General features: G+C 46.0%; 4 protein-coding genes and 5 long non-coding RNA genes across 17 annotated transcripts; all 9 read right to left on the reverse strand.

The window, feature by feature from the left end:
• Positions 1-6,854: 6,854 nt before the first annotated feature.
• LOC148378378 (uncharacterized) lies at positions 6,855-10,592 on the reverse strand. Its single transcript, XR_015855947.1, has 4 exons — positions 10,520-10,592; positions 8,785-8,955; positions 8,584-8,661; positions 6,855-7,019 (listed from the first exon to the last, which is right to left on the reverse strand). It is a non-coding gene; the product is annotated as an uncharacterized LOC148378378 (long non-coding RNA).
• A 3,254-nt stretch (positions 10,593-13,846) lies between these two features.
• LOC148378379 (janus kinase and microtubule-interacting protein 3-like) lies at positions 13,847-20,575 on the reverse strand. Of its 3 annotated transcripts, XM_088367934.1 has the most exons (3): positions 20,413-20,575; positions 14,292-14,354; positions 13,847-14,205 (listed from the first exon to the last, which is right to left on the reverse strand). In XM_088367934.1, the coding sequence occupies exons 1-3, from the start codon at positions 20,536-20,538 to the stop codon at positions 14,080-14,082; spliced, it is 315 nt and encodes a 104-aa protein (XP_088224060.1). In that variant the 5' UTR covers positions 20,539-20,575; the 3' UTR covers positions 13,847-14,079. The 3 variants fall into 3 exon arrangements, 1 of the variants encoding a protein (XP_088224060.1); XR_015855933.1 differs by lacking the exons at positions 13,847-14,205; positions 14,292-14,354 and adding an exon at positions 17,470-17,641; XR_015855932.1 differs by lacking the exons at positions 13,847-14,205; positions 14,292-14,354 and adding an exon at positions 19,717-20,330.
• Positions 14,771-15,337, reverse strand: LOC148378380 (uncharacterized). The gene is made up of 3 exons (XR_015855915.1): positions 15,271-15,337; positions 15,030-15,134; positions 14,771-14,885 (listed from the first exon to the last, which is right to left on the reverse strand). It is a non-coding gene; the product is annotated as an uncharacterized LOC148378380 (long non-coding RNA).
• Positions 20,576-60,123: 39,548 nt separating the features above from the next.
• On the reverse strand, positions 60,124-67,415 carry LOC148378381 (janus kinase and microtubule-interacting protein 3-like). 3 transcript variants are annotated; one of them, XM_088367928.1, is made up of 4 exons: positions 67,342-67,415; positions 66,698-66,874; positions 60,575-60,637; positions 60,124-60,488 (listed from the first exon to the last, which is right to left on the reverse strand). In XM_088367928.1, the coding sequence occupies exons 2-4, from the start codon at positions 66,821-66,823 to the stop codon at positions 60,363-60,365; spliced, it is 315 nt and encodes a 104-aa protein (XP_088224054.1). In that variant the 5' UTR covers positions 66,824-66,874; positions 67,342-67,415; the 3' UTR covers positions 60,124-60,362. The 3 variants fall into 3 exon arrangements, 1 of the variants encoding a protein (XP_088224054.1); XR_015855918.1 differs by lacking the exons at positions 60,124-60,488; positions 60,575-60,637 and adding an exon at positions 63,756-63,927; XR_015855917.1 differs by lacking the exons at positions 60,124-60,488; positions 60,575-60,637 and adding an exon at positions 66,003-66,615.
• LOC148378382 (uncharacterized) lies at positions 60,765-61,623 on the reverse strand. The gene is made up of 3 exons (XR_015855919.1): positions 61,557-61,623; positions 61,316-61,420; positions 60,765-61,171 (listed from the first exon to the last, which is right to left on the reverse strand). It is a non-coding gene; the product is annotated as an uncharacterized LOC148378382 (long non-coding RNA).
• Positions 67,416-86,538: 19,123 nt separating the features above from the next.
• Positions 86,539-93,274, reverse strand: LOC148378383 (janus kinase and microtubule-interacting protein 3-like). Of its 3 annotated transcripts, XM_088367937.1 has the most exons (3): positions 93,112-93,274; positions 86,984-87,046; positions 86,539-86,897 (listed from the first exon to the last, which is right to left on the reverse strand). In XM_088367937.1, the coding sequence occupies exons 1-3, from the start codon at positions 93,235-93,237 to the stop codon at positions 86,772-86,774; spliced, it is 315 nt and encodes a 104-aa protein (XP_088224063.1). In that variant the 5' UTR covers positions 93,238-93,274; the 3' UTR covers positions 86,539-86,771. The 3 variants fall into 3 exon arrangements, 1 of the variants encoding a protein (XP_088224063.1); XR_015855937.1 differs by lacking the exons at positions 86,539-86,897; positions 86,984-87,046 and adding an exon at positions 90,169-90,340; XR_015855936.1 differs by lacking the exons at positions 86,539-86,897; positions 86,984-87,046 and adding an exon at positions 92,416-93,029.
• LOC148378384 (uncharacterized) lies at positions 87,178-88,036 on the reverse strand. The gene is made up of 3 exons (XR_015855949.1): positions 87,970-88,036; positions 87,729-87,833; positions 87,178-87,584 (listed from the first exon to the last, which is right to left on the reverse strand). It is a non-coding gene; the product is annotated as an uncharacterized LOC148378384 (long non-coding RNA).
• A 15,738-nt stretch (positions 93,275-109,012) lies between the features above and the next one.
• On the reverse strand, positions 109,013-115,749 carry LOC148378385 (janus kinase and microtubule-interacting protein 3-like). Of its 3 annotated transcripts, XM_088367938.1 has the most exons (3): positions 115,587-115,749; positions 109,458-109,520; positions 109,013-109,371 (listed from the first exon to the last, which is right to left on the reverse strand). In XM_088367938.1, the coding sequence occupies exons 1-3, from the start codon at positions 115,710-115,712 to the stop codon at positions 109,246-109,248; spliced, it is 315 nt and encodes a 104-aa protein (XP_088224064.1). In that variant the 5' UTR covers positions 115,713-115,749; the 3' UTR covers positions 109,013-109,245. The 3 variants fall into 3 exon arrangements, 1 of the variants encoding a protein (XP_088224064.1); XR_015855939.1 differs by lacking the exons at positions 109,013-109,371; positions 109,458-109,520 and adding an exon at positions 112,644-112,815; XR_015855938.1 differs by lacking the exons at positions 109,013-109,371; positions 109,458-109,520 and adding an exon at positions 114,891-115,504.
• On the reverse strand, positions 109,653-110,511 carry LOC148378386 (uncharacterized). Its single transcript, XR_015855948.1, has 3 exons — positions 110,445-110,511; positions 110,204-110,308; positions 109,653-110,059 (listed from the first exon to the last, which is right to left on the reverse strand). It is a non-coding gene; the product is annotated as an uncharacterized LOC148378386 (long non-coding RNA).
• Positions 115,750-141,147: the final 25,398 nt, after the last annotated feature.

The following is a 141,147-nucleotide window of genomic DNA, read 5'->3' on the forward strand; positions in this document are numbered from 1 at the left end:
GCGGCATGGTGTTGTTCAGTGCGGCATAATGTTGTTCAGTGCGCCATAATGTTGTTCAGTGCGGCATGGTGTTGTTCAGTGCGGGATGGTGTTGTTCAGTGCAGGATGGTGTTGTTCAGTGCGGCACGGTGTTGTTCAATGCGGCATGGTGTTGTTCAGTGCGGGATGGTGTTGTTCAGTGCGGCATGGTGTTGTTCAATGCGGCATGGTGTTGTTCAGTGCGGCATAATGTTGTTCAGTGCGGCATAATGTTGTTCAGTGCGGCATGGTGTTGTTCAGTGCGGCATGGTGTTGTTCAGTGCGGCATGGTGTTGTTCAGTGCGGCATAATGTTGTTCAGTGCGCCATAATGTTGTTCAGTGCGGCATGGTGTTGTTCAGTGCGGCATGGTGTTGTTCAGTGCGGAATGGTGTTGTTCAGTGCGGCATGGTGTTGTTCAGTGCGGCATGGTGTTGTTCAGTGCAGGATGGTGTTGTTCAATGCGGGATCGTGTTGTTCAGTGCGGCATGGTGTTGTTCAGTGCGGCATGGTGTTGTTCAGTGCGGCATAATGTTAGTCAGTGCGGCATGGTGTTGTTCAGTGCGGCATGGTGTTGTTCAGTGCGGCATGGTGTTGTTCAGTGCGGCATGGTGTTGTTCAGTGCGGCATAATGTTGTCCAGTGCGCCATAATGTTGTTCAGTGCGGCATGGTGTTGTTTAGTGCGGGATGGTGTTGTTCAGTGCAGGATGGTGTTGTTCAGTGCGGCATGGTGTTGTTCAATGCGGCATGGTGTTGTTCAGTGCGGGATGGTGTTGTTCAGTGCGGCATGGTGTTGTTCAGTGCGGCATAATGTTGTTCAGTGCGGCATGGTGTTGTTCAGTGCGGCATGGTGTTGTTCAGTGCGGCATGGTGTTGTTCAGTGCGGCATGGTGTTGTTCAGTGCGGAATGGTGTTGTTCAGTGCGGCATGGTGTTGTTCAGTGCGGGATGGTGTTGTTCAATGCGGGATCGTGTTGTTCAGTGCGGGGTGGTGTTGTTCAGTGCAGGATGGTGTTGTTCAGTGCAGGATGGTGTTGTTCAGTGCGGCATGGTGTTGTTCAATGCAGGATCGTGTTGTTCAGTGCAGCATAATGTTGTTCAGTGCAGCATGGTGTTGTTCAGTGCGGCATGGTGTTGTTCAATGCGGCATGGTGTTGTTCAGTGCGGGATGGTGTTGTTCAGTGCGGCATGGTGTTTTTCAGTGCGGCATAATGTTGTTCAGTGCGGCATGGTGTTCAGTGCGGCATGGTGTTGTTCAGTGCAGGATGGTGTTGTTCAGTGCGGCATGGTGTTGTTCAATGCAGGATCGTGTTGTTCAGTGCAGCATAATGTTGTTCAGTGCAGCATGGTGTTGTTCAGTGCGGCATGGTGTTGTTCAATGCAGGATCGTGTTGTTCAGTGCAGCATAATGTTGTTCAGTGCAGCATGGTGTTGTTCAGTGCGGCATGGTGTTGTTCAATGCGGCATGGTGTTGTTCACTGCGGGATGGTGTTGTTCAATGCGGGATCGTGTTGTTCAGTGCGGCATAATGTTGTTCAGTGCAGCATGGTGTTGTTCAGTGCGGCATGGTGTTGTTCAGTGCGACATAATGTTGTTTAGTGCGGCATAATGTTGTTCAGTGCGGCATAATGTTGTTCAGTGCGGCATGGTGTTGTTCAGTGCGGCATGGTGTTGTTCAGTGCGGCATGGTGTTGTTCAGTGCAGGATGGTGTTGTTCAGTGCGGCATGGTGTTGTTTAATGCGGCATGGTGTTGTTCAGTGCGGGATGGTGTTGTTCAGTGCAGGATGGTGTCGTTCAGTGCGGCATGGTGTTGTTCAGTGCGGAATGGTGTTGTTCAGTGCGGCATGGTGTTGTTCAGTGCGGCATGGTGTTGTTCAGTGCAGGATGGTGTTGTTCAATGCGGGATCGTGTTGTTCAGTGCGGCATGGTGTTGTTCAGTGCGGCATGGTGTTGTTCAGTGCGGCATAATGTTGTTCAGTGCGGCATGGTGTTGTTCAGTGCGGCATGGTGTTCAGTGCGGCATGGTGTTGTTCAGTGCGGCATGGTGTTGTTCAGTGCGGCATAATGTTGTCCAGTGCGCCATAATGTTGTTCAGTGCGGCATGGTGTTGTTTAGTGCGGGATGGTGTTGTTCAGTGCGGGATGGTGTTGTTCAGTGCGGCATGGTGTTGTTCAATGCGGCATGGTGTTGTTCAGTGCGGGATGGTGTTGTTCAGTGCGGCATGGTGTTGTTCAGTGCGGCATAATGTTGTTCAGTGCGGCATGGTGTTGTTCAGTGCGGCATGGTGTTGTTCAGTGCTGCATGGTGTTGTTCAGTGCGGCATGGTGTTGTTCAGTGCGGAATGGTGTTGTTCAGTGCGGCATGGTGTTGTTCAGTGCGGGATGGTGTTCAATGCGGGATCGTGTTGTTCAGTGCGGGGTGGTGTTGTTCAGTGCAGGATGGTGTTGTTCAGTGCAGGATGGTGTTGTTCAGTGCGGCATGGTGTTGTTCAATGCAGGATCGTGTTGTTCAGTGCAGCATAATGTTGTTCAGTGCAGCATGGTGTTGTTCAGTGCGGCATGGTGTTGTTCAATGCGGCATGGTGTTGTTCAGTGCGGGATGGTGTTGTTCAGTGCGGCATGGTGTTTTTCAGTGCGGCATAATGTTGTTCAGTGCGGCATGGTGTTGTTCAGTGCGGCATGGTGTTGTTCAGTGCGACATAATGTTGTTCAGTGCGGCATAATGTTGTTCAGTGCGGCATGGTGTTGTTCAGTGCGGCATGGTGTTGTTCAGTGCGGCATGGTGTTGTTCAGTGCGGCATGGTGTTGTTCAGTGCAGGATGGTGTTGTTCAGTGCAGGATGGTGTTGTTCAATGCGGCATGGTGTTGTTCAGTGCGGGATGGTGTTGTTCAGTGCAGGATGGTGTTGTTCAGTGCGGCATGGTGTTGTTCAGTGCGGAATGGTGTTGTTCAGTGCGGCATGGTGTTGTTCAGTGCGGCATGGTGTTGTTCAGTGCAGGATGGTGTTGTTCAATGCGGGATGGTGTTGTTCAGTGCGGGATGGTGTTGTTCAGTGCAGGATGGTGTTGTTCAGTGCGGCATGGTGTTGTTCAATGCGGCATGGTGTTGTTCAGTGCAGGATGGTGTTGTTCAGTGCGGCATGGTGTTGTTCAATGCGGCATGGTGTTGTTCAATGCGGCATGGTGTTGTTCAGTGCGGCATGGTGTTGTTCAGTGCGGCATGGTGTTGTTCAGTGCAGCGTAATGTTGTTCAGTGCGGCATGGTGTTGTTCAGTGCGGAATGGTGTTGTTCAGTGCGGCATGGTGTTGTTCAGTGCAGGATGGTGTTGTTCAGTGCGGCATGGTGTTGCTCAGTGCGGCATGGTGTTGTTCAGTGCGGGATGGTGTTGTTCATTGCGGCATGGTGTTGTTCAGTGCGGCATGGTGTTGTTCAGTGCGGCATGGTGTTGTTCAGTGCGGCATAATGTTGTTCAGTGCGGCATGGTGTTGTTCAGTGCGGGATGGTGTTGTTCAGTGCGGGATGGTGTTGTTCAGTGCAGGATGGTGTTGTTCAGTGCGGCATGGTGTTGTTCAGTGCGGCATGGTGTTGTTCAGTGCGGCATAATGTTGTTCAGTGCGGCATAATGTTGTTCAGTGCGGGATGGTGTTGTTCATTGCGGCATGGTGTTGTTCAGTGCGGCATGGTGTTGTTCAGTGCGGCATGGTGTTGTTCAGTGCGGGATGGTGTTGTTCAGTGCAGGATGGTGTTGTTCAGTGCGGCATGGTGTTGTTCAGTGCGGCATGGTGTTGTTCATTTCGGCATAATGTTGTTCAGTGCGGCATAATGTTGTTTAGTGCGGCATGGTGTTGTTCAGTGCGGGATGGTGTTGTTCAGTGCGTTATAATGTTGTTCAGTGCGGCATGGTGTTGTTCAGTGCGGCATGGTGTTGTTCAGTGCGGCATGGTGTTGTTCAGTGCGGCATAATGTTGTTCAGTGCGGCATAATGTTGTTCAGTGCGGCATGGTGTTGTTCAGTGCGGGATGGTGTTGTTCAGTGCGGGATGGTGTTGTTCAGTGCGGCATGGTGTTCAATGCGGAATGGTGTTGTTCAGTGCAGGATGGTGTATTTCAGTGCGGCATGGTGTTGTTCAGTGCGGCATAATGTTGTTCAGTGCGGCATGGTGTTGTTCAGTGCGGCATGGTGTTGTTCAGTGCGGCATGGTGTTGTTCAGTGCGGCATAATGTTGTTCAGTGCGGCATGTAGTTGTTCAGTGCGGCATGGTGTTGTTCAGTGCGGGATGGTGTTGTTCAGTGCAGGATGGTGTTGTTCAGTGCGGCATGGTGTTCAGTGCGGGATGGTGTCTTTCAGTGCGGCATGGTGTCGTTCAGTGCGGCATGGTGTCTTTCAGTGCGGCATGGTGTCGTTCAGTGAGGCATGGTGTTGTTCAGTGCGGCATGGTGTTGTTTAGTGCGGCATGGTGTTGTTCAGTGCGGGATGGTGTTGTTCAGTGTGGCATGGTGTTCAGTGCGGCATGGTGTTGTTCAGTGCGGTATCGTGTTGTTCAGTGCGGTATCGTGTTTCTCAGTGCGGTATCGTGTTGTTCAGTGCAGTATCGTTGTGTTGTTCGTATTGTGTTTAACACTTAGCCTCTAACACTTAGCCTCTAACACTTAGCCTCTAGCATCTAGAAGGTAAATAAATAGGAAGGAAGGACTCACCGGTGACGTCTTCGCCCACGTCCAAGCGTTGTACTTTGTATTTTCATCCTTCTGACAGTGGAAAACATAGCCAACAAACACCGTGGAACCTAAACGAATGAAAGAAAACTATCATTTGGCCACAACCAACATTCACAGATACAACACAATGTGACGTGCGGGGTTGAGGTTAAAGGTTGAGTGAAGGGCCCTCGTTTTAAACTACTTTTTTGAAAAGGATTGGGAACAAGTAAGACGTATTTAATTTATTTAATGGGAAGTAGTAAGAGCTATTGAATTTAATCTATGTATTATATTCTATTGTATTGTATTCTGTTGTATTCTTTTGGATTGTATTCACACTAACCCCACTAAAACTTCAGCCCACAAAAACTCGCCTCTGGCGCCTAGCCTCTGGCACTTAGCCTCTAACACTTAGCCTTTAACACTTAGCCTTTAACACTTAGCCTTTAACACTTAGCCTAGAAGGTGAATAAATAGGGTTAAAGGTTGAGTGAAGGGACCTCGTTTTAAACTACTTTTTTGTAAAGGAGTGGGAACAAGTAAGACGTATTTAATTTATTTAATGGGAAGTAGTAAGACTTATTAAATTTATTTAATCTACTTTTCTTCCCAGGCAAAATTTGATGTGCTGCAATTCCAAATTTCCAAAGTGAATGAAGGAATGAAGTCCTTTAAATTATGATTTTGTATAAATACTAGGCATTAACACAAAATCGACGGCACAAAATGGGCAGACTTTACTTGTTTGAAAAGGACTGGTTACAAGACAGACTTTTTTAATTTATTTAATGGGAAGAAGACTTATTTAGTTTAATTGATCTATTTTTGTTCCCTGGCAAAATTCGATTTGCTGCAATTCCAAATTTCCAAAGTGAATGAAGGAAAGAAGTCGTTTAAATTATGATTTTGTTTAAATACTAGGCATAGACACAAAATCTACGGCACAAAATGGGCAGACTTTACTTGTTTGAAGAGGACTGGTTACAAGACAGACCTTTCTGATTTATTTAATGGGAAGAAGACTTATTTAGTTTATTTAATCTATTTTTGTTCCCTGGCAAAATTGGATTTGCTGAAATTGTATTTTGCCAAATCTTGCCTTGAGACCTGATAGGAAGTATTAAACGCTTAGTTAAATCAATACAAGTTGGTAATAAGAGCGAGTAATGTTGGTTGAACCGATGAATGAAGGTTGAAAGCAATTTAAATTATGACTTTGTATAAATACTAGATATTAACAGAACATCTACTGCGCGAAATGGGCAGAGTTTACTTGTTTGAGAAGGAGTGGCTTATTCAAAACTAAGATTTATTTAATCTGTTTGTTCCCAGGCAAAATTGGATGTGATGCAATTCCAAATTTCACCAAATGATGGTGCCCAATTTTGACTTCATAGGACATATTAAACACTTAGCTTGTTATTATGTTCAAGGTAATCAGATTTGTTTATTATTCTAATGGCCTCTTCAAAACTATTCTGGATTACTACTTTGGATCTATTCTACATTACTTGGCAACAACATACTCTGTAACAGATTAGGCAGTATAATCATATCTGTTAACTTGAGAGTGCCCACACTCAATCTACTTATCGTGATGTGTTAAATCAATTACTGTTAGACATTATTTGTCTGATAATCTACCAAATCTTTGAATTGAAGAATTTGTGATTTAATTAATAGCTTGTTGTTATGTTAAGGGTAATCAGACTTGTATATAATTCTAATGGCCTTCTTTTGAAAACTATTCTGAATTACAACTTTGGATCTTATATTACTTTGCAACAATCTACTCCGTGACAGATTAGGCAGTATAATCACATATGTTAACTTCAGTGCCCACACTGTATTTATTTATGGTTATTTGTTAAATCAAGTACTGTTAGACATGAAATAGGAAGTGTTTAACATAAATGTTATGGCTACTCACCATTGTAGCTCGCTCCTGGTCAATGATACGAGCCTCTTCTTGCAGTGGAAAACTTGCAGCCAACAAACACCGTGGAACCTAAAGGAATGAAATTAAACATTAACATTTCGCCTCGACCAATTTTCACACGTACAACGCAACGCGGCTACACTTCTGCTATTACAAACGTAAATCTCCTTAAACACAATGAGTGTTACTTACCGTGTACGCTCTAGACGGTCCAGTTGCAAGCAGAAAATAAAGATATTTCTGTTGATAATCGTCGCTGCTCAGTGGCTCACGGCCATCGCGCCAACAGATTTGAATTTTGGCGGAGGTTCGGGCAATTACGTCATATCCACGGCACATGACTGCGACGTAATACCCGCTTATCTGAAACGGCAGTTAAAAGTAGAGTTACATCAAGTTTTCTTGGAACCTAAACGAATGAAAGAAAACTATCATTTGGCCACAACCAACATTCACAGATACAACACAACGTGCGGGGTTGGGGTTAAAGATTGAGTGAAGGGCCCTCGTTTTAAACTACTGTTTTGAAAAGGAGTGGGAACAAGTAAGACGTATTTAATTTATTTAATGGGAAGTAGTAAGACTTATTAAATTTATTTAATCTACTTTTCTTCCCAGGCAAAATTTGATGTGCTGCAATTCCAAATTTCCAAAGTGAATGAAGGAATGAAGTCCTTTAAATTATGATTTTGTATAAATACTAGGCATTAACACAAAATCGACGGCACAAAATGGGCAGACTTTACTTGTTTGAAAAGGACTGGTTACAAGACAGACTTTTTTAATTTATTTAATGGGAAGAAGACTTATTTAGTTTAATTGATCTATTTTTGTTCCCTGCCAAAATTCGATTTGCTGCAATTCCAAATTTCCAAAGTGAATGAAGGAAAGAAGTCGTTTAAATTATGATTTTGTTTAAATACTAGGCATAGACACAAAATCTACGGCACAAAATGGGCAGACTTTACTTGTTTGAAGAGGACTGGTTACAAGACAGACTTTTCTGATTTATTTAATAGGAAGAGGACTTATTTAGTTTATTTAATCTATTTTTGTTCCCTGGCAAAATTGGATTTGCTGAAATTGTATTTTGCCAAATCTCGATTTGAGACCTGATAGGAAGTATTAAACGCTTAGTTAAATCAATACAAGTTGGTAATAAGAGCGAGTAATGTTGGTTGAACCGATGAATGAAGGTTGAAAGCAATTTAAATTATGACTTTGTATAAATACTAGATATTAACAGAACATCTACTGCGCAAAATGGGCAGAGTTTACTTGTTTGAGAAGGAGTGGCTTATTCAAAACTAAGATTTATGTAATCTGTTTGTTCCCAGGCAAAATTGGATGTGATGCAATTCCAAATTTCACCACATGATGGTGCCCAATTTTGACTTCATAGGACATATTAAACACTTAGCTTGTTATTATGTTCAAGGTAATCAGATTTGTTTATCATTCTAATGGCCTCTTCAAAACTATTCTGGATTACTACTTTGGATCTATTCTACATTACTTGGCAACAACATACTCTGTAACAGATTAGGCAGTATAATCACATATGTTAACTTGAGAGTGCCCACACTCAATCTACTTATCGTGATGTGTTAAATCAATTACTGTTAGACATTATTTGTCTGATAATCTACCAAATCTTTGAATTGAAGAATTTGTGATTTAATTAATAGCTTGTTCAGGGTAATCAGACTTGTATATAACTCTAATGGCCTTCTTTTGAAAACTATTCTGAATTACAACTTTGGATCTTATATTACTTTGCAACAATCTACTCCGTGACAGATTAGGCAGTATAATCACATATGTTAACTTCAGTGCCCACACTGTATTTATTTATGGTTATTTGTTAAATCAAGTACTGTTAGACATGAAATAGGAAGTGTTTAACATAAATGTTATGGCTACTCACCATTGTAGCTCGCTCCTGGTCAATGATACGAGCCTCCTCTTGCAGTGGAAAACTTGCAGCCAACAAACACCGTGGAACCTAAAGGAATGAAATTAAACATTAACATTTCGCCTCGACCAATTTTCACACGTACAACGCAACGCGGCTACACTTCTGCTATTACAAACGTAAATCTCCTTAAACACAATGAGTGTTACTTACCGTGTACGCTCTAGACGGTCCAGTTGCAAGCAGAAAATAAAGATATTTCTGTTGATAATCGTCGCTGCTCAGTGGCTCACGGCCATCGCGCCAACAGATTTGAATTTTGGCGGAGGTTCGGGCAATTACGTCATATCCGCGGCATTTGACTGCGACGTAATACCCGCTTATCTGAAACGGCAGTTAAAAGTAGAGTTACATCAAGTTTTCTTGGAACCTAAACGAATGAAAGAAAACTATCATTTGGCCACAACCAACATTCACAGATACAACACAACGTGCGGGGTTGAGGTTAAAGATTGAGTGAAGGGCCCTCGTTTTAAACTACTGTTTTGAAAAGGAGTGGGAACAAGTAAGACGTATTTAATTTATTTAATGGGAAGTAGTAAGACTTATTAAATTTATTTAATCTACTTTTCTTCCCAGGCAAAATTTGATGTGCTGCAATTCCAAATTTCCAAAGTGAATGAAGGAATGAAGTCCTTTAAATTATGATTTTGTATAAATACTAGGCATTAACACAAAATCGACGGCACAAAATGGGCAGACTTTACTTGTTTGAAAAGGACTGGTTACATGACAGACTTTTTTAATTTATTTAATGGGAAGAAGACTTATTTAGTTTAATTGATCTATTTTTGTTCCCTGCCAAAATTCGATTTGCTGCAATTCCAAATTTCCAAAGTGAATGAAGGAAAGAAGTCGTTTAAATTATGATTTTGTTTAAATACTAGGCATAGACACAAAATCTACGGCACAAAATGGGCAGACTTTACTTGTTTGAAGAGGACTGGTTACAAGACAGACTTTTCTGATTTATTTAATGGGAAGAGGACTTATTTAGTTTATTTAATCTATTTTTGTTCCCTGGCAAAATTGGATTTGCTGAAATTGTATTTTGCCAAATCTCGATTTGAGACCTGATAGGAAGTATTAAACGCTTAGTTAAATCAATACAAGTTGGTAAGAAGAGCGAGTAATGTTGGTTGAACCGATGAATGAAGGTTGAAAGCAATTTAAATTATGACTTTGTATAAATACTAGATATTAACAGAACATCTACTGCGCAAAATGGGCAGAGTTTACTTGTTTGAGAAGGAGTGGCTTATTCAAAACTAAGATTTATGTAATCTGTTTGTTCCCAGGCAAAATTGGATGTGATGCAATTCCAAATTTCACCACATGATGGTGCCCAATTTTGACTTCATAGGACATATTAAACACTTAGCTTGTTATTATGTTCAAGGTAATCAGATTTGTTTATCATTCTAATGGCCTCTTCAAAACTATTCTGGATTACTACTTTGGATCTATTCTACATTACTTGGCAACAACATACTCTGTAACAGATTAGGCAGTATAATCACATAGGTTAACTTGAGAGTGCCCACACTCAATCTACTTATCGTGATGTGTTAAATCAATTACTGTTAGACATTATTTGTCTGATAATCTACCAAATCTTTGAATTGAAGAATTTGTGATTTAATTAATAGCTTGTTCGGGGTAATCAGACTTGTATATAATTCTAATGGCCTTCTTTTGAAAACTATTCTGAATTACAACTTTGGATCTTATATTACTTTGCAACAATCTACTCGGTGACAGATTAGGCAGTATAATCACATATGTTAACTTCAGTGCCCACACTGTATTTATTTATGGTTATTTGTTAAATCAAGTACTGTTAGACATGAAATAGGAAGTGTTTAACATAAATGTTATGGCTACTCACCATTGTAGCTCGCTCCTGGTCAATGATATGAGCCTCTTCTTGCAGTGGAAAACTTGCAGCCAACAAACACCGTGGAACCTAAAGGAATGAAATTAAACATTAACATTTCGCCCGGACCAACATTCACACGTACAACGCAACGCGGCTACACTTCTGCTATTACAAACGTAAATCTCCTTAAACACAACGAGTGTTACTTACCGTGTACGCTCTAGGCAAAATTGGATGTGATGCAATTCCAAATCTATCTGAAACGGCAGTTAAAAGTAGAGTTACATCAAGTTTTCTTTTTTAATCAACACAATCATTTACAACCGTTGACCAGAAAGAATCGTCGAAATTCGACGTCCCCCACAAACGCCACGCTCACTCGCTTTTCAGGGCAACAAAAGTACTTCTTTTTAAAAACGATGAGTTGTACTTACCGTGTACGCTCTGGACGGTCCAGTTGCAAGCAGAAAATAAAAATATTTCTCTTGTTAGTCGTATGTTACCATCCGCTGTGTCTTTGTCAACATCGCCGCCATTTTCCTACTTCCTGCTGCGAGCCACGCCCACGGATTTAAATTTGGGCGGAAGCTCTTTCCATTGGCGTCGTTTTCGCGTATAGCAAATCCGATTGGTTGGGAAGGGGGCACGGTTATGCAGCCGAGGAGTCCTGTGATCGGTGGGATGTAAAGTAGGCGTCGACGTCACGTCCGCGTCACGTGACCACGACGTGGCAGACGTCAAATAGCAACCGCTGTTTTGTTTAGTAGACTTACAGTTGTTATGCATTGACATAATGGCGCACACACCAAATAGATTTAAATAAATTAAATAATTCTTCTGCCCACTCTCTTTTAAACAAGTTAACTCTCCCCGCGGATTTGAATTCCGGCGAAAGTTACGCCCATCGACGTCACGTATGTCACGTGACCACGACGTGGCAGATGTCATATAGCAACCGCTGTTTTGTTTAGTAGATTTACAGTTGTTATGCATTGGCATAATGGTGTGCACTCAAAATAGATTTAAATAAATTAAATATTTCTTCTGCCTACTCCCTTTTAAACAAGTTAACTCTGCCCACGTCCATTGACGTCTTGTCTGCGTCACGTGACCACGACGTAGCGACGTCATATAGTAACCGCTGTTTTGACCAGTAGACTTAGTTATTATGCGTTGACATAATGGCGCACTGGTTAGCATGGCCACCTCTTAAGCATGATGATGCGGGTTCGACGCCTGATCAATGTTAGCATGGAGTGAGCTGAAGTGCATGGCGCTGAAGATTTGAATCTTTGAAATGCGCTGAGGTCTGACATATCAGGCAGAATGGTTTGCCATCACGTTCAACAAAAAATAGAAACTTTCCCACTCTGATTAAAACGTCCTGTGTTCATCTACGTATTTTCGTTTTGCTGTGCATCTTTTCCCTGCCATTTCGAGAGCCCAATTGACACTCATAGTTTAAAGAAATGTGTTTGCCCATCCTACTTTGTGGAATTTCACCACATGCGCTTTTGACCAAAATACCAAATTGAACTCAAGTGAAGCCAACACGCACACCCCCACCCCCCCCCCCCCCACACACACACACACACACACACAAATGTTGATATGAACATAAAAGAGCCGCATGCGGTTCGGGAGTTGCGGCTTGGCCAAACCTGTACTATACAACTTTATTTGTATAAAATTTTCACAACAGCTGTCACACAAACAAAGCGGGAAAAACCGAAGACGTGCGTGTTCCGCCCACGCTGGATTTATTTGCACCTTTGAAAAGACACCGTATTGCCGCAGATGTGGCAAAGAGTACTTTTGGGCATCTGAGACGGAAGGATGTCCAAAGCATCACGTCACCTGCTCTGGTAGGCATGGTGGTGGGACGTTGAGGTCAACCGCTTTGGGGTTGGCTGACTCTTTGATCGCAGGATGCCACACACTTGAAGACAGAAGCAGAAAAGCAGAGCTAAATGCAAAATGTACTCACCGGTGACTCCAATTTTTTTCCCCCCTGAAGAAACAGCTGGACGGGTGGCCCCGGCTGGCCAGTGGGACTCTTGTTATTCTGACCCTTTTTAGTGCGCGTTTGGGGCAACAACCGTTTTTTGTGGCGCTCTCTTCTGGTTCAAAAGTGCCCTGCATGTGAATTTGCTTTTCCTGCCTTCTGATTGGATGAGCGCCGGTGTGACGCGGTGCCTCTGTCACCGTGGCGGGGGGTATACGTTGGCATCGGAGCGTCTGCCAACGTCTGAGACCGGCTGGCAGTGTATCGGAGGTGTCGAGTGCGGTGCCGCTGGAGCTCACTCACCAGCTGGTGTTAGGGCCACAGAATGAAGGCCAAGGAGAAGAATAGAAAGAGAAACAGAAACTTCTCCTCCAATTGTTTGATTTGTCTCTTCTGAGCTTCGATGAATTCTTTCAGCTCTTTGTTCCTCTAGGACGGACAAATGGAAAGTGGCATTCAAAAGCCAGTAAGCGTGCAAGTAAGTGCCGGGCTGGCTTTGGGCCCTTACCTGTTGCGCGCTGTGCAGCAGATCCATTCTCTCTTGGAGGATGCAAGCGTCGCGCTCCCTCAACTCGCACATCAGGGCTCGCTTCCATTGGTCCACGGCGCTCCTAAGCTCTTCTCTCTGATCCGCCGTCAGCACGTCATTCACGCCAGCGTGGCTGGCTTTTTCGCCGTCCGTGGCGGGGCAGTCCCGCTGCGGTAGCGCCTCGTACAACATGGCCTCCAGCTCCAGGATCCTCTGGGCCGCAATCCTCGTCCATCAGTGGTCCGGCGGGAGATTTGAGGGCGGCTTACCTTATGAGCCTGGTCCATGGAACACTTCCTGAAGTCCAACTCTTCATCCAGGTAGCCCTTCTGCTTGCAGAACATATCCTAGCACAGCTCAAGGTCAGAATTGTTGGGGCACATTGCCGGAGTTCCCCTTGGCTGATGTCGCGTGTCTGTCTACCTTCTCACTTTCAATGTCCAACATCTTCTGTTGAAGTGCTGACTTGGTCACTTTGATGTATTCTAACCACTGAGGAAAGGCTGCTGTCACATAAGCAGAATGCGAGAGCGTGCGTGGACGTGCGCGTTACCTTCTCGGCTAGGGTGAGAAGGGTCCTGGCGTGAATCACGACCACCTGCTCCTCGTTGGTGAGATTCTGCAAGAGCCCAAAGGCACAGCGTCAACAAGCTTCTTTCAGCGCAAAGCCTTCCAAAAGTCACATTTGAGCCGCCGAGTCTCGTGGAGTGCGAACATAAGGAGTTCGACATACACTTACGGCGTTATAGCCCAGGATGTCCAGCTTCTTCATCAGATCACTGATGACGATGTCCGGGGGAAAGGCGCAAGGAGCAATGTAAGGTGTTCTGGGACCTCGGGTTAAGGTTAGGGTTGCGAGGGACGCCTTACGTACGCTCACGCCCTCGGCCTCGCAGTAGATCTGCAAAGGGCTGAGGCCGTCTGGGAAACGGACTTGCAGAAACTTCAAGACGGGGGAGCGCCACTCCCTCTCCTGAAAGGCAGAGGCATGCATCCGTCCGTCCGTCCGTCCGTCCGTCCGTCACATCTCTGGCCTCAACACGCTTGTGCGAGTCTTCCCACCTCCAGCTCCAGGATGCGGAACTCAAGCAGTTCGTTTTGGTCTCGGATATCCTGGATGTGCTCTTTCAGACGCGCTTCTTCCGCCTCCATCCGCCTGACCTGAAAAGACAGTCAGACCTCATCTGCGGGGCTTCCCGACAGGTGTGACGCCAAGCGACTCCGCCCAGCGCCTTTCTTTCCGTCACCTTTTCGGCCAACTGCTGATTGCTCTGACGCAGCAGCTGCTTCTCCTCCACCCACTTGACATTCTAGAAGAGACAAACGCGTGGACAGCTTTGGAATGTTGTGTCATTTTCATCCACAAATTCTTTGGTTGACTGGAAAATGACATTTGCTTTTCTCCGCATTTTCCCAGCCACGTTCGGGGGGGGGGGGGGGGGGGTTGGTCCAGTAATGCCAGACGGATGAGTGACTGAAGAATGTAGCTATTTTGTCTGAGAAAAAGGTGTGCTCATTGATGAGCTTACCTGTCCTTGTTGCTTCAGCGCTGACTCCAGATCTGCTACTCTGCTTTGATAGTGACCCATTTCTACCATCAGCTTTTCTCTGGTCTGAAAGGAGGAGGAGGGAGGCTCCTCCTCCTCCTTTCAGACCAGAGAACACCCGAGGCTGGGTGAGAACGGGGAGGCTGCGACCCGGCCGGGGGTTGCGGGAAGGGGCGCCACCTTGATCTCCTTCTCGGCGTCGTAGTCCCCTTTCGCTGGTCTGGGCTAGCAGAGCGTAGGCTCGTTGCAGCGCTTGATATTCTTGCGTCAGCTGGCGGTAGCGAAGCTCCGCCTCTTCATGCACACACCAATGCAACACAGCACTAGTACCAGAATCAGTCAGACCGGCGACAAAGCACCCGCGACGCAAAGACGAGTCCGATTCCAGGCTGAAGAGGAATGTTTGGTGTCAATACGCTGGCAGAAATGGCGGGCTACCTCTTCGGGTTCCGTGTCGGGGGTTCTGTCGGTGTGAAAAGACAAGGACGATCCGTCCGAGTCCACCAACACGTCTTCGTCGTAGCCGTAAAATGTTTCGATGACCTGCGGGCGCGGAAGCAAACATCTCTCTGAACAAACTGAAGCGACACCTCACGATGAATCGACGAGAGGAACGATAGCGAGAAAAAGGCCATTTCATCTTGCGCAACACCAAGCAGCCGCAAACAAACAGACTCACCTTGCAGGACCTCACGCTTTGTTCCTCCTCAGAGATTCTCGACGTCGGTATCGTAGCAGCAAATCTCTCTCCTGTCGACACAAATAATCCGCCTTTGAGATTCTTTGGATGCAAAGGGAACGAACGGCTCCGGCGCAGAAACAAACGCGACTCACAATGACATTTCTGACATGAGCTCCTGTCTCCAGAGCCTGAAAAACACGTCACCGGCGATGATTGGAGGGACGCTCGTCTTTTCCAAAAGTGACAACTACAGGGTGTGTCAGGGTTTTCCAGATTATCTTTATCGTATCATTGTGTTGCTTTGACTTTGACTGCGACCTGTAATAAATAATATTATTTATCCCTTATTTATCCCTATCGCTTATCCCTTCCTACACAAAGTCGTAAAACACCCCTTGCTATGTTTTGACTAGAGGTCAAGGGCTTCCTCTATTCAATCCACTCTTACACCCACCCTGTTTCTCTTAATTAAAATGCTCGTGCAGGAGCCGAGAGTCAGACTTCATTCGTACAACGGATGGACTCTCCACCTGCAGGTGTCCAAAAGAACTTACTTGTCTCCCGTGTGGTTCTTGCAAAATAAGTTGGAGCGAGCGCAACTCTAACAGGGTGCATTTTGCCACTAGCTGCCTACGGACAATGACGTCGCGCTCGCGGCTCATGGTTGACGGGCTGAGCAGCCGGGCAAGTCCGTCGTTTTCAGCGCACAGCGAGTGGCAAAGGCGCTGACAAAACGGGAGCTTTGAGCTGCTGAAAACGGCAAAACAAGTCTAAAGCGTGTTCAAACGCGTGCGCACAATGCTCCTGCTTGAAAGGTCGGAATTTAAGGGGCCAATTTTTTGGATGGCGGCCGCCGGCCAAGCTTTGGACGGAAAAGGTTTCCTGGCGACAGCGAGCGAGCGCGGCGCTGCCGTACGTGCACCGAGTCGCCTGCCTGAAGACCTTGGACAAGTCGTCGATGATGTGCCGCTGCTCCACAACTTGAAGGAACTCCATTTCACCGTCCTGCTGGCCGCAACCGCGGTCCAGGTCATTGAGCGAACTAGGCCTTCTCTGTGGAACACAAATGCAGTGGACTCTGTTGGCACGCCGCCGTTGTCCGCGTCGACTTACCAAGCTTGCCATCTCCTCGTTCTCCTGGGTGACAAAGCGCACTTTGTTTTCAAGGCGACACAGCACCAGCGAGAGTTCTTCATTCTTCCTGCTCAGGCGTTTGTTTTTGTACAGGAGTGGCAGAAACTGGCTTTCTGTTTCTCTCAGTCGCTTTAGCTGCAAGCATGAAGTGCGGGATGTGAAAGACGCACAACACGCGGGCCAGAACGTATCCATTCCTTTTGCATCGGTTTGAACGGAATCGTGGCTTTGGCTCCCAATAAAAGACATCTACCAGGCAACCGACTCGCTGCGCCGCTCAACTAATAAGCAAGCGCAATGGGTGCCTCGCTGGATGGCGCGCATCAAACGTAGCGCAAACCTTCAAGCGTGCCGTCAATAAATTACCAGTTCATTGCGCTCTTCAGAAAGCAGGGCGTTTCGATCCTCCAGTTTCCTGATGACTGCGCTGAGCTCAGCGATTTTCAGATGAAACCGTCGCGTGTCCCGATCCTCCTGAGACTGAAAACGCCCCGCAACACACACACACAAGCACTCGTTCAAAGTTCAAAACTGTTTTTGTGCTACCTTCCTCCAGCAACGAACTAAGTCATGCGTACTGCAAGTGTGTGATGAGGTGGCTTACGCAATGAAGAGGATTGCTAGTAGCGGCGTTGACCCCACTTCCAGGGTAGTTTAGGCCCGCCCTTTGGGAATCCCTCAGGGCAGCGATCTGCTGCTCGGCAGCCTGAGTCTGCAGCTGAAGGCGGTGGACGTGGCCGGCCCCAGGGCTTCATCCAAAACACTAACCGCTCTGTCTTTCAGCTTGATCTCATCCGTCTGGATGTACAAACGGGGAGCGCTCAGGCAGGCGGGCAAACTCATTTGCCAGAATTGTGACAAAAACAAAGAGAGCAACCGGCCAATTTTTTTCTTGAATCGACTAGAACACCTTTGCTGTGACAAAAGCGAAGCGAGCAACCGGACATTTTCTTCTTGTGAAATAGAATAGAATAGAATGCCTTAGGTGTCATTGCACTGCAGGTATACAACGAAATTGGGAACATAGCCACGCACCGCGCATCTGATCAGTCCTACCAGTCGGCGGATCTCCCTCTCGCAGTCTCTCTTGGTTCGGCTCAGCTCCTCCCGATGCTGGTGATGAGCCGATCGGAGCTCGGCCGCTCGGGACTGCCAGGCCTGCTGGGCCGCTGCCAGGGCTTCTTCCGCGCTCCTGGTGGAGGCGACACCGCTCGGTCTCCCGACACCGCCGCGTCTCCTCCACCTCCGCCAGCAAAGCGCCCCCCCTCCTCACCTGAGCAGACATTGCGCCACACCGGGCCGTTGAGACCGCAACGGAGCGCCGCGACGCTTACTGGGGACAAGCTACACAATACGGTAGCGGCCGCATCGAAGCCCGACGTGGCGTGCGGATAGTCAGACACGGATAGAGCGGATCACCTTGTCCATGGAGCCGTCCCTCAGGCTGAGGACCAAGGCATTCAGTCGCTGGATCTCTCCATCTTTGATTTTGATCACTCTCATCAGCTCCATTTCATGCTGCCGCAGTAATGTCTCCCTGGTAATGGCTAACTCTTTCTGCTTCTCCTCATGGAGTTTGCTTTTGAGTTCCGTCATGGCGGCGGTGGCACGGTGGTGCTCCGCCCGCAGGTCCTGACTTCTCTCTCTCTCCAGACAGCTGACCTGACATGACTTAGACTTAGACAAACTTTATTGTCATCTTGTCTGCACATGGTGCATACAAAACGAAATTCCGTTGCATACGTCTTACAACAAAGTAGTGATATTGCAGTTGAATAGAAGTAACATATCCTATGAAAATATATATATATACATATATACTATATATATATATATATATATATATATTAAAAATAAGTATAAAGTGCAGCAGTGATAATTATGCAATAGTGCAAGTAGGCAAAACAGTATTCAAGAGTGTGCAGAGGAATGCTAAACCATGTATTAAACTTCTATTTAAAGGGTTTATACAAGTTCAGTAAAGTTGGTAGTGCGAGATAGTGCAAGATAGAGGTCCGTAGTGTCATAAAGTACAGTTCTGTGAATGTGTGATGCAGAGTTCAGTTTAGAGCTCAACAGTTCTAGTGTTCAACAGTCTGATGACAGCAGGGAAAAAGCTGTTGCAGAACCTGGTGGACCTGCAGCGGATGCTGCAAACCTCTTCCCAGAGGGCAGCAGGGAGAACAGTCCATGGTGGGGGTGTGATGGGTCATTGATGATGTTACGGGCACGGGACATGCAGCGCTGAGATGAAATGTCCTGAATGGAGGGAAGAGGAGCCCCTATGATCCTCTCTGCTGTCCTCACCACTCTCCTCACGTTCTTCCAATCGGAGGCGGTGCAGCCTCCACACCACACAGAGAGACAGCTTGTCAGAATGCTCTCTATGGTGCTCCTGTAGAACGTCCTCATGATGGGTGGGGGCAGGTGGGCTCTCCTCATCCTCCGCAGGAAGTACAAGCGCTTCTGTGCCCTCTTGACCAGTGCCGTAGTGTTCATAGTCCAGGTGAGGTCTTCTGTGATGTGGACCCCCAGGAATTTGGTGGTGCTGACCACCTCCACAGCTGAGCTGTTGATGATCAGTGGAGCGTGGTGAGGCTGTTTTTTCCTGAAGTCGACGATGATCTCCTTCATCTTCTCCTCATTCAGGATCAGGCTGTTTTCTCTGCACCAGCCCACCAGCTGCTCCACCTCCTCTCTGTAGTCCAGGTCGTTGTTGTCTCTGATGAGCCCCACCACCGTTGTGTCGTCTGCTGACTTCACGATGTGATTGGTGGTGAACCTGAGGACGCAGTCGTGTGTCATCAGGGTGCACAGCAGGGGGCTCAGGACGCAGCCCTGAAGGGAGCCTGTGCTGAGGGTGATGACATCAGAGGTGTTCTGTCCGACCCGGACTGACTGAGGTCTGTTGGTGAGGAAGTCTAGCAGCCAGTTGCGAAGGGGGGTGTTGAAGCCCAGGTGTTCCAATTTTCCTACCAGATGCTGTGGGATGATGGTGTTAAACGCTGAGCTGAAGTCCAGGAACAGCCTCCGCACATGGGTGTTCTTCTCCTCCAGGTGAGCCAGGCTCAGGTGAAGAACGGAGGAGATGGCGTCCTGAGTGGAGCGGTTTTGCCGGTCGGCAAACTGGAACGGGTCAAATAATAGGGGGAGTCTGGAAACGATGTGACCTTTAAGCAGCCTTTCGAAGCACTTCATCATAACCGGAGTCAGTGCAACAGGCCGGTAATCATTAAATGAGGTGATTTGAGGTTTCTTCGGCACCGGAATGATGGAGGCAGTCTTAAAGCACGCCGGCACTGTGGCTTGGCCCAGCGAGGTGTTAAAAATGTCTGTGATGACCCCAGCCAGATGACTTGCACATTCCCTGAACACACGCCCAGGAATGTTGTCGGGGCCAGGGGCCTTACAGGGGTTGACTCTCCTCAGGGTCTTCAACACATCGGCGGAGTCAAGGCAGAGTACCTCCTCTTCCTGATGGGGGACAGTTTTAACTGCTGGAGTGCCGTTTAGTGCCTCGAACCTCCCAAAGAAGTTATTTAGACCATTTAGAAAGTCAGCATCAACTACACCCACCGGGGGGGGGGAGGGTGAGTTGTAGTCTGTAATCGCCCGTATGCCTTGCCACATACTCCTGATGTTTTTGACGTCGTGGAAACGATCCTGAAATTTTCGACTGCGGTCTCGCTTCGCTATCCTGATGGCACGGTTCAAGTTGGCTCTCGCTGTCCTCAGTGTCTCCTTGTCGCCAGACTTGAAGGCAGAGTTCCGCGCTCGTAGCGTTTGACGTACCTCCTCAGTCATCCAGGGTCGTTGGTTGCCCCGGGTGATGATATTCTTAGTGGTGCTGACGTCCTCGGTGCATTTGTTGATGTAGGCTGACACAGTCATGGCACACGCATGTCTAATCTACATCGGGAAAACTGGGAGGGAGGGAGGCAGGCAGGGAGGCAGGCAGGGAGGCAGGCAGGGAGGCAGGCAGTGTCTGTCTGTTGAGGTTTTCACCTTGTTCTTCTCCTGCTGAAGTTCTAACTGGACGTCCATCAGTTTGGTTCTCAGCTCGTCATTGGCGGCCTGAAGGGCGTCCGTTCGCTCCGCCTTGGCCCGCCCTGCCGGAGCTCGTTTGGACATCTCTTACTCGAGTCTCGCCCGGTCGTCAGTCAGAGATCACAACATTTGTACCTGGAGAGCACAAACGCAGCGCTGTTTTCCACTGGCTTCGAACTCAACTTCAATCGGTACCGTAACTTACAACATCATAAACATAGAACTAGCTTGACTTATTCATTGAATAAATGCATTTGGTTCTTCAAAACTGCATCACGCAACATAGCGTGACCGAGACGGCCGTTATCCACCTGCGTGAAGTTATTTGGTGAAATGAATGAGATGTTTAAGACACCATCGTTCTGTCTCTATGTAGATGAAGGTAAATAATCGATTGCTGAAGGTCCAAAGGTGTTGTGATAAACAAATAAACATATTAGTGATTAGTGACATATTTGTGATAAACATATTAGGCAGGATAATCACATATGTTAACGTGACTGCCCACACTGTATTTATTTATGGTTATTTGTTAAATCGAGTACTGTTAGACATGAAATAGGAAGTGTTTAACATAAATGGAAGACGAAAGGGGTACTCACCATTGTAGCTCCTGCTGGTCAATGATACGAGCCTCTTCTTGCAGTGGAAAACATACAGCCAACAAACACCGTGGAACCTAAAGGAATGAAATTAAACATTAACATTTAGCCTCAACCAACATTCACAGATACAACGCAACGCAAACTACACAAACGTAAATCTTTTTAAACACAATGAGTTGTACTTACCGTGTACGCTCTAGACGGTCCACTTGCAAGCGGAAAATAAAGATATTTCTGTTGATAATCGTCGTGTTTGTATCCGGTGTCTCGCTCAAGGCCATTGCGCCCACAGATTTGGATTTTGGCGAGAGTTCAGCCTATTGACGTCATTTCCGCGGTGTAATACCCGCATATCTGAAACGGCAAAGTTAAGAGTAGAGTTAAATAAAGTTTTTAGTCAACGCAATAATTTACAACCGTTGACCAGTCGAAATAATCGTCGAAATTTGGCGTCTGTGGCTGGAAGCAGACGCCGAGTTCGACATTCCTCCCAAACGCCACACTCCCTTGCTTTTCAGGGCTAAAAAAAAACAGTTGTAATTACCTTGTACGCTCTAGACGGTCAAGTTGCAAGCTGAAAACAAAAATATTTGCCTTGTTAGTCATCGTGTTACTAACAGCTGTGTCTTGTTTGCCAGAACTGCCGCTTTCCTACTTCCTGTTGCAAGCCACGCCCACGGATTATAATTTTGCCGTGAGTTCCGCCTATTGACGTCATGTCCGCGTCACATGACTGCGACGTAATATTATCTAAAACTGTTTGTGCGGTATTGTGTTGTTCTGTGCGGTATTGTGTTATTCTGTGCGGCGTCGTGTTGTTCTGTGCGGCGTCGTGTTGTTCAGTGCGACGTCGTGTTGTTCAGTGCGGCATGGTGTTGTTCAGTGCGGCATGGTGTTGTTCAGTGCGGCATGGTGTTGTTCAGTGCGGCATAATGTTGTTCAGTGCGGCATAATGTTGTTCAGTGCGGCATGGTGTTGTTCAGTGCGGCATGGTGTTGTTCAGTGCAGGATGGTGTTGTTCAGTGCGGCACGGTGTTGTTCAATGCGGCATGGTGTTGTTCAGTGCGGGATGGTGTTGTTCAGTGCGGCATGGTGTTGTTCAGTGCGGCATAATGTTGTTCAGTGCGGCATGGTGTTGTTCAGTGCGGCATGGTGTTGTTCAGTGCGGCATGGTGTTGTTCAGTGCGGCATGGTGTTGTTCAGTGCGGAATGGTGTTGTTCAGTGCGGCATGGTGTTGTTCAGTCCGGGATGGTGTTGTTCAATGCGGGATCGTGTTGTTCAGTGCGGGGTGGTGTTGTTCAGTGCGGGATGGTGTTGTTCAGTGCGGCATGGTGTTGTTCAATGCGGCATGGTGTTGTTCATTGCGGGATGGTGTTGTTCATTGCGGCATGGTGTTGTTCAGTGCGGCATGGTGTTGTTCAGTGCGGCATGGTGTTGTTCAGTGCGGCATGGTGTTGTTCAGTGCGGCATGGTGTTGTTCAGTGTGGAAAGGTGTTGTTCAGTGCAGGATGGTGTTGTTCAGTGCGGCATGGTGTTGTTCAGTGCGGCATGGTGTTGTTCAGTGCAGCATAATGTTGTTCAGTGCAGCATGGTGTTGTTCAGTGCGGCATGGTGTTGTTCAATGCGGCATGGTGTTGTTCACTGCGGCATGGTGTTGTTCACTGCGGGATGGTGTTGTTCAATGCGGGATCGTGTTGTTCAGTGCGGCATAATGTTGTTCAGTGCAGCATGGTGTTGTTCAGTGCGGCATGGTGTTGTTCAGTGCGACATAATGTTGTTTAGTGCGGCATAATGTTGTTCAGTGCGGCATAATGTTGTTCAGTGCGGCATGGTGTTGTTCAGTGCGGCATGGTGTTGTTCAGTGCGGCATGGTGTTGTTCAGTGCAGGATGGTGTTGTTCAGTGCGGCATGGTGTTGTTCAATGCGGCATGGTGTTGTTCAGTGCGGGATGGTGTTCTTCAGTGCAGGATGGTGTTGTTCAGTGCGGCATGGTGTTGTTCAGTGCGGAATGGTGTTGTTCAGTGCGGCATGGTGTTGTTCAGTGCGGCATGGTGTTGTTCAGTGCAGGATGGTGTTGTTCAATGCGGGATCGTGTTGTTCAGTGCGGCATGGTGTTGTTCAGTGCGGCATGGTGTTGTTCAGTGCGGCATAATGTTGTTCAGTGCGGCATGGTGTTGTTCAGTGCGGCATGGTGTTGTTCAGTGCGGCATGGTGTTGTTCAGTGCGGCATGGTGTTGTTCAGTGCGGCATAATGTTGTCCAGTGCGCCATAATGTTGTTCAGTGCGGCATGGTGTTGTTTAGTGCGGGATGGTGTTGTTCAGTGCAGGATGGTGTTGTTCAGTGCGGCATGGTGTTGTTCAATGCGGCATGGTGTTGTTCAGTGCGGGATGGTGTTGTTCAGTGCGGCATGGTGTTGTTCAGTGCGGCATAATGTTGTTCAGTGCGGCATGGTGTTGTTCAGTGCGGCATGGTGTTGTTCAGTGCGGCATGGTGTTGTTCAGTGCGGCATGGTGTTGTTCAGTGCGGAATGGTGTTGTTCAGTGCGGCATGGTGTTGTTCAGTGCGGGATGGTGTTGTTCAATGCGGGATCGTGTTGTTCAGTGCGGGGTGGTGTTGTTCAGTGCAGGATGGTGTTGTTCAGTGCAGGATGGTGTTGTTCAGTGCGGCATGGTGTTGTTCAATGCAGGATCGTGTTGTTCAGTGCAGCATAATGTTGTTCAGTGCAGCATGGTGTTGTTCAGTGCGGCATGGTGTTGTTCAATGCGGCATGGTGTTGTTCAGTGCGGGATGGTGTTGTTCAGTGCGGCATGGTGTTGTTCAGTGCGGCATAATGTTGTTCAGTGCGGCATGGTGTTGTTCAGTGCGGCATGGTGTTGTTCAGTGCAGGATGGTGTTGTTCAGTGCGGCATGGTGTTGTTCAATGCAGGATCGTGTTGTTCAGTGCAGCATAATGTTGTTCAGTGCAGCATGGTGTTGTTCAGTGCGGCATGGTGTTGTTCAATGCGGCATGGTGTTGTTCACTGCGGGATGGTGTTGTTCAATGCGGGATGGTGTTGTTCAGTGCGGCATAATGTTGTTCAGTGCAGCATGGTGTTGTTCAGTGCGGCATGGTGTTGTTCAGTGCGACATAATGTTGTTCAGTGCGGCATAATGTTGTTCAGTGCGGCATAATGTTGTTCAGTGCGGCATGGTGTTGTTCAGTGCGGCATGGTGTTGTTCAGTGCGGCATGGTGTTGTTCAGTGCAGGATGGTGTTGTTCAGTGCGGCATGGTGTTGTTTAATGCGGCATGGTGTTGTTCAGTGCGGGATGGTGTTGTTCAGTGCAGGATGGTGTCGTTCAGTGCGGCATGGTGTTGTTCAGTGCGGAATGGTGTTGTTCAGTGCGGCATGGTGTTGTTCAGTGCGGCATGGTGTTGTTCAGTGCAGGATGGTGTTGTTCAATGCGGGATCGTGTTGTTCAGTGCGGCATGGTGTTGTTCAGTGCGGCATGGTGTTGTTCAGTGCGGCATAATGTTGTTCAGTGCGGCATGGTGTTGTTCAGTGCGGCATGGTGTTGTTCAATGCAGGATCGTGTTGTTCAGTGCAGCATAATGTTGTTCAGTGAAACATGGTGTTGTTCAGTGCGGCATGGTGTTGTTCAATGCGGCATGGTGTTGTTCAGTGCGGGATGGTGTTGTTCAGTGCGGCATGGTGTTTTTCAGTGCGGCATAATGTTGTTCAGTGCGGCATGGTGTTGTTCAGTGCGGCATGGTGTTGTTCAGTGCGACATAATGTTGTTCAGTGCGGCATAATGTTGTTCAGTGCGGCATGGTGTTGTTCAGTGCGGCATGGTGTTGTTCAGTGCGGCATGGTGTTGTTCAGTGCGGCATGGTGTTGTTCAGTGCAGGATGGTGTTGTTCAGTGCAGGATGGTGTTGTTCAATGCGGCATGGTGTTGTTCAGTGCGGGATGGTGTTGTTCAGTGCAGGATGGTGTTGTTCAGTGCGGCATGGTGTTGTTCAGTGCGGAATGGTGTTGTTCAGTGCGGCATGGTGTTGTTCAGTGCGGCATGGTGTTGTTCAGTGCAGGATGGTGTTGTTCAATGCGGGATGGTGTTGTTCAGTGCGGGATGGTGTTGTTCAGTGCAGGATGGTGTCGTTCAATGCGGCATGGTGTTGTTCAGTGCAGGATGGTGTTGTTCAGTGCGGCATGGTGTTGTTCAATGCGGCATGGTGTTGTTCAATGCGGCATGGTGTTGTTCAGTGCGGCATGGTGTTGTTCAGTGCGGCATGGTGTTGTTCAGTGCAGCGTAATGTTGTTCAGTGCGGCATGGTGTTGTTCAGTGCGGAATGGTGTTGTTCAGTGCGGCATGGTGTTGTTCAGTGCAGGATGGTGTTGTTCAGTGCGGCATGGTGTTGCTCAGTGCGGCATGGTGTTGTTCAGTGCGGGATGGTGTTGTTCATTGCGGCATGGTGTTGTTCAGTGCGGCATGGTGTTGTTCAGTGCGGCATGGTGTTGTTCAGTGCGGCATAATGTTGTTCAGTGCGCCATAATGTTGTTCAGTGCGGCATGGTGTTGTTCAGTGCGGGATGGTGTTGTTCAGTGCAGGATGGTGTTGTTCAGTGCGGCATGGTGTTGTTCAGTGCGGCATGGTGTTGTTCAGTGCGGCATAATGTTGTTCAGTGCGGCATAATGTTGTTCAGTGCGGGATGGTGTTGTTCATTGCGGCATGGTGTTGTTCAGTGCGGCATGGTGTTGTTCAGTGCGGCATGGTGTTGTTCAGTGCGGGATGGTGTTGTTCAGTGCAGGATGGTGTTGTTCAGTGCGGCATGGTGTTGTTCAGTGCGGCATGGTGTTGTTCATTTCGGCATAATGTTGTTCAGTGCGGCATAATGTTGTTTAGTGCGGCATGGTGTTGTTCAGTGCGGGATGGTGTTGTTCAGTGCGTTATAATGTTGTTCAGTGCGGCATGGTGTTGTTCAGTGCGGGATGGTGTTGTTCAGTGCGGGATGGTGTTGTTCAGTGCGGCATGGTGTTCAATGCGGAATGGTGTTGTTCAGTGCAGGATGGTGTTGTTCAGTGCGGCATGGTGTTGTTCAGTGCGGCATAATGTTGTTCAGTGCGGCATGGTGTTGTTCAGTGCGGCATGGTGTTGTTCAGTGCGGCATGGTGTTGTTCAGTGCGGCATAATGTTGTTCAGTGCGGCATGGTGTTGTTCAGTGCGGCATGGTGTTGTTCAGTGCGGCATAATGTTCAGTGCGGCATAATGTTGTTCAGTGCGGCATGGTGTTGTTCAGTGCGGGATGGTGTTGTTCAGTGCAGGATGGTGTTGTTCAGTGCGGCATGGTGTTCAGTGCGGGATGGTGTCTTTCAGTGCGGCATGGTGTCGTTCAGTGCGGCATGGTGTCTTTCAGTGCGGCATGGTGTCGTTCAGTGAGGCATGGTGTTGTTCAGTGCGGCATGGTGTTGTTTAGTGCGGCATGGTGTTGTTCAGTGCGGGATGGTGTTGTTCAGTGTGGCATGGTGTTCAGTGCGGCATGGTGTTGTTCAGTGCGGTATCGTGTTGTTCAGTGCGGTATCGTGTTTCTCAGTGCGGTATCGTGTTGTTCAGTGCAGTATCGTTGTGTTGTTCGTATTGTGTTTAACACTTAGCCTCTAACACTTAGCCTCTAACACTTAGCCTCTAGCATCTAGAAGGTAAATAAATAGGAAGGAAGGACTCACCGGTGACGTCTTCGCCCACGTCCAAGCGTTGTACTTTGTATTTTCATCCTTCTGACAGTGGAAAACATAGCCAACAAACACCGTGGAACCTAAACGAATGAAAGAAAACTATCATTTGGCCACAACCAACATTCACAGATACAACACAATGTGACGTGCGGGGTTGAGGTTAAAGGTTGAGTGAAGGGCCCTCGTTTTAAACTACTTTTTTGAAAAGGATTGGGAACAAGTAAGACGTATTTAATTTATTTAATGGGAAGTAGTAAGAGCTATTGAATTTAATCTATGTATTATATTCTATTGTATTGTATTCTGTTGTATTCTTTTGGATTGTATTCACACTAACCCCACTAAAACTTCAGCCCACAAAAACTCGCCTCTGGCGCCTAGCCTCTGGCACTTAGCCTCTAACACTTAGCCTTTAACACTTAGCCTTTAACACTTAGCCTTTAACACTTAGCCTAGAAGGTGAATAAATAGGGTTAAAGGTTGAGTGAAGGGACCTCGTTTTAAACTACTTTTTTGTAAAGGAGTGGGAACAAGTAAGACGTATTTAATTTATTTAATGGGAAGTAGTAAGACTTATTAAATTTATTTAATCTACTTTTCTTCCCAGGCAAAATTTGATGTGCTGCAATTCCAAATTTCCAAAGTGAATGAAGGAATGAAGTCCTTTAAATTATGATTTTGTATAAATACTAGGCATTAACACAAAATCGACGGCACAAAATGGGCAGACTTTACTTGTTTGAAAAGGACTGGTTACAAGACAGACTTTTTTAATTTATTTAATGGGAAGAAGACTTATTTAGTTTAATTGATCTATTTTTGTTCCCTGGCAAAATTCGATTTGCTGCAATTCCAAATTTCCAAAGTGAATGAAGGAAAGAAGTCGTTTAAATTATGATTTTGTTTAAATACTAGGCATAGACACAAAATCTACGGCACAAAATGGGCAGACTTTACTTGTTTGAAGAGGACTGGTTACAAGACAGACTTTTCTGATTTATTTAATGGGAAGAAGACTTATTTAGTTTATTTAATCTATTTTTGTTCCCTGGCAAAATTGGATTTGCTGAAATTGTATTTTGCCAAATCTTGCCTTGAGACCTGATAGGAAGTATTAAACGCTTAGTTAAATCAATACAAGTTGGTAATAAGAGCGAGTAATGTTGGTTGAACCGATGAATGAAGGTTGAAAGCAATTTAAATTATGACTTTGTATAAATACTAGATATTAACAGAACATCTACTGCGCGAAATGGGCAGAGTTTACTTGTTTGAGAAGGAGTGGCTTATTCAAAACTAAGATTTATTTAATCTGTTTGTTCCCAGGCAAAATTGGATGTGATGCAATTCCAAATTTCACCACATGATGGTGCCCAATTTTGACTTCATAGGACATATTAAACACTTAGCTTGTTATTATGTTCAAGGTAATCAGATTTGTTTATTATTCTAATGGCCTCTTCAAAACTATTCTGGATTACTACTTTGGATCTATTCTACATTACTTGGCAACAACATACTCTGTAACAGATTAGGCAGTATAATCATATCTGTTAACTTGAGAGTGCCCACACTCAATCTACTTATCGTGATGTGTTAAATCAATTACTGTTAGACATTATTTGTCTGATAATCTACCAAATCTTTGAATTGAAGAATTTGTGATTTAATTAATAGCTTGTTGTTATGTTAAGGGTAATCAGACTTGTATATAATTCTAATGGCCTTCTTTTGAAAACTATTCTGAATTACAACTTTGGATCTTATATTACTTTGCAACAATCTACTCCGTGACAGATTAGGCAGTATAATCACATATGTTAACTTCAGTGCCCACACTGTATTTATTTATGGTTATTTGTTAAATCAAGTACTGTTAGACATGAAATAGGAAGTGTTTAACATAAATGTTATGGCTACTCACCATTGTAGCTCGCTCCTGGTCAATGATACGAGCCTCTTCTTGCAGTGGAAAACTTGCAGCCAACAAACACCGTGGAACCTAAAGGAATGAAATTAAACATTAACATTTCGCCTCGACCAATTTTCACACGTACAACGCAACGCGGCTACACTTCTGCTATTACAAACGTAAATCTCCTTAAACACAATGAGTGTTACTTACCGTGTACGCTCTAGACGGTCCAGTTGCAAGCAGAAAATAAAGATATTTCTGTTGATAATCGTCGCTGCTCAGTGGCTCACGGCCATCGCGCCAACAGATTTGAATTTTGGCGGAGGTTCGGGCAATTACGTCATATCCACGGCACATGACTGCGACGTAATACCCGCTTATCTGAAACGGCAGTTAAAAGTAGAGTTACATCAAGTTTTCTTGGAACCTAAACGAATGAAAGAAAACTATCATTTGGCCACAACCAACATTCACAGATACAACACAACGTGCGGGGTTGGGGTTAAAGATTGAGTGAAGGGCCCTCGTTTTAAACTACTGTTTTGAAAAGGAGTGGGAACAAGTAAGACGTATTTAATTTATTTAATGGGAAGTAGTAAGACTTATTAAATTTATTTAATCTACTTTTCTTCCCAGGCAAAATTTGATGTGCTGCAATTCCAAATTTCCAAAGTGAATGAAGGAATGAAGTCCTTTAAATTATGATTTTGTATAAATACTAGGCATTAACACAAAATCGACGGCACAAAATGGGCAGACTTTACTTGTTTGAAAAGGACTGGTTACAAGACAGACTTTTTTAATTTATTTAATGGGAAGAAGACTTATTTAGTTTAATTGATCTATTTTTGTTCCCTGCCAAAATTCGATTTGCTGCAATTCCAAATTTCCAAAGTGAATGAAGGAAAGAAGTCGTTTAAATTATGATTTTGTTTAAATACTAGGCATAGACACAAAATCTACGGCACAAAATGGGCAGACTTTACTTGTTTGAAGAGGACTGGTTACAAGACAGACTTTTCTGATTTATTTAATGGGAAGAGGACTTATTTAGTTTATTTAATCTATTTTTGTTCCCTGGCAAAATTGGATTTGCTGAAATTGTATTTTGCCAAATCTCGATTTGAGACCTGATAGGAAGTATTAAACGCTTAGTTAAATCAATACAAGTTGGTAATAAGAGCGAGTAATGTTGGTTGAACCGATGAATGAAGGTTGAAAGCAATTTAAATTATGACTTTGTATAAATACTAGATATTAACAGAACATCTACTGCGCAAAATGGGCAGAGTTTACTTGTTTGAGAAGGAGTGGCTTATTCAAAACTAAGATTTATGTAATCTGTTTGTTCCCAGGCAAAATTGGATGTGATGCAATTCCAAATTTCACCACATGATGGTGCCCAATTTTGACTTCATAGGACATATTAAACACTTAGCTTGTTATTATGTTCAAGGTAATCAGATTTGTTTATCATTCTAATGGCCTCTTCAAAACTATTCTGGATTACTACTTTGGATCTATTCTACATTACTTGGCAACAACATACTCTGTAACAGATTAGGCAGTATAATCACATATGTTAACTTGAGAGTGCCCACACTCAATCTACTTATCGTGATGTGTTAAATCAATTACTGTTAGACATTATTTGTCTGATAATCTACCAAATCTTTGAATTGAAGAATTTGTGATTTAATTAATAGCTTGTTCAGGGTAATCAGACTTGTATATAATTCTAATGGCCTTCTTTTGAAAACTATTCTGAATTACAACTTTGGATCTTATATTACTTTGCAACAATCTACTCCGTGACAGATTAGGCAGTATAATCACATATGTTAACTTCAGTGCCCACACTGTATTTATTTATGGTTATTTGTTAAATCAAGTACTGTTAGACATGAAATAGGAAGTGTTTAACATAAATGTTATGGCTACTCACCATTGTAGCTCGCTCCTGGTCAATGATACGAGCCTCTTCTTGCAGTGGAAAACTTGCAGCCAACAAACACCGTGGAACCTAAAGGAATGAAATTAAACATTAACATTTCGCCTCGACCAATTTTCACACGTACAACGCAACGCGGCTACACTTCTGCTATTACAAACGTAAATCTCCTTAAACACAATGAGTGTTACTTACCGTGTACGCTCTAGACGGTCCAGTTGCAAGCAGAAAATAAAGATATTTCTGTTGATAATCGTCGCTGCTCAGTGGCTCACGGCCATCGCGCCAACAGATTTGAATTTTGGCGGAGGTTCGGGCAATTACGTCATATCCACGGCACATGACTGCGACGTAATACCCGCTTATCTGAAACGGCAGTTAAAAGTAGAGTTACATCAAGTTTTCTTGGAACCTAAACGAATGAAAGAAAACTATCATTTGGCCACAACCAACATTCACAGATACAACACAACGTGCGGGGTTGGGGTTAAAGATTGAGTGAAGGGCCCTCGTTTTAAACTACTGTTTTGAAAAGGAGTGGGAACAAGTAAGACGTATTTAATTTATTTAATGGGAAGTAGTAAGACTTATTAAATTTATTTAATCTACTTTTCTTCCCAGGCAAAATTTGATGTGCTGCAATTCCAAATTTCCAAAGTGAATGAAGGAATGAAGTCCTTTAAATTATGATTTTGTATAAATACTAGGCATTAACACAAAATCGACGGCACAAAATGGGCAGACTTTACTTGTTTGAAAAGGACTGGTTACAAGACAGACTTTTTTAATTTATTTAATGGGAAGAAGACTTATTTAGTTTAATTGATCTATTTTTGTTCCCTGCCAAAATTCGATTTGCTGCAATTCCAAATTTCCAAAGTGAATGAAGGAAAGAAGTCGTTTAAATTATGATTTTGTTTAAATACTAGGCATAGACACAAAATCTACGGCACAAAATGGGCAGACTTTACTTGTTTGAAGAGGACTGGTTACAAGACAGACTTTTCTGATTTATTTAATGGGAAGAGGACTTATTTAGTTTATTTAATCTATTTTTGTTCCCTGGCAAAATTGGATTTGCTGAAATTGTATTTTGCCAAATCTCGATTTGAGACCTGATAGGAAGTATTAAACGCTTAGTTAAATCAATACAAGTTGGTAATAAGAGCGAGTAATGTTGGTTGAACCGATGAATGAAGGTTGAAAGCAATTTAAATTATGACTTTGTATAAATACTAGATATTAACAGAACATCTACTGCGCAAAATGGGCAGAGTTTACTTGTTTGAGAAGGAGTGGCTTATTCAAAACTAAGATTTATGTAATCTGTTTGTTCCCAGGCAAAATTGGATGTGATGCAATTCCAAATTTCACCACATGGTGGTGCACAATTTTGACTTCATAGGACATATTAAACACTTAGCTTGTTATTATGTTCAAGGTAATCAGATTTGTTTATCATTCTAATGGCCTCTTCAAAACTATTCTGGATTACTACTTTGGATCTATTCTACATTACTTGGCAACAACATACTCTGTAACAGATTAGGCAGTATAATCACATATGTTAACTTGAGAGTGCCCACACTCAATCTACTTATCGTGATGTGTTAAATCAATTACTGTTAGACATTATTTGTCTGATAATCTACCAAATCTTTGAATTGAAGAATTTGTGATTTAATTAATAGCTTGTTCAGGGTAATCAGACTTGTATATAATTCTAATGGCCTTCTTTTGAAAACTATTCTGAATTACAACTTTGGATCTTATATTACTTTGCAACAATCTACTCCGTGACAGATTAGGCAGTATAATCACATATGTTAACTTCAGTGCCCACACTGTATTTATTTATGGTTATTTGTTAAATCAAGTACTGTTAGACATGAAATAGGAAGTGTTTAACATAAATGTTATGGCTACTCACCATTGTAGCTCGCTCCTGGTCAATGATACGAGCCTCTTCTTGCAGTGGAAAACTTGCAGCCAACAAACACCGTGGAACCTAAAGGAATGAAATTAAACATTAACATTTCGCCTCGACCAATTTTCACACGTACAACGCAACGCGGCTACACTTCTGCTATTACAAACGTAAATCTCCTTAAACACAATGAGTGTTACTTACCGTGTACGCTCTAGACGGTCCAGTTGCAAGCAGAAAATAAAGATATTTCTGTTGATAATCGTCGCTGCTCAGTGGCTCACGGCCATCGCGCCAACAGATTTGAATTTTGGCGGAGGTTCGGGCAATTACGTCATATCCGCGGCATTTGACTGCGACGTAATACCCGCTTATCTGAAACGGCAGTTAAAAGTAGAGTTACATCAAGTTTTCTTGGAACCTAAACGAATGAAAGAAAACTATCATTTGGCCACAACCAACATTCACAGATACAACACAACGTGCGGGGTTGAGGTTAAAGATTGAGTGAAGGGCCCTCGTTTTAAACTACTGTTTTGAAAAGGAGTGGGAACAAGTAAGACGTATTTAATTTATTTAATGGGAAGTAGTAAGACTTATTAAATTTATTTAATCTACTTTTCTTCCCAGGCAAAATTTGATGTGCTGCAATTCCAAATTTCCAAAGTGAATGAAGGAATGAAGTCCTTTAAATTATGATTTTGTATAAATACTAGGCATTAACACAAAATCGACGGCACAAAATGGGCAGACTTTACTTGTTTGAAAAGGACTGGTTACAAGACAGACTTTTTTAATTTATTTAATGGGAAGAAGACTTATTTAGTTTAATTGATCTATTTTTGTTCCCTGGCAAAATTCGATTTGCTGCAATTCCAAATTTCCAAAGTGAATGAAGGAAAGAAGTCGTTTAAATTATGATTTTGTTTAAATACTAGGCATAGACACAAAATCTACGGCACAAAATGGGCAGACTTTACTTGTTTGAAGAGGACTGGTTACAAGACAGACTTTTCTGATTTATTTAATGGGAAGAGGACTTATTTAGTTTATTTAATCTATTTTTGTTCCCTGGCAAAATTGGATTTGCTGAAATTGTATTTTGCCAAATCTCGATTTGAGACCTGATAGGAAGTATTAAACGCTTAGTTAAATCAATACAAGTTGGTAAGAAGAGCGAGTAATGTTGGTTGAACCGATGAATGAAGGTTGAAAGCAATTTAAATTATGACTTTGTATAAATACTAGATATTAACAGAACATCTACTGCGCAAAATGGGCAGAGTTTACTTGTTTGAGAAGGAGTGGCTTATTCAAAACTAAGATTTATGTAATCTGTTTGTTCCCAGGCAAAATTGGATGTGATGCAATTCCAAATTTCACCACATGATGGTGCCCAATTTTGACTTCATAGGACATATTAAACACTTAGCTTGTTATTATGTTCAAGGTAATCAGATTTTTTTATCATTCTAATGGCCTCTTCAAAACTATTCTGGATTACTACTTTGGATCTATTCTACATTACTTGGCAACAACATACTCTGTAACAGATTAGGCAGTATAATCACATATGTTAACTTGAGAGTGCCCACACTCAATCTACTTATCGTGATGTGTTAAATCAATTACTGTTAGACATTATTTGTCTGATAATCTATCAAATCTTTGAATTGAAGAATTTGTGATTTAATTAATAGCTTGTTCGGGGTAATCAGACTTGTATATAATTCTAATGGCCTTCTTTTGAAAACTATTCTGAATTACAACTTTGGATCTTATATTACTTTGCAACAATCTACTCGGTGACAGATTAGGCAGTATAATCACATATGTTAACTTCAGTGCCCACACTGTATTTATTTATGGTTATTTGTTAAATCAAGTACTGTTAGACATGAAATAGGAAGTGTTTAACATAAATGTTATGGCTACTCACCATTGTAGCTCGCTCCTGGTCAATGATATGAGCCTCTTCTTGCAGTGGAAAACTTGCAGCCAACAAACACCGTGGAACCTAAAGGAATGAAATTAAACATTAACATTTCGCCCGGACCAACATTCACACGTACAACGCAACGCGGCTACACTTCTGCTATTACAAACGTAAATCTCCTTAAACACAACGAGTGTTACTTACCGTGTACGCTCTAGGCAAAATTGGATGTGATGCAATTCCAAATCTATCTGAAACGGCAGTTAAAAGTAGAGTTACATCAAGTTTTCTTTTTTAATCAACACAATCATTTACAACCGTTGACCAGAAAGAATCGTCGAAATTCGACGTCCCCCACAAACGCCACGCTCACTCGCTTTTCAGGGCAACAAAAGTACTTCTTTTTAAAAACGATGAGTTGTACTTACCGTGTACGCTCTGGACGGTCCAGTTGCAAGCAGAAAATAAAAATATTTCTCTTGTTAGTCGTATGTTACCATCCGCTGTGTCTTTGTCAACATCGCCGCCATTTTCCTACTTCCTGCTGCGAGCCACGCCCACGGATTTAAATTTGGGCGGAAGCTCTTTCCATTGGCGTCGTTTTCGCGTATAGCAAATCCGATTGGTTGGGAAGGGGGCACGGTTATGCAGCCGAGGAGTCCTGTGATCGGTGGGATGTAAAGTAGGCGTCGACGTCACGTCCGCGTCACGTGACCACGACGTGGCAGACGTCAAATAGCAACCGCTGTTTTGTTTAGTAGACTTACAGTTGTTATGCATTGACATAATGGCGCACACACCAAATAGATTTAAATAAATTAAATAATTCTTCTGCCCACTCTCTTTTAAACAAGTTAACTCTCCCCGCGGATTTGAATTCCGGCGAAAGTTACGCCCATCGACGTCACGTATGTCACGTGACCACGACGTGGCAGATGTCATATAGCAACCGCTGTTTTGTTTAGTAGATTTACAGTTGTTATGCATTGGCATAATGGTGTGCACTCAAAATAGATTTAAATAAATTAAATATTTCTTCTGCCTACTCCCTTTTAAACAAGTTAACTCTGCTCACGTCCATTGACGTCTTGTCTGCGTCACGTGACCACGACGTAGCGACGTCATATAGTAACCGCTGTTTTGACCAGTAGACTTAGTTATTATGCGTTGACATAATGGCGCACTGGTTAGCATGGCCACCTCTTAAGCATGATGATGCGGGTTCGACGCCTGATCAATGTTAGCATGGAGTGAGCTGAAGTGCATGGCGCTGAAGATTTGAATCTTTGAAATGCGCTGAGGTCTGACATATCAGGCAGAATGGTTTGCCATCACGTTCAACAAAAAATAGAAACTTTCCCACTCTGATTAAAACGTCCTGTGTTCATCTACGTATTTTTGTTTTGCTGTGCATCTTTTCCCTGCCATTTCGAGAGCCCAATTGACACTCATAGTTTAAAGAAATGTGTTTGCCCATCCTACTTTGTGGAATTTCACCACATGCGCTTTTGACCAAAATACCAAATTGAACTCAAGTGAAGCCAACACGCACAACCCCCCCCCCCCCACACACACACACACAAATGTTGATATGAACATAAAAGAGCCGCATGCGGTTCGGGAGTTGCGGCTTGGCCAAACCTGTACTATACAACTTTATTTGTATAAAATTTTCACAACAGCTGTCACACAAACAAAGCGGGAAAAACCGAAGACGTGCGTGTTCCGCCCACGCTGGATTTATTTGCACCTTTGAAAAGACACCGTATTGCCGCAGATGTGGCAAAGAGTACTTTTGGGCATCTGAGACGGAAGGATGTCCAAAGCATCACGTCACCTGCTCTGGTAGGCATGGTGGTGGGACGTTGAGGTCAACCGCTTTGGGGTTGGCTGACTCTTTGATCGCAGGATGCCACACACTTGAAGACAGAAGCAGAAAAGCAGAGCTAAATGCAAAATGTACTCACCGGTGACTCCAATTTTTTTCCCCCCTGAAGAAACAGCTGGACGGGTGGCCCCGGCTGGCCAGTGGGACTCTTGTTATTCTGACCCTTTTTAGTGCGCGTTTGGGGCAACAACCGTTTTTTGTGGCGCTCTCTTCTGGTTCAAAAGTGCCCTGCATGTGAATTTGCTTTTCCTGCCTTCTGATTGGATGAGCGCCGGTGTGACGCGGTGCCTCTGTCACCGTGGCGGGGGGTATACGTTGGCATCGGAGCGTCTGCCAACGTCTGAGACCGGCTGGCAGTGTATCGGAGGTGTCGAGTGCGGTGCCGCTGGAGCTCACTCACCAGCTGGTGTTAGGGCCACAGAATGAAGGCCAAGGAGAAGAATAGAAAGAGAAACAGAAACTTCTCCTCCAATTGTTTGATTTGTCTCTTCTGAGCTTCGATGAATTCTTTCAGCTCTTTGTTCCTCTAGGACGGACAAATGGAAAGTGGCATTCAAAAGCCAGTAAGCGTGCAAGTAAGTGCCGGGCTGGCTTTGGGCCCTTACCTGTTGCGCGCTGTGCAGCAGATCCATTCTCTCTTGGAGGATGCAAGCGTCGCGCTCCCTCAACTCGCACATCAGGGCTCGCTTCCATTGGTCCACGGCGCTCCTAAGCTCTTCTCTCTGATCCGCCGTCAGCACGTCATTCACGCCAGCGTGGCTGGCTTTTTCGCCGTCCGTGGCGGGGCAGTCCCGCTGCGGTAGCGCCTCGTACAACATGGCCTCCAGCTCCAGGATCCTCTGGGCCGCAATCCTCGTCCATCAGTGGTCCGGCGGGAGATTTGAGGGCGGCTTACCTTATGAGCCTGGTCCATGGAACACTTCCTGAAGTCCAACTCTTCATCCAGGTAGCCCTTCTGCTTGCAGAACATATCCTAGCACAGCTCAAGGTCAGAATTGTTGGGGCACATTGCCGGAGTTCCCCTTGGCTGATGTCGCGTGTCTGTCTACCTTCTCACTTTCAATGTCCAACATCTTCTGTTGAAGTGCTGACTTGGTCACTTTGATGTATTCTAACCACTGAGGAAAGGCTGCTGTCACATAAGCAGAATGCGAGAGCGTGCGTGGACGTGCGCGTTACCTTCTCGGCTAGGGTGAGAAGGGTCCTGGCGTGAATCACGACCACCTGCTCCTCGTTGGTGAGATTCTGCAAGAGCCCAAAGGCACAGCGTCAACAAGCTTCTTTCAGCGCAAAGCCTTCCAAAAGTCACATTTGAGCCGCCGAGTCTCGTGGAGTGCGAACATAAGGAGTTCGACATACACTTACGGCGTTATAGCCCAGGATGTCCAGCTTCTTCATCAGATCACTGATGACGATGTCCGGGGGAAAGGCGCAAGGAGCAATGTAAGGTGTTCTGGGACCTCGGGTTAAGGTTAGGGTTGCGAGGGACGCCTTACGTACGCTCACGCCCTCGGCCTCGCAGTAGATCTGCAAAGGGCTGAGGCCGTCTGGGAAACGGACTTGCAGAAACTTCAAGACGGGGGAGCGCCACTCCCTCTCCTGAAAGGCACCTCCAGCTCCAGGATGCGGAACTCAAGCAGTTCGTTTTGGTCTCGGATATCCTGGATGTGCTCTTTCAGACGCGCTTCTTCCGCCTCCATCCGCCTGACCTGAAAAGACAGTCAGACCTCATCTGCGGGGCTTCCCGACAGGTGTGACGCCAAGCGACTCCGCCCAGCGCCTTTCTTTCCGTCACCTTTTCGGCCAACTGCTGATTGCTCTGACGCAGCAGCTGCTTCTCCTCCACCCACTTGACATTCTAGAAGAGACAAACGCGTGGACAGCTTTGGAATGTTGTGTCATTTTCATCCACAAATTCTTTGGTTGACTGGAAAATGACATTTGCTTTTCTCCGCATTTTCCCAGCCACGTTCGGGGGGGGGGGGGGGGGGGGGTTGGTCCAGTAATGCCAGACGGATGAGTGACTGAAGAATGTAGCTATTTTGTCTGAGAAAAAGGTGTGCTCATTGATGAGCTTACCTGTCCTTGTTGCTTCAGCGCTGACTCCAGATCTGCTACTCTGCTTTGATAGTGACCCATTTCTACCATCAGCTTTTCTCTGGTCTGAAAGGAGGAGGAGGGAGGCTCCTCCTCCTCCTTTCAGACCAGAGAACACCCGAGGCTGGGTGAGAACGGGGAGGCTGCGACCCGGCCGGGGGTTGCGGGAAGGGGCGCCACCTTGATCTCCTTCTCGGCGTCGTAGTCCCCTTTCGCTGGTCTGGGCTAGCAGAGCGTAGGCTCGTTGCAGCGCTTGATATTCTTGCATCAGCTGGCGGTAGCGAAGCTCCGCCTCTTCATGCACACACCAATGCAACACAGCACTAGTACCAGAATCAGTCAGACCGGCGACAAAGCACCCGCGACGCAAAGACGAGTCCGATTCCAGGCTGAAGAGGAATGTTTGGTGTCAATACGCTGGCAGAAATGGCGGGCTACCTCTTCCTGTTCCGTGTCGGGGGTTCTGTCGGTGTGAAAAGACAAGGACGATCCGTCCGAGTCCACCAACACGTCTTCGTCGTAGCCGTAAAATGTTTCGATGACCTGCGGGCGCGGAAGCAAACATCTCTCTGAACAAACTGAAGCGACACCTCACGATGAATCGACGAGAGGAACGATAGCGAGAAAAAGGCCATTTCATCTTGCGCAACACCAAGCAGCCGCAAACAAACAGACTCACCTTGCAGGACCTCACGCTTTGTTCCTCCTCAGAGATTCTCGACGTCGGTATCGTAGCAGCAAATCTCTCTCCTGTCGACACAAATAATCCGCCTTTGAGATTCTTTGGATGCAAAGGGAACGAACGGCTCCGGCGCAGAAACAAACGCGACTCACAATGACATTTCTGACATGAGCTCCTGTCTCCAGAGCCTGAAAAACACGTCACCGGCGATGATTGGAGGGACGCTCGTCTTTTCCAAAAGTGACAACTACAGGGTGTGTCAGGGTTTTCCAGATTATCTTTATCGTATCATTGTGTTGCTTTGACTTTGACTGCGACCTGTAATAAATAATATTATTTATCCCTTATTTATCCCTATCGCTTATCCCTTCCTACACAAAGTCGTAAAACACCCCTTGCTATGTTTTGACTAGAGGTCAAGGGCTTCCTCTATTCAATCCACTCTTACACCCACCCTGTTTCTCTTAATTAAAATGCTCGTGCAGGAGCCGAGAGTCAGACTTCATTCGTACAACGGATGGACTCTCCACCTGCAGGTGTCCAAAAGAACTTACTTGTCTCCCGTGTGGTTCTTGCAAAATAAGTTGGAGCGAGCGCAACTCTAACAGGGTGCATTTTGCCACTAGCTGCCTACGGACAATGACGTCGCGCTCGCGGCTCATGGTTGACGGGCTGAGCAGCCGGGCAAGTCCGTCGTTTTCAGCGCACAGCGAGTGGCAAAGGCGCTGACAAAACGGGAGCTTTGAGCTGCTGAAAACGGCAAAACAAGTCTAAAGCGTGTTCAAACGCGTGCGCACAATGCTCCTGCTTGAAAGGTCGGAATTTAAGGGGCCAATTTTTTGGATGGCGGCCGCCGGCCAAGCTTTGGACGGAAAAGGTTTCCTGGCGACAGCGAGCGAGCGCGGCGCTGCCGTACGTGCACCGAGTCGCCTGCCTGAAGACCTTGGACAAGTCGTCGATGATGTGCCGCTGCTCCACAACTTGAAGGAACTCCATTTCACCGTCCTGCTGGCCGCAACCGCGGTCCAGGTCATTGAGCGAACTAGGCCTTCTCTGTGGAACACAAATGCAGTGGACTCTGTTGGCACGCCGCCGTTGTCCGCGTCGACTTACCAAGCTTGCCATCTCCTCGTTCTCCTGGGTGACAAAGCGCACTTTGTTTTCAAGGCGACACAGCACCAGCGAGAGTTCTTCATTCTTCCTGCTCAGGCGTTTGTTTTTGTACAGGAGTGGCAGAAACTGGCTTTCTGTTTCTCTCAGTCGCTTTAGCTGCAAGCATGAAGTGCGGGATGTGAAAGACGCACAACACGCGGGCCAGAACGTATCCATTCCTTTTGCATCGGTTTGAACGGAATCGTGGCTTTGGCTCCCAATAAAAGACATCTACCAGGCAACCGACTCGCTGCGCCGCTCAACTAATAAGCAAGCGCAATGGGTGCCTCGCTGGATGGCGCGCATCAAACGTAGCGCAAACCTTCAAGCGTGCCGTCAATAAATTACCAGTTCATTGCGCTCTTCAGAAAGCAGGGCGTTTCGATCCTCCAGTTTCCTGATGACTGCGCTGAGCTCAGCGATTTTCAGATGAAACCGTCGCGTGTCCCGATCCTCCTGAGACTGAAAACGCCCCGCAACACACACACACAAGCACTCGTTCAAAGTTCAAAACTGTTTTTGTGCTACCTTCCTCCAGCAACGAACTAAGTCATGCGTACTGCAAGTGTGTGATGAGGTGGCTTACGCAATGAAGAGGATTGCTAGTAGCGGCGTTGACCCCACTTCCAGGGTAGTTTAGGCCCGCCCTTTGGGAATCCCTCAGGGCAGCGATCTGCTGCTCGGCAGCCTGAGTCTGCAGCTGAAGGCGGTGGACGTGGCCGGCCCCAGGGCTTCATCCAAAACACTAACCGCTCTGTCTTTCAGCTTGATCTCATCCGTCTGGATGTACAAACGGGGAGCGCTCAGGCAGGCGGGCAAACTCATTTGCCAGAATTGTGACAAAAACAAAGAGAGCAACCGGCCAATTTTTTTCTTGAATCGACTAGAACACCTTTGCTGTGACAAAAGCGAAGCGAGCAACCGGACATTTTCTTCTTGTGAAATAGAATAGAATAGAATGCCTTAGGTGTCATTGCACTGCAGGTATACAACGAAATTGGGAACATAGCCACGCACCGCGCATCTGATCAGTCCTACCAGTCGGCGGATCTCCCTCTCGCAGTCTCTCTTGGTTCGGCTCAGCTCCTCCCGATGCTGGTGATGAGCCGATCGGAGCTCGGCCGCTCGGGACTGCCAGGCCTGCTGGGCCGCTGCCAGGGCTTCTTCCGCGCTCCTGGTGGAGGCGACACCGCTCGGTCTCCCGACACCGCCGCGTCTCCTCCACCTCCGCCAGCAAAGCGCCCCCCCTCCTCACCTGAGCAGACATTGCGCCACACCGGGCCGTTGAGACCGCAACGGAGCGCCGCGACGCTTACTGGGGACAAGCTACACAATACGGTAGCGGCCGCATCGAAGCCCGACGTGGCGTGCGGATAGTCAGACACGGATAGAGCGGATCACCTTGTCCATGGAGCCGTCCCTCAGGCTGAGGACCAAGGCATTCAGTCGCTGGATCTCTCCATCTTTGATTTTGATCACTCTCATCAGCTCCATTTCATGCTGCCGCAGTAATGTCTCCCTGGTAATGGCTAACTCTTTCTGCTTCTCCTCATGGAGTTTGCTTTTGAGTTCCGTCATGGCGGCGGTGGCACGGTGGTGCTCCGCCCGCAGGTCCTGACTTCTCTCTCTCTCCAGACAGCTGACCTGACATGACTTAGACTTAGACAAACTTTATTGTCATCTTGTCTGCACATGGTGCATACAAAACGAAATTCCGTTGCATACGTCTTACAACAAAGTAGTGATATTGCAGTTGAATAGAAGTAACATATCCTATGAAAATATATATATATACATATATACTATATATATATATATATATATATATATTAAAAATAAGTATAAAGTGCAGCAGTGATAATTATGCAATAGTGCAAGTAGGCAAAACAGTATTCAAGAGTGTGCAGAGGAATGCTAAACCATGTATTAAACTTCTATTTAAAGGGTTTATACAAGTTCAGTAAAGTTGGTAGTGCGAGATAGTGCAAGATAGAGGTCCGTAGTGTCATAAAGTACAGTTCTGTGAATGTGTGATGCAGAGTTCAGTTTAGAGCTCAACAGTTCTAGTGTTCAACAGTCTGATGACAGCAGGGAAAAAGCTGTTGCAGAACCTGGTGGACCTGCAGCGGATGCTGCAAACCTCTTCCCAGAGGGCAGCAGGGAGAACAGTCCATGGTGGGGGTGTGATGGGTCATTGATGATGTTACGGGCACGGGACATGCAGCGCTGAGATGAAATGTCCTGAATGGAGGGAAGAGGAGCCCCTATGATCCTCTCTGCTGTCCTCACCACTCTCCTCACGTTCTTCCAATCGGAGGCGGTGCAGCCTCCACACCACACAGAGAGACAGCTTGTCAGAATGCTCTCTATGGTGCTCCTGTAGAACGTCCTCATGATGGGTGGGGGCAGGTGGGCTCTCCTCATCCTCCGCAGGAAGTACAAGCGCTTCTGTGCCCTCTTGACCAGTGCCGTAGTGTTCATAGTCCAGGTGAGGTCTTCTGTGATGTGGACCCCCAGGAATTTGGTGGTGCTGACCACCTCCACAGCTGAGCTGTTGATGATCAGTGGAGCGTGGTGAGGCTGTTTTTTCCTGAAGTCGACGATGATCTCCTTCATCTTCTCCTCATTCAGGATCAGGCTGTTTTCTCTGCACCAGCCCACCAGCTGCTCCACCTCCTCTCTGTAGTCCAGGTCGTTGTTGTCTCTGATGAGCCCCACCACCGTTGTGTCGTCTGCTGACTTCACGATGTGATTGGTGGTGAACCTGAGGACGCAGTCGTGTGTCATCAGGGTGCACAGCAGGGGGCTCAGGACGCAGCCCTGAAGGGAGCCTGTGCTGAGGGTGATGACATCAGAGGTGTTCTGTCCGACCCGGACTGACTGAGGTCTGTTGGTGAGGAAGTCTAGCAGCCAGTTGCGAAGGGGGGTGTTGAAGCCCAGGTGTTCCAATTTTCCTACCAGATGCTGTGGGATGATGGTGTTAAACGCTGAGCTGAAGTCCAGGAACAGCCTCCGCACATGGGTGTTCTTCTCCTCCAGGTGAGCCAGGCTCAGGTGAAGAACGGAGGAGATGGCGTCCTGAGTGGAGCGGTTTTGCCGGTCGGCAAACTGGAACGGGTCAAATAATAGGGGGAGTCTGGAAACGATGTGACCTTTAAGCAGCCTTTCGAAGCACTTCATCATAACCGGAGTCAGTGCAACAGGCCGGTAATCATTAAATGAGGTGATTTGAGGTTTCTTCGGCACCGGAATGATGGAGGCAGTCTTAAAGCACGCCGGCACTGTGGCTTGGCCCAGCGAGGTGTTAAAAATGTCTGTGATGACCCCAGCCAGATGACTTGCACATTCCCTGAACACACGCCCAGGAATGTTGTCGGGGCCAGGGGCCTTACAGGGGTTGACTCTCCTCAGGGTCTTCAACACATCGGCGGAGTCAAGGCAGAGTACCTCCTCTTCCTGATGGGGGACAGTTTTAACTGCTGGAGTGCCGTTTAGTGCCTCGAACCTCCCAAAGAAGTTATTTAGACCATTTAGAAAGTCAGCATCAACTACACCCACCGGGGGGGGGGAGGGTGAGTTGTAGTCTGTAATCGCCCGTATGCCTTGCCACATACTCCTGATGTTTTTGACGTCGTGGAAACGATCCTGAAATTTTCGACTGCGGTCTCGCTTCGCTATCCTGATGGCACGGTTCAAGTTGGCTCTCGCTGTCCTCAGTGTCTCCTTGTCGCCAGACTTGAAGGCAGAGTTCCGCGCTCGTAGCGTTTGACGTACCTCCTCAGTCATCCAGGGTCGTTGGTTGCCCCGGGTGATGATATTCTTAGTGGTGCTGACGTCCTCGGTGCATTTGTTGATGTAGGCTGACACAGTCATGGCACACGCATGTCTAATCTACATCGGGAAAACTGGGAGGGAGGGAGGCAGGCAGGGAGGCAGGCAGGGAGGCAGGCAGGGAGGCAGGCAGTGTCTGTCTGTTGAGGTTTTCACCTTGTTCTTCTCCTGCTGAAGTTCTAACTGGACGTCCATCAGTTTGGTTCTCAGCTCGTCATTGGCGGCCTGAAGGGCGTCCGTTCGCTCCGCCTTGGCCCGCCCTGCCGGAGCTCGTTTGGACATCTCTTACTCGAGTCTCGCCCGGTCGTCAGTCAGAGATCACAACATTTGTACCTGGAGAGCACAAACGCAGCGCTGTTTTCCACTGGCTTCGAACTCAACTTCAATCGGTACCGTAACTTACAACATCATAAACATAGAACTAGCTTGACTTATTCATTGAATAAATGCATTTGGTTCTTCAAAACTGCATCACGCAACATAGCGTGACCGAGACGGCCGTTATCCACCTGCGTGAAGTTATTTGGTGAAATGAATGAGATGTTTAAGACACCATCGTTCTGTCTCTATGTAGATGAAGGTAAATAATCGATTGCTGAAGGTCCAAAGGTGTTGTGATAAACAAATAAACATATTAGTGATTAGTGACATATTTGTGATAAACATATTAGGCAGGATAATCACATATGTTAACGTGACTGCCCACACTGTATTTATTTATGGTTATTTGTTAAATCGAGTACTGTTAGACATGAAATAGGAAGTGTTTAACATAAATGGAAGACGAAAGGGGTACTCACCATTGTAGCTCCTGCTGGTCAATGATACGAGCCTCTTCTTGCAGTGGAAAACATACAGCCAACAAACACCGTGGAACCTAAAGGAATGAAATTAAACATTAACATTTAGCCTCAACCAACATTCACAGATACAACGCAACGCAAACTACACAAACGTAAATCTTTTTAAACACAATGAGTTGTACTTACCGTGTACGCTCTAGACGGTCCACTTGCAAGCGGAAAATAAAGATATTTCTGTTGATAATCGTCGTGTTTGTATCCGGTGTCTCGCTCAAGGCCATTGCGCCCACAGATTTGGATTTTGGCGAGAGTTCAGCCTATTGACGTCATTTCCGCGGTGTAATACCCGCATATCTGAAACGGCAAAGTTAAGAGTAGAGTTAAATAAAGTTTTTAGTCAACGCAATAATTTACAACCGTTGACCAGTCGAAATAATCGTCGAAATTTGGCGTCTGTGGCTGGAAGCAGACGCCGAGTTCGACATTCCTCCCAAACGCCACACTCCCTTGCTTTTCAGGGCTAAAAAAAAACAGTTGTAATTACCTTGTACGCTCTAGACGGTCAAGTTGCAAGCTGAAAACAAAAATATTTGCCTTGTTAGTCATCGTGTTACTAACAGCTGTGTCTTGTTTGCCAGAACTGCCGCTTTCCTACTTCCTGTTGCAAGCCACGCCCACGGATTATAATTTTGCCGTGAGTTCCGCCTATTGACGTCATGTCCGCGTCACATGACTGCGACGTAATATTATCTAAAACTGTTTGTGCGGTATTGTGTTGTTCTGTGCGGTATTGTGTTATTCTGTGCGGCGTCGTGTTGTTCTGTGCGGCGTCGTGTTGTTCAGTGCGACGTCGTGTTGTTCAGTGCGGCATGGTGTTGTTCAGTGCGGCATGGTGTTGTTCAGTGCGGCATGGTGTTGTTCAGTGCGGCATAATGTTGTTCAGTGCGGCATAATGTTGTTCAGTGCGGCATGGTGTTGTTCAGTGCGGCATGGTGTTGTTCAGTGCAGGATGGTGTTGTTCAGTGTGGCACGGTGTTGTTCAATGCGGCATGGTGTTGTTCAGTGCGGGATGGTGTTGTTCAGTGCGGCATGGTGTTGTTCAGTGCGGCATAATGTTGTTCAGTGCGGCATGGTGTTGTTCAGTGCGGCATGGTGTTGTTCAGTGCGGCATGGTGTTGTTCAGTGCGGCATGGTGTTGTTCAGTGCGGAATGGTGTTGTTCAGTGCGGCATGGTGTTGTTCAGTCCGGGATGGTGTTGTTCAATGCGGGATCGTGTTGTTCAGTGCGGGGTGGTGTTGTTCAGTGCGGGATGGTGTTGTTCAGTGCGGCATGGTGTTGTTCAATGCGGCATGGTGTTGTTCATTGCGGGATGGTGTTGTTCATTGCGGCATGGTGTTGTTCAGTGCGGCATGGTGTTGTTCAGTGCGGCATGGTGTTGTTCAGTGCGGCATGGTGTTGTTCAGTGCGGCATGGTGTTGTTCAGTGTGGAAAGGTGTTGTTCAGTGCAGGATGGTGTTGTTCAGTGCGGCATGGTGTTGTTCAGTGCGGCATGGTGTTGTTCAGTGCAGCATAATGTTGTTCAGTGCAGCATGGTGTTGTTCAGTGCGGCATGGTGTTGTTCAATGCGGCATGGTGTTGTTCACTGCGGCATGGTGTTGTTCACTGCGGGATGGTGTTGTTCAATGCGGGATCGTGTTGTTCAGTGCGGCATAATGTTGTTCAGTGCAGCATGGTGTTGTTCAGTGCGGCATGGTGTTGTTCAGTGCGACATAATGTTGTTTAGTGCGGCATAATGTTGTTCAGTGCGGCATAATGTTGTTCAGTGCGGCATGGTGTTGTTCAGTGCGGCATGGTGTTGTTCAGTGCGGCATGGTGTTGTTCAGTGCAGGATGGTGTTGTTCAGTGCGGCATGGTGTTGTTCAATGCGGCATGGTGTTGTTCAGTGCGGGATGGTGTTCTTCAGTGCAGGATGGTGTTGTTCAGTGCGGCATGGTGTTGTTCAGTGCGGAATGGTGTTGTTCAGTGCGGCATGGTGTTGTTCAGTGCGGCATGGTGTTGTTCAGTGCAGGATGGTGTTGTTCAATGCGGGATCGTGTTGTTCAGTGCGGCATGGTGTTGTTCAGTGCGGCATGGTGTTGTTCAGTGCGGCATAATGTTGTTCAGTGCGGCATGGTGTTGTTCAGTGCGGCATGGTGTTGTTCAGTGCGGCATGGTGTTGTTCAGTGCGGCATGGTGTTGTTCAGTGCGGCATAATGTTGTCCAGTGCGCCATAATGTTGTTCAGTGCGGCATGGTGTTGTTTAGTGCGGGATGGTGTTGTTCAGTGCAGGATGGTGTTGTTCAGTGCGGCATGGTGTTGTTCAATGCGGCATGGTGTTGTTCAGTGCGGGATGGTGTTGTTCAGTGCGGCATGGTGTTGTTCAGTGCGGCATAATGTTGTTCAGTGCGGCATGGTGTTGTTCAGTGCGGCATGGTGTTGTTCAGTGCGGCATGGTGTTGTTCAGTGCGGCATGGTGTTGTTCAGTGCGGAATGGTGTTGTTCAGTGCGGCATGGTGTTGTTCAGTGCGGGATGGTGTTGTTCAATGCGGGATCGTGTTGTTCAGTGCGGGGTGGTGTTGTTCAGTGCAGGATGGTGTTGTTCAGTGCAGGTTGGTGTTGTTCAGTGCGGCATGGTGTTGTTCAATGCAGGATCGTGTTGTTCAGTGCAGCATAATGTTGTTCAGTGCAGCATGGTGTTGTTCAGTGCGGCATGGTGTTGTTCAATGCGGCATGGTGTTGTTCAGTGCGGGATGGTGTTGTTCAGTGCGGCATGGTGTTGTTCAGTGCGGCATAATGTTGTTCAGTGCGGCATGGTGTTGTTCAGTGCGGCATGGTGTTGTTCAGTGCAGGATGGTGTTGTTCAGTGCGGCATGGTGTTGTTCAATGCAGGATCGTGTTGTTCAGTGCAGCATAATGTTGTTCAGTGCAGCATGGTGTTGTTCAGTGCGGCATGGTGTTGTTCAATGCGGCATGGTGTTGTTCACTGCGGGATGGTGTTGTTCAATGCGGGATGGTGTTGTTCAGTGCGGCATAATGTTGTTCAGTGCAGCATGGTGTTGTTCAGTGCGGCATGGTGTTGTTCAGTGCGGCATGGTGTTGTTCAGTGCGGCATGGTGTTGTTCAGTGCAGGATGGTGTTGTTCAGTGCGGCATGGTGTTGTTTAATGCGGCATGGTGTTGTTCAGTGCGGGATGGTGTTGTTCAGTGCAGGATGGTGTCGTTCAGTGCGGCATGGTGTTGTTCAGTGCGGAATGGTGTTGTTCAGTGCGGCATGGTGTTGTTCAGTGCGGCATGGTGTTGTTCAGTGCAGGATGGTGTTGTTCAATGCGGGATCGTGTTGTTCAGTGCGGCATGGTGTTGTTCAGTGCGGCATGGTGTTTTTCAGTGCGGCATAATGTTGTTCAGTGCGGCATGGTGTTGTTCAGTGCGGCATGGTGTTGTTCAGTGCGGCATGGTGTTGTTCAGTGCGGCATGGTGTTGTTCAGTGCGGCATAATGTTGTCCAGTGCGCCATAATGTTGTTCAGTGCGGCATGGTGTTGTTTAGTGCGGGATGGTGTTGTTCAGTGCAGGATGGTGTTGTTCAGTGCGGCATGGTGTTGTTCAATGCGGCATGGTGTTGTTCAGTGCGGGATGGTGTTGTTCAGTGCGGCATGGTGTTGTTCAGTGCGGCATAATGTTGTTCAGTGCGGCATGGTGTTGTTCAGTGCGGCATGGTGTTGTTCAGTGCGGCATGGTGTTGTTCAGTGCGGCATGGTGTTGTTCAGTGCGGAATGGTGTTGTTCAGTGCGGCATGGTGTTGTTCAGTGCGGGATGGTGTTCAATGCGGGATCGTGTTGTTCAGTGCGGGGTGGTGTTGTTCAGTGCAGGATGGTGTTGTTCAGTGCAGGATGGTGTTGTTCAGTGCGGCATGGTGTTGTTCAATGCAGGATCGTGTTGTTCAGTGCAGCATAATGTTGTTCAGTGCAGCATGGTGTTGTTCAGTGCGGCATGGTGTTGTTCAATGCGGCATGGTGTTGTTCAGTGCGGGATGGTGTTGTTCAGTGCGGCATGGTGTTTTTCAGTGCGGCATAATGTTGTTCAGTGCGGCATGGTGTTGTTCAGTGCGGCATGGTGTTGTTCAGTGCGGCATGGTGTTGTTCAGTGCGGCATGGTGTTGTTCAGTGCAGCATGGTGTTGTTCAGTGCAGGATGGTGTTGTTCAGTGCAGGATGGTGTTGTTCAATGCGGCATGGTGTTGTTCAGTGCGGGATGGTGTTGTTCAGTGCAGGATGGTGTTGTTCAGTGCGGCATGGTGTTGTTCAGTGCGGAATGGTGTTGTTCAGTGCGGCATGGTGTTGTTCAGTGCGGCATGGTGTTGTTCAGTGCAGGATGGTGTTGTTCAATGCGGGATGGTGTTGTTCAGTGCGGGATGGTGTTGTTCAGTGCAGGATGGTGTTGTTCAATGCGGCATGGTGTTGTTCAGTGCAGGATGGTGTTGTTCAGTGCGGCATGGTGTTGTTCAATGCGGCATGGTGTTGTTCAATGCGGCATGGTGTTGTTCAGTGCGGCATGGTGTTGTTCAGTGCGGCATGGTGTTGTTCAGTGCAGCGTAATGTTGTTCAGTGCGGCATGGTGTTGTTCAGTGCGGAATGGTGTTGTTCAGTGCGGCATGGTGTTGTTCAGTGCAGGATGGTGTTGTTCAGTGCGGCATGGTGTTCCTCAGTGCGGCATGGTGTTGTTCAGTGCGGGATGGTGTTGTTCATTGCGGCATGGTGTTGTTCAGTGCGGCATGGTGTTGTTCAGTGCGGCATGGTGTTGTTCAGTGCGGCATAATGTTGTTCAGTGCGCCATAATGTTGTTCAGTGCGGCATGGTGTTGTTCAGTGCGGGATGGTGTTGTTCAGTGCAGGATGGTGTTGTTCAGTGCGGCATGGTGTTGTTCAGTGCGGCATGGTGTTGTTCAGTGCGGCATAATGTTGTTCAGTGCGGCATAATGTTGTTCAGTGCGGGATGGTGTTGTTCATTGCGGCATGGTGTTGTTCAGTGCGGCATGGTGTTGTTCAGTGCGGCATGGTGTTGTTCAGTGCGGGATGGTGTTGTTCAGTGCAGGATGGTGTTGTTCAGTGCGGCATGGTGTTGTTCAGTGCGGCATGGTGTTGTTCATTTCGGCATAATGTTGTTCAGTGCGGCATAATGTTGTTTAGTGCGGCATGGTGTTGTTCAGTGCGGGATGGTGTTGTTCAGTGCGTTATAATGTTGTTCAGTGTGGCATGGTGTTGTTCAGTGCGGGATGGTGTTGTTCAGTGCGGGATGGTGTTGTTCAGTGCGGCATGGTGTTCAATGCGGAATGGTGTTGTTCAGTGCAGGATGGTGTTGTTCAGTGCGGCATGGTGTTGTTCAGTGCGGCATAATGTTGTTCAGTGCGGCATGGTGTTGTTCAGTGCGGCATGGTGTTGTTCAGTGCGGCATGGTGTTGTTCAGTGCGGCATAATGTTGTTCAGTGCGGCATGGTGTTGTTCAGTGCGGCATGGTGTTGTTCAGTGCGGCATAATGTTCAGTGCGGCATAATGTTGTTCAGTGCGGCATGGTGTTGTTCAGTGCGGGATGGTGTTGTTCAGTGCAGGATGGTGTTGTTCAGTGCGGCATGGTGTTCAGTGCGGGATGGTGTCTTTCAGTGCGGCATGGTGTCGTTCAGTGCGGCATGGTGTCTTTCAGTGCGGCATGGTGTCGTTCAGTGAGGCATGGTGTTGTTCAGTGCGGCATGGTGTTGTTTAGTGCGGCATGGTGTTGTTCAGTGCGGGATGGTGTTGTTCAGTGTGGCATGGTGTTCAGTGCGGCATGGTGTTGTTCAGTGCGGTATCGTGTTGTTCAGTGCGGTATCGTGTTTCTCAGTGCGGTATCGTGTTGTTCAGTGCAGTATCGTTGTGTTGTTCGTATTGTGTTTAACACTTAGCCTCTAACACTTAGCCTCTAACACTTAGCCTCTAGCATCTAGAAGGTAAATAAATAGGAAGGAAGGACTCACCGGTGACGTCTTCGCCCACGTCCAAGCGTTGTACTTTGTATTTTCATCCTTCTGACAGTGGAAAACATAGCCAACAAACACCGTGGAACCTAAACGAATGAAAGAAAACTATCATTTGGCCACAACCAACATTCACAGATACAACACAATGTGACGTGCGGGGTTGAGGTTAAAGGTTGAGTGAAGGGCCCTCGTTTTAAACTACTTTTTTGAAAAGGATTGGGAACAAGTAAGACGTATTTAATTTATTTAATGGGAAGTAGTAAGAGCTATTGAATTTAATCTATGTATTATATTCTATTGTATTGTATTCTGTTGTATTCTTTTGGATTGTATTCACACTAACCCCACTAAAACTTCAGCCCACAAAAACTCGCCTCTGGCGCCTAGCCTCTGGCACTTAGCCTCTAACACTTAGCCTTTAACACTTAGCCTTTAACACTTAGCCTTTAACACTTAGCCTAGAAGGTGAATAAATAGGGTTAAAGGTTGAGTGAAGGGACCTCGTTTTAAACTACTTTTTTGTAAAGGAGTGGGAACAAGTAAGACGTATTTAATTTATTTAATGGGAAGTAGTAAGACTTATTAAATTTATTTAATCTACTTTTCTTCCCAGGCAAAATTTGATGTGCTGCAATTCCAAATTTCCAAAGTGAATGAAGGAATGAAGTCCTTTAAATTATGATTTTGTATAAATACTAGGCATTAACACAAAATCGACGGCACAAAATGGGCAGACTTTACTTGTTTGAAAAGGACTGGTTACAAGACAGACTTTTTTAATTTATTTAATGGGAAGAAGACTTATTTAGTTTAATTGATCTATTTTTGTTCCCTGGCAAAATTCGATTTGCTGCAATTCCAAATTTCCAAAGTGAATGAAGGAAAGAAGTCGTTTAAATTATGATTTTGTTTAAATACTAGGCATAGACACAAAATCTACGGCACAAAATGGGCAGACTTTACTTGTTTGAAGAGGACTGGTTACAAGACAGACTTTTCTGATTTATTTAATGGGAAGAAGACTTATTTAGTTTATTTAATCTATTTTTGTTCCCTGGCAAAATTGGATTTGCTGAAATTGTATTTTGCCAAATCTTGCCTTGAGACCTGATAGGAAGTATTAAACGCTTAGTTAAATCAATACAAGTTGGTAATAAGAGCGAGTAATGTTGGTTGAACCGATGAATGAAGGTTGAAAGCAATTTAAATTATGACTTTGTATAAATACTAGATATTAACAGAACATCTACTGCGCGAAATGGGCAGAGTTTACTTGTTTGAGAAGGAGTGGCTTATTCAAAACTAAGATTTATTTAATCTGTTTGTTCCCAGGCAAAATTGGATGTGATGCAATTCCAAATTTCACCACATGATGGTGCCCAATTTTGACTTCATAGGACATATTAAACACTTAGCTTGTTATTATGTTCAAGGTAATCAGATTTGTTTATTATTCTAATGGCCTCTTCAAAACTATTCTGGATTACTACTTTGGATCTATTCTACATTACTTGGCAACAACATACTCTGTAACAGATTAGGCAGTATAATCATATCTGTTAACTTGAGAGTGCCCACACTCAATCTACTTATCGTGATGTGTTAAATCAATTACTGTTAGACATTATTTGTCTGATAATCTACCAAATCTTTGAATTGAAGAATTTGTGATTTAATTAATAGCTTGTTGTTATGTTAAGGGTAATCAGACTTGTATATAATTCTAATGGCCTTCTTTTGAAAACTATTCTGAATTACAACTTTGGATCTTATATTACTTTGCAACAATCTACTCCGTGACAGATTAGGCAGTATAATCACATATGTTAACTTCAGTGCCCACACTGTATTTATTTATGGTTATTTGTTAAATCAAGTACTGTTAGACATGAAATAGGAAGTGTTTAACATAAATGTTATGGCTACTCACCATTGTAGCTCGCTCCTGGTCAATGATACGAGCCTCTTCTTGCAGTGGAAAACTTGCAGCCAACAAACACCGTGGAACCTAAAGGAATGAAATTAAACATTAACATTTCGCCTCGACCAATTTTCACACGTACAACGCAACGCGGCTACACTTCTGCTATTACAAACGTAAATCTCCTTAAACACAATGAGTGTTACTTACCGTGTACGCTCTAGACGGTCCAGTTGCAAGCAGAAAATAAAGATATTTCTGTTGATAATCGTCGCTGCTCAGTGGCTCACGGCCATCGCGCCAACAGATTTGAATTTTGGCGGAGGTTCGGGCAATTACGTCATATCCACGGCACATGACTGCGACGTAATACCCGCTTATCTGAAACGGCAGTTAAAAGTAGAGTTACATCAAGTTTTCTTGGAACCTAAACGAATGAAAGAAAACTATCATTTGGCCACAACCAACATTCACAGATACAACACAACGTGCGGGGTTGGGGTTAAAGATTGAGTGAAGGGCCCTCGTTTTAAACTACTGTTTTGAAAAGGAGTGGGAACAAGTAAGACGTATTTAATTTATTTAATGGGAAGTAGTAAGACTTATTAAATTTATTTAATCTACTTTTCTTCCCAGGCAAAATTTGATGTGCTGCAATTCCAAATTTCCAAAGTGAATGAAGGAATGAAGTCCTTTAAATTATGATTTTGTATAAATACTAGGCATTAACACAAAATCGACGGCACAAAATGGGCAGACTTTACTTGTTTGAAAAGGACTGGTTACAAGACAGACTTTTTTAATTTATTTAATGGGAAGAAGACTTATTTAGTTTAATTGATCTATTTTTGTTCCCTGCCAAAATTCGATTTGCTGCAATTCCAAATTTCCAAAGTGAATGAAGGAAAGAAGTCGTTTAAATTATGATTTTGTTTAAATACTAGGCATAGACACAAAATCTACGGCACAAAATGGGCAGACTTTACTTGTTTGAAGAGGACTGGTTACAAGACAGACTTTTCTGATTTATTTAATGGGAAGAGGACTTATTTAGTTTATTTAATCTATTTTTGTTCCCTGGCAAAATTGGATTTGCTGAAATTGTATTTTGCCAAATCTCGATTTGAGACCTGATAGGAAGTATTAAACGCTTAGTTAAATCAATACAAGTTGGTAATAAGAGCGAGTAATGTTGGTTGAACCGATGAATGAAGGTTGAAAGCAATTTAAATTATGACTTTGTATAAATACTAGATATTAACAGAACATCTACTGCGCAAAATGGGCAGAGTTTACTTGTTTGAGAAGGAGTGGCTTATTCAAAACTAAGATTTATGTAATCTGTTTGTTCCCAGGCAAAATTGGATGTGATGCAATTCCAAATTTCACCACATGGTGGTGCCCAATTTTGACTTCATAGGACATATTAAACACTTAGCTTGTTATTATGTTCAAGGTAATCAGATTTGTTTATCATTCTAATGGCCTCTTCAAAACTATTCTGGATTACTACTTTGGATCTATTCTACATTACTTGGCAACAACATACTCTGTAACAGATTAGGCAGTATAATCACATATGTTAACTTGAGAGTGCCCACACTCAATCTACTTATCGTGATGTGTTAAATCAATTACTGTTAGACATTATTTGTCTGATAATCTACCAAATCTTTGAATTGAAGAATTTGTGATTTAATTAATAGCTTGTTCAGGGTAATCAGACTTGTATATAATTCTAATGGCCTTCTTTTGAAAACTATTCTGAATTACAACTTTGGATCTTATATTACTTTGCAACAATCTACTCCGTGACAGATTAGGCAGTATAATCACATATGTTAACTTCAGTGCCCACACTGTATTTATTTATGGTTATTTGTTAAATCAAGTACTGTTAGACATGAAATAGGAAGTGTTTAACATAAATGTTATGGCTACTCACCATTGTAGCTCGCTCCTGGTCAATGATACGAGCCTCTTCTTGCAGTGGAAAACTTGCAGCCAACAAACACCGTGGAACCTAAAGGAATGAAATTAAACATTAACATTTCGCCTCGACCAATTTTCACACGTACAACGCAACGCGGCTACACTTCTGCTATTACAAACGTAAATCTCCTTAAACACAATGAGTGTTACTTACCGTGTACGCTCTAGACGGTCCAGTTGCAAGCAGAAAATAAAGATATTTCTGTTGATAATCGTCGCTGCTCAGTGGCTCACGGCCATCGCGCCAACAGATTTGAATTTTGGCGGAGGTTCGGGCAATTACGTCATATCCGCGGCATTTGACTGCGACGTAATACCCGCTTATCTGAAACGGCAGTTAAAAGTAGAGTTACATCAAGTTTTCTTGGAACCTAAACGAATGAAAGAAAACTATCATTTGGCCACAACCAACATTCACAGATACAACACAACGTGCGGGGTTGAGGTTAAAGATTGAGTGAAGGGCCCTCGTTTTAAACTACTGTTTTGAAAAGGAGTGGGAACAAGTAAGACGTATTTAATTTATTTAATGGGAAGTAGTAAGACTTATTAAATTTATTTAATCTACTTTTCTTCCCAGGCAAAATTTGATGTGCTGCAATTCCAAATTTCCAAAGTGAATGAAGGAATGAAGTCCTTTAAATTATGATTTTGTATAAATACTAGGCATTAACACAAAATCGACGGCACAAAATGGGCAGACTTTACTTGTTTGAAAAGGACTGGTTACAAGACAGACTTTTTTAATTTATTTAATGGGAAGAAGACTTATTTAGTTTAATTGATCTATTTTTGTTCCCTGCCAAAATTCGATTTGCTGCAATTCCAAATTTCCAAAGTGAATGAAGGAAAGAAGTCGTTTAAATTATGATTTTGTTTAAATACTAGGCATAGACACAAAATCTACGGCACAAAATGGGCAGACTTTACTTGTTTGAAGAGGACTGGTTACAAGACAGACTTTTCTGATTTATTTAATGGGAAGAGGACTTATTTAGTTTATTTAATCTATTTTTGTTCCCTGGCAAAATTGGATTTGCTGAAATTGTATTTTGCCAAATCTCGATTTGAGACCTGATAGGAAGTATTAAACGCTTAGTTAAATCAATACAAGTTGGTAAGAAGAGCGAGTAATGTTGGTTGAACCGATGAATGAAGGTTGAAAGCAATTTAAATTATGACTTTGTATAAATACTAGATATTAACAGAACATCTACTGCGCAAAATGGGCAGAGTTTACTTGTTTGAGAAGGAGTGGCTTATTCAAAACTAAGATTTATGTAATCTGTTTGTTCCCAGGCAAAATTGGATGTGATGCAATTCCAAATTTCACCACATGATGGTGCCCAATTTTGACTTCATAGGACATATTAAACACTTAGCTTGTTATTATGTTCAAGGTAATCAGATTTGTTTATCATTCTAATGGCCTCTTCAAAACTATTCTGGATTACTACTTTGGATCTATTCTACATTACTTGGCAACAACATACTCTGTAACAGATTAGGCAGTATAATCACATATGTTAACTTGAGAGTGCCCACACTCAATCTACTTATCGTGATGTGTTAAATCAATTACTGTTAGACATTATTTGTCTGATAATCTACCAAATCTTTGAATTGAAGAATTTGTGATTTAATTAATAGCTTGTTCGGGGTAATCAGACTTGTATATAATTCTAATGGCCTTCTTTTGAAAACTATTCTGAATTACAACTTTGGATCTTATATTACTTTGCAACAATCTACTCGGTGACAGATTAGGCAGTATAATCACATATGTTAACTTCAGTGCCCACACTGTATTTATTTATGGTTATTTGTTAAATCAAGTACTGTTAGACATGAAATAGGAAGTGTTTAACATAAATGTTATGGCTACTCACCATTGTAGCTCGCTCCTGGTCAATGATATGAGCCTCTTCTTGCAGTGGAAAACTTGCAGCCAACAAACACCGTGGAACCTAAAGGAATGAAATTAAACATTAACATTTCGCCCGGACCAACATTCACACGTACAACGCAACGCGGCTACACTTCTGCTATTACAAACGTAAATCTCCTTAAACACAACGAGTGTTACTTACCGTGTACGCTCTAGGCAAAATTGGATGTGATGCAATTCCAAATCTATCTGAAACGGCAGTTAAAAGTAGAGTTACATCAAGTTTTCTTTTTTAATCAACACAATCATTTACAACCGTTGACCAGAAAGAATCGTCGAAATTCGACGTCCCCCACAAACGCCACGCTCACTCGCTTTTCAGGGCAACAAAAGTACTTCTTTTTAAAAACGATGAGTTGTACTTACCGTGTACGCTCTGGACGGTCCAGTTGCAAGCAGAAAATAAAAATATTTCTCTTGTTAGTCGTATGTTACCATCCGCTGTGTCTTTGTCAACATCGCCGCCATTTTCCTACTTCCTGCTGCGAGCCACGCCCACGGATTTAAATTTGGGCGGAAGCTCTTTCCATTGGCGTCGTTTTCGCGTATAGCAAATCCGATTGGTTGGGAAGGGGGCACGGTTATGCAGCCGAGGAGTCCTGTGATCGGTGGGATGTAAAGTAGGCGTCGACGTCACGTCCGCGTCACGTGACCACGACGTGGCAGACGTCAAATAGCAACCGCTGTTTTGTTTAGTAGACTTACAGTTGTTATGCATTGACATAATGGCGCACACACCAAATAGATTTAAATAAATTAAATAATTCTTCTGCCCACTCTCTTTTAAACAAGTTAACTCTCCCCGCGGATTTGAATTCCGGCGAAAGTTACGCCCATCGACGTCACGTATGTCACGTGACCACGACGTGGCAGATGTCATATAGCAACCGCTGTTTTGTTTAGTAGATTTACAGTTGTTATGCATTGGCATAATGGTGTGCACTCAAAATAGATTTAAATAAATTAAATATTTCTTCTGCCTACTCCCTTTTAAACAAGTTAACTCTGCCCACGTCCATTGACGTCTTGTCTGCGTCACGTGACCACGACGTAGCGACGTCATATAGTAACCGCTGTTTTGACCAGTAGACTTAGTTATTATGCGTTGACATAATGGCGCACTGGTTAGCATGGCCACCTCTTAAGCATGATGATGAGGGTTCGACGCCTGATCAACGTTAGCATGGAGTGAGCTGAAGTGCATGGCGCTGAAGATTTGAATCTTTGAAATGCGCTGAGGTCTGACATATCAGGCAGAATGGTTTGCCATCACGTTCAACAAAAAATAGAAACTTTCCCACTCTGATTAAAACGTCCTGTGTTCATCTACGTATTTTTGTTTTGCTGTGCATCTTTTCCCTGCCATTTCGAGAGCCCAATTGACACTCATAGTTTAAAGAAATGTGTTTGCCCATCCTACTTTGTGGAATTTCACCACATGCGCTTTTGACCAAAATACCAAATTGAACTCAAGTGAAGCCAACACGCACAACCCCCCCCCCCCCCCCCACACACACACACACACACACACAAATGTTGATATGAACATAAAAGAGCCGCATGCGGTTCGGGAGTTGCGGCTTGGCCAAACCTGTACTATACAACTTTATTTGTATAAAATTTTCACAACAGCTGTCACACAAACAAAGCGGGAAAAACCGAAGACGTGCGTGTTCCGCCCACGCTGGATTTATTTGCACCTTTGAAAAGACACCGTATTGCCGCAGATGTGGCAAAGAGTACTTTTGGGCATCTGAGACGGAAGGATGTCCAAAGCATCACGTCACCTGCTCTGGTAGGCATGGTGGTGGGACGTTGAGGTCAACCGCTTTGGGGTTGGCTGACTCTTTGATCGCAGGATGCCACACACTTGAAGACAGAAGCAGAAAAGCAGAGCTAAATGCAAAATGTACTCACCGGTGACTCCAATTTTTTTCCCCCCTGAAGAAACAGCTGGACGGGTGGCCCCGGCTGGCCAGTGGGACTCTTGTTATTCTGACCCTTTTTAGTGCGCGTTTGGGGCAACAACCGTTTTTTGTGGCGCTCTCTTCTGGTTCAAAAGTGCCCTGCATGTGAATTTGCTTTTCCTGCCTTCTGATTGGATGAGCGCCGGTGTGACGCGGTGCCTCTGTCACCGTGGCGGGGGGTATACGTTGGCATCGGAGCGTCTGCCAACGTCTGAGACCGGCTGGCAGTGTATCGGAGGTGTCGAGTGCGGTGCCGCTGGAGCTCACTCACCAGCTGGTGTTAGGGCCACAGAATGAAGGCCAAGGAGAAGAATAGAAAGAGAAACAGAAACTTCTCCTCCAATTGTTTGATTTGTCTCTTCTGAGCTTCGATGAATTCTTTCAGCTCTTTGTTCCTCTAGGACGGACAAATGGAAAGTGGCATTCAAAAGCCAGTAAGCGTGCAAGTAAGTGCCGGGCTGGCTTTGGGCCCTTACCTGTTGCGCGCTGTGCAGCAGATCCATTCTCTCTTGGAGGATGCAAGCGTCGCGCTCCCTCAACTCGCACATCAGGGCTCGCTTCCATTGGTCCACGGCGCTCCTAAGCTCTTCTCTCTGATCCGCCGTCAGCACGTCATTCACGCCAGCGTGGCTGGCTTTTTCGCCGTCCGTGGCGGGGCAGTCCCGCTGCGGTAGCGCCTCGTACAACATGGCCTCCAGCTCCAGGATCCTCTGGGCCGCAATCCTCGTCCATCAGTGGTCCGGCGGGAGATTTGAGGGCGGCTTACCTTATGAGCCTGGTCCATGGAACACTTCCTGAAGTCCAACTCTTCATCCAGGTAGCCCTTCTGCTTGCAGAACATATCCTAGCACAGCTCAAGGTCAGAATTGTTGGGGCACATTGCCGGAGTTCCCCTTGGCTGATGTCGCGTGTCTGTCTACCTTCTCACTTTCAATGTCCAACATCTTCTGTTGAAGTGCTGACTTGGTCACTTTGATGTATTCTAACCACTGAGGAAAGGCTGCTGTCACATAAGCAGAATGCGAGAGCGTGCGTGGACGTGCGCGTTACCTTCTCGGCTAGGGTGAGAAGGGTCCTGGCGTGAATCACGACCACCTGCTCCTCGTTGGTGAGATTCTGCAAGAGCCCAAAGGCACAGCGTCAACAAGCTTCTTTCAGCGCAAAGCCTTCCAAAAGTCACATTTGAGCCGCCGAGTCTCGTGGAGTGCGAACATAAGGAGTTCGACATACACTTACGGCGTTATAGCCCAGGATGTCCAGCTTCTTCATCAGATCACTGATGACGATGTCCGGGGGAAAGGCGCAAGGAGCAATGTAAGGTGTTCTGGGACCTCGGGTTAAGGTTAGGGTTGCGAGGGACGCCTTACGTACGCTCACGCCCTCGGCCTCGCAGTAGATCTGCAAAGGGCTGAGGCCGTCTGGGAAACGGACTTGCAGAAACTTCAAGACGGGGGAGCGCCACTCCCTCTCCTGAAAGGCAGAGGCATGCATCCGTCCGTCCGTCCGTCCGTCCGTCCGTCCGTCACATCTCTGGCCTCAACACGCTTGTGCGAGTCTTCCCACCTCCAGCTCCAGGATGCGGAACTCAAGCAGTTCGTTTTGGTCTCGGATATCCTGGATGTGCTCTTTCAGACGCGCTTCTTCCGCCTCCATCCGCCTGACCTGAAAAGACAGTCAGACCTCATCTGCGGGGCTTCCCGACAGGTGTGACGCCAAGCGACTCCGCCCAGCGCCTTTCTTTCCGTCACCTTTTCGGCCAACTGCTGATTGCTCTGACGCAGCAGCTGCTTCTCCTCCACCCACTTGACATTCTAGAAGAGACAAACGCGTGGACAGCTTTGGAATGTTGTGTCATTTTCATCCACAAATTCTTTGGTTGACTGGAAAATGACATTTGCTTTTCTCCGCATTTTCCCAGCCACGTTCGGGGGGGGGGGGGGGGGGGGGGTTGGTCCAGTAATGCCAGACGGATGAGTGACTGAAGAATGTAGCTATTTTGTCTGAGAAAAAGGTGTGCTCATTGATGAGCTTACCTGTCCTTGTTGCTTCAGCGCTGACTCCAGATCTGCTACTCTGCTTTGATAGTGACCCATTTCTACCATCAGCTTTTCTCTGGTCTGAAAGGAGGAGGAGGGAGGCTCCTCCTCCTCCTTTCAGACCAGAGAACACCCGAGGCTGGGTGAGAACGGGGAGGCTGCGACCCGGCCGGGGGTTGCGGGAAGGGGCGCCACCTTGATCTCCTTCTCGGCGTCGTAGTCCCCTTTCGCTGGTCTGGGCTAGCAGAGCGTAGGCTCGTTGCAGCGCTTGATATTCTTGCGTCAGCTGGCGGTAGCGAAGCTCCGCCTCTTCATGCACACACCAATGCAACACAGCACTAGTACCAGAATCAGTCAGACCGGCGACAAAGCACCCGCGACGCAAAGACGAGTCCGATTCCAGGCTGAAGAGGAATGTTTGGTGTCAATACGCTGGCAGAAATGGCGGGCTACCTCTTCGGGTTCCGTGTCGGGGGTTCTGTCGGTGTGAAAAGACAAGGACGATCCGTCCGAGTCCACCAACACGTCTTCGTCGTAGCCGTAAAATGTTTCGATGACCTGCGGGCGCGGAAGCAAACATCTCTCTGAACAAACTGAAGCGACACCTCACGATGAATCGACGAGAGGAACGATAGCGAGAAAAAGGCCATTTCATCTTGCGCAACACCAAGCAGCCGCAAACAAACAGACTCACCTTGCAGGACCTCACGCTTTGTTCCTCCTCAGAGATTCTCGACGTCGGTATCGTAGCAGCAAATCTCTCTCCTGTCGACACAAATAATCCGCCTTTGAGATTCTTTGGATGCAAAGGGAACGAACGGCTCCGGCGCAGAAACAAACGCGACTCACAATGACATTTCTGACATGAGCTCCTGTCTCCAGAGCCTGAAAAACACGTCACCGGCGATGATTGGAGGGACGCTCGTCTTTTCCAAAAGTGACAACTACAGGGTGTGTCAGGGTTTTCCAGATTATCTTTATCGTATCATTGTGTTGCTTTGACTTTGACTGCGACCTGTAATAAATAATATTATTTATCCCTTATTTATCCCTATCGCTTATCCCTTCCTACACAAAGTCGTAAAACACCCCTTGCTATGTTTTGACTAGAGGTCAAGGGCTTCCTCTATTCAATCCACTCTTACACCCACCCTGTTTCTCTTAATTAAAATGCTCGTGCAGGAGCCGAGAGTCAGACTTCATTCGTACAACGGATGGACTCTCCACCTGCAGGTGTCCAAAAGAACTTACTTGTCTCCCGTGTGGTTCTTGCAAAATAAGTTGGAGCGAGCGCAACTCTAACAGGGTGCATTTTGCCACTAGCTGCCTACGGACAATGACGTCGCGCTCGCGGCTCATGGTTGACGGGCTGAGCAGCCGGGCAAGTCCGTCGTTTTCAGCGCACAGCGAGTGGCAAAGGCGCTGACAAAACGGGAGCTTTGAGCTGCTGAAAACGGCAAAACAAGTCTAAAGCGTGTTCAAACGCGTGCGCACAATGCTCCTGCTTGAAAGGTCGGAATTTAAGGGGCCAATTTTTTGGATGGCGGCCGCCGGCCAAGCTTTGGACGGAAAAGGTTTCCTGGCGACAGCGAGCGAGCGCGGCGCTGCCGTACGTGCACCGAGTCGCCTGCCTGAAGACCTTGGACAAGTCGTCGATGATGTGCCGCTGCTCCACAACTTGAAGGAACTCCATTTCACCGTCCTGCTGGCCGCAACCGCGGTCCAGGTCATTGAGCGAACTAGGCCTTCTCTGTGGAACACAAATGCAGTGGACTCTGTTGGCACGCCGCCGTTGTCCGCGTCGACTTACCAAGCTTGCCATCTCCTCGTTCTCCTGGGTGACAAAGCGCACTTTGTTTTCAAGGCGACACAGCACCAGCGAGAGTTCTTCATTCTTCCTGCTCAGGCGTTTGTTTTTGTACAGGAGTGGCAGAAACTGGCTTTCTGTTTCTCTCAGTCGCTTTAGCTGCAAGCATGAAGTGCGGGATGTGAAAGACGCACAACACGCGGGCCAGAACGTATCCATTCCTTTTGCATCGGTTTGAACGGAATCGTGGCTTTGGCTCCCAATAAAAGACATCTACCAGGCAACCGACTCGCTGCGCCGCTCAACTAATAAGCAAGCGCAATGGGTGCCTCGCTGGATGGCGCGCATCAAACGTAGCGCAAACCTTCAAGCGTGCCGTCAATAAATTACCAGTTCATTGCGCTCTTCAGAAAGCAGGGCGTTTCGATCCTCCAGTTTCCTGATGACTGCGCTGAGCTCAGCGATTTTCAGATGAAACCGTCGCGTGTCCCGATCCTCCTGAGACTGAAAACGCCCCGCAACACACACACACAAGCACTCGTTCAAAGTTCAAAACTGTTTTTGTGCTACCTTCCTCCAGCAACGAACTAAGTCATGCGTACTGCAAGTGTGTGATGAGGTGGCTTACGCAATGAAGAGGATTGCTAGTAGCGGCGTTGACCCCACTTCCAGGGTAGTTTAGGCCCGCCCTTTGGGAATCCCTCAGGGCAGCGATCTGCTGCTCGGCAGCCTGAGTCTGCAGCTGAAGGCGGTGGACGTGGCCGGCCCCAGGGCTTCATCCAAAACACTAACCGCTCTGTCTTTCAGCTTGATCTCATCCGTCTGGATGTACAAACGGGGAGCGCTCAGGCAGGCGGGCAAACTCATTTGCCAGAATTGTGACAAAAACAAAGAGAGCAACCGGCCAATTTTTTTCTTGAATCGACTAGAACACCTTTGCTGTGACAAAAGCGAAGCGAGCAACCGGACATTTTCTTCTTGTGAAATAGAATAGAATAGAATGCCTTAGGTGTCATTGCACTGCAGGTATACAACGAAATTGGGAACATAGCCACGCACCGCGCATCTGATCAGTCCTACCAGTCGGCGGATCTCCCTCTCGCAGTCTCTCTTGGTTCGGCTCAGCTCCTCCCGATGCTGGTGATGAGCCGATCGGAGCTCGGCCGCTCGGGACTGCCAGGCCTGCTGGGCCGCTGCCAGGGCTTCTTCCGCGCTCCTGGTGGAGGCGACACCGCTCGGTCTCCCGACACCGCCGCGTCTCCTCCACCTCCGCCAGCAAAGCGCCCCCCCTCCTCACCTGAGCAGACATTGCGCCACACCGGGCCGTTGAGACCGCAACGGAGCGCCGCGACGCTTACTGGGGACAAGCTACACAATACGGTAGCGGCCGCATCGAAGCCCGACGTGGCGTGCGGATAGTCAGACACGGATAGAGCGGATCACCTTGTCCATGGAGCCGTCCCTCAGGCTGAGGACCAAGGCATTCAGTCGCTGGATCTCTCCATCTTTGATTTTGATCACTCTCATCAGCTCCATTTCATGCTGCCGCAGTAATGTCTCCCTGGTAATGGCTAACTCTTTCTGCTTCTCCTCATGGAGTTTGCTTTTGAGTTCCGTCATGGCGGCGGTGGCACGGTGGTGCTCCGCCCGCAGGTCCTGACTTCTCTCTCTCTCCAGACAGCTGACCTGACATGACTTAGACTTAGACAAACTTTATTGTCATCTTGTCTGCACATGGTGCATACAAAACGAAATTCCGTTGCATACGTCTTACAACAAAGTAGTGATATTGCAGTTGAATAGAAGTAACATATCCTATGAAAATATATATATATACATATATACTATATATATATATATATATATATATATTAAAAATAAGTATAAAGTGCAGCAGTGATAATTATGCAATAGTGCAAGTAGGCAAAACAGTATTCAAGAGTGTGCAGAGGAATGCTAAACCATGTATTAAACTTCTATTTAAAGGGTTTATACAAGTTCAGTAAAGTTGGTAGTGCGAGATAGTGCAAGATAGAGGTCCGTAGTGTCATAAAGTACAGTTCTGTGAATGTGTGATGCAGAGTTCAGTTTAGAGCTCAACAGTTCTAGTGTTCAACAGTCTGATGACAGCAGGGAAAAAGCTGTTGCAGAACCTGGTGGACCTGCAGCGGATGCTGCAAACCTCTTCCCAGAGGGCAGCAGGGAGAACAGTCCATGGTGGGGGTGTGATGGGTCATTGATGATGTTACGGGCACGGGACATGCAGCGCTGAGATGAAATGTCCTGAATGGAGGGAAGAGGAGCCCCTATGATCCTCTCTGCTGTCCTCACCACTCTCCTCACGTTCTTCCAATCGGAGGCGGTGCAGCCTCCACACCACACAGAGAGACAGCTTGTCAGAATGCTCTCTATGGTGCTCCTGTAGAACGTCCTCATGATGGGTGGGGGCAGGTGGGCTCTCCTCATCCTCCGCAGGAAGTACAAGCGCTTCTGTGCCCTCTTGACCAGTGCCGTAGTGTTCATAGTCCAGGTGAGGTCTTCTGTGATGTGGACCCCCAGGAATTTGGTGGTGCTGACCACCTCCACAGCTGAGCTGTTGATGATCAGTGGAGCGTGGTGAGGCTGTTTTTTCCTGAAGTCGACGATGATCTCCTTCATCTTCTCCTCATTCAGGATCAGGCTGTTTTCTCTGCACCAGCCCACCAGCTGCTCCACCTCCTCTCTGTAGTCCAGGTCGTTGTTGTCTCTGATGAGCCCCACCACCGTTGTGTCGTCTGCTGACTTCACGATGTGATTGGTGGTGAACCTGAGGACGCAGTCGTGTGTCATCAGGGTGCACAGCAGGGGGCTCAGGACGCAGCCCTGAAGGGAGCCTGTGCTGAGGGTGATGACATCAGAGGTGTTCTGTCCGACCCGGACTGACTGAGGTCTGTTGGTGAGGAAGTCTAGCAGCCAGTTGCGAAGGGGGGTGTTGAAGCCCAGGTGTTCCAATTTTCCTACCAGATGCTGTGGGATGATGGTGTTAAACGCTGAGCTGAAGTCCAGGAACAGCCTCCGCACATGGGTGTTCTTCTCCTCCAGGTGAGCCAGGCTCAGGTGAAGAACGGAGGAGATGGCGTCCTGAGTGGAGCGGTTTTGCCGGTCGGCAAACTGGAACGGGTCAAATAATAGGGGGAGTCTGGAAACGATGTGACCTTTAAGCAGCCTTTCGAAGCACTTCATCATAACCGGAGTCAGTGCAACAGGCCGGTAATCATTAAATGAGGTGATTTGAGGTTTCTTCGGCACCGGAATGATGGAGGCAGTCTTAAAGCACGCCGGCACTGTGGCTTGGCCCAGCGAGGTGTTAAAAATGTCTGTGATGACCCCAGCCAGATGACTTGCACATTCCCTGAACACACGCCCAGGAATGTTGTCGGGGCCAGGGGCCTTACAGGGGTTGACTCTCCTCAGGGTCTTCAACACATCGGCGGAGTCAAGGCAGAGTACCTCCTCTTCCTGATGGGGGACAGTTTTAACTGCTGGAGTGCCGTTTAGTGCCTCGAACCTCCCAAAGAAGTTATTTAGACCATTTAGAAAGTCAGCATCAACTACACCCACCGGGGGGGGGAGGGTGAGTTGTAGTCTGTAATCGCCCGTATGCCTTGCCACATACTCCTGATGTTTTTGACGTCGTGGAAACGATCCTGAAATTTTCGACTGCGGTCTCGCTTCGCTATCCTGATGGCACGGTTCAAGTTGGCTCTCGCTGTCCTCAGTGTCTCCTTGTCGCCAGACTTGAAGGCAGAGTTCCGCGCTCGTAGCGTTTGACGTACCTCCTCAGTCATCCAGGGTCGTTGGTTGCCCCGGGTGATGATATTCTTAGTGGTGCTGACGTCCTCGGTGCATTTGTTGATGTAGGCTGACACAGTCATGGCACACGCATGTCTAATCTACATCGGGAAAACTGGGAGGGAGGGAGGCAGGCAGGGAGGCAAGCAGGGAGGCAGGCAGGGAGGCAGGCAGTGTCTGTCTGTTGAGGTTTTCACCTTGTTCTTCTCCTGCTGAAGTTCTAACTGGACGTCCATCAGTTTGGTTCTCAGCTCGTCATTGGCGGCCTGAAGGGCGTCCGTTCGCTCCGCCTTGGCCCGCCCTGCCGGAGCTCGTTTGGACATCTCTTACTCGAGTCTCGCCCGGTCGTCAGTCAGAGATCACAACATTTGTACCTGGAGAGCACAAACGCAGCGCTGTTTTCCACTGGCTTCGAACTCAACTTCAATCGGTACCGTAACTTACAACATCATAAACATAGAACTAGCTTGACTTATTCATTGAATAAATGCATTTGGTTCTTCAAAACTGCATCACGCAACATAGCGTGACCGAGACGGCCGTTATCCACCTGCGTGAAGTTATTTGGTGAAATGAATGAGATGTTTAAGACACCATCGTTCTGTCTCTATGTAGATGAAGGTAAATAATCGATTGCTGAAGGTCCAAAGGTGTTGTGATAAACAAATAAACATATTAGTGATTAGTGACATATTTGTGATAAACATATTAGGCAGGATAATCACATATGTTAACGTGACTGCCCACACTGTATTTATTTATGGTTATTTGTTAAATCGAGTACTGTTAGACATGAAATAGGAAGTGTTTAACATAAATGGAAGACGAAAGGGGTACTCACCATTGTAGCTCCTGCTGGTCAATGATACGAGCCTCTTCTTGCAGTGGAAAACATACAGCCAACAAACACCGTGGAACCTAAAGGAATGAAATTAAACATTAACATTTAGCCTCAACCAACATTCACAGATACAACGCAACGCAAACTACACAAACGTAAATCTTTTTAAACACAATGAGTTGTACTTACCGTGTACGCTCTAGACGGTCCACTTGCAAGCGGAAAATAAAGATATTTCTGTTGATAATCGTCGTGTTTGTATCCGGTGTCTCGCTCAAGGCCATTGCGCCCACAGATTTGGATTTTGGCGAGAGTTCAGCCTATTGACGTCATTTCCGCGGTGTAATACCCGCATATCTGAAACGGCAAAGTTAAGAGTAGAGTTAAATAAAGTTTTTAGTCAACGCAATAATTTACAACCGTTGACCAGTCGAAATAATCGTCGAAATTTGGCGTCTGTGGCTTGAAGCAGACGCCGAGTTCGACATTCCTCCCAAACGCCACAATCCCTTGCTTTTCAGGGCTAAAAAAAAACAGTTGTAATTACCTTGTACGCTCTAGACGGTCAAGTTGCAAGCTGAAAACAAAAATATTTGCCTTGTTAGTCATCGTGTTACTAACAGCTGTGTCTTGTTTGCCAGAACTGCCGCTTTCCTACTTCCTGTTGCAAGCCACGCCCACGGATTATAATTTTGCCGTGAGTTCCGCCTATTGACGTCATGTCCGCGTCACATGACTGCGACGTAATATTATCTAAAACTGTTTGTGCGGTATTGTGTTGTTCTGTGCGGTATTGTGTTATTCTGTGCGGCGTCGTGTTGTTCTGTGCGGCGTCGTGTTGTTCAGTGCGACGTCGTGTTGTTCAGTGCGGCATGGTGTTGTTCAGTGCGGCATGGTGTTGTTCAGTGCGGCATGGTGTTGTTCAGTGCGGCATAATGTTGTTCAGTGCGGCATAATGTTGTTCAGTGCGGCATGGTGTTGTTCAGTGCGGCATGGTGTTGTTCAGTGCAGGATGGTGTTGTTCAGTGCGGCACGGTGTTGTTCAATGCGGCATGGTGTTGTTCAGTGCGGGATGGTGTTGTTCAGTGCGGCATGGTGTTGTTCAGTGCGGCATGGTGTTGTTCAGTGCGGCATGGTGTTGTTCAGTGCGGCATGGTGTTGTTCAGTGCGGCATGGTGTTGTTCAGTGCGGCATGGTGTTGTTCAGTGCGGCATGGTGTTGTTCAGTGCGGAATGGTGTTGTTCAGTGCGGCATGGTGTTGTTCAGTCCGGGATGGTGTTGTTCAATGCGGGATCGTGTTGTTCAGTGCGGGGTGGTGTTGTTCAGTGCGGGATGGTGTTGTTCAGTGCGGCATGGTGTTGTTCAATGCGGCATGGTGTTGTTCATTGCGGGATGGTGTTGTTCATTGCGGCATGGTGTTGTTCAGTGCGGCATGGTGTTGTTCAGTGCGGCATGGTGTTGTTCAGTGCGGCATGGTGTTGTTCAGTGCGGCATGGTGTTGTTCAGTGTGGAAAGGTGTTGTTCAGTGCAGGATGGTGTTGTTCAGTGCGGCATGGTGTTGTTCAGTGCGGCATGGTGTTGTTCAGTGCAGCATAATGTTGTTCAGTGCAGCATGGTGTTGTTCAGTGCGGCATGGTGTTGTTCAATGCGGCATGGTGTTGTTCACTGCGGCATGGTGTTGTTCACTGCGGGATGGTGTTGTTCAATGCGGGATCGTGTTGTTCAGTGCGGCATAATGTTGTTCAGTGCAGCATGGTGTTGTTCAGTGCGGCATGGTGTTGTTCAGTGCGACATAATGTTGTTTAGTGCGGCATAATGTTGTTCAGTGCGGCATAATGTTGTTCAGTGCGGCATGGTGTTGTTCAGTGCGGCATGGTGTTGTTCAGTGCGGCATGGTGTTGTTCAGTGCAGGATGGTGTTGTTCAGTGCGGCATGGTGTTGTTCAATGCGGCATGGTGTTGTTCAGTGCGGGATGGTGTTCTTCAGTGCAGGATGGTGTTGTTCAGTGCGGCATGGTGTTGTTCAGTGCGGAATGGTGTTGTTCAGTGCGGCATGGTGTTGTTCAGTGCGGCATGGTGTTGTTCAGTGCAGGATGGTGTTGTTCAATGCGGGATCGTGTTGTTCAGTGCGGCATGGTGTTGTTCAGTGCGGCATGGTGTTGTTCAGTGCGGCATAATGTTGTTCAGTGCGGCATGGTGTTGTTCAGTGCGGCATGGTGTTGTTCAGTGCGGCATGGTGTTGTTCAGTGCAGCATGGTGTTGTTCAGTGCGGCATAATGTTGTCCAGTGCGCCATAATGTTGTTCAGTGCGGCATGGTGTTGTTCAGTGCGGGATGGTGTTGTTCAGTGCAGGATGGTGTTGTTCAGTGCGGCATGGTGTTGTTCAATGCGGCATGGTGTTGTTCAGTGCGGGATGGTGTTGTTCAGTGCGGCATGGTGTTGTTCAGTGCGGCATAATGTTGTTCAGTGCGGCATGGTGTTGTTCAGTGCGGCATGGTGTTGTTCAGTGCGGCATGGTGTTGTTCAGTGCGGCATGGTGTTGTTCAGTGCGGAATGGTGTTGTTCAGTGCGGCATGGTGTTGTTCAGTGCGGGATGGTGTTGTTCAATGCGGGATCGTGTTGTTCAGTGCGGGGTGGTGTTGTTCAGTGCAGGATGGTGTTGTTCAGTGCAGGATGGTGTTGTTCAGTGCGGCATGGTGTTGTTCAATGCAGGATCGTGTTGTTCAGTGCAGCATAATGTTGTTCAGTGCAGCATGGTGTTGTTCAGTGCGGCATGGTGTTGTTCAATGCGGCATGGTGTTGTTCAGTGCGGGATGGTGTTGTTCAGTGCGGCATGGTGTTGTTCAGTGCGGCATAATGTTGTTCAGTGCGGCATGGTGTTGTTCAGTGCGGCATGGTGTTGTTCAGTGCAGGATGGTGTTGTTCAGTGCGGCATGGTGTTGTTCAATGCAGGATCGTGTTGTTCAGTGCAGCATAATGTTGTTCAGTGCAGCATGGTGTTGTTCAGTGCGGCATGGTGTTGTTCAATGCGGCATGGTGTTGTTCACTGCGGGATGGTGTTGTTCAATGCGGGATGGTGTTGTTCAGTGCGGCATAATGTTGTTCAGTGCAGCATGGTGTTGTTCAGTGCGGCATGGTGTTGTTCAGTGCGACATAATGTTGTTCAGTGCGGCATAATGTTGTTCAGTGCGGCATAATGTTGTTCAGTGCGGCATGGTGTTGTTCAGTGCGGCATGGTGTTGTTCAGTGCGGCATGGTGTTGTTCAGTGCAGGATGGTGTTGTTCAGTGCGGCATGGTGTTGTTTAATGCGGCATGGTGTTGTTCAGTGCGGGATGGTGTTGTTCAGTGCAGGATGGTGTCGTTCAGTGCGGCATGGTGTTGTTCAGTGCGGAATGGTGTTGTTCAGTGCGGCATGGTGTTGTTCAGTGCGGCATGGTGTTGTTCAGTGCAGGATGGTGTTGTTCAATGCGGGATCGTGTTGTTCAGTGCGGCATGGTGTTGTTCAGTGCGGCATGGTGTTGTTCAGTGCGGCATAATGTTGTTCAGTGCGGCATGGTGTTGTTCAGTGCGGCATGGTGTTGTTCAGTGCGGCATGGTGTTGTTCAGTGCGGCATGGTGTTGTTCAGTGCGGCATAATGTTGTCCAGTGCGCCATAATGTTGTTCAGTGCGGCATGGTGTTGTTTAGTGCGGGATGGTGTTGTTCAGTGCAGGATGGTGTTGTTCAGTGCGGCATGGTGTTGTTCAATGCGGCATGGTGTTGTTCAGTGCGGGATGGTGTTGTTCAGTGCGGCATGGTGTTGTTCAGTGCGGCATAATGTTGTTCAGTGCGGCATGGTGTTGTTCAGTGCGGCATGGTGTTGTTCAGTGCGGCATGGTGTTGTTCAGTGCGGCATGGTGTTGTTCAGTGCGGAATGGTGTTGTTCAGTGCGGCATGGTGTTGTTCAGTGCGGGATGGTGTTCAATGCGGGATCGTGTTGTTCAGTGCGGGGTGGTGTTGTTCAGTGCAGGATGGTGTTGTTCAGTGCAGGATGGTGTTGTTCAGTGCGGCATGGTGTTGTTCAATGCAGGATCGTGTTGTTCAGTGCAGCATAATGTTGTTCAGTGCAGCATGGTGTTGTTCAGTGCGGCATGGTGTTGTTCAATGCGGCATGGTGTTGTTCAGTGCGGGATGGTGTTGTTCAGTGCGGCATGGTGTTTTTCAGTGCGGCATAATGTTGTTCAGTGCGGCATGGTGTTGTTCAGTGCGGCATGGTGTTGTTCAGTGCGACATAATGTTGTTCAGTGCGGCATAATGTTGTTCAGTGCGGCATGGTGTTGTTCAGTGCGGCATGGTGTTGTTCAGTGCGGCATGGTGTTGTTCAGTACGGCATGGTGTTGTTCAGTGCAGGATGGTGTTGTTCAGTGCAGGATGGTGTTGTTCAATGCGGCATGGTGTTGTTCAGTGCGGGATGGTGTTGTTCAGTGCAGGATGGTGTTGTTCAGTGCGGCATGGTGTTGTTCAGTGCGGAATGGTGTTGTTCAGTGCGGCATGGTGTTGTTCAGTGCGGCATGGTGTTGTTCAGTGCAGGATGGTGTTGTTCAATGCGGGATGGTGTTGTTCAGTGCGGGATGGTGTTGTTCAGTGCAGGATGGTGTTGTTCAATGCGGCATGGTGTTGTTCAGTGCAGGATGGTGTTGTTCAGTGCGGCATGGTGTTGTTCAATGCGGCATGGTGTTGTTCAATGCGGCATGGTGTTGTTCAGTGCGGCATGGTGTTGTTCAGTGCGGCATGGTGTTGTTCAGTGCAGCGTAATGTTGTTCAGTGCGGCATGGTGTTGTTCAGTGCGGAATGGTGTTGTTCAGTGCGGCATGGTGTTGTTCAGTGCAGGATGGTGTTGTTCAGTGCGGCATGGTGTTGCTCAGTGCGGCATGGTGTTGTTCAGTGCGGGATGGTGTTGTTCATTGCGGCATGGTGTTGTTCAGTGCGGCATGGTGTTGTTCAGTGCGGCATGGTGTTGTTCAGTGCGGCATAATGTTGTTCAGTGCGCCATAATGTTGTTCAGTGCGGCATGGTGTTGTTCAGTGCGGGATGGTGTTGTTCAGTGCAGGATGGTGTTGTTCAGTGCGGCATGGTGTTGTTCAGTGCGGCATGGTGTTGTTCAGTGCGGCATAATGTTGTTCAGTGCGGCATAATGTTGTTCAGTGCGGGATGGTGTTGTTCATTGCGGCATGGTGTTGTTCAGTGCGGCATGGTGTTGTTCAGTGCGGCATGGTGTTGTTCAGTGCGGGATGGTGTTGTTCAGTGCAGGATGGTGTTGTTCAGTGCGGCATGGTGTTGTTCAGTGCGGCATGGTGTTGTTCATTTCGGCATAATGTTGTTCAGTGCGGCATAATGTTGTTTAGTGCGGCATGGTGTTGTTCAGTGCGGGATGGTGTTGTTCAGTGCGTTATAATGTTGTTCAGTGCGGCATGGTGTTGTTCAGTGCGGGATGGTGTTGTTCAGTGCGGGATGGTGTTGTTCAGTGCGGCATGGTGTTCAATGCGGAATGGTGTTGTTCAGTGCAGGATGGTGTTGTTCAGTGCGGCATGGTGTTGTTCAGTGCGGCATAATGTTGTTCAGTGCGGCATGGTGTTGTTCAGTGCGGCATGGTGTTGTTCAGTGCGGCATGGTGTTGTTCAGTGCGGCATAATGTTGTTCAGTGCGGCATGGTGTTGTTCAGTGCGGCATGGTGTTGTTCAGTGCGGCATAATGTTCAGTGCGGCATAATGTTGTTCAGTGCGGCATGGTGTTGTTCAGTGCGGGATGGTGTTGTTCAGTGCAGGATGGTGTTGTTCAGTGCGGCATGGTGTTCAGTGCGGGATGGTGTCTTTCAGTGCGGCATGGTGTCGTTCAGTGCGGCATGGTGTCTTTCAGTGCGGCATGGTGTCGTTCAGTGAGGCATGGTGTTGTTCAGTGCGGCATGGTGTTGTTTAGTGCGGCATGGTGTTGTTCAGTGCGGGATGGTGTTGTTCAGTGTGGCATGGTGTTCAGTGCGGCATGGTGTTGTTCAGTGCGGTATCGTGTTGTTCAGTGCGGTATCGTGTTTCTCAGTGCGGTATCGTGTTGTTCAGTGCAGTATCGTTGTGTTGTTCGTATTGTGTTTAACACTTAGCCTCTAACACTTAGCCTCTAACACTTAGCCTCTAGCATCTAGAAGGTAAATAAATAGGAAGGAAGGACTCACCGGTGACGTCTTCGCCCACGTCCAAGCGTTGTACTTTGTATTTTCATCCTTCTGACAGTGGAAAACATAGCCAACAAACACCGTGGAACCTAAACGAATGAAAGAAAACTATCATTTGGCCACAACCAACATTCACAGATACAACACAATGTGACGTGCGGGGTTGAGGTTAAAGGTTGAGTGAAGGGCCCTCGTTTTAAACTACTTTTTTGAAAAGGATTGGGAACAAGTAAGACGTATTTAATTTATTTAATGGGAAGTAGTAAGAGCTATTGAATTTAATCTATGTATTATATTCTATTGTATTGTATTCTGTTGTATTCTTTTGGATTGTATTCACACTAACCCCACTAAAACTTCAGCCCACAAAAACTCGCCTCTGGCGCCTAGCCTCTGGCACTTAGCCTCTAACACTTAGCCTTTAACACTTAGCCTTTAACACTTTGCCTTTAACACTTAGCCTAGAAGGTGAATAAATAGGGTTAAAGGTTGAGTGAAGGGACCTCGTTTTAAACTACTTTTTTGTAAAGGAGTGGGAACAAGTAAGACGTATTTAATTTATTTAATGGGAAGTAGTAAGACTTATTAAATTTATTTAATCTACTTTTCTTCCCAGGCAAAATTTGATGTGCTGCAATTCCAAATTTCCAAAGTGAATGAAGGAATGAAGTCCTTTAAATTATGATTTTGTATAAATACTAGGCATTAACACAAAATCGACGGCACAAAATGGGCAGACTTTACTTGTTTGAAAAGGACTGGTTACAAGACAGACTTTTTTAATTTATTTAATGGGAAGAAGACTTATTTAGTTTAATTGATCTATTTTTGTTCCCTGGCAAAATTCGATTTGCTGCAATTCCAAATTTCCAAAGTGAATGAAGGAAAGAAGTCGTTTAAATTATGATTTTGTTTAAATACTAGGCATAGACACAAAATCTACGGCACAAAATGGGCAGACTTTACTTGTTTGAAGAGGACTGGTTACAAGACAGACTTTTCTGATTTATTTAATGGGAAGAAGACTTATTTAGTTTATTTAATCTATTTTTGTTCCCTGGCAAAATTGGATTTGCTGAAATTGTATTTTGCCAAATCTTGCCTTGAGACCTGATAGGAAGTATTAAACGCTTAGTTAAATCAATACAAGTTGGTAATAAGAGCGAGTAATGTTGGTTGAACCGATGAATGAAGGTTGAAAGCAATTTAAATTATGACTTTGTATAAATACTAGATATTAACAGAACATCTACTGCGCGAAATGGGCAGAGTTTACTTGTTTGAGAAGGAGTGGCTTATTCAAAACTAAGATTTATTTAATCTGTTTGTTCCCAGGCAAAATTGGATGTGATGCAATTCCAAATTTCACCACATGATGGTGCCCAATTTTGACTTCATAGGACATATTAAACACTTAGCTTGTTATTATGTTCAAGGTAATCAGATTTGTTTATTATTCTAATGGCCTCTTCAAAACTATTCTGGATTACTACTTTGGATCTATTCTACATTACTTGGCAACAACATACTCTGTAACAGATTAGGCAGTATAATCATATCTGTTAACTTGAGAGTGCCCACACTCAATCTACTTATCGTGATGTGTTAAATCAATTACTGTTAGACATTATTTGTCTGATAATCTACCAAATCTTTGAATTGAAGAATTTGTGATTTAATTAATAGCTTGTTGTTATGTTAAGGGTAATCAGACTTGTATATAATTCTAATGGCCTTCTTTTGAAAACTATTCTGAATTACAACTTTGGATCTTATATTACTTTGCAACAATCTACTCCGTGACAGATTAGGCAGTATAATCACATATGTTAACTTCAGTGCCCACACTGTATTTATTTATGGTTATTTGTTAAATCAAGTACTGTTAGACATGAAATAGGAAGTGTTTAACATAAATGTTATGGCTACTCACCATTGTAGCTCGCTCCTGGTCAATGATACGAGCCTCTTCTTGCAGTGGAAAACTTGCAGCCAACAAACACCGTGGAACCTAAAGGAATGAAATTAAACATTAACATTTCGCCTCGACCAATTTTCACACGTACAACGCAACGCGGCTACACTTCTGCTATTACAAACGTAAATCTCCTTAAACACAATGAGTGTTACTTACCGTGTACGCTCTAGACGGTCCAGTTGCAAGCAGAAAATAAAGATATTTCTGTTGATAATCGTCGCTGCTCAGTGGCTCACGGCCATCGCGCCAACAGATTTGAATTTTGGCGGAGGTTCGGGCAATTACGTCATATCCACGGCACATGACTGCGACGTAATACCCGCTTATCTGAAACGGCAGTTAAAAGTAGAGTTACATCAAGTTTTCTTGGAACCTAAACGAATGAAAGAAAACTATCATTTGGCCACAACCAACATTCACAGATACAACACAACGTGCGGGGTTGGGGTTAAAGATTGAGTGAAGGGCCCTCGTTTTAAACTACTGTTTTGAAAAGGAGTGGGAACAAGTAAGACGTATTTAATTTATTTAATGGGAAGTAGTAAGACTTATTAAATTTATTTAATCTACTTTTCTTCCCAGGCAAAATTTGATGTGCTGCAATTCCAAATTTCCAAAGTGAATGAAGGAATGAAGTCCTTTAAATTATGATTTTGTATAAATACTAGGCATTAACACAAAATCGACGGCACAAAATGGGCAGACTTTACTTGTTTGAAAAGGACTGGTTACAAGACAGACTTTTTTAATTTATTTAATGGGAAGAAGACTTATTTAGTTTAATTGATCTATTTTTGTTCCCTGCCAAAATTCGATTTGCTGCAATTCCAAATTTCCAAAGTGAATGAAGGAAAGAAGTCGTTTAAATTATGATTTTGTTTAAATACTAGGCATAGACACAAAATCTACGGCACAAAATGGGCAGACTTTACTTGTTTGAAGAGGACTGGTTACAAGACAGACTTTTCTGATTTATTTAATGGGAAGAGGACTTATTTAGTTTATTTAATCTATTTTTGTTCCCTGGCAAAATTGGATTTGCTGAAATTGTATTTTGCCAAATCTCGATTTGAGACCTGATAGGAAGTATTAAACGCTTAGTTAAATCAATACAAGTTGGTAATAAGAGCGAGTAATGTTGGTTGAACCGATGAATGAAGGTTGAAAGCAATTTAAATTATGACTTTGTATAAATACTAGATATTAACAGAACATCTACTGCGCAAAATGGGCAGAGTTTACTTGTTTGAGAAGGAGTGGCTTATTCAAAACTAAGATTTATGTAATCTGTTTGTTCCCAGGCAAAATTGGATGTGATGCAATTCCAAATTTCACCACATGATGGTGCCCAATTTTGACTTCATAGGACATATTAAACACTTAGCTTGTTATTATGTTCAAGGTAATCAGATTTGTTTATCATTCTAATGGCCTCTTCAAAACTATTCTGGATTACTACTTTGGATCTATTCTACATTACTTGGCAACAACATACTCTGTAACAGATTAGGCAGTATAATCACATATGTTAACTTGAGAGTGCCCACACTCAATCTACTTATCGTGATGTGTTAAATCAATTACTGTTAGACATTATTTGTCTGATAATCTACCAAATCTTTGAATTGAAGAATATTTGATTTAATTAATAGCTTGTTCAGGGTAATCAGACTTGTATATAATTCTAATGGCCTTCTTTTGAAAACTATTCTGAATTACAACTTTGGATCTTATATTACTTTGCAACAATCTACTCCGTGACAGATTAGGCAGTATAATCACATATGTTAACTTCAGTGCCCACACTGTATTTATTTATGGTTATTTGTTAAATCAAGTACTGTTAGACATGAAATAGGAAGTGTTTAACATAAATGTTATGGCTACTCACCATTGTAGCTCGCTCCTGGTCAATGATACGAGCCTCTTCTTGCAGTGGAAAACTTGCAGCCAACAAACACCGTGGAACCTAAAGGAATGAAATTAAACATTAACATTTCGCCTCGACCAATTTTCACACGTACAACGCAACGCGGCTACACTTCTGCTATTACAAACGTAAATCTCCTTAAACACAATGAGTGTTACTTACCGTGTACGCTCTAGACGGTCCAGTTGCAAGCAGAAAATAAAGATATTTCTGTTGATAATCGTCGCTGCTCAGTGGCTCACGGCCATCGCGCCAACAGATTTGAATTTTGGCGGAGGTTCGGGCAATTACGTCATATCCACGGCACATGACTGCGACGTAATACCCGCTTATCTGAAACGGCAGTTAAAAGTAGAGTTACATCAAGTTTTCTTGGAACCTAAACGAATGAAAGAAAACTATCATTTGGCCACAACCAACATTCACAGATACAACACAACGTGCGGGGTTGGGGTTAAAGATTGAGTGAAGGGCCCTCGTTTTAAACTACTGTTTTGAAAAGGAGTGGGAACAAGTAAGACGTATTTAATTTATTTAATGGGAAGTAGTAAGACTTATTAAATTTATTTAATCTACTTTTCTTCCCAGGCAAAATTTGATGTGCTGCAATTCCAAATTTCCAAAGTGAATGAAGGAATGAAGTCCTTTAAATTATGATTTTGTATAAATACTAGGCATTAACACAAAATCGACGGCACAAAATGGGCAGACTTTACTTGTTTGAAAAGGACTGGTTACAAGACAGACTTTTTTAATTTATTTAATGGGAAGAAGACTTATTTAGTTTAATTGATCTATTTTTGTTCCCTGCCAAAATTCGATTTGCTGCAATTCCAAATTTCCAAAGTGAATGAAGGAAAGAAGTCGTTTAAATTATGATTTTGTTTAAATACTAGGCATAGACACAAAATCTACGGCACAAAATGGGCAGACTTTACTTGTTTGAAGAGGACTGGTTACAAGACAGACTTTTCTGATTTATTTAATGGGAAGAGGACTTATTTAGTTTATTTAATCTATTTTTGTTCCCTGGCAAAATTGGATTTGCTGAAATTGTATTTTGCCAAATCTCGATTTGAGACCTGATAGGAAGTATTAAACGCTTAGTTAAATCAATACAAGTTGGTAATAAGAGCGAGTAATGTTGGTTGAACCGATGAATGAAGGTTGAAAGCAATTTAAATTATGACTTTGTATAAATACTAGATATTAACAGAACATCTACTGCGCAAAATGGGCAGAGTTTACTTGTTTGAGAAGGAGTGGCTTATTCAAAACTAAGATTTATGTAATCTGTTTGTTCCCAGGCAAAATTGGATGTGATGCAATTCCAAATTTCACCACATGATGGTGCCCAATTTTGACTTCATAGGACATATTAAACACTTAGCTTGTTATTATGTTCAAGGTAATCAGATTTGTTTATCATTCTAATGGCCTCTTCAAAACTATTCTGGATTACTACTTTGGATCTATTCTACATTACTTGGCAACAACATACTCTGTAACAGATTAGGCAGTATAATCACATATGTTAACTTGAGAGTGCCCACACTCAATCTACTTATCGTGATGTGTTAAATCAATTACTGTTAGACATTATTTGTCTGATAATCTACCAAATCTTTGAATTGAAGAATATTTGATTTAATTAATAGCTTGTTCAGGGTAATCAGACTTGTATATAATTCTAATGGCCTTCTTTTGAAAACTATTCTGAATTACAACTTTGGATCTTATATTACTTTGCAACAATCTACTCCGTGACAGATTAGGCAGTATAATCACATATGTTAACTTCAGTGCCCACACTGTATTTATTTATGGTTATTTGTTAAATCAAGTACTGTTAGACATGAAATAGGAAGTGTTTAACATAAATGTTATGGCTACTCACCATTGTAGCTCGCTCCTGGTCAATGATACGAGCCTCTTCTTGCAGTGGAAAACTTGCAGCCAACAAACACCGTGGAACCTAAAGGAATGAAATTAAACATTAACATTTCGCCTCGACCAATTTTCACACGTACAACGCAACGCGGCTACACTTCTGCTATTACAAACGTAAATCTCCTTAAACACAATGAGTGTTACTTACCGTGTACGCTCTAGACGGTCCAGTTGCAAGCAGAAAATAAAGATATTTCTGTTGATAATCGTCGCTGCTCAGTGGCTCACGGCCATCGCGCCAACAGATTTGAATTTTGGCGGAGGTTCGGGCAATTACGTCATATCCACGGCACATGACTGCGACGTAATACCCGCTTATCTGAAACGGCAGTTAAAAGTAGAGTTACATCAAGTTTTCTTGGAACCTAAACGAATGAAAGAAAACTATCATTTGGCCACAACCAACATTCACAGATACAACACAACGTGCGGGGTTGGGGTTAAAGATTGAGTGAAGGGCCCTCGTTTTAAACTACTGTTTTGAAAAGGAGTGGGAACAAGTAAGACGTATTTAATTTATTTAATGGGAAGTAGTAAGACTTATTAAATTTATTTAATCTACTTTTCTTCCCAGGCAAAATTTGATGTGCTGCAATTCCAAATTTCCAAAGTGAATGAAGGAATGAAGTCCTTTAAATTATGATTTTGTATAAATACTAGGCATTAACACAAAATCGACGGCACAAAATGGGCAGACTTTACTTGTTTGAAAAGGACTGGTTACAAGACAGACTTTTTTAATTTATTTAATGGGAAGAAGACTTATTTAGTTTAATTGATCTATTTTTGTTCCCTGCCAAAATTCGATTTGCTGCAATTCCAAATTTCCAAAGTGAATGAAGGAAAGAAGTCGTTTAAATTATGATTTTGTTTAAATACTAGGCATAGACACAAAATCTACGGCACAAAATGGGCAGACTTTACTTGTTTGAAGAGGACTGGTTACAAGACAGACTTTTCTGATTTATTTAATGGGAAGAGGACTTATTTAGTTTATTTAATCTATTTTTGTTCCCTGGCAAAATTGGATTTGCTGAAATTGTATTTTGCCAAATCTCGATTTGAGACCTGATAGGAAGTATTAAACGCTTAGTTAAATCAATACAAGTTGGTAATAAGAGCGAGTAATGTTGGTTGAACCGATGAATGAAGGTTGAAAGCAATTTAAATTATGACTTTGTATAAATACTAGATATTAACAGAACATCTACTGCGCAAAATGGGCAGAGTTTACTTGTTTGAGAAGGAGTGGCTTATTCAAAACTAAGATTTATGTAATCTGTTTGTTCCCAGGCAAAATTGGATGTGATGCAATTCCAAATTTCACCACATGGTGGTGCCCAATTTTGACTTCATAGGACATATTAAACACTTAGCTTGTTATTATGTTCAAGGTAATCAGATTTGTTTATCATTCTAATGGCCTCTTCAAAACTATTCTGGATTACTACTTTGGATCTATTCTACATTACTTGGCAACAACATACTCTGTAACAGATTAGGCAGTATAATCACATATGTTAACTTGAGAGTGCCCACACTCAATCTACTTATCGTGATGTGTTAAATCAATTACTGTTAGACATTATTTGTCTGATAATCTACCAAATCTTTGAATTGAAGAATTTGTGATTTAATTAATAGCTTGTTCAGGGTAATCAGACTTGTATATAATTCTAATGGCCTTCTTTTGAAAACTATTCTGAATTACAACTTTGGATCTTATATTACTTTGCAACAATCTACTCCGTGACAGATTAGGCAGTATAATCACATATGTTAACTTCAGTGCCCACACTGTATTTATTTATGGTTATTTGTTAAATCAAGTACTGTTAGACATGAAATAGGAAGTGTTTAACATAAATGTTATGGCTACTCACCATTGTAGCTCGCTCCTGGTCAATGATACGAGCCTCTTCTTGCAGTGGAAAACTTGCAGCCAACAAACACCGTGGAACCTAAAGGAATGAAATTAAACATTAACATTTCGCCTCGACCAATTTTCACACGTACAACGCAACGCGGCTACACTTCTGCTATTACAAACGTAAATCTCCTTAAACACAATGAGTGTTACTTACCGTGTACGCTCTAGACGGTCCAGTTGCAAGCAGAAAATAAAGATATTTCTGTTGATAATCGTCGCTGCTCAGTGGCTCACGGCCATCGCGCCAACAGATTTGAATTTTGGCGGAGGTTCGGGCAATTACGTCATATCCGCGGCATTTGACTGCGACGTAATACCCGCTTATCTGAAACGGCAGTTAAAAGTAGAGTTACATCAAGTTTTCTTGGAACCTAAACGAATGAAAGAAAACTATCATTTGGCCACAACCAACATTCACAGATACAACACAACGTGCGGGGTTGAGGTTAAAGATTGAGTGAAGGGCCCTCGTTTTAAACTACTGTTTTGAAAAGGAGTGGGAACAAGTAAGACGTATTTAATTTATTTAATGGGAAGTAGTAAGACTTATTAAATTTATTTAATCTACTTTTCTTCCCAGGCAAAATTTGATGTGCTGCAATTCCAAATTTCCAAAGTGAATGAAGGAATGAAGTCCTTTAAATTATGATTTTGTATAAATACTAGGCATTAACACAAAATCGACGGCACAAAATGGGCAGACTTTACTTGTTTGAAAAGGACTGGTTACATGACAGACTTTTTTAATTTATTTAATGGGAAGAAGACTTATTTAGTTTAATTGATCTATTTTTGTTCCCTGCCAAAATTCGATTTGCTGCAATTCCAAATTTCCAAAGTGAATGAAGGAAAGAAGTCGTTTAAATTATGATTTTGTTTAAATACTAGGCATAGACACAAAATCTACGGCACAAAATGGGCAGACTTTACTTGTTTGAAGAGGACTGGTTACAAGACAGACTTTTCTGATTTATTTAATGGGAAGAGGACTTATTTAGTTTATTTAATCTATTTTTGTTCCCTGGCAAAATTGGATTTGCTGAAATTGTATTTTGCCAAATCTCGATTTGAGACCTGATAGGAAGTATTAAACGCTTAGTTAAATCAATACAAGTTGGTAAGAAGAGCGAGTAATGTTGGTTGAACCGATGAATGAAGGTTGAAAGCAATTTAAATTATGACTTTGTATAAATACTAGATATTAACAGAACATCTACTGCGCAAAATGGGCAGAGTTTACTTGTTTGAGAAGGAGTGGCTTATTCAAAACTAAGATTTATGTAATCTGTTTGTTCCCAGGCAAAATTGGATGTGATGCAATTCCAAATTTCACCACATGATGGTGCCCAATTTTGACTTCATAGGACATATTAAACACTTAGCTTGTTATTATGTTCAAGGTAATCAGATTTGTTTATCATTCTAATGGCCTCTTCAAAACTATTCTGGATTACTACTTTGGATCTATTCTACATTACTTGGCAACAACATACTCTGTAACAGATTAGGCAGTATAATCACATAGGTTAACTTGAGAGTGCCCACACTCAATCTACTTATCGTGATGTGTTAAATCAATTACTGTTAGACATTATTTGTCTGATAATCTACCAAATCTTTGAATTGAAGAATTTGTGATTTAATTAATAGCTTGTTCGGGGTAATCAGACTTGTATATAATTCTAATGGCCTTCTTTTGAAAACTATTCTGAATTACAACTTTGGATCTTATATTACTTTGCAACAATCTACTCGGTGACAGATTAGGCAGTATAATCACATATGTTAACTTCAGTGCCCACACTGTATTTATTTATGGTTATTTGTTAAATCAAGTACTGTTAGACATGAAATAGGAAGTGTTTAACATAAATGTTATGGCTACTCACCATTGTAGCTCGCTCCTGGTCAATGATATGAGCCTCTTCTTGCAGTGGAAAACTTGCAGCCAACAAACACCGTGGAACCTAAAGGAATGAAATTAAACATTAACATTTCGTCCGGACCAACATTCACACGTACAACGCAACGCGGCTACACTTCTGCTATTACAAACGTAAATCTCCTTAAACACAACGAGTGTTACTTACCGTGTACGCTCTAGGCAAAATTGGATGTGATGCAATTCCAAATCTATCTGAAACGGCAGTTAAAAGTAGAGTTACATCAAGTTTTCTTTTTTAATCAACACAATCATTTACAACCGTTGACCAGAAAGAATCGTCGAAATTCGACGTCCCCCACAAACGCCACGCTCACTCGCTTTTCAGGGCAACAAAAGTACTTCTTTTTAAAAACGATGAGTTGTACTTACCGTGTACGCTCTGGACGGTCCAGTTGCAAGCAGAAAATAAAAATATTTCTCTTGTTAGTCGTATGTTACCATCCGCTGTGTCTTTGTCAACATCGCCGCCATTTTCCTACTTCCTGCTGCGAGCCACGCCCACGGATTTAAATTTGGGCGGAAGCTCTTTCCATTGGCGTCGTTTTCGCGTATAGCAAATCCGATTGGTTGGGAAGGGGGCACGGTTATGCAGCCGAGGAGTCCTGTGATCGGTGGGATGTAAAGTAGGCGTCGACGTCACGTCCGCGTCACGTGACCACGACGTGGCAGACGTCAAATAGCAACCGCTGTTTTGTTTAGTAGACTTACAGTTGTTATGCATTGACATAATGGCGCACACACCAAATAGATTTAAATAAATTAAATAATTCTTCTGCCCACTCTCTTTTAAACAAGTTAACTCTCCCCGCGGATTTGAATTCCGGCGAAAGTTACGCCCATCGACGTCACGTATGTCACGTGACCACGACGTGGCAGATGTCATATAGCAACCGCTGTTTTGTTTAGTAGATTTACAGTTGTTATGCATTGGCATAATGGTGTGCACTCAAAATAGATTTAAATAAATTAAATATTTCTTCTGCCTACTCCCTTTTAAACAAGTTAACTCTGCCCACGTCCATTGACGTCTTGTCTGCGTCACGTGACCACGACGTAGCGACGTCATATAGTAACCGCTGTTTTGACCAGTAGACTTAGTTATTATGCGTTGACATAATGGCGCACTGGTTAGCATGGCCACCTCTTAAGCATGATGATGCGGGTTCGACGCCTGATCAATGTTAGCATGGAGTGAGCTGAAGTGCATGGCGCTGAAGATTTGAATCTTTGAAATGCGCTGAGGTCTGACATATCAGGCAGAATGGTTTGCCATCACGTTCAACAAAAAATAGAAACTTTCCCACTCTGATTAAAACGTCCTGTGTTCATCTACGTATTTTCGTTTTGCTGTGCATCTTTTCCCTGCCATTTCGAGAGCCCAATTGACACTCATAGTTTAAAGAAATGTGTTTGCCCATCCTACTTTGTGGAATTTCACCACATGCGCTTTTGACCAAAATACCAAATTGAACTCAAGTGAAGCCAACACGCACAACCCCCCCCCCACACACACACACACACACACAAATGTTGATATGAACATAAAAGAGCCGCATGCGGTTCGGGAGTTGCGGCTTGGCCAAACCTGTACTATACAACTTTATTTGTATAAAATTTTCACAACAGCTGTCACACAAACAAAGCGGGAAAAACCGAAGACGTGCGTGTTCCGCCCACGCTGGATTTATTTGCACCTTTGAAAAGACACCGTATTGCCGCAGATGTGGCAAAGAGTACTTTTGGGCATCTGAGACGGAAGGATGTCCAAAGCATCACGTCACCTGCTCTGGTAGGCATGGTGGTGGGACGTTGAGGTCAACCGCTTTGGGGTTGGCTGACTCTTTGATCGCAGGATGCCACACACTTGAAGACAGAAGCAGAAAAGCAGAGCTAAATGCAAAATGTACTCACCGGTGACTCCAATTTTTTTCCCCCCTGAAGAAACAGCTGGACGGGTGGCCCCGGCTGGCCAGTGGGACTCTTGTTATTCTGACCCTTTTTAGTGCGCGTTTGGGGCAACAACCGTTTTTTGTGGCGCTCTCTTCTGGTTCAAAAGTGCCCTGCATGTGAATTTGCTTTTCCTGCCTTCTGATTGGATGAGCGCCGGTGTGACGCGGTGCCTCTGTCACCGTGGCGGGGGGTATACGTTGGCATCGGAGCGTCTGCCAACGTCTGAGACCGGCTGGCAGTGTATCGGAGGTGTCGAGTGCGGTGCCGCTGGAGCTCACTCACCAGCTGGTGTTAGGGCCACAGAATGAAGGCCAAGGAGAAGAATAGAAAGAGAAACAGAAACTTCTCCTCCAATTGTTTGATTTGTCTCTTCTGAGCTTCGATGAATTCTTTCAGCTCTTTGTTCCTCTAGGACGGACAAATGGAAAGTGGCATTCAAAAGCCAGTAAGCGTGCAAGTAAGTGCCGGGCTGGCTTTGGGCCCTTACCTGTTGCGCGCTGTGCAGCAGATCCATTCTCTCTTGGAGGATGCAAGCGTCGCGCTCCCTCAACTCGCACATCAGGGCTCGCTTCCATTGGTCCACGGCGCTCCTAAGCTCTTCTCTCTGATCCGCCGTCAGCACGTCATTCACGCCAGCGTGGCTGGCTTTTTCGCCGTCCGTGGCGGGGCAGTCCCGCTGCGGTAGCGCCTCGTACAACATGGCCTCCAGCTCCAGGATCCTCTGGGCCGCAATCCTCGTCCATCAGTGGTCCGGCGGGAGATTTGAGGGCGGCTTACCTTATGAGCCTGGTCCATGGAACACTTCCTGAAGTCCAACTCTTCATCCAGGTAGCCCTTCTGCTTGCAGAACATATCCTAGCACAGCTCAAGGTCAGAATTGTTGGGGCACATTGCCGGAGTTCCCCTTGGCTGATGTCGCGTGTCTGTCTACCTTCTCACTTTCAATGTCCAACATCTTCTGTTGAAGTGCTGACTTGGTCACTTTGATGTATTCTAACCACTGAGGAAAGGCTGCTGTCACATAAGCAGAATGCGAGAGCGTGCGTGGACGTGCGCGTTACCTTCTCGGCTAGGGTGAGAAGGGTCCTGGCGTGAATCACGACCACCTGCTCCTCGTTGGTGAGATTCTGCAAGAGCCCAAAGGCACAGCGTCAACAAGCTTCTTTCAGCGCAAAGCCTTCCAAAAGTCACATTTGAGCCGCCGAGTCTCGTGGAGTGCGAACATAAGGAGTTCGACATACACTTACGGCGTTATAGCCCAGGATGTCCAGCTTCTTCATCAGATCACTGATGACGATGTCCGGGGGAAAGGCGCAAGGAGCAATGTAAGGTGTTCTGGGACCTCGGGTTAAGGTTAGGGTTGCGAGGGACGCCTTACGTACGCTCACGCCCTCGGCCTCGCAGTAGATCTGCAAAGGGCTGAGGCCGTCTGGGAAACGGACTTGCAGAAACTTCAAGACGGGGGAGCGCCACTCCCTCTCCTGAAAGGCAGAGGCATGCATCCGTCCGTCCGTCCGTCCGTCCGTCCGTCACATCTCTGGCCTCAACACGCTTGTGCGAGTCTTCCCACCTCCAGCTCCAGGATGCGGAACTCAAGCAGTTCGTTTTGGTCTCGGATATCCTGGATGTGCTCTTTCAGACGCGCTTCTTCCGCCTCCATCCGCCTGACCTGAAAAGACAGTCAGACCTCATCTGCGGGGCTTCCCGACAGGTGTGACGCCAAGCGACTCCGCCCAGCGCCTTTCTTTCCGTCACCTTTTCGGCCAACTGCTGATTGCTCTGACGCAGCAGCTGCTTCTCCTCCACCCACTTGACATTCTAGAAGAGACAAACGCGTGGACAGCTTTGGAATGTTGTGTCATTTTCATCCACAAATTCTTTGGTTGACTGGAAAATGACATTTGCTTTTCTCCGCATTTTCCCAGCCACGTTCGGGGGGGGGGGGGGGGGGGGGGGGGGTTGGTCCAGTAATGCCAGACGGATGAGTGACTGAAGAATGTAGCTATTTTGTCTGAGAAAAAGGTGTGCTCATTGATGAGCTTACCTGTCCTTGTTGCTTCAGCGCTGACTCCAGATCTGCTACTCTGCTTTGATAGTGACCCATTTCTACCATCAGCTTTTCTCTGGTCTGAAAGGAGGAGGAGGGAGGCTCCTCCTCCTCCTTTCAGACCAGAGAACACCCGAGGCTGGGTGAGAACGGGGAGGCTGCGACCCGGCCGGGGGTTGCGGGAAGGGGCGCCACCTTGATCTCCTTCTCGGCGTCGTAGTCCCCTTTCGCTGGTCTGGGCTAGCAGAGCGTAGGCTCGTTGCAGCGCTTGATATTCTTGCGTCAGCTGGCGGTAGCGAAGCTCCGCCTCTTCATGCACACACCAATGCAACACAGCACTAGTACCAGAATCAGTCAGACCGGCGACAAAGCACCCGCGACGCAAAGACGAGTCCGATTCCAGGCTGAAGAGGAATGTTTGGTGTCAATACGCTGGCAGAAATGGCGGGCTACCTCTTCGGGTTCCGTGTCGGGGGTTCTGTCGGTGTGAAAAGACAAGGACGATCCGTCCGAGTCCACCAACACGTCTTCGTCGTAGCCGTAAAATGTTTCGATGACCTGCGGGCGCGGAAGCAAACATCTCTCTGAACAAACTGAAGCGACACCTCACGATGAATCGACGAGAGGAACGATAGCGAGAAAAAGGCCATTTCATCTTGCGCAACACCAAGCAGCCGCAAACAAACAGACTCACCTTGCAGGACCTCACGCTTTGTTCCTCCTCAGAGATTCTCGACGTCGGTATCGTAGCAGCAAATCTCTCTCCTGTCGACACAAATAATCCGCCTTTGAGATTCTTTGGATGCAAAGGGAACGAACGGCTCCGGCGCAGAAACAAACGCGACTCACAATGACATTTCTGACATGAGCTCCTGTCTCCAGAGCCTGAAAAACACGTCACCGGCGATGATTGGAGGGACGCTCGTCTTTTCCAAAAGTGACAACTACAGGGTGTGTCAGGGTTTTCCAGATTATCTTTATCGTATCATTGTGTTGCTTTGACTTTGACTGCGACCTGTAATAAATAATATTATTTATCCCTTATTTATCCCTATCGCTTATCCCTTCCTACACAAAGTCGTAAAACACCCCTTGCTATGTTTTGACTAGAGGTCAAGGGCTTCCTCTATTCAATCCACTCTTACACCCACCCTGTTTCTCTTAATTAAAATGCTCGTGCAGGAGCCGAGAGTCAGACTTCATTCGTACAACGGATGGACTCTCCACCTGCAGGTGTCCAAAAGAACTTACTTGTCTCCCGTGTGGTTCTTGCAAAATAAGTTGGAGCGAGCGCAACTCTAACAGGGTGCATTTTGCCACTAGCTGCCTACGGACAATGACGTCGCGCTCGCGGCTCATGGTTGACGGGCTGAGCAGCCGGGCAAGTCCGTCGTTTTCAGCGCACAGCGAGTGGCAAAGGCGCTGACAAAACGGGAGCTTTGAGCTGCTGAAAACGGCAAAACAAGTCTAAAGCGTGTTCAAACGCGTGCGCACAATGCTCCTGCTTGAAAGGTCGGAATTTAAGGGGCCAATTTTTTGGATGGCGGCCGCCGGCCAAGCTTTGGACGGAAAAGGTTTCCTGGCGACAGCGAGCGAGCGCGGCGCTGCCGTACGTGCACCGAGTCGCCTGCCTGAAGACCTTGGACAAGTCGTCGATGATGTGCCGCTGCTCCACAACTTGAAGGAACTCCATTTCACCGTCCTGCTGGCCGCAACCGCGGTCCAGGTCATTGAGCGAACTAGGCCTTCTCTGTGGAACACAAATGCAGTGGACTCTGTTGGCACGCCGCCATTGTCCGCGTCGACTTACCAAGCTTGCCATCTCCTCGTTCTCCTGGGTGACAAAGCGCACTTTGTTTTCAAGGCGACACAGCACCAGCGAGAGTTCTTCATTCTTCCTGCTCAGGCGTTTGTTTTTGTACAGGAGTGGCAGAAACTGGCTTTCTGTTTCTCTCAGTCGCTTTAGCTGCAAGCATGAAGTGCGGGATGTGAAAGACGCACAACACGCGGGCCAGAACGTATCCATTCCTTTTGCATCGGTTTGAACGGAATCGTGGCTTTGGCTCCCAATAAAAGACATCTACCAGGCAACCGACTCGCTGCGCCGCTCAACTAATAAGCAAGCGCAATGGGTGCCTCGCTGGATGGCGCGCATCAAACGTAGCGCAAACCTTCAAGCGTGCCGTCAATAAATTACCAGTTCATTGCGCTCTTCAGAAAGCAGGGCGTTTCGATCCTCCAGTTTCCTGATGACTGCGCTGAGCTCAGCGATTTTCAGATGAAACCGTCGCGTGTCCCGATCCTCCTGAGACTGAAAACGCCCCGCAACACACACACACAAGCACTCGTTCAAAGTTCAAAACTGTTTTTGTGCTACCTTCCTCCAGCAACGAACTAAGTCATGCGTACTGCAAGTGTGTGATGAGGTGGCTTACGCAATGAAGAGGATTGCTAGTAGCGGCGTTGACCCCACTTCCAGGGTAGTTTAGGCCCGCCCTTTGGGAATCCCTCAGGGCAGCGATCTGCTGCTCGGCAGCCTGAGTCTGCAGCTGAAGGCGGTGGACGTGGCCGGCCCCAGGGCTTCATCCAAAACACTAACCGCTCTGTCTTTCAGCTTGATCTCATCCGTCTGGATGTACAAACGGGGAGCGCTCAGGCAGGCGGGCAAACTCATTTGCCAGAATTGTGACAAAAACAAAGAGAGCAACCGGCCAATTTTTTTCTTGAATCGACTAGAACACCTTTGCTGTGACAAAAGCGAAGCGAGCAACCGGACATTTTCTTCTTGTGAAATAGAATAGAATAGAATGCCTTAGGTGTCATTGCACTGCAGGTATACAACGAAATTGGGAACATAGCCACGCACCGCGCATCTGATCAGTCCTACCAGTCGGCGGATCTCCCTCTCGCAGTCTCTCTTGGTTCGGCTCAGCTCCTCCCGATGCTGGTGATGAGCCGATCGGAGCTCGGCCGCTCGGGACTGCCAGGCCTGCTGGGCCGCTGCCAGGGCTTCTTCCGCGCTCCTGGTGGAGGCGACACCGCTCGGTCTCCCGACACCGCCGCGTCTCCTCCACCTCCGCCAGCAAAGCGCCCCCCCTCCTCACCTGAGCAGACATTGCGCCACACCGGGCCGTTGAGACCGCAACGGAGCGCCGCGACGCTTACTGGGGACAAGCTACACAATACGGTAGCGGCCGCATCGAAGCCCGACGTGGCGTGCGGATAGTCAGACACGGATAGAGCGGATCACCTTGTCCATGGAGCCGTCCCTCAGGCTGAGGACCAAGGCATTCAGTCGCTGGATCTCTCCATCTTTGATTTTGATCACTCTCATCAGCTCCATTTCATGCTGCCGCAGTAATGTCTCCCTGGTAATGGCTAACTCTTTCTGCTTCTCCTCATGGAGTTTGCTTTTGAGTTCCGTCATGGCGGCGGTGGCACGGTGGTGCTCCGCCCGCAGGTCCTGACTTCTCTCTCTCTCCAGACAGCTGACCTGACATGACTTAGACTTAGACAAACTTTATTGTCATCTTGTCTGCACATGGTGCATACAAAACGAAATTCCGTTGCATACGTCTTACAACAAAGTAGTGATATTGCAGTTGAATAGAAGTAACATATCCTATGAAAATATATATATATACATATATACTATATATATATATATATATATATATATTAAAAATAAGTATAAAGTGCAGCAGTGATAATTATGCAATAGTGCAAGTAGGCAAAACAGTATTCAAGAGTGTGCAGAGGAATGCTAAACCATGTATTAAACTTCTATTTAAAGGGTTTATACAAGTTCAGTAAAGTTGGTAGTGCGAGATAGTGCAAGATAGAGGTCCGTAGTGTCATAAAGTACAGTTCTGTGAATGTGTGATGCAGAGTTCAGTTTAGAGCTCAACAGTTCTAGTGTTCAACAGTCTGATGACAGCAGGGAAAAAGCTGTTGCAGAACCTGGTGGACCTGCAGCGGATGCTGCAAACCTCTTCCCAGAGGGCAGCAGGGAGAACAGTCCATGGTGGGGGTGTGATGGGTCATTGATGATGTTACGGGCACGGGACATGCAGCGCTGAGATGAAATGTCCTGAATGGAGGGAAGAGGAGCCCCTATGATCCTCTCTGCTGTCCTCACCACTCTCCTCACGTTCTTCCAATCGGAGGCGGTGCAGCCTCCACACCACACAGAGAGACAGCTTGTCAGAATGCTCTCTATGGTGCTCCTGTAGAACGTCCTCATGATGGGTGGGGGCAGGTGGGCTCTCCTCATCCTCCGCAGGAAGTACAAGCGCTTCTGTGCCCTCTTGACCAGTGCCGTAGTGTTCATAGTCCAGGTGAGGTCTTCTGTGATGTGGACCCCCAGGAATTTGGTGGTGCTGACCACCTCCACAGCTGAGCTGTTGATGATCAGTGGAGCGTGGTGAGGCTGTTTTTTCCTGAAGTCGACGATGATCTCCTTCATCTTCTCCTCATTCAGGATCAGGCTGTTTTCTCTGCACCAGCCCACCAGCTGCTCCACCTCCTCTCTGTAGTCCAGGTCGTTGTTGTCTCTGATGAGCCCCACCACCGTTGTGTCGTCTGCTGACTTCACGATGTGATTGGTGGTGAACCTGAGGACGCAGTCGTGTGTCATCAGGGTGCACAGCAGGGGGCTCAGGACGCAGCCCTGAAGGGAGCCTGTGCTGAGGGTGATGACATCAGAGGTGTTCTGTCCGACCCGGACTGACTGAGGTCTGTTGGTGAGGAAGTCTAGCAGCCAGTTGCGAAGGGGGGTGTTGAAGCCCAGGTGTTCCAATTTTCCTACCAGATGCTGTGGGATGATGGTGTTAAACGCTGAGCTGAAGTCCAGGAACAGCCTCCGCACATGGGTGTTCTTCTCCTCCAGGTGAGCCAGGCTCAGGTGAAGAACGGAGGAGATGGCGTCCTGAGTGGAGCGGTTTTGCCGGTCGGCAAACTGGAACGGGTCAAATAATAGGGGGAGTCTGGAAACGATGTGACCTTTAAGCAGCCTTTCGAAGCACTTCATCATAACCGGAGTCAGTGCAACAGGCCGGTAATCATTAAATGAGGTGATTTGAGGTTTCTTCGGCACCGGAATGATGGAGGCAGTCTTAAAGCACGCCGGCACTGTGGCTTGGCCCAGCGAGGTGTTAAAAATGTCTGTGATGACCCCAGCCAGATGACTTGCACATTCCCTGAACACACGCCCAGGAATGTTGTCGGGGCCAGGGGCCTTACAGGGGTTGACTCTCCTCAGGGTCTTCAACACATCGGCGGAGTCAAGGCAGAGTACCTCCTCTTCCTGATGGGGGACAGTTTTAACTGCTGGAGTGCCGTTTAGTGCCTCGAACCTCCCAAAGAAGTTATTTAGACCATTTAGAAAGTCAGCATCAACTACACCCACCGGGGGGGGGGAGGGTGAGTTGTAGTCTGTAATCGCCCGTATGCCTTGCCACATACTCCTGATGTTTTTGACGTCGTGGAAACGATCCTGAAATTTTCGACTGCGGTCTCGCTTCGCTATCCTGATGGCACGGTTCAAGTTGGCTCTCGCTGTCCTCAGTGTCTCCTTGTCGCCAGACTTGAAGGCAGAGTTCCGCGCTCGTAGCGTTTGACGTACCTCCTCAGTCATCCAGGGTCGTTGGTTGCCCCGGGTGATGATATTCTTAGTGGTGCTGACGTCCTCGGTGCATTTGTTGATGTAGGCTGACACAGTCATGGCACACGCATGTCTAATCTACATCGGGAAAACTGGGAGGGAGGGAGGCAGGCAGGGAGGCAGGCAGGGAGGCAGGCAGGGAGGCAGGCAGTGTCTGTCTGTTGAGGTTTTCACCTTGTTCTTCTCCTGCTGAAGTTCTAACTGGACGTCCATCAGTTTGGTTCTCAGCTCGTCATTGGCGGCCTGAAGGGCGTCCGTTCGCTCCGCCTTGGCCCGCCCTGCCGGAGCTCGTTTGGACATCTCTTACTCGAGTCTCGCCCGGTCGTCAGTCAGAGATCACAACATTTGTACCTGGAGAGCACAAACGCAGCGCTGTTTTCCACTGGCTTCGAACTCAACTTCAATCGGTACCGTAACTTACAACATCATAAACATAGAACTAGCTTGACTTATTCATTGAATAAATGCATTTGGTTCTTCAAAACTGCATCACGCAACATAGCGTGACCGAGACGGCCGTTATCCACCTGCGTGAAGTTATTTGGTGAAATGAATGAGATGTTTAAGACACCATCGTTCTGTCTCTATGTAGATGAAGGTAAATAATCGATTGCTGAAGGTCCAAAGGTGTTGTGATAAACAAATAAACATATTAGTGATTAGTGACATATTTGTGATAAACATATTAGGCAGGATAATCACATATGTTAACGTGACTGCCCACACTGTATTTATTTATGGTTATTTGTTAAATCGAGTACTGTTAGACATGAAATAGGAAGTGTTTAACATAAATGGAAGACGAAAGGGGTACTCACCATTGTAGCTCCTGCTGGTCAATGATACGAGCCTCTTCTTGCAGTGGAAAACATACAGCCAACAAACACCGTGGAACCTAAAGGAATGAAATTAAACATTAACATTTAGCCTCAACCAACATTCACAGATACAACGCAACGCAAACTACACAAACGTAAATCTTTTTAAACACAATGAGTTGTACTTACCGTGTACGCTCTAGACGGTCCACTTGCAAGCGGAAAATAAAGATATTTCTGTTGATAATCGTCGTGTTTGTATCCGGTGTCTCGCTCAAGGCCATTGCGCCCACAGATTTGGATTTTGGCGAGAGTTCAGCCTATTGACGTCATTTCCGCGGTGTAATACCCGCATATCTGAAACGGCAAAGTTAAGAGTAGAGTTAAATAAAGTTTTTAGTCAACGCAATAATTTACAACCGTTGACCAGTCGAAATAATCGTCGAAATTTGGCGTCTGTGGCTGGAAGCAGACGCCGAGTTCGACATTCCTCCCAAACGCCACACTCCCTTGCTTTTCAGGGCTAAAAAAAAACAGTTGTAATTACCTTGTACGCTCTAGACGGTCAAGTTGCAAGCTGAAAACAAAAATATTTGCCTTGTTAGTCATCGTGTTACTAACAGCTGTGTCTTGTTTGCCAGAACTGCCGCTTTCCTACTTCCTGTTGCAAGCCACGCCCACGGATTATAATTTTGCCGTGAGTTCCGCCTATTGACGTCATGTCCGCGTCACATGACTGCGACGTAATATTATCTAAAACTGTTTGTGCGGTATTGTGTTGTTCTGTGCGGTATTGTGTTATTCTGTGCGGCGTCGTGTTGTTCTGTGCGGCGTCGTGTTGTTCAGTGCGACGTCGTGTTGTTCAGTGCGGCATGGTGTTGTTCAGTGCGGCATGGTGTTGTTCAGTGCGGCATGGTGTTGTTCAGTGCGGCATAATGTTGTTCAGTGCGGCATAATGTTGTTCAGTGCGGCATGGTGTTGTTCAGTGCGGCATGGTGTTGTTCAGTGCAGGATGGTGTTGTTCAGTGCGGCACGGTGTTGTTCAATGCGGCATGGTGTTGTTCAGTGCGGGATGGTGTTGTTCAGTGCGGCATGGTGTTGTTCAGTGCGGCATAATGTTGTTCAGTGCGGCATGGTGTTGTTCAGTGCGGCATGGTGTTGTTCAGTGCGGCATGGTGTTGTTCAGTGCGGCATGGTGTTGTTCAGTGCGGAATGGTGTTGTTCAGTGCGGCATGGTGTTGTTCAGTCCGGGATGGTGTTGTTCAATGCGGGATCGTGTTGTTCAGTGCGGGGTGGTGTTGTTCAGTGCGGGATGGTGTTGTTCAGTGCGGCATGGTGTTGTTCAATGCGGCATGGTGTTGTTCATTGCGGGATGGTGTTGTTCATTGCGGCATGGTGTTGTTCAGTGCGGCATGGTGTTGTTCAGTGCGGCATGGTGTTGTTCAGTGCGGCATGGTGTTGTTCAGTGCGGCATGGTGTTGTTCAGTGTGGAAAGGTGTTGTTCAGTGCAGGATGGTGTTGTTCAGTGCGGCATGGTGTTGTTCAGTGCGGCATGGTGTTGTTCAGTGCAGCATAATGTTGTTCAGTGCAGCATGGTGTTGTTCAGTGCGGCATGGTGTTGTTCAATGCGGCATGGTGTTGTTCACTGCGGCATGGTGTTGTTCACTGCGGGATGGTGTTGTTCAATGCGGGATCGTGTTGTTCAGTGCGGCATAATGTTGTTCAGTGCAGCATGGTGTTGTTCAGTGCGGCATGGTGTTGTTCAGTGCGACATAATGTTGTTTAGTGCGGCATAATGTTGTTCAGTGCGGCATAATGTTGTTCAGTGCGGCATGGTGTTGTTCAGTGCGGCATGGTGTTGTTCAGTGCGGCATGGTGTTGTTCAGTGCAGGATGGTGTTGTTCAGTGCGGCATGGTGTTGTTCAATGCGGCATGGTGTTGTTCAGTGCGGGATGGTGTTCTTCAGTGCAGGATGGTGTTGTTCAGTGCGGCATGGTGTTGTTCAGTGCGGAATGGTGTTGTTCAGTGCGGCATGGTGTTGTTCAGTGCGGCATGGTGTTGTTCAGTGCAGGATGGTGTTGTTCAATGCGGGATCGTGTTGTTCAGTGCGGCATGGTGTTGTTCAGTGCGGCATGGTGTTGTTCAGTGCGGCATAATGTTGTTCAGTGCGGCATGGTGTTGTTCAGTGCGGCATGGTGTTGTTCAGTGCGGCATGGTGTTGTTCAGTGCGGCATGGTGTTGTTCAGTGCGGCATAATGTTGTCCAGTGCGCCATAATGTTGTTCAGTGCGGCATGGTGTTGTTTAGTGCGGGATGGTGTTGTTCAGTGCAGGATGGTGTTGTTCAGTGCGGCATGGTGTTGTTCAATGCGGCATGGTGTTGTTCAGTGCGGGATGGTGTTGTTCAGTGCGGCATGGTGTTGTTCAGTGCGGCATAATGTTGTTCAGTGCGGCATGGTGTTGTTCAGTGCGGCATGGTGTTGTTCAGTGCGGCATGGTGTTGTTCAGTGCGGCATGGTGTTGTTCAGTGCGGAATGGTGTTGTTCAGTGCGGCATGGTGTTGTTCAGTGCGGGATGGTGTTGTTCAATGCGGGATCGTGTTGTTCAGTGCGGGGTGGTGTTGTTCAGTGCAGGATGGTGTTGTTCAGTGCAGGATGGTGTTGTTCAGTGCGGCATGGTGTTGTTCAATGCAGGATCGTGTTGTTCAGTGCAGCATAATGTTGTTCAGTGCAGCATGGTGTTGTTCAGTGCGGCATGGTGTTGTTCAATGCGGCATGGTGTTGTTCAGTGCGGGATGGTGTTGTTCAGTGCGGCATGGTGTTGTTCAGTGCGGCATAATGTTGTTCAGTGCGGCATGGTGTTGTTCAGTGCGGCATGGTGTTGTTCAGTGCAGGATGGTGTTGTTCAGTGCGGCATGGTGTTGTTCAATGCAGGATCGTGTTGTTCAGTGCAGCATAATGTTGTTCAGTGCAGCATGGTGTTGTTCAGTGCGGCATGGTGTTGTTCAATGCGGCATGGTGTTGTTCACTGCGGGATGGTGTTGTTCAATGCGGGATGGTGTTGTTCAGTGCGGCATAATGTTGTTCAGTGCAGCATGGTGTTGTTCAGTGCGGCATGGTGTTGTTCAGTGCGACATAATGTTGTTCAGTGCGGCATAATGTTGTTCAGTGCGGCATAATGTTGTTCAGTGCGGCATGGTGTTGTTCAGTGCGGCATGGTGTTGTTCAGTGCGGCATGGTGTTGTTCAGTGCAGGATGGTGTTGTTCAGTGCGGCATGGTGTTGTTTAATGCGGCATGGTGTTGTTCAGTGCGGGATGGTGTTGTTCAGTGCAGGATGGTGTCGTTCAGTGCGGCATGGTGTTGTTCAGTGCGGAATGGTGTTGTTCAGTGCGGCATGGTGTTGTTCAGTGCGGCATGGTGTTGTTCAGTGCAGGATGGTGTTGTTCAATGCGGGATCGTGTTGTTCAGTGCGGCATGGTGTTGTTCAGTGCGGCATGGTGTTGTTCAGTGCGGCATAATGTTGTTCAGTGCGGCATGGTGTTGTTCAGTGCGGCATGGTGTTGTTCAGTGCGGCATGGTGTTGTTCAGTGCGGCATGGTGTTGTTCAGTGCGGCATAATGTTGTCCAGTGCGCCATAATGTTGTTCAGTGCGGCATGGTGTTGTTTAGTGCGGGATGGTGTTGTTCAGTGCAGGATGGTGTTGTTCAGTGCGGCATGGTGTTGTTCAATGCGGCATGGTGTTGTTCAGTGCGGGATGGTGTTGTTCAGTGCGGCATGGTGTTGTTCAGTGCGGCATAATGTTGTTCAGTGCGGCATGGTGTTGTTCAGTGCGGCATGGTGTTGTTCAGTGCGGCATGGTGTTGTTCAGTGCGGCATGGTGTTGTTCAGTGCGGAATGGTGTTGTTCAGTGCGGCATGGTGTTGTTCAGTGCGGGATGGTGTTCAATGCGGGATCGTGTTGTTCAGTGCGGGGTGGTGTTGTTCAGTGCAGGATGGTGTTGTTCAGTGCAGGATGGTGTTGTTCAGTGCGGCATGGTGTTGTTCAATGCAGGATCGTGTTGTTCAGTGCAGCATAATGTTGTTCAGTGCAGCATGGTGTTGTTCAGTGCGGCATGGTGTTGTTCAATGCGGCATGGTGTTGTTCAGTGCGGGATGGTGTTGTTCAGTGCGGCATGGTGTTTTTCAGTGCGGCATAATGTTGTTCAGTGCGGCATGGTGTTGTTCAGTGCGGCATGGTGTTGTTCAGTGCGACATAATGTTGTTCAGTGCGGCATAATGTTGTTCAGTGCGGCATGGTGTTGTTCAGTGCGGCATGGTGTTGTTCAGTGCGGCATGGTGTTGTTCAGTGCGGCATGGTGTTGTTCAGTGCAGGATGGTGTTGTTCAGTGCAGGATGGTGTTGTTCAATGCGGCATGGTGTTGTTCAGTGCGGGATGGTGTTGTTCAGTGCAGGATGGTGTTGTTCAGTGCGGCATGGTGTTGTTCAGTGCGGAATGGTGTTGTTCAGTGCGGCATGGTGTTGTTCAGTGCGGCATGGTGTTGTTCAGTGCAGGATGGTGTTGTTCAATGCGGGATGGTGTTGTTCAGTGCGGGATGGTGTTGTTCAGTGCAGGATGGTGTTGTTCAATGCGGCATGGTGTTGTTCAGTGCAGGATGGTGTTGTTCAGTGCGGCATGGTGTTGTTCAATGCGGCATGGTGTTGTTCAATGCGGCATGGTGTTGTTCAGTGCGGCATGGTGTTGTTCAGTGCGGCATGGTGTTGTTCAGTGCAGCGTAATGTTGTTCAGTGCGGCATGGTGTTGTTCAGTGCGGAATGGTGTTGTTCAGTGCGGCATGGTGTTGTTCAGTGCAGGATGGTGTTGTTCATTGCGGCATGGTGTTGTTCAGTGCGGCATGGTGTTGTTCAGTGCGGCATGGTGTTGTTCAGTGCGGCATAATGTTGTTCAGTGCGCCATAATGTTGTTCAGTGCGGCATGGTGTTGTTCAGTGCGGGATGGTGTTGTTCAGTGCAGGATGGTGTTGTTCAGTGCGGCATGGTGTTGTTCAGTGCGGCATGGTGTTGTTCAGTGCGGCATAATGTTGTTCAGTGCGGCATAATGTTGTTCAGTGCGGGATGGTGTTGTTCATTGCGGCATGGTGTTGTTCAGTGCGGCATGGTGTTGTTCAGTGCGGCATGGTGTTGTTCAGTGCGGGATGGTGTTGTTCAGTGCAGGATGGTGTTGTTCAGTGCGGCATGGTGTTGTTCAGTGCGGCATGGTGTTGTTCATTTCGGCATAATGTTGTTCAGTGCGGCATAATGTTGTTTAGTGCGGCATGGTGTTGTTCAGTGCGGGATGGTGTTGTTCAGTGCGTTATAATGTTGTTCAGTGCGGCATGGTGTTGTTCAGTGCGGGATGGTGTTGTTCAGTGCGGGATGGTGTTGTTCAGTGCGGCATGGTGTTCAATGCGGAATGGTGTTGTTCAGTGCAGGATGGTGTTGTTCAGTGCGGCATGGTGTTGTTCAGTGCGGCATAATGTTGTTCAGTGCGGCATGGTGTTGTTCAGTGCGGCATGGTGTTGTTCAGTGCGGCATGGTGTTGTTCAGTGCGGCATAATGTTGTTCAGTGCGGCATGGTGTTGTTCAGTGCGGCATGGTGTTGTTCAGTGCGGCATAATGTTCAGTGCGGCATAATGTTGTTCAGTGCGGCATGGTGTTGTTCAGTGCGGGATGGTGTTGTTCAGTGCAGGATGGTGTTGTTCAGTGCGGCATGGTGTTCAGTGCGGGATGGTGTCTTTCAGTGCGGCATGGTGTCGTTCAGTGCGGCATGGTGTCTTTCAGTGCGGCATGGTGTCGTTCAGTGAGGCATGGTGTTGTTCAGTGCGGCATGGTGTTGTTTAGTGCGGCATGGTGTTGTTCAGTGCGGGATGGTGTTGTTCAGTGTGGCATGGTGTTCAGTGCGGCATGGTGTTGTTCAGTGCGGTATCGTGTTGTTCAGTGCGGTATCGTGTTTCTCAGTGCGGTATCGTGTTGTTCAGTGCAGTATCGTTGTGTTGTTCGTATTGTGTTTAACACTTAGCCTCTAACACTTAGCCTCTAACACTTAGCCTCTAGCATCTAGAAGGTAAATAAATAGGAAGGAAGGACTCACCGGTGACGTCTTCGCCCACGTCCAAGCGTTGTACTTTGTATTTTCATCCTTCTGACAGTGGAAAACATAGCCAACAAACACCGTGGAACCTAAACGAATGAAAGAAAACTATCATTTGGCCACAACCAACATTCACAGATACAACACAATGTGACGTGCGGGGTTGAGGTTAAAGGTTGAGTGAAGGGCCCTCGTTTTAAACTACTTTTTTGAAAAGGATTGGGAACAAGTAAGACGTATTTAATTTATTTAATGGGAAGTAGTAAGAGCTATTGAATTTAATCTATGTATTATATTCTATTGTATTGTATTCTGTTGTATTCTTTTGGATTGTATTCACACTAACCCCACTAAAACTTCAGCCCACAAAAACTCGCCTCTGGCGCCTAGCCTCTGGCACTTAGCCTCTAACACTTAGCCTTTAACACTTAGCCTTTAACACTTAGCCTTTAACACTTAGCCTAGAAGGTGAATAAATAGGGTTAAAGGTTGAGTGAAGGGACCTCGTTTTAAACTACTTTTTTGTAAAGGAGTGGGAACAAGTAAGACGTATTTAATTTATTTAATGGGAAGTAGTAAGACTTATTAAATTTATTAATCTACTTTTCTTCCCAGGCAAAATTTGATGTGCTGCAATTCCAAATTTCCAAAGTGAATGAAGGAATGAAGTCCTTTAAATTATGATTTTGTATAAATACTAGGCATTAACACAAAATCGACGGCACAAAATGGGCAGACTTTACTTGTTTGAAAAGGACTGGTTACAAGACAGACTTTTTTAATTTATTTAATGGGAAGAAGACTTATTTAGTTTAATTGATCTATTTTTGTTCCCTGGCAAAATTCGATTTGCTGCAATTCCAAATTTCCAAAGTGAATGAAGGAAAGAAGTCGTTTAAATTATGATTTTGTTTAAATACTAGGCATAGACACAAAATCTACGGCACAAAATGGGCAGACTTTACTTGTTTGAAGAGGACTGGTTACAAGACAGACTTTTCTGATTTATTTAATGGGAAGAAGACTTATTTAGTTTATTTAATCTATTTTTGTTCCCTGGCAAAATTGGATTTGCTGAAATTGTATTTTGCCAAATCTTGCCTTGAGACCTGATAGGAAGTATTAAACGCTTAGTTAAATCAATACAAGTTGGTAATAAGAGCGAGTAATGTTGGTTGAACCGATGAATGAAGGTTGAAAGCAATTTAAATTATGACTTTGTATAAATACTAGATATTAACAGAACATCTACTGCGCGAAATGGGCAGAGTTTACTTGTTTGAGAAGGAGTGGCTTATTCAAAACTAAGATTTATTTAATCTGTTTGTTCCCAGGCAAAATTGGATGTGATGCAATTCCAAATTTCACCACATGATGGTGCCCAATTTTGACTTCATAGGACATATTAAACACTTAGCTTGTTATTATGTTCAAGGTAATCAGATTTGTTTATTATTCTAATGGCCTCTTCAAAACTATTCTGGATTACTACTTTGGATCTATTCTACATTACTTGGCAACAACATACTCTGTAACAGATTAGGCAGTATAATCATATCTGTTAACTTGAGAGTGCCCACACTCAATCTACTTATCGTGATGTGTTAAATCAATTACTGTTAGACATTATTTGTCTGATAATCTACCAAATCTTTGAATTGAAGAATTTGTGATTTAATTAATAGCTTGTTGTTATGTTAAGGGTAATCAGACTTGTATATAATTCTAATGGCCTTCTTTTGAAAACTATTCTGAATTACAACTTTGGATCTTATATTACTTTGCAACAATCTACTCCGTGACAGATTAGGCAGTATAATCACATATGTTAACTTCAGTGCCCACACTGTATTTATTTATGGTTATTTGTTAAATCAAGTACTGTTAGACATGAAATAGGAAGTGTTTAACATAAATGTTATGGCTACTCACCATTGTAGCTCGCTCCTGGTCAATGATACGAGCCTCTTCTTGCAGTGGAAAACTTGCAGCCAACAAACACCGTGGAACCTAAAGGAATGAAATTAAACATTAACATTTCGCCTCGACCAATTTTCACACGTACAACGCAACGCGGCTACACTTCTGCTATTACAAACGTAAATCTCCTTAAACACAATGAGTGTTACTTACCGTGTACGCTCTAGACGGTCCAGTTGCAAGCAGAAAATAAAGATATTTCTGTTGATAATCGTCGCTGCTCAGTGGCTCACGGCCATCGCGCCAACAGATTTGAATTTTGGCGGAGGTTCGGGCAATTACGTCATATCCACGGCACATGACTGCGACGTAATACCCGCTTATCTGAAACGGCAGTTAAAAGTAGAGTTACATCAAGTTTTCTTGGAACCTAAACGAATGAAAGAAAACTATCATTTGGCCACAACCAACATTCACAGATACAACACAACGTGCGGGGTTGGGGTTAAAGATTGAGTGAAGGGCCCTCGTTTTAAACTACTGTTTTGAAAAGGAGTGGGAACAAGTAAGACGTATTTAATTTATTTAATGGGAAGTAGTAAGACTTATTAAATTTATTTAATCTACTTTTCTTCCCAGGCAAAATTTGATGTGCTGCAATTCCAAATTTCCAAAGTGAATGAAGGAATGAAGTCCTTTAAATTATGATTTTGTATAAATACTAGGCATTAACACAAAATCGACGGCACAAAATGGGCAGACTTTACTTGTTTGAAAAGGACTGGTTACAAGACAGACTTTTTTAATTTATTTAATGGGAAGAAGACTTATTTAGTTTAATTGATCTATTTTTGTTCCCTGCCAAAATTCGATTTGCTGCAATTCCAAATTTCCAAAGTGAATGAAGGAAAGAAGTCGTTTAAATTATGATTTTGTTTAAATACTAGGCATAGACACAAAATCTACGGCACAAAATGGGCAGACTTTACTTGTTTGAAGAGGACTGGTTACAAGACAGACTTTTCTGATTTATTTAATGGGAAGAGGACTTATTTAGTTTATTTAATCTATTTTTGTTCCCTGGCAAAATTGGATTTGCTGAAATTGTATTTTGCCAAATCTCGATTTGAGACCTGATAGGAAGTATTAAACGCTTAGTTAAATCAATACAAGTTGGTAATAAGAGCGAGTAATGTTGGTTGAACCGATGAATGAAGGTTGAAAGCAATTTAAATTATGACTTTGTATAAATACTAGATATTAACAGAACATCTACTGCGCAAAATGGGCAGAGTTTACTTGTTTGAGAAGGAGTGGCTTATTCAAAACTAAGATTTATGTAATCTGTTTGTTCCCAGGCAAAATTGGATGTGATGCAATTCCAAATTTCACCACATGGTGGTGCCCAATTTTGACTTCATAGGACATATTAAACACTTAGCTTGTTATTATGTTCAAGGTAATCAGATTTGTTTATCATTCTAATGGCCTCTTCAAAACTATTCTGGATTACTACTTTGGATCTATTCTACATTACTTGGCAACAACATACTCTGTAACAGATTAGGCAGTATAATCACATATGTTAACTTGAGAGTGCCCACACTCAATCTACTTATCGTGATGTGTTAAATCAATTACTGTTAGACATTATTTGTCTGATAATCTACCAAATCTTTGAATTGAAGAATTTGTGATTTAATTAATAGCTTGTTCAGGGTAATCAGACTTGTATATAATTCTAATGGCCTTCTTTTGAAAACTATTCTGAATTACAACTTTGGATCTTATATTACTTTGCAACAATCTACTCCGTGACAGATTAGGCAGTATAATCACATATGTTAACTTCAGTGCCCACACTGTATTTATTTATGGTTATTTGTTAAATCAAGTACTGTTAGACATGAAATAGGAAGTGTTTAACATAAATGTTATGGCTACTCACCATTGTAGCTCGCTCCTGGTCAATGATACGAGCCTCTTCTTGCAGTGGAAAACTTGCAGCCAACAAACACCGTGGAACCTAAAGGAATGAAATTAAACATTAACATTTCGCCTCGACCAATTTTCACACGTACAACGCAACGCGGCTACACTTCTGCTATTACAAACGTAAATCTCCTTAAACACAATGAGTGTTACTTACCGTGTACGCTCTAGACGGTCCAGTTGCAAGCAGAAAATAAAGATATTTCTGTTGATAATCGTCGCTGCTCAGTGGCTCACGGCCATCGCGCCAACAGATTTGAATTTTGGCGGAGGTTCGGGCAATTACGTCATATCCGCGGCATTTGACTGCGACGTAATACCCGCTTATCTGAAACGGCAGTTAAAAGTAGAGTTACATCAAGTTTTCTTGGAACCTAAACGAATGAAAGAAAACTATCATTTGGCCACAACCAACATTCACAGATACAACACAACGTGCGGGGTTGAGGTTAAAGATTGAGTGAAGGGCCCTCGTTTTAAACTACTGTTTTGAAAAGGAGTGGGAACAAGTAAGACGTATTTAATTTATTTAATGGGAAGTAGTAAGACTTATTAAATTTATTTAATCTACTTTTCTTCCCAGGCAAAATTTGATGTGCTGCAATTCCAAATTTCCAAAGTGAATGAAGGAATGAAGTCCTTTAAATTATGATTTTGTATAAATACTAGGCATTAACACAAAATCGACGGCACAAAATGGGCAGACTTTACTTGTTTGAAAAGGACTGGTTACATGACAGACTTTTTTAATTTATTTAATGGGAAGAAGACTTATTTAGTTTAATTGATCTATTTTTGTTCCCTGCCAAAATTCGATTTGCTGCAATTCCAAATTTCCAAAGTGAATGAAGGAAAGAAGTCGTTTAAATTATGATTTTGTTTAAATACTAGGCATAGACACAAAATCTACGGCACAAAATGGGCAGACTTTACTTGTTTGAAGAGGACTGGTTACAAGACAGACTTTTCTGATTTATTTAATGGGAAGAGGACTTATTTAGTTTATTTAATCTATTTTTGTTCCCTGGCAAAATTGGATTTGCTGAAATTGTATTTTGCCAAATCTCGATTTGAGACCTGATAGGAAGTATTAAACGCTTAGTTAAATCAATACAAGTTGGTAAGAAGAGCGAGTAATGTTGGTTGAACCGATGAATGAAGGTTGAAAGCAATTTAAATTATGACTTTGTATAAATACTAGATATTAACAGAACATCTACTGCGCAAAATGGGCAGAGTTTACTTGTTTGAGAAGGAGTGGCTTATTCAAAACTAAGATTTATGTAATCTGTTTGTTCCCAGGCAAAATTGGATGTGATGCAATTCCAAATTTCACCACATGATGGTGCCCAATTTTGACTTCATAGGACATATTAAACACTTAGCTTGTTATTATGTTCAAGGTAATCAGATTTGTTTATCATTCTAATGGCCTCTTCAAAACTATTCTGGATTACTACTTTGGATCTATTCTACATTACTTGGCAACAACATACTCTGTAACAGATTAGGCAGTATAATCACATAGGTTAACTTGAGAGTGCCCACACTCAATCTACTTATCGTGATGTGTTAAATCAATTACTGTTAGACATTATTTGTCTGATAATCTACCAAATCTTTGAATTGAAGAATTTGTGATTTAATTAATAGCTTGTTCGGGGTAATCAGACTTGTATATAATTCTAATGGCCTTCTTTTGAAAACTATTCTGAATTACAACTTTGGATCTTATATTACTTTGCAACAATCTACTCGGTGACAGATTAGGCAGTATAATCACATATGTTAACTTCAGTGCCCACACTGTATTTATTTATGGTTATTTGTTAAATCAAGTACTGTTAGACATGAAATAGGAAGTGTTTAACATAAATGTTATGGCTACTCACCATTGTAGCTCGCTCCTGGTCAATGATATGAGCCTCTTCTTGCAGTGGAAAACTTGCAGCCAACAAACACCGTGGAACCTAAAGGAATGAAATTAAACATTAACATTTCGCCCGGACCAACATTCACACGTACAACGCAACGCGGCTACACTTCTGCTATTACAAACGTAAATCTCCTTAAACACAACGAGTGTTACTTACCGTGTACGCTCTAGGCAAAATTGGATGTGATGCAATTCCAAATCTATCTGAAACGGCAGTTAAAAGTAGAGTTACATCAAGTTTTCTTTTTTAATCAACACAATCATTTACAACCGTTGACCAGAAAGAATCGTCGAAATTCGACGTCCCCCACAAACGCCACGCTCACTCGCTTTTCAGGGCAACAAAAGTACTTCTTTTTAAAAACGATGAGTTGTACTTACCGTGTACGCTCTGGACGGTCCAGTTGCAAGCAGAAAATAAAAATATTTCTCTTGTTAGTCGTATGTTACCATCCGCTGTGTCTTTGTCAACATCGCCGCCATTTTCCTACTTCCTGCTGCGAGCCACGCCCACGGATTTAAATTTGGGCGGAAGCTCTTTCCATTGGCGTCGTTTTCGCGTATAGCAAATCCGATTGGTTGGGAAGGGGGCACGGTTATGCAGCCGAGGAGTCCTGTGATCGGTGGGATGTAAAGTAGGCGTCGACGTCACGTCCGCGTCACGTGACCACGACGTGGCAGACGTCAAATAGCAACCGCTGTTTTGTTTAGTAGACTTACAGTTGTTATGCATTGACATAATGGCGCACACACCAAATAGATTTAAATAAATTAAATAATTCTTCTGCCCACTCTCTTTTAAACAAGTTAACTCTCCCCGCGGATTTGAATTCCGGCGAAAGTTACGCCCATCGACGTCACGTATGTCACGTGACCACGACGTGGCAGATGTCATATAGCAACCGCTGTTTTGTTTAGTAGATTTACAGTTGTTATGCATTGGCATAATGGTGTGCACTCAAAATAGATTTAAATAAATTAAATATTTCTTCTGCCTACTCCCTTTTAAACAAGTTAACTCTGCCCACGTCCATTGACGTCTTGTCTGCGTCACGTGACCACGACGTAGCGACGTCATATAGTAACCGCTGTTTTGACCAGTAGACTTAGTTATTATGCGTTGACATAATGGCGCACTGGTTAGCATGGCCACCTCTTAAGCATGATGATGCGGGTTCGACGCCTGATCAATGTTAGCATGGAGTGAGCTGAAGTGCATGGCGCTGAAGATTTGAATCTTTGAAATGCGCTGAGGTCTGACATATCAGGCAGAATGGTTTGCCATCACGTTCAACAAAAAATAGAAACTTTCCCACTCTGATTAAAACGTCCTGTGTTCATCTACGTATTTTCGTTTTGCTGTGCATCTTTTCCCTGCCATTTCGAGAGCCCAATTGACACTCATAGTTTAAAGAAATGTGTTTGCCCATCCTACTTTGTGGAATTTCACCACATGCGCTTTTGACCAAAATACCAAATTGAACTCAAGTGAAGCCAACACGCACAACCCCCCCCCCCCCCCCCCCCCCCCCCCACACACACACACACACAAATGTTGATATGAACATAAAAGAGCCGCATGCGGTTCGGGAGTTGCGGCTTGGCCAAACCTGTACTATACAACTTTATTTGTATAAAATTTTCACAACAGCTGTCACACAAACAAAGCGGGAAAAACCGAAGACGTGCGTGTTCCGCCCACGCTGGATTTATTTGCACCTTTGAAAAGACACCGTATTGCCGCAGATGTGGCAAAGAGTACTTTTGGGCATCTGAGACGGAAGGATGTCCAAAGCATCACGTCACCTGCTCTGGTAGGCATGGTGGTGGGACGTTGAGGTCAACCGCTTTGGGGTTGGCTGACTCTTTGATCGCAGGATGCCACACACTTGAAGACAGAAGCAGAAAAGCAGAGCTAAATGCAAAATGTACTCACCGGTGACTCCAATTTTTTTCCCCCCTGAAGAAACAGCTGGACGGGTGGCCCCGGCTGGCCAGTGGGACTCTTGTTATTCTGACCCTTTTTAGTGCGCGTTTGGGGCAACAACCGTTTTTTGTGGCGCTCTCTTCTGGTTCAAAAGTGCCCTGCATGTGAATTTGCTTTTCCTGCCTTCTGATTGGATGAGCGCCGGTGTGACGCGGTGCCTCTGTCACCGTGGCGGGGGGTATACGTTGGCATCGGAGCGTCTGCCAACGTCTGAGACCGGCTGGCAGTGTATCGGAGGTGTCGAGTGCGGTGCCGCTGGAGCTCACTCACCAGCTGGTGTTAGGGCCACAGAATGAAGGCCAAGGAGAAGAATAGAAAGAGAAACAGAAACTTCTCCTCCAATTGTTTGATTTGTCTCTTCTGAGCTTCGATGAATTCTTTCAGCTCTTTGTTCCTCTAGGACGGACAAATGGAAAGTGGCATTCAAAAGCCAGTAAGCGTGCAAGTAAGTGCCGGGCTGGCTTTGGGCCCTTACCTGTTGCGCGCTGTGCAGCAGATCCATTCTCTCTTGGAGGATGCAAGCGTCGCGCTCCCTCAACTCGCACATCAGGGCTCGCTTCCATTGGTCCACGGCGCTCCTAAGCTCTTCTCTCTGATCCGCCGTCAGCACGTCATTCACGCCAGCGTGGCTGGCTTTTTCGCCGTCCGTGGCGGGGCAGTCCCGCTGCGGTAGCGCCTCGTACAACATGGCCTCCAGCTCCAGGATCCTCTGGGCCGCAATCCTCGTCCATCAGTGGTCCGGCGGGAGATTTGAGGGCGGCTTACCTTATGAGCCTGGTCCATGGAACACTTCCTGAAGTCCAACTCTTCATCCAGGTAGCCCTTCTGCTTGCAGAACATATCCTAGCACAGCTCAAGGTCAGAATTGTTGGGGCACATTGCCGGAGTTCCCCTTGGCTGATGTCGCGTGTCTGTCTACCTTCTCACTTTCAATGTCCAACATCTTCTGTTGAAGTGCTGACTTGGTCACTTTGATGTATTCTAACCACTGAGGAAAGGCTGCTGTCACATAAGCAGAATGCGAGAGCGTGCGTGGACGTGCGCGTTACCTTCTCGGCTAGGGTGAGAAGGGTCCTGGCGTGAATCACGACCACCTGCTCCTCGTTGGTGAGATTCTGCAAGAGCCCAAAGGCACAGCGTCAACAAGCTTCTTTCAGCGCAAAGCCTTCCAAAAGTCACATTTGAGCCGCCGAGTCTCGTGGAGTGCGAACATAAGGAGTTCGACATACACTTACGGCGTTATAGCCCAGGATGTCCAGCTTCTTCATCAGATCACTGATGACGATGTCCGGGGGAAAGGCGCAAGGAGCAATGTAAGGTGTTCTGGGACCTCGGGTTAAGGTTAGGGTTGCGAGGGACGCCTTACGTACGCTCACGCCCTCGGCCTCGCAGTAGATCTGCAAAGGGCTGAGGCCGTCTGGGAAACGGACTTGCAGAAACTTCAAGACGGGGGAGCGCCACTCCCTCTCCTGAAAGGCAGAGGCATGCATCCGTCCGTCCGTCCGTCCGTCCGTCCGTCACATCTCTGGCCTCAACACGCTTGTGCGAGTCTTCCCACCTCCAGCTCCAGGATGCGGAACTCAAGCAGTTCGTTTTGGTCTCGGATATCCTGGATGTGCTCTTTCAGACGCGCTTCTTCCGCCTCCATCCGCCTGACCTGAAAAGACAGTCAGACCTCATCTGCGGGGCTTCCCGACAGGTGTGACGCCAAGCGACTCCGCCCAGCGCCTTTCTTTCCGTCACCTTTTCGGCCAACTGCTGATTGCTCTGACGCAGCAGCTGCTTCTCCTCCACCCACTTGACATTCTAGAAGAGACAAACGCGTGGACAGCTTTGGAATGTTGTGTCATTTTCATCCACAAATTCTTTGGTTGACTGGAAAATGACATTTGCTTTTCTCCGCATTTTCCCAGCCACGTTCGGGGGGGGGGGGGGGGGGGGGGGGGGGTTGGTCCAGTAATGCCAGACGGATGAGTGACTGAAGAATGTAGCTATTTTGTCTGAGAAAAAGGTGTGCTCATTGATGAGCTTACCTGTCCTTGTTGCTTCAGCGCTGACTCCAGATCTGCTACTCTGCTTTGATAGTGACCCATTTCTACCATCAGCTTTTCTCTGGTCTGAAAGGAGGAGGAGGGAGGCTCCTCCTCCTCCTTTCAGACCAGAGAACACCCGAGGCTGGGTGAGAACGGGGAGGCTGCGACCCGGCCGGGGGTTGCGGGAAGGGGCGCCACCTTGATCTCCTTCTCGGCGTCGTAGTCCCCTTTCGCTGGTCTGGGCTAGCAGAGCGTAGGCTCGTTGCAGCGCTTGATATTCTTGCGTCAGCTGGCGGTAGCGAAGCTCCGCCTCTTCATGCACACACCAATGCAACACAGCACTAGTACCAGAATCAGTCAGACCGGCGACAAAGCACCCGCGACGCAAAGACGAGTCCGATTCCAGGCTGAAGAGGAATGTTTGGTGTCAATACGCTGGCAGAAATGGCGGGCTACCTCTTCGGGTTCCGTGTCGGGGGTTCTGTCGGTGTGAAAAGACAAGGACGATCCGTCCGAGTCCACCAACACGTCTTCGTCGTAGCCGTAAAATGTTTCGATGACCTGCGGGCGCGGAAGCAAACATCTCTCTGAACAAACTGAAGCGACACCTCACGATGAATCGACGAGAGGAACGATAGCGAGAAAAAGGCCATTTCATCTTGCGCAACACCAAGCAGCCGCAAACAAACAGACTCACCTTGCAGGACCTCACGCTTTGTTCCTCCTCAGAGATTCTCGACGTCGGTATCGTAGCAGCAAATCTCTCTCCTGTCGACACAAATAATCCGCCTTTGAGATTCTTTGGATGCAAAGGGAACGAACGGCTCCGGCGCAGAAACAAACGCGACTCACAATGACATTTCTGACATGAGCTCCTGTCTCCAGAGCCTGAAAAACACGTCACCGGCGATGATTGGAGGGACGCTCGTCTTTTCCAAAAGTGACAACTACAGGGTGTGTCAGGGTTTTCCAGATTATCTTTATCGTATCATTGTGTTGCTTTGACTTTGACTGCGACCTGTAATAAATAATATTATTTATCCCTTATTTATCCCTATCGCTTATCCCTTCCTACACAAAGTCGTAAAACACCCCTTGCTATGTTTTGACTAGAGGTCAAGGGCTTCCTCTATTCAATCCACTCTTACACCCACCCTGTTTCTCTTAATTAAAATGCTCGTGCAGGAGCCGAGAGTCAGACTTCATTCGTACAACGGATGGACTCTCCACCTGCAGGTGTCCAAAAGAACTTACTTGTCTCCCGTGTGGTTCTTGCAAAATAAGTTGGAGCGAGCGCAACTCTAACAGGGTGCATTTTGCCACTAGCTGCCTACGGACAATGACGTCGCGCTCGCGGCTCATGGTTGACGGGCTGAGCAGCCGGGCAAGTCCGTCGTTTTCAGCGCACAGCGAGTGGCAAAGGCGCTGACAAAACGGGAGCTTTGAGCTGCTGAAAACGGCAAAACAAGTCTAAAGCGTGTTCAAACGCGTGCGCACAATGCTCCTGCTTGAAAGGTCGGAATTTAAGGGGCCAATTTTTTGGATGGCGGCCGCCGGCCAAGCTTTGGACGGAAAAGGTTTCCTGGCGACAGCGAGCGAGCGCGGCGCTGCCGTACGTGCACCGAGTCGCCTGCCTGAAGACCTTGGACAAGTCGTCGATGATGTGCCGCTGCTCCACAACTTGAAGGAACTCCATTTCACCGTCCTGCTGGCCGCAACCGCGGTCCAGGTCATTGAGCGAACTAGGCCTTCTCTGTGGAACACAAATGCAGTGGACTCTGTTGGCACGCCGCCATTGTCCGCGTCGACTTACCAAGCTTGCCATCTCCTCGTTCTCCTGGGTGACAAAGCGCACTTTGTTTTCAAGGCGACACAGCACCAGCGAGAGTTCTTCATTCTTCCTGCTCAGGCGTTTGTTTTTGTACAGGAGTGGCAGAAACTGGCTTTCTGTTTCTCTCAGTCGCTTTAGCTGCAAGCATGAAGTGCGGGATGTGAAAGACGCACAACACGCGGGCCAGAACGTATCCATTCCTTTTGCATCGGTTTGAACGGAATCGTGGCTTTGGCTCCCAATAAAAGACATCTACCAGGCAACCGACTCGCTGCGCCGCTCAACTAATAAGCAAGCGCAATGGGTGCCTCGCTGGATGGCGCGCATCAAACGTAGCGCAAACCTTCAAGCGTGCCGTCAATAAATTACCAGTTCATTGCGCTCTTCAGAAAGCAGGGCGTTTCGATCCTCCAGTTTCCTGATGACTGCGCTGAGCTCAGCGATTTTCAGATGAAACCGTCGCGTGTCCCGATCCTCCTGAGACTGAAAACGCCCCGCAACACACACACACAAGCACTCGTTCAAAGTTCAAAACTGTTTTTGTGCTACCTTCCTCCAGCAACGAACTAAGTCATGCGTACTGCAAGTGTGTGATGAGGTGGCTTACGCAATGAAGAGGATTGCTAGTAGCGGCGTTGACCCCACTTCCAGGGTAGTTTAGGCCCGCCCTTTGGGAATCCCTCAGGGCAGCGATCTGCTGCTCGGCAGCCTGAGTCTGCAGCTGAAGGCGGTGGACGTGGCCGGCCCCAGGGCTTCATCCAAAACACTAACCGCTCTGTCTTTCAGCTTGATCTCATCCGTCTGGATGTACAAACGGGGAGCGCTCAGGCAGGCGGGCAAACTCATTTGCCAGAATTGTGACAAAAACAAAGAGAGCAACCGGCCAATTTTTTTCTTGAATCGACTAGAACACCTTTGCTGTGACAAAAGCGAAGCGAGCAACCGGACATTTTCTTCTTGTGAAATAGAATAGAATAGAATGCCTTAGGTGTCATTGCACTGCAGGTATACAACGAAATTGGGAACATAGCCACGCACCGCGCATCTGATCAGTCCTACCAGTCGGCGGATCTCCCTCTCGCAGTCTCTCTTGGTTCGGCTCAGCTCCTCCCGATGCTGGTGATGAGCCGATCGGAGCTCGGCCGCTCGGGACTGCCAGGCCTGCTGGGCCGCTGCCAGGGCTTCTTCCGCGCTCCTGGTGGAGGCGACACCGCTCGGTCTCCCGACACCGCCGCGTCTCCTCCACCTCCGCCAGCAAAGCGCCCCCCCTCCTCACCTGAGCAGACATTGCGCCACACCGGGCCGTTGAGACCGCAACGGAGCGCCGCGACGCTTACTGGGGACAAGCTACACAATACGGTAGCGGCCGCATCGAAGCCCGACGTGGCGTGCGGATAGTCAGACACGGATAGAGCGGATCACCTTGTCCATGGAGCCGTCCCTCAGGCTGAGGACCAAGGCATTCAGTCGCTGGATCTCTCCATCTTTGATTTTGATCACTCTCATCAGCTCCATTTCATGCTGCCGCAGTAATGTCTCCCTGGTAATGGCTAACTCTTTCTGCTTCTCCTCATGGAGTTTGCTTTTGAGTTCCGTCATGGCGGCGGTGGCACGGTGGTGCTCCGCCCGCAGGTCCTGACTTCTCTCTCTCTCCAGACAGCTGACCTGACATGACTTAGACTTAGACAAACTTTATTGTCATCTTGTCTGCACATGGTGCATACAAAACGAAATTCCGTTGCATACGTCTTACAACAAAGTAGTGATATTGCAGTTGAATAGAAGTAACATATCCTATGAAAATATATATATATACATATATACTATATATATATATATATATATATATATTAAAAATAAGTATAAAGTGCAGCAGTGATAATTATGCAATAGTGCAAGTAGGCAAAACAGTATTCAAGAGTGTGCAGAGGAATGCTAAACCATGTATTAAACTTCTATTTAAAGGGTTTATACAAGTTCAGTAAAGTTGGTAGTGCGAGATAGTGCAAGATAGAGGTCCGTAGTGTCATAAAGTACAGTTCTGTGAATGTGTGATGCAGAGTTCAGTTTAGAGCTCAACAGTTCTAGTGTTCAACAGTCTGATGACAGCAGGGAAAAAGCTGTTGCAGAACCTGGTGGACCTGCAGCGGATGCTGCAAACCTCTTCCCAGAGGGCAGCAGGGAGAACAGTCCATGGTGGGGGTGTGATGGGTCATTGATGATGTTACGGGCACGGGACATGCAGAGCTGAGATGAAATGTCCTGAATGGAGGGAAGAGGAGCCCCTATGATCCTCTCTGCTGTCCTCACCACTCTCCTCACGTTCTTCCAATCGGAGGCGGTGCAGCCTCCACACCACACAGAGAGACAGCTTGTCAGAATGCTCTCTATGGTGCTCCTGTAGAACGTCCTCATGATGGGTGGGGGCAGGTGGGCTCTCCTCATCCTCCGCAGGAAGTACAAGCGCTTCTGTGCCCTCTTGACCAGTGCCGTAGTGTTCATAGTCCAGGTGAGGTCTTCTGTGATGTGGACCCCCAGGAATTTGGTGGTGCTGACCACCTCCACAGCTGAGCTGTTGATGATCAGTGGAGCGTGGTGAGGCTGTTTTTTCCTGAAGTCGACGATGATCTCCTTCATCTTCTCCTCATTCAGGATCAGGCTGTTTTCTCTGCACCAGCCCACCAGCTGCTCCACCTCCTCTCTGTAGTCCAGGTCGTTGTTGTCTCTGATGAGCCCCACCACCGTTGTGTCGTCTGCTGACTTCACGATGTGATTGGTGGTGAACCTGAGGACGCAGTCGTGTGTCATCAGGGTGCACAGCAGGGGGCTCAGGACGCAGCCCTGAAGGGAGCCTGTGCTGAGGGTGATGACATCAGAGGTGTTCTGTCCGACCCGGACTGACTGAGGTCTGTTGGTGAGGAAGTCTAGCAGCCAGTTGCGAAGGGGGGTGTTGAAGCCCAGGTGTTCCAATTTTCCTACCAGATGCTGTGGGATGATGGTGTTAAACGCTGAGCTGAAGTCCAGGAACAGCCTCCGCACATGGGTGTTCTTCTCCTCCAGGTGAGCCAGGCTCAGGTGAAGAACGGAGGAGATGGCGTCCTGAGTGGAGCGGTTTTGCCGGTCGGCAAACTGGAACGGGTCAAATAATAGGGGGAGTCTGGAAACGATGTGACCTTTAAGCAGCCTTTCGAAGCACTTCATCATAACCGGAGTCAGTGCAACAGGCCGGTAATCATTAAATGAGGTGATTTGAGGTTTCTTCGGCACCGGAATGATGGAGGCAGTCTTAAAGCACGCCGGCACTGTGGCTTGGCCCAGCGAGGTGTTAAAAATGTCTGTGATGACCCCAGCCAGATGACTTGCACATTCCCTGAACACACGCCCAGGAATGTTGTCGGGGCCAGGGGCCTTACAGGGGTTGACTCTCCTCAGGGTCTTCAACACATCGGCGGAGTCAAGGCAGAGTACCTCCTCTTCCTGATGGGGGACAGTTTTAACTGCTGGAGTGCCGTTTAGTGCCTCGAACCTCCCAAAGAAGTTATTTAGACCATTTAGAAAGTCAGCATCAACTACACCCACCGGGGGGGGGGAGGGTGAGTTGTAGTCTGTAATCGCCCGTATGCCTTGCCACATACTCCTGATGTTTTTGACGTCGTGGAAACGATCCTGAAATTTTCGACTGCGGTCTCGCTTCGCTATCCTGATGGCACGGTTCAAGTTGGCTCTCGCTGTCCTCAGTGTCTCCTTGTCGCCAGACTTGAAGGCAGAGTTCCGCGCTCGTAGCGTTTGACGTACCTCCTCAGTCATCCAGGGTCGTTGGTTGCCCCGGGTGATGATATTCTTAGTGGTGCTGACGTCCTCGGTGCATTTGTTGATGTAGGCTGACACAGTCATGGCACACGCATGTCTAATCTACATCGGGAAAACTGGGAGGGAGGGAGGCAGGCAGGGAGGCAGGCAGGGAGGCAGGCAGGGAGGCAGGCAGTGTCTGTCTGTTGAGGTTTTCACCTTGTTCTTCTCCTGCTGAAGTTCTAACTGGACGTCCATCAGTTTGGTTCTCAGCTCGTCATTGGCGGCCTGAAGGGCGTCCGTTCGCTCCGCCTTGGCCCGCCCTGCCGGAGCTCGTTTGGACATCTCTTACTCGAGTCTCGCCCGGTCGTCAGTCAGAGATCACAACATTTGTACCTGGAGAGCACAAACGCAGCGCTGTTTTCCACTGGCTTCGAACTCAACTTCAATCGGTACCGTAACTTACAACATCATAAACATAGAACTAGCTTGACTTATTCATTGAATAAATGCATTTGGTTCTTCAAAACTGCATCACGCAACATAGCGTGACCGTGACGGCCGTTATCCACCTGCGTGAAGTTATTTGGTGAAATGAATGAGATGTTTAAGACACCATCGTTCTGTCTCTATGTAGATGAAGGTAAATAATCGATTGCTGAAGGTCCAAAGGTGTTGTGATAAACAAATAAACATATTAGTGATTAGTGACATATTTGTGATAAACATATTAGGCAGGATAATCACATATGTTAACGTGACTGCCCACACTGTATTTATTTATGGTTATTTGTTAAATCGAGTACTGTTAGACATGAAATAGGAAGTGTTTAACATAAATGGAAGACGAAAGGGGTACTCACCATTGTAGCTCCTGCTGGTCAATGATACGAGCCTCTTCTTGCAGTGGAAAACATACAGCCAACAAACACCGTGGAACCTAAAGGAATGAAATTAAACATTAACATTTAGCCTCAACCAACATTCACAGATACAACGCAACGCAAACTACACAAACGTAAATCTTTTTAAACACAATGAGTTGTACTTACCGTGTACGCTCTAGACGGTCCACTTGCAAGCGGAAAATAAAGATATTTCTGTTGATAATCGTCGTGTTTGTATCCGGTGTCTCGCTCAAGGCCATTGCGCCCACAGATTTGGATTTTGGCGAGAGTTCAGCCTATTGACGTCATTTCCGCGGTGTAATACCCGCATATCTGAAACGGCAAAGTTAAGAGTAGAGTTAAATAAAGTTTTTAGTCAACGCAATAATTTACAACCGTTGACCAGTCGAAATAATCGTCGAAATTTGGCGTCTGTGGCTGGAAGCAGACGCCGAGTTCGACATTCCTCCCAAACGCCACACTCCCTTGCTTTTCAGGGCTAAAAAAAAACAGTTGTAATTACCTTGTACGCTCTAGACGGTCAAGTTGCAAGCTGAAAACAAAAATATTTGCCTTGTTAGTCATCGTGTTACTAACAGCTGTGTCTTGTTTGCCAGAACTGCCGCTTTCCTACTTCCTGTTGCAAGCCACGCCCACGGATTATAATTTTGCCGTGAGTTCCGCCTATTGACGTCATGTCCGCGTCACATGACTGCGACGTAATATTATCTAAAACTGTTTGTGCGGTATTGTGTTGTTCTGTGCGGTATTGTGTTATTCTGTGCGGCGTCGTGTTGTTCTGTGCGGCGTCGTGTTGTTCAGTGCGACGTCGTGTTGTTCAGTGCGGCATGGTGTTGTTCAGTGCGGCATGGTGTTGTTCAGTGCGGCATGGTGTTGTTCAGTGCGGCATAATGTTGTTCAGTGCGGCATAATGTTGTTCAGTGCGGCATGGTGTTGTTCAGTGCGGCATGGTGTTGTTCAGTGCAGGATGGTGTTGTTCAGTGCGGCACGGTGTTGTTCAATGCGGCATGGTGTTGTTCAGTGCGGGATGGTGTTGTTCAGTGCGGCATGGTGTTGTTCAGTGCGGCATAATGTTGTTCAGTGCGGCATGGTGTTGTTCAGTGCGGCATGGTGTTGTTCAGTGCGGCATGGTGTTGTTCAGTGCGGCATGGTGTTGTTCAGTGCGGAATGGTGTTGTTCAGTGCGGCATGGTGTTGTTCAGTCCGGGATGGTGTTGTTCAATGCGGGATCGTGTTGTTCAGTGCGGGGTGGTGTTGTTCAGTGCGGGATGGTGTTGTTCAGTGCGGCATGGTGTTGTTCAATGCGGCATGGTGTTGTTCATTGCGGGATGGTGTTGTTCATTGCGGCATGGTGTTGTTCAGTGCGGCATGGTGTTGTTCAGTGCGGCATGGTGTTGTTCAGTGCGGCATGGTGTTGTTCAGTGCGGCATGGTGTTGTTCAGTGTGGAAAGGTGTTGTTCAGTGCGGCATGGTGTTGTTCATTGCGGGATGGTGTTGTTCATTGCGGCATGGTGTTGTTCAGTGCGGCATGGTGTTGTTCAGTGCGGCATGGTGTTGTTCAGTGCGGCATGGTGTTGTTCAGTGCGGCATGGTGTTGTTCAGTGCAGCATAATGTTGTTCAGTGCAGCATGGTGTTGTTCAGTGCGGCATGGTGTTGTTCAATGCGGCATGGTGTTGTTCACTGCGGCATGGTGTTGTTCACTGCGGGATGGTGTTGTTCAATGCGGGATCGTGTTGTTCAGTGCGGCATAATGTTGTTCAGTGCAGCATGGTGTTGTTCAGTGCGGCATGGTGTTGTTCAGTGCGACATAATGTTGTTTAGTGCGGCATAATGTTGTTCAGTGCGGCATAATGTTGTTCAGTGCGGCATGGTGTTGTTCAGTGCGGCATGGTGTTGTTCAGTGCGGCATGGTGTTGTTCAGTGCAGGATGGTGTTGTTCAGTGCGGCATGGTGTTGTTCAATGCGGCATGGTGTTGTTCAGTGCGGGATGGTGTTCTTCAGTGCAGGATGGTGTTGTTCAGTGCGGCATGGTGTTGTTCAGTGCGGAATGGTGTTGTTCAGTGCGGCATGGTGTTGTTCAGTGCGGCATGGTGTTGTTCAGTGCAGGATGGTGTTGTTCAATGCGGGATCGTGTTGTTCAGTGCGGCATGGTGTTGTTCAGTGCGGCATGGTGTTGTTCAGTGCGGCATAATGTTGTTCAGTGCGGCATGGTGTTGTTCAGTGCGGCATGGTGTTGTTCAGTGCGGCATGGTGTTGTTCAGTGCGGCATGGTGTTGTTCAGTGCGGCATAATGTTGTCCAGTGCGCCATAATGTTGTTCAGTGCGGCATGGTGTTGTTTAGTGCGGGATGGTGTTGTTCAGTGCAGGATGGTGTTGTTCAGTGCGGCATGGTGTTGTTCAATGCGGCATGGTGTTGTTCAGTGCGGGATGGTGTTGTTCAGTGCGGCATGGTGTTGTTCAGTGCGGCATAATGTTGTTCAGTGCGGCATGGTGTTGTTCAGTGCGGCATGGTGTTGTTCAGTGCGGCATGGTGTTGTTCAGTGCGGCATGGTGTTGTTCAGTGCGGAATGGTGTTGTTCAGTGCGGCATGGTGTTGTTCAGTGCGGGATGGTGTTGTTCAATGCGGGATCGTGTTGTTCAGTGCGGGGTGGTGTTGTTCAGTGCAGGATGGTGTTGTTCAGTGCAGGATGGTGTTGTTCAGTGCAGCATGGTGTTGTTCAATGCAGGATCGTGTTGTTCAGTGCAGCATAATGTTGTTCAGTGCAGCATGGTGTTGTTCAGTGCGGCATGGTGTTGTTCAATGCGGCATGGTGTTGTTCAGTGCGGGATGGTGTTGTTCAGTGCGGCATGGTGTTGTTCAGTGCGGCATAATGTTGTTCAGTGCGGCATGGTGTTGTTCAGTGCGGCATGGTGTTGTTCAGTGCAGGATGGTGTTGTTCAGTGCGGCATGGTGTTGTTCAATGCAGGATCGTGTTGTTCAGTGCAGCATAATGTTGTTCAGTGCAGCATGGTGTTGTTCAGTGCGGCATGGTGTTGTTCAATGCGGCATGGTGTTGTTCACTGCGGGATGGTGTTGTTCAATGCGGGATGGTGTTGTTCAGTGCGGCATAATGTTGTTCAGTGCAGCATGGTGTTGTTCAGTGCGGCATGGTGTTGTTCAGTGCGACATAATGTTGTTCAGTGCGGCATAATGTTGTTCAGTGCGGCATAATGTTGTTCAGTGCGGCATGGTGTTGTTCAGTGCGGCATGGTGTTGTTCAGTGCGGCATGGTGTTGTTCAGTGCAGGATGGTGTTGTTCAGTGCGGCATGGTGTTGTTTAATGCGGCATGGTGTTGTTCAGTGCGGGATGGTGTTGTTCAGTGCAGGATGGTGTCGTTCAGTGCGGCATGGTGTTGTTCAGTGCGGAATGGTGTTGTTCAGTGCGGCATGGTGTTGTTCAGTGCGGCATGGTGTTGTTCAGTGCAGGATGGTGTTGTTCAATGCGGGATCGTGTTGTTCAGTGCGGCATGGTGTTGTTCAGTGCGGCATGGTGTTGTTCAGTGCGGCATAATGTTGTTCAGTGCGGCATGGTGTTGTTCAGTGCGGCATGGTGTTGTTCAGTGCGGCATGGTGTTGTTCAGTGCGGCATGGTGTTGTTCAGTGCGGCATAATGTTGTCCAGTGCGCCATAATGTTGTTCAGTGCGGCATGGTGTTGTTTAGTGCGGGATGGTGTTGTTCAGTGCAGGATGGTGTTGTTCAGTGCGGCATGGTGTTGTTCAATGCGGCATGGTGTTGTTCAGTGCGGGATGGTGTTGTTCAGTGCGGCATGGTGTTGTTCAGTGCGGCATAATGTTGTTCAGTGCGGCATGGTGTTGTTCAGTGCGGCATGGTGTTGTTCAGTGCGGCATGGTGTTGTTCAGTGCGGCATGGTGTTGTTCAGTGCGGAATGGTGTTGTTCAGTGCGGCATGGTGTTGTTCAGTGCGGGATGGTGTTCAATGCGGGATCGTGTTGTTCAGTGCGGGGTGGTGTTGTTCAGTGCAGGATGGTGTTGTTCAGTGCAGGATGGTGTTGTTCAGTGCGGCATGGTGTTGTTCAATGCAGGATCGTGTTGTTCAGTGCAGCATAATGTTGTTCAGTGCAGCATGGTGTTGTTCAGTGCGGCATGGTGTTGTTCAATGCGGCATGGTGTTGTTCAGTGCGGGATGGTGTTGTTCAGTGCGGCATGGTGTTTTTCAGTGCGGCATAATGTTGTTCAGTGCGGCATGGTGTTGTTCAGTGCGGCATGGTGTTGTTCAGTGCGACATAATGTTGTTCAGTGTGGCATAATGTTGTTCAGTGCGGCATGGTGTTGTTCAGTGCGGCATGGTGTTGTTCAGTGCGGCATGGTGTTGTTCAGTGCGGCATGGTGTTGTTCAGTGCAGGATGGTGTTGTTCAGTGCAGGATGGTGTTGTTCAATGCGGCATGGTGTTGTTCAGTGCGGGATGGTGTTGTTCAGTGCAGGATGGTGTTGTTCAGTGCGGCATGGTGTTGTTCAGTGCGGAATGGTGTTGTTCAGTGCGGCATGGTGTTGTTCAGTGCGGCATGGTGTTGTTCAGTGCAGGATGGTGTTGTTCAATGCGGGATGGTGTTGTTCAGTGCGGGATGGTGTTGTTCAGTGCAGGATGGTGTCGTTCAATGCGGCATGGTGTTGTTCAGTGCAGGATGGTGTTGTTCAGTGCGGCATGGTGTTGTTCAATGCGGCATGGTGTTGTTCAATGCGGCATGGTGTTGTTCAGTGCGGCATGGTGTTGTTCAGTGCGGCATGGTGTTGTTCAGTGCAGCGTAATGTTGTTCAGTGCGGCATGGTGTTGTTCAGTGCGGAATGGTGTTGTTCAGTGCGGCATGGTGTTGTTCAGTGCAGGATGGTGTTGTTCAGTGCGGCATGGTGTTGCTCAGTGCGGCATGGTGTTGTTCAGTGCGGGATGGTGTTGTTCATTGCGGCATGGTGTTGTTCAGTGCGGCATGGTGTTGTTCAGTGCGGCATGGTGTTGTTCAGTGCGGCATAATGTTGTTCAGTGCGCCATAATGTTGTTCAGTGCGGCATGGTGTTGTTCAGTGCGGGATGGTGTTGTTCAGTGCAGGATGGTGTTGTTCAGTGCGGCATGGTGTTGTTCAGTGCGGCATGGTGTTGTTCAGTGCGGCATAATGTTGTTCAGTGCGGCATAATGTTGTTCAGTGCGGGATGGTGTTGTTCATTGCGGCATGGTGTTGTTCAGTGCGGCATGGTGTTGTTCAGTGCGGCATGGTGTTGTTCAGTGCGGGATGGTGTTGTTCAGTGCAGGATGGTGTTGTTCAGTGCGGCATGGTGTTGTTCAGTGCGGCATGGTGTTGTTCATTTCGGCATAATGTTGTTCAGTGCGGCATAATGTTGTTTAGTGCGGCATGGTGTTGTTCAGTGCGGGATGGTGTTGTTCAGTGCGTTATAATGTTGTTCAGTGCGGCATGGTGTTGTTCAGTGCGGGATGGTGTTGTTCAGTGCGGGATGGTGTTGTTCAGTGCGGCATGGTGTTCAATGCGGAATGGTGTTGTTCAGTGCAGGATGGTGTTGTTCAGTGCGGCATGGTGTTGTTCAGTGCGGCATAATGTTGTTCAGTGCGGCATGGTGTTGTTCAGTGCGGCATGGTGTTGTTCAGTGCGGCATGGTGTTGTTCAGTGCGGCATAATGTTGTTCAGTGCGGCATGGTGTTGTTCAGTGCGGCATGGTGTTGTTCAGTGCGGCATAATGTTCAGTGCGGCATAATGTTGTTCAGTGCGGCATGGTGTTGTTCAGTGCGGGATGGTGTTGTTCAGTGCAGGATGGTGTTGTTCAGTGCGGCATGGTGTTCAGTGCGGGATGGTGTCTTTCAGTGCGGCATGGTGTCGTTCAGTGCGGCATGGTGTCTTTCAGTGCGGCATGGTGTCGTTCAGTGAGGCATGGTGTTGTTCAGTGCGGCATGGTGTTGTTTAGTGCGGCATGGTGTTGTTCAGTGCGGGATGGTGTTGTTCAGTGTGGCATGGTGTTCAGTGCGGCATGGTGTTGTTCAGTGCGGTATCGTGTTGTTCAGTGCGGTATCGTGTTTCTCAGTGCGGTATCGTGTTGTTCAGTGCAGTATCGTTGTGTTGTTCGTATTGTGTTTAACACTTAGCCTCTAACACTTAGCCTCTAACACTTAGCCTCTAGCATCTAGAAGGTAAATAAATAGGAAGGAAGGACTCACCGGTGACGTCTTCGCCCACGTCCAAGCGTTGTACTTTGTATTTTCATCCTTCTGACAGTGGAAAACATAGCCAACAAACACCGTGGAACCTAAACGAATGAAAGAAAACTATCATTTGGCCACAACCAACATTCACAGATACAACACAATGTGACGTGCGGGGTTGAGGTTAAAGGTTGAGTGAAGGGCCCTCGTTTTAAACTACTTTTTTGAAAAGGATTGGGAACAAGTAAGACGTATTTAATTTATTTAATGGGAAGTAGTAAGAGCTATTGAATTTAATCTATGTATTATATTCTATTGTATTGTATTCTGTTGTATTCTTTTGGATTGTATTCACACTAACCCCACTAAAACTTCAGCCCACAAAAACTCGCCTCTGGCGCCTAGCCTCTGGCACTTAGCCTCTAACACTTAGCCTTTAACACTTAGCCTTTAACACTTAGCCTTTAACACTTAGCCTAGAAGGTGAATAAATAGGGTTAAAGGTTGAGTGAAGGGACCTCGTTTTAAACTACTTTTTTGTAAAGGAGTGGGAACAAGTAAGACGTATTTAATTTATTTAATGGGAAGTAGTAAGACTTATTAAATTTATTTAATCTACTTTTCTTCCCAGGCAAAATTTGATGTGCTGCAATTCCAAATTTCCAAAGTGAATGAAGGAATGAAGTCCTTTAAATTATGATTTTGTATAAATACTAGGCATTAACACAAAATCGACGGCACAAAATGGGCAGACTTTACTTGTTTGAAAAGGACTGGTTACAAGACAGACTTTTTTAATTTATTTAATGGGAAGAAGACTTATTTAGTTTAATTGATCTATTTTTGTTCCCTGGCAAAATTCGATTTGCTGCAATTCCAAATTTCCAAAGTGAATGAAGGAAAGAAGTCGTTTAAATTATGATTTTGTTTAAATACTAGGCATAGACACAAAATCTACGGCACAAAATGGGCAGACTTTACTTGTTTGAAGAGGACTGGTTACAAGACAGACTTTTCTGATTTATTTAATGGGAAGAAGACTTATTTAGTTTATTTAATCTATTTTTGTTCCCTGGCAAAATTGGATTTGCTGAAATTGTATTTTGCCAAATCTTGCCTTGAGACCTGATAGGAAGTATTAAACGCTTAGTTAAATCAATACAAGTTGGTAATAAGAGCGAGTAATGTTGGTTGAACCGATGAATGAAGGTTGAAAGCAATTTAAATTATGACTTTGTATAAATACTAGATATTAACAGAACATCTACTGCGCGAAATGGGCAGAGTTTACTTGTTTGAGAAGGAGTGGCTTATTCAAAACTAAGATTTATTTAATCTGTTTGTTCCCAGGCAAAATTGGATGTGATGCAATTCCAAATTTCACCACATGATGGTGCCCAATTTTGACTTCATAGGACATATTAAACACTTAGCTTGTTATTATGTTCAAGGTAATCAGATTTGTTTATTATTCTAATGGCCTCTTCAAAACTATTCTGGATTACTACTTTGGATCTATTCTACATTACTTGGCAACAACATACTCTGTAACAGATTAGGCAGTATAATCATATCTGTTAACTTGAGAGTGCCCACACTCAATCTACTTATCGTGATGTGTTAAATCAATTACTGTTAGACATTATTTGTCTGATAATCTACCAAATCTTTGAATTGAAGAATTTGTGATTTAATTAATAGCTTGTTGTTATGTTAAGGGTAATCAGACTTGTATATAATTCTAATGGCCTTCTTTTGAAAACTATTCTGAATTACAACTTTGGATCTTATATTACTTTGCAACAATCTACTCCGTGACAGATTAGGCAGTATAATCACATATGTTAACTTCAGTGCCCACACTGTATTTATTTATGGTTATTTGTTAAATCAAGTACTGTTAGACATGAAATAGGAAGTGTTTAACATAAATGTTATGGCTACTCACCATTGTAGCTCGCTCCTGGTCAATGATACGAGCCTCTTCTTGCAGTGGAAAACTTGCAGCCAACAAACACCGTGGAACCTAAAGGAATGAAATTAAACATTAACATTTCGCCTCGACCAATTTTCACACGTACAACGCAACGCGGCTACACTTCTGCTATTACAAACGTAAATCTCCTTAAACACAATGAGTGTTACTTACCGTGTACGCTCTAGACGGTCCAGTTGCAAGCAGAAAATAAAGATATTTCTGTTGATAATCGTCGCTGCTCAGTGGCTCACGGCCATCGCGCCAACAGATTTGAATTTTGGCGGAGGTTCGGGCAATTACGTCATATCCACGGCACATGACTGCGACGTAATACCCGCTTATCTGAAACGGCAGTTAAAAGTAGAGTTACATCAAGTTTTCTTGGAACCTAAACGAATGAAAGAAAACTATCATTTGGCCACAACCAACATTCACAGATACAACACAACGTGCGGGGTTGGGGTTAAAGATTGAGTGAAGGGCCCTCGTTTTAAACTACTGTTTTGAAAAGGAGTGGGAACAAGTAAGACGTATTTAATTTATTTAATGGGAAGTAGTAAGACTTATTAAATTTATTTAATCTACTTTTCTTCCCAGGCAAAATTTGATGTGCTGCAATTCCAAATTTCCAAAGTGAATGAAGGAATGAAGTCCTTTAAATTATGATTTTGTATAAATACTAGGCATTAACACAAAATCGACGGCACAAAATGGGCAGACTTTACTTGTTTGAAAAAGACTGGTTACAAGACAGACTTTTTTAATTTATTTAATGGGAAGAAGACTTATTTAGTTTAATTGATCTATTTTTGTTCCCTGCCAAAATTCGATTTGCTGCAATTCCAAATTTCCAAAGTGAATGAAGGAAAGAAGTCGTTTAAATTATGATTTTGTTTAAATACTAGGCATAGACACAAAATCTACGGCACAAAATGGGCAGACTTTACTTGTTTGAAGAGGACTGGTTACAAGACAGACTTTTCTGATTTATTTAATGGGAAGAGGACTTATTTAGTTTATTTAATCTATTTTTGTTCCCTGGCAAAATTGGATTTGCTGAAATTGTATTTTGCCAAATCTCGATTTGAGACCTGATAGGAAGTATTAAACGCTTAGTTAAATCAATACAAGTTGGTAATAAGAGCGAGTAATGTTGGTTGAACCGATGAATGAAGGTTGAAAGCAATTTAAATTATGACTTTGTATAAATACTAGATATTAACAGAACATCTACTGCGCAAAATGGGCAGAGTTTACTTGTTTGAGAAGGAGTGGCTTATTCAAAACTAAGATTTATGTAATCTGTTTGTTCCCAGGCAAAATTGGATGTGATGCAATTCCAAATTTCACCACATGATGGTGCCCAATTTTGACTTCATAGGACATATTAAACACTTAGCTTGTTATTATGTTCAAGGTAATCAGATTTGTTTATCATTCTAATGGCCTCTTCAAAACTATTCTGGATTACTACTTTGGATCTATTCTACATTACTTGGCAACAACATACTCTGTAACAGATTAGGCAGTATAATCACATATGTTAACTTGAGAGTGCCCACACTCAATCTACTTATCGTGATGTGTTAAATCAATTACTGTTAGACATTATTTGTCTGATAATCTACCAAATCTTTGAATTGAAGAATTTGTGATTTAATTAATAGCTTGTTCAGGGTAATCAGACTTGTATATAATTCTAATGGCCTTCTTTTGAAAACTATTCTGAATTACAACTTTGGATCTTATATTACTTTGCAACAATCTACTCCGTGACAGATTAGGCAGTATAATCACATATGTTAACTTCAGTGCCCACACTGTATTTATTTATGGTTATTTGTTAAATCAAGTACTGTTAGACATGAAATAGGAAGTGTTTAACATAAATGTTATGGCTACTCACCATTGTAGCTCGCTCCTGGTCAATGATACGAGCCTCTTCTTGCAGTGGAAAACTTGCAGCCAACAAACACCGTGGAACCTAAAGGAATGAAATTAAACATTAACATTTCGCCTCGACCAATTTTCACACGTACAACGCAACGCGGCTACACTTCTGCTATTACAAACGTAAATCTCCTTAAACACAATGAGTGTTACTTACCGTGTACGCTCTAGACGGTCCAGTTGCAAGCAGAAAATAAAGATATTTCTGTTGATAATCGTCGCTGCTCAGTGGCTCACGGCCATCGCGCCAACAGATTTGAATTTTGGCGGAGGTTCGGGCAATTACGTCATATCCACGGCACATGACTGCGACGTAATACCCGCTTATCTGAAACGGCAGTTAAAAGTAGAGTTACATCAAGTTTTCTTGGAACCTAAACGAATGAAAGAAAACTATCATTTGGCCACAACCAACATTCACAGATACAACACAACGTGCGGGGTTGGGGTTAAAGATTGAGTGAAGGTCCCTCGTTTTAAACTACTGTTTTGAAAAGGAGTGGGAACAAGTAAGACGTATTTAATTTATTTAATGGGAAGTAGTAAGACTTATTAAATTTATTTAATCTACTTTTCTTCCCAGGCAAAATTTGATGTGCTGCAATTCCAAATTTCCAAAGTGAATGAAGGAATGAAGTCCTTTAAATTATGATTTTGTATAAATACTAGGCATTAACACAAAATCGACGGCACAAAATGGGCAGACTTTACTTGTTTGAAAAGGACTGGTTACAAGACAGACTTTTTTAATTTATTTAATGGGAAGAAGACTTATTTAGTTTAATTGATCTATTTTTGTTCCCTGCCAAAATTCGATTTGCTGCAATTCCAAATTTCCAAAGTGAATGAAGGAAAGAAGTCGTTTAAATTATGATTTTGTTTAAATACTAGGCATAGACACAAAATCTACGGCACAAAATGGGCAGACTTTACTTGTTTGAAGAGGACTGGTTACAAGACAGACTTTTCTGATTTATTTAATGGGAAGAGGACTTATTTAGTTTATTTAATCTATTTTTGTTCCCTGGCAAAATTGGATTTGCTGAAATTGTATTTTGCCAAATCTCGATTTGAGACCTGATAGGAAGTATTAAACGCTTAGTTAAATCAATACAAGTTGGTAATAAGAGCGAGTAATGTTGGTTGAACCGATGAATGAAGGTTGAAAGCAATTTAAATTATGACTTTGTATAAATACTAGATATTAACAGAACATCTACTGCGCAAAATGGGCAGAGTTTACTTGTTTGAGAAGGAGTGGCTTATTCAAAACTAAGATTTATGTAATCTGTTTGTTCCCAGGCAAAATTGGATGTGATGCAATTCCAAATTTCACCACATGGTGGTGCCCAATTTTGACTTCATAGGACATATTAAACACTTAGCTTGTTATTATGTTCAAGGTAATCAGATTTGTTTATCATTCTAATGGCCTCTTCAAAACTATTCTGGATTACTACTTTGGATCTATTCTACATTACTTGGCAACAACATACTCTGTAACAGATTAGGCAGTATAATCACATATGTTAACTTGAGAGTGCCCACACTCAATCTACTTATCGTGATGTGTTAAATCAATTACTGTTAGACATTATTTGTCTGATAATCTACCAAATCTTTGAATTGAAGAATTTGTGATTTAATTAATAGCTTGTTCAGGGTAATCAGACTTGTATATAATTCTAATGGCCTTCTTTTGAAAACTATTCTGAATTACAACTTTGGATCTTATATTACTTTGCAACAATCTACTCCGTGACAGATTAGGCAGTATAATCACATATGTTAACTTCAGTGCCCACACTGTATTTATTTATGGTTATTTGTTAAATCAAGTACTGTTAGACATGAAATAGGAAGTGTTTAACATAAATGTTATGGCTACTCACCATTGTAGCTCGCTCCTGGTCAATGATACGAGCCTCTTCTTGCAGTGGAAAACTTGCAGCCAACAAACACCGTGGAACCTAAAGGAATGAAATTAAACATTAACATTTCGCCTCGACCAATTTTCACACGTACAACGCAACGCGGCTACACTTCTGCTATTACAAACGTAAATCTCCTTAAACACAATGAGTGTTACTTACCGTGTACGCTCTAGACGGTCCAGTTGCAAGCAGAAAATAAAGATATTTCTGTTGATAATCGTCGCTGCTCAGTGGCTCACGGCCATCGCGCCAACAGATTTGAATTTTGGCGGAGGTTCGGGCAATTACGTCATATCCGCGGCATTTGACTGCGACGTAATACCCGCTTATCTGAAACGGCAGTTAAAAGTAGAGTTACATCAAGTTTTCTTGGAACCTAAACGAATGAAAGAAAACTATCATTTGGCCACAACCAACATTCACAGATACAACACAACGTGCGGGGTTGAGGTTAAAGATTGAGTGAAGGGCCCTCGTTTTAAACTACTGTTTTGAAAAGGAGTGGGAACAAGTAAGACGTATTTAATTTATTTAATGGGAAGTAGTAAGACTTATTAAATTTATTTAATCTACTTTTCTTCCCAGGCAAAATTTGATGTGCTGCAATTCCAAATTTCCAAAGTGAATGAAGGAATGAAGTCCTTTAAATTATGATTTTGTATAAATACTAGGCATTAACACAAAATCGACGGCACAAAATGGGCAGACTTTACTTGTTTGAAAAGGACTGGTTACAAGACAGACTTTTTTAATTTATTTAATGGGAAGAAGACTTATTTAGTTTAATTGATCTATTTTTGTTCCCTGGCAAAATTCGATTTGCTGCAATTCCAAATTTCCAAAGTGAATGAAGGAAAGAAGTCGTTTAAATTATGATTTTGTTTAAATACTAGGCATAGACACAAAATCTACGGCACAAAATGGGCAGACTTTACTTGTTTGAAGAGGACTGGTTACAAGACAGACTTTTCTGATTTATTTAATGGGAAGAGGACTTATTTAGTTTATTTAATCTATTTTTGTTCCCTGGCAAAATTGGATTTGCTGAAATTGTATTTTGCCAAATCTCGATTTGAGACCTGATAGGAAGTATTAAACGCTTAGTTAAATCAATACAAGTTGGTAAGAAGAGCGAGTAATGTTGGTTGAACCGATGAATGAAGGTTGAAAGCAATTTAAATTATGACTTTGTATAAATACTAGATATTAACAGAACATCTACTGCGCAAAATGGGCAGAGTTTACTTGTTTGAGAAGGAGTGGCTTATTCAAAACTAAGATTTATGTAATCTGTTTGTTCCCAGGCAAAATTGGATGTGATGCAATTCCAAATTTCACCACATGATGGTGCCCAATTTTGACTTCATAGGACATATTAAACACTTAGCTTGTTATTATGTTCAAGGTAATCAGATTTGTTTATCATTCTAATGGCCTCTTCAAAACTATTCTGGATTACTACTTTGGATCTATTCTACATTACTTGGCAACAACATACTCTGTAACAGATTAGGCAGTATAATCACATATGTTAACTTGAGAGTGCCCACACTCAATCTACTTATCGTGATGTGTTAAATCAATTACTGTTAGACATTATTTGTCTGATAATCTACCAAATCTTTGAATTGAAGAATTTGTGATTTAATTAATAGCTTGTTCGGGGTAATCAGACTTGTATATAATTCTAATGGCCTTCTTTTGAAAACTATTCTGAATTACAACTTTGGATCTTATATTACTTTGCAACAATCTACTCGGTGACAGATTAGGCAGTATAATCACATATGTTAACTTCAGTGCCCACACTGTATTTATTTATGGTTATTTGTTAAATCAAGTACTGTTAGACATGAAATAGGAAGTGTTTAACATAAATGTTATGGCTACTCACCATTGTAGCTCGCTCCTGGTCAATGATATGAGCCTCTTCTTGCAGTGGAAAACTTGCAGCCAACAAACACCGTGGAACCTAAAGGAATGAAATTAAACATTAACATTTCGCCCGGACCAACATTCACACGTACAACGCAACGCGGCTACACTTCTGCTATTACAAACGTAAATCTCCTTAAACACAACGAGTGTTACTTACCGTGTACGCTCTAGGCAAAATTGGATGTGATGCAATTCCAAATCTATCTGAAACGGCAGTTAAAAGTAGAGTTACATCAAGTTTTCTTTTTTAATCAACACAATCATTTACAACCGTTGACCAGAAAGAATCGTCGAAATTCGACGTCCCCCACAAACGCCACGCTCACTCGCTTTTCAGGGCAACAAAAGTACTTCTTTTTAAAAACGATGAGTTGTACTTACCGTGTACGCTCTGGACGGTCCAGTTGCAAGCAGAAAATAAAAATATTTCTCTTGTTAGTCGTATGTTACCATCCGCTGTGTCTTTGTCAACATCGCCGCCATTTTCCTACTTCCTGCTGCGAGCCACGCCCACGGATTTAAATTTGGGCGGAAGCTCTTTCCATTGGCGTCGTTTTCGCGTATAGCAAATCCGATTGGTTGGGAAGGGGGCACGGTTATGCAGCCGAGGAGTCCTGTGATCGGTGGGATGTAAAGTAGGCGTCGACGTCACGTCCGCGTCACGTGACCACGACGTGGCAGACGTCAAATAGCAACCGCTGTTTTGTTTAGTAGACTTACAGTTGTTATGCATTGACATAATGGCGCACACACCAAATAGATTTAAATAAATTAAATAATTCTTCTGCCCACTCTCTTTTAAACAAGTTAACTCTCCCCGCGGATTTGAATTCCGGCGAAAGTTACGCCCATCGACGTCACGTATGTCACGTGACCACGACGTGGCAGATGTCATATAGCAACCGCTGTTTTGTTTAGTAGATTTACAGTTGTTATGCATTGGCATAATGGTGTGCACTCAAAATAGATTTAAATAAATTAAATATTTCTTCTGCCTACTCCCTTTTAAACAAGTTAACTCTGCTCACGTCCATTGACGTCTTGTCTGCGTCACGTGACCACGACGTAGCGACGTCATATAGTAACCGCTGTTTTGACCAGTAGACTTAGTTATTATGCGTTGACATAATGGCGCACTGGTTAGCATGGCCACCTCTTAAGCATGATGATGCGGGTTCGACGCCTGATCAATGTTAGCATGGAGTGAGCTGAAGTGCATGGCGCTGAAGATTTGAATCTTTGAAATGCGCTGAGGTCTGACATATCAGGCAGAATGGTTTGCCATCACGTTCAACAAAAAATAGAAACTTTCCCACTCTGATTAAAACGTCCTGTGTTCATCTACGTATTTTTGTTTTGCTGTGCATCTTTTCCCTGCCATTTCGAGAGCCCAATTGACACTCATAGTTTAAAGAAATGTGTTTGCCCATCCTACTTTGTGGAATTTCACCACATGCGCTTTTGACCAAAATACCAAATTGAACTCAAGTGAAGCCAACACGCACAACCCCCCCCCCCCCCCCCCCCCCACACACACACACACAAATGTTGATATGAACATAAAAGAGCCGCATGCGGTTCGGGAGTTGCGGCTTGGCCAAACCTGTACTATACAACTTTATTTGTATAAAATTTTCACAACAGCTGTCACACAAACAAAGCGGGAAAAACCGAAGACGTGCGTGTTCCGCCCACGCTGGATTTATTTGCACCTTTGAAAAGACACCGTATTGCCGCAGATGTGGCAAAGAGTACTTTTGGGCATCTGAGACGGAAGGATGTCCAAAGCATCACGTCACCTGCTCTGGTAGGCATGGTGGTGGGACGTTGAGGTCAACCGCTTTGGGGTTGGCTGACTCTTTGATCGCAGGATGCCACACACTTGAAGACAGAAGCAGAAAAGCAGAGCTAAATGCAAAATGTACTCACCGGTGACTCCAATTTTTTTCCCCCCTGAAGAAACAGCTGGACGGGTGGCCCCGGCTGGCCAGTGGGACTCTTGTTATTCTGACCCTTTTTAGTGCGCGTTTGGGGCAACAACCGTTTTTTGTGGCGCTCTCTTCTGGTTCAAAAGTGCCCTGCATGTGAATTTGCTTTTCCTGCCTTCTGATTGGATGAGCGCCGGTGTGACGCGGTGCCTCTGTCACCGTGGCGGGGGGTATACGTTGGCATCGGAGCGTCTGCCAACGTCTGAGACCGGCTGGCAGTGTATCGGAGGTGTCGAGTGCGGTGCCGCTGGAGCTCACTCACCAGCTGGTGTTAGGGCCACAGAATGAAGGCCAAGGAGAAGAATAGAAAGAGAAACAGAAACTTCTCCTCCAATTGTTTGATTTGTCTCTTCTGAGCTTCGATGAATTCTTTCAGCTCTTTGTTCCTCTAGGACGGACAAATGGAAAGTGGCATTCAAAAGCCAGTAAGCGTGCAAGTAAGTGCCGGGCTGGCTTTGGGCCCTTACCTGTTGCGCGCTGTGCAGCAGATCCATTCTCTCTTGGAGGATGCAAGCGTCGCGCTCCCTCAACTCGCACATCAGGGCTCGCTTCCATTGGTCCACGGCGCTCCTAAGCTCTTCTCTCTGATCCGCCGTCAGCACGTCATTCACGCCAGCGTGGCTGGCTTTTTCGCCGTCCGTGGCGGGGCAGTCCCGCTGCGGTAGCGCCTCGTACAACATGGCCTCCAGCTCCAGGATCCTCTGGGCCGCAATCCTCGTCCATCAGTGGTCCGGCGGGAGATTTGAGGGCGGCTTACCTTATGAGCCTGGTCCATGGAACACTTCCTGAAGTCCAACTCTTCATCCAGGTAGCCCTTCTGCTTGCAGAACATATCCTAGCACAGCTCAAGGTCAGAATTGTTGGGGCACATTGCCGGAGTTCCCCTTGGCTGATGTCGCGTGTCTGTCTACCTTCTCACTTTCAATGTCCAACATCTTCTGTTGAAGTGCTGACTTGGTCACTTTGATGTATTCTAACCACTGAGGAAAGGCTGCTGTCACATAAGCAGAATGCGAGAGCGTGCGTGGACGTGCGCGTTACCTTCTCGGCTAGGGTGAGAAGGGTCCTGGCGTGAATCACGACCACCTGCTCCTCGTTGGTGAGATTCTGCAAGAGCCCAAAGGCACAGCGTCAACAAGCTTCTTTCAGCGCAAAGCCTTCCAAAAGTCACATTTGAGCCGCCGAGTCTCGTGGAGTGCGAACATAAGGAGTTCGACATACACTTACGGCGTTATAGCCCAGGATGTCCAGCTTCTTCATCAGATCACTGATGACGATGTCCGGGGGAAAGGCGCAAGGAGCAATGTAAGGTGTTCTGGGACCTCGGGTTAAGGTTAGGGTTGCGAGGGACGCCTTACGTACGCTCACGCCCTCGGCCTCGCAGTAGATCTGCAAAGGGCTGAGGCCGTCTGGGAAACGGACTTGCAGAAACTTCAAGACGGGGGAGCGCCACTCCCTCTCCTGAAAGGCACCTCCAGCTCCAGGATGCGGAACTCAAGCAGTTCGTTTTGGTCTCGGATATCCTGGATGTGCTCTTTCAGACGCGCTTCTTCCGCCTCCATCCGCCTGACCTGAAAAGACAGTCAGACCTCATCTGCGGGGCTTCCCGACAGGTGTGACGCCAAGCGACTCCGCCCAGCGCATTTCTTTCCGTCACCTTTTCGGCCAACTGCTGATTGCTCTGACGCAGCAGCTGCTTCTCCTCCACCCACTTGACATTCTAGAAGAGACAAACGCGTGGACAGCTTTGGAATGTTGTGTCATTTTCATCCACAAATTCTTTGGTTGACTGGAAAATGACATTTGCTTTTCTCCGCATTTTCCCAGCCACGTTCGGGGGGGGGGGGGGGGGGGGGGTTGGTCCAGTAATGCCAGACGGATGAGTGACTGAAGAATGTAGCTATTTTGTCTGAGAAAAAGGTGTGCTCATTGATGAGCTTACCTGTCCTTGTTGCTTCAGCGCTGACTCCAGATCTGCTACTCTGCTTTGATAGTGACCCATTTCTACCATCAGCTTTTCTCTGGTCTGAAAGGAGGAGGAGGGAGGCTCCTCCTCCTCCTTTCAGACCAGAGAACACCCGAGGCTGGGTGAGAACGGGGAGGCTGCGACCCGGCCGGGGGTTGCGGGAAGGGGCGCCACCTTGATCTCCTTCTCGGCGTCGTAGTCCCCTTTCGCTGGTCTGGGCTAGCAGAGCGTAGGCTCGTTGCAGCGCTTGATATTCTTGCGTCAGCTGGCGGTAGCGAAGCTCCGCCTCTTCATGCACACACCAATGCAACACAGCACTAGTACCAGAATCAGTCAGACCGGCGACAAAGCACCCGCGACGCAAAGACGAGTCCGATTCCAGGCTGAAGAGGAATGTTTGGTGTCAATACGCTGGCAGAAATGGCGGGCTACCTCTTCGGGTTCCGTGTCGGGGGTTCTGTCGGTGTGAAAAGACAAGGACGATCCGTCCGAGTCCACCAACACATCTCTCTGAACAAACTGAAGCGACACCTCACGATGAATCGACGAGAGGAACGATAGCGAGAAAAAGGCCATTTCATCTTGCGCAACACCAAGCAGCCGCAAACAAACAGACTCACCTTGCAGGACCTCACGCTTTGTTCCTCCTCAGAGATTCTCGACGTCGGTATCGTAGCAGCAAATCTCTCTCCTGTCGACACAAATAATCCGCCTTTGAGATTCTTTGGATGCAAAGGGAACGAACGGCTCCGGCGCAGAAACAAACGCGACTCACAATGACATTTCTGACATGAGCTCCTGTCTCCAGAGCCTGAAAAACACGTCACCGGCGATGATTGGAGGGACGCTCGTCTTTTCCAAAAGTGACAACTACAGGGTGTGTCAGGGTTTTCCAGATTATCTTTATCGTATCATTGTGTTGCTTTGACTTTGACTGCGACCTGTAATAAATAATATTATTTATCCCTTATTTATCCCTATCGCTTATCCCTTCCTACACAAAGTCGTAAAACACCCCTTGCTATGTTTTGACTAGAGGTCAAGGGCTTCCTCTATTCAATCCACTCTTACACCCACCCTGTTTCTCTTAATTAAAATGCTCGTGCAGGAGCCGAGAGTCAGACTTCATTCGTACAACGGATGGACTCTCCACCTGCAGGTGTCCAAAAGAACTTACTTGTCTCCCGTGTGGTTCTTGCAAAATAAGTTGGAGCGAGCGCAACTCTAACAGGGTGCATTTTGCCACTAGCTGCCTACGGACAATGACGTCGCGCTCGCGGCTCATGGTTGACGGGCTGAGCAGCCGGGCAAGTCCGTCGTTTTCAGCGCACAGCGAGTGGCAAAGGCGCTGACAAAACGGGAGCTTTGAGCTGCTGAAAACGGCAAAACAAGTCTAAAGCGTGTTCAAACGCGTGCGCACAATGCTCCTGCTTGAAAGGTCGGAATTTAAGGGGCCAATTTTTTGGATGGCGGCCGCCGGCCAAGCTTTGGACGGAAAAGGTTTCCTGGCGACAGCGAGCGAGCGCGGCGCTGCCGTACGTGCACCGAGTCGCCTGCCTGAAGACCTTGGACAAGTCGTCGATGATGTGCCGCTGCTCCACAACTTGAAGGAACTCCATTTCACCGTCCTGCTGGCCGCAACCGCGGTCCAGGTCATTGAGCGAACTAGGCCTTCTCTGTGGAACACAAATGCAGTGGACTCTGTTGGCACGCCGCCGTTGTCCGCGTCGACTTACCAAGCTTGCCATCTCCTCGTTCTCCTGGGTGACAAAGCGCACTTTGTTTTCAAGGCGACACAGCACCAGCGAGAGTTCTTCATTCTTCCTGCTCAGGCGTTTGTTTTTGTACAGGAGTGGCAGAAACTGGCTTTCTGTTTCTCTCAGTCGCTTTAGCTGCAAGCATGAAGTGCGGGATGTGAAAGACGCACAACACGCGGGCCAGAACGTATCCATTCCTTTTGCATCGGTTTGAACGGAATCGTGGCTTTGGCTCCCAATAAAAGACATCTACCAGGCAACCGACTCGCTGCGCCGCTCAACTAATAAGCAAGCGCAATGGGTGCCTCGCTGGATGGCGCGCATCAAACGTAGCGCAAACCTTCAAGCGTGCCGTCAATAAATTACCAGTTCATTGCGCTCTTCAGAAAGCAGGGCGTTTCGATCCTCCAGTTTCCTGATGACTGCGCTGAGCTCAGCGATTTTCAGATGAAACCGTCGCGTGTCCCGATCCTCCTGAGACTGAAAACGCCCCGCAACACACACACACAAGCACTCGTTCAAAGTTCAAAACTGTTTTTGTGCTACCTTCCTCCAGCAACGAACTAAGTCATGCGTACTGCAAGTGTGTGATGAGGTGGCTTACGCAATGAAGAGGATTGCTAGTAGCGGCGTTGACCCCACTTCCAGGGTAGTTTAGGCCCGCCCTTTGGGAATCCCTCAGGGCAGCGATCTGCTGCTCGGCAGCCTGAGTCTGCAGCTGAAGGCGGTGGACGTGGCCGGCCCCAGGGCTTCATCCAAAACACTAACCGCTCTGTCTTTCAGCTTGATCTCATCCGTCTGGATGTACAAACGGGGAGCGCTCAGGCAGGCGGGCAAACTCATTTGCCAGAATTGTGACAAAAACAAAGAGAGCAACCGGCCAATTTTTTTCTTGAATCGACTAGAACACCTTTGCTGTGACAAAAGCGAAGCGAGCAACCGGACATTTTCTTCTTGTGAAATAGAATAGAATAGAATGCCTTAGGTGTCATTGCACTGCAGGTATACAACGAAATTGGGAACATAGCCACGCACCGCGCATCTGATCAGTCCTACCAGTCGGCGGATCTCCCTCTCGCAGTCTCTCTTGGTTCGGCTCAGCTCCTCCCGATGCTGGTGATGAGCCGATCGGAGCTCGGCCGCTCGGGACTGCCAGGCCTGCTGGGCCGCTGCCAGGGCTTCTTCCGCGCTCCTGGTGGAGGCGACACCGCTCGGTCTCCCGACACCGCCGCGTCTCCTCCACCTCCGCCAGCAAAGCGCCCCCCCTCCTCACCTGAGCAGACATTGCGCCACACCGGGCCGTTGAGACCGCAACGGAGCGCCGCGACGCTTACTGGGGACAAGCTACACAATACGGTAGCGGCCGCATCGAAGCCCGACGTGGCGTGCGGATAGTCAGACACGGATAGAGCGGATCACCTTGTCCATGGAGCCGTCCCTCAGGCTGAGGACCAAGGCATTCAGTCGCTGGATCTCTCCATCTTTGATTTTGATCACTCTCATCAGCTCCATTTCATGCTGCCGCAGTAATGTCTCCCTGGTAATGGCTAACTCTTTCTGCTTCTCCTCATGGAGTTTGCTTTTGAGTTCCGTCATGGCGGCGGTGGCACGGTGGTGCTCCGCCCGCAGGTCCTGACTTCTCTCTCTCTCCAGACAGCTGACCTGACATGACTTAGACTTAGACAAACTTTATTGTCATCTTGTCTGCACATGGTGCATACAAAACGAAATTCCGTTGCATACGTCTTACAACAAAGTAGTGATATTGCAGTTGAATAGAAGTAACATATCCTATGAAAATATATATATATACATATATACTATATATATATATATATATATATATATATATATTAAAAATAAGTATAAAGTGCAGCAGTGATAATTATGCAATAGTGCAAGTAGGCAAAACAGTATTCAAGAGTGTGCAGAGGAATGCTAAACCATGTATTAAACTTCTATTTAAAGGGTTTATACAAGTTCAGTAAAGTTGGTAGTGCGAGATAGTGCAAGATAGAGGTCCGTAGTGTCATAAAGTACAGTTCTGTGAATGTGTGATGCAGAGTTCAGTTTAGAGCTCAACAGTTCTAGTGTTCAACAGTCTGATGACAGCAGGGAAAAAGCTGTTGCAGAACCTGGTGGACCTGCAGCGGATGCTGCAAACCTCTTCCCAGAGGGCAGCAGGGAGAACAGTCCATGGTGGGGGTGTGATGGGTCATTGATGATGTTACGGGCACGGGACATGCAGCGCTGAGATGAAATGTCCTGAATGGAGGGAAGAGGAGCCCCTATGATCCTCTCTGCTGTCCTCACCACTCTCCTCACGTTCTTCCAATCGGAGGCGGTGCAGCCTCCACACCACACAGAGAGACAGCTTGTCAGAATGCTCTCTATGGTGCTCCTGTAGAACGTCCTCATGATGGGTGGGGGCAGGTGGGCTCTCCTCATCCTCCGCAGGAAGTACAAGCGCTTCTGTGCCCTCTTGACCAGTGCCGTAGTGTTCATAGTCCAGGTGAGGTCTTCTGTGATGTGGACCCCCAGGAATTTGGTGGTGCTGACCACCTCCACAGCTGAGCTGTTGATGATCAGTGGAGCGTGGTGAGGCTGTTTTTTCCTGAAGTCGACGATGATCTCCTTCATCTTCTCCTCATTCAGGATCAGGCTGTTTTCTCTGCACCAGCCCACCAGCTGCTCCACCTCCTCTCTGTAGTCCAGGTCGTTGTTGTCTCTGATGAGCCCCACCACCGTTGTGTCGTCTGCTGACTTCACGATGTGATTGGTGGTGAACCTGAGGACGCAGTCGTGTGTCATCAGGGTGCACAGCAGGGGGCTCAGGACGCAGCCCTGAAGGGAGCCTGTGCTGAGGGTGATGACATCAGAGGTGTTCTGTCCGACCCGGACTGACTGAGGTCTGTTGGTGAGGAAGTCTAGCAGCCAGTTGCGAAGGGGGGTGTTGAAGCCCAGGTGTTCCAATTTTCCTACCAGATGCTGTGGGATGATGGTGTTAAACGCTGAGCTGAAGTCCAGGAACAGCCTCCGCACATGGGTGTTCTTCTCCTCCAGGTGAGCCAGGCTCAGGTGAAGAACGGAGGAGATGGCGTCCTGAGTGGAGCGGTTTTGCCGGTCGGCAAACTGGAACGGGTCAAATAATAGGGGGAGTCTGGAAACGATGTGACCTTTAAGCAGCCTTTCGAAGCACTTCATCATAACCGGAGTCAGTGCAACAGGCCGGTAATCATTAAATGAGGTGATTTGAGGTTTCTTCGGCACCGGAATGATGGAGGCAGTCTTAAAGCACGCCGGCACTGTGGCTTGGCCCAGCGAGGTGTTAAAAATGTCTGTGATGACCCCAGCCAGATGACTTGCACATTCCCTGAACACACGCCCAGGAATGTTGTCGGGGCCAGGGGCCTTACAGGGGTTGACTCTCCTCAGGGTCTTCAACACATCGGCGGAGTCAAGGCAGAGTACCTCCTCTTCCTGATGGGGGACAGTTTTAACTGCTGGAGTGCCGTTTAGTGCCTCGAACCTCCCAAAGAAGTTATTTAGACCATTTAGAAAGTCAGCATCAACTACACCCACCGGGGGGGGGGGAGGGTGAGTTGTAGTCTGTAATCGCCCGTATGCCTTGCCACATACTCCTGATGTTTTTGACGTCGTGGAAACGATCCTGAAATTTTCGACTGCGGTCTCGCTTCGCTATCCTGATGGCACGGTTCAAGTTGGCTCTCGCTGTCCTCAGTGTCTCCTTGTCGCCAGACTTGAAGGCAGAGTTCCGCGCTCGTAGCGTTTGACGTACCTCCTCAGTCATCCAGGGTCGTTGGTTGCCCCGGGTGATGATATTCTTAGTGGTGCTGACGTCCTCGGTGCATTTGTTGATGTAGGCTGACACAGTCATGGCACACGCATGTCTAATCTACATCGGGAAAACTGGGAGGGAGGGAGGCAGGCAGGGAGGCAGGCAGGGAGGCAGGCAGGGAGGCAGGCAGTGTCTGTCTGTTGAGGTTTTCACCTTGTTCTTCTCCTGCTGAAGTTCTAACTGGACGTCCATCAGTTTGGTTCTCAGCTCGTCATTGGCGGCCTGAAGGGCGTCCGTTCGCTCCGCCTTGGCCCGCCCTGCCGGAGCTCGTTTGGACATCTCTTACTCGAGTCTCGCCCGGTCGTCAGTCAGAGATCACAACATTTGTACCTGGAGAGCACAAACGCAGCGCTGTTTTCCACTGGCTTCGAACTCAACTTCAATCGGTACCGTAACTTACAACATCATAAACATAGAACTAGCTTGACTTATTCATTGAATAAATGCAATTGGTTCTTCAAAACTGCATCACGCAACATAGCGTGACCGAGACGGCCGTTATCCACCTGCGTGAAGTTATTTGGTGAAATGAATGAGATGTTTAAGACACCATCGTTCTGTCTCTATGTAGATGAAGGTAAATAATCGATTGCTGAAGGTCCAAAGGTGTTGTGATAAACAAATAAACATATTAGTGATTAGTGACATATTTGTGATAAACATATTAGGCAGGATAATCACATATGTTAACGTGACTGCCCACACTGTATTTATTTATGGTTATTTGTTAAATCGAGTACTGTTAGACATGAAATAGGAAGTGTTTAACATAAATGGAAGACGAAAGGGGTACTCACCATTGTAGCTCCTGCTGGTCAATGATACGAGCCTCTTCTTGCAGTGGAAAACATACAGCCAACAAACACCGTGGAACCTAAAGGAATGAAATTAAACATTAACATTTAGCCTCAACCAACATTCACAGATACAACGCAACGCAAACTACACAAACGTAAATCTTTTTAAACACAATGAGTTGTACTTACCGTGTACGCTCTAGACGGTCCACTTGCAAGCGGAAAATAAAGATATTTCTGTTGATAATCGTCGTGTTTGTATCCGGTGTCTCGCTCAAGGCCATTGCGCCCACAGATTTGAATTTTGGCGAGAGTTCAGCCTATTGACGTCATTTCCGCGGTGTAATACCCGCATATCTGAAACGGCAAAGTTAAGAGTAGAGTTAAATAAAGTTTTTAGTCAACGCAATAATTTACAACCGTTGACCAGTCGAAATAATCGTCGAAATTTGGCGTCTGTGGCTGGAAGCAGACGCCGAGTTCGACATTCCTCCCAAACGC

Source organism: Syngnathus floridae, unplaced genomic scaffold (genome assembly GCF_059516105.1).
Source record: "Syngnathus floridae isolate MCC-2025c unplaced genomic scaffold, RoL_Sflo_1.0 HiC_scaffold_47, whole genome shotgun sequence".
Taxonomy (NCBI): domain Eukaryota; kingdom Metazoa; phylum Chordata; class Actinopteri; order Syngnathiformes; family Syngnathidae; genus Syngnathus; species Syngnathus floridae.

Excerpts from the sequence above, each read along its gene's own strand:
- LOC148378385 (XM_088367938.1), bottom strand. The coding sequence starts at position 115,712 with ATGTCCAAACGAGCTCCGGCAGGGCGGGCCAAGGCGGAGCGAACGGAC. Across the intron at positions 109,521-115,586 it reads TTCAGCAGGAGAAGAACAAG|AATGTCAAGTGGGTGGAGGA; the intron begins GTGAAAACCTCA and ends TGTCTCTTCTAG. Across the intron at positions 109,372-109,457 it reads ATCAGCAGTTGGCCGAAAAG|GTCAGGCGGATGGAGGCGGA; the intron begins GTGACGGAAAGA and ends CTGTCTTTTCAG.
- LOC148378379 (XM_088367934.1), bottom strand. The coding sequence starts at position 20,538 with ATGTCCAAACGAGCTCCGGCAGGGCGGGCCAAGGCGGAGCGAACGGAC. Across the intron at positions 14,355-20,412 it reads TTCAGCAGGAGAAGAACAAG|AATGTCAAGTGGGTGGAGGA; the intron begins GTGAAAACCTCA and ends TGTCTCTTCTAG. Across the intron at positions 14,206-14,291 it reads ATCAGCAGTTGGCCGAAAAG|GTCAGGCGGATGGAGGCGGA; the intron begins GTGACGGAAAGA and ends CTGTCTTTTCAG.
- LOC148378383 (XM_088367937.1), bottom strand. The coding sequence starts at position 93,237 with ATGTCCAAACGAGCTCCGGCAGGGCGGGCCAAGGCGGAGCGAACGGAC. Across the intron at positions 87,047-93,111 it reads TTCAGCAGGAGAAGAACAAG|AATGTCAAGTGGGTGGAGGA; the intron begins GTGAAAACCTCA and ends TGTCTCTTCTAG. Across the intron at positions 86,898-86,983 it reads ATCAGCAGTTGGCCGAAAAG|GTCAGGCGGATGGAGGCGGA; the intron begins GTGACGGAAAGA and ends CTGTCTTTTCAG.
- LOC148378381 (XM_088367928.1), bottom strand. The coding sequence starts at position 66,823 with ATGTCCAAACGAGCTCCGGCAGGGCGGGCCAAGGCGGAGCGAACGGAC. Across the intron at positions 60,638-66,697 it reads TTCAGCAGGAGAAGAACAAG|AATGTCAAGTGGGTGGAGGA; the intron begins GTGAAAACCTCA and ends TGTCTCTTCTAG. Across the intron at positions 60,489-60,574 it reads ATCAGCAGTTGGCCGAAAAG|GTCAGGCGGATGGAGGCGGA; the intron begins GTGACGGAAAGA and ends CTGTCTTTTCAG.